The 133,711-nt window shown below is 46.8% G+C and overlaps 2 long non-coding RNA genes across 2 annotated transcripts in view; both read right to left on the reverse strand.

The window, feature by feature from the left end:
• LOC138294182 (uncharacterized) overlaps window positions 1-3,576 on the reverse strand; it is a 17,334-nt gene extending 13,758 nt beyond the window's left edge. Inside the window, exons 1-2 of the long non-coding RNA XR_011203248.1 lie at window positions 3,523-3,576; window positions 1,931-2,038 (exon numbers count right to left, since the gene is read on the reverse strand). This is a non-coding gene — a long non-coding RNA (uncharacterized lncRNA). The remainder of the gene's footprint in view (window positions 1-1,930; window positions 2,039-3,522) is intronic.
• Window positions 3,577-6,406: 2,830 nt separating this feature from the next.
• On the reverse strand, window positions 6,407-74,291 carry LOC138294183 (uncharacterized). The gene is made up of 4 exons (XR_011203249.1): window positions 74,238-74,291; window positions 69,878-69,922; window positions 68,143-68,196; window positions 6,407-6,452 (listed from the first exon to the last, which is right to left on the reverse strand). It is a non-coding gene; the product is annotated as an uncharacterized lncRNA (long non-coding RNA).
• Between the last annotated feature and the right edge of the window lie 59,420 nt (window positions 74,292-133,711).

Genomic DNA, 133,711 nt, shown 5'->3' on the forward strand with positions numbered 1-133,711 from the left:
TAATAGGGTTTTTATTCTGGTGGCCGGAAGATTTGGGGGACTCGCAGGGCACTGCTTGGCAGATGGAATACAGGGGAAAGATGCTTGGGTCACGTGTGAAGGAAGGTGAATGGTGGGAAAAGAAGATGGTGTGAATGTTTGGATGGTCTTTGGGGGATTGTTCATGTTGTGTGGGATAATTAAGGGTGGGGGCGTTACCTACCAATTGTATTAGTGAGGCAGATTTTTCATGGATATATTGTATTCTAAATTATAAGTCCCAGCTGCATGCCTGCCCTAATAAAGCGGCCTTTTGCTCTTAATGTGACCTATTCACTCTGAGACGTTTCACCTGATGGGGCTCCCCAGGGGTGACATGTCCAGGATGTCCAGCCTCGAGTGGGTTGCGCAGTCCAGGCCAACAGGGGTCAGGATTGGTCAAGTTAATGCAGGGGAGGTACTGAGGAGATGGCAGGGGACAGCAAGGGACAGTTAGGTACAGTATATAATGCTGCAGTCCTGTCAGGTAGTGTGATAAGGGTACTTGCTGTTTTTCTCTTTCCCCCACCCTTTGGCTTAGACACGTTTTTTCAATCTTAGGCCTATTTTTGTGTGGTTGACTTTATTGGTATTTAGACATGGGGCAGGAATTTTGTGACACTTTAGGGCAGGTGGCAGATATGCAGGATCTCACGCTAGGCTGGACGGGATGGGGACCTGCAGGGCACACCTGGGCAGAGGGAATACATCGGAGCGATGCTTGGGTCACGAGTGAAGGAAGGCAAATGGAGGGAAAAGAAGATGGTGTGAATGTTTCAATGGTTGTGGGGGGATTGTTCATGCTGGGGAAGGATTACGGGTTGGGGGATTAGTTATAAACTGTGTTAGGGACTGGGAGGCATGTTTTCTTGGATATATTGTATTGTAAATAACAAGTTTCAGTTGCATACCTCTCCTAATAAAGTGACCTTTTGCTCTTAATTTGCCCCGTTCTTATTGCCAAATTTCGCCCAATCACTCTCTCGAGTACCCCTCCTTTCTATGTAGGCCTGCTTCTGAACAGGTATGGGTGAATGAGCGTCAGAGTCTTATGTGATTGGGACTCATTCAAGTGAAACATACTGTGCATTGACGGCAGCGAGATTTGTGTATTGACAACAAACAGCCACAGTTGTCATCAGTGAATGAGGAAGGCAGGTGTAGTGCAGCAGCTAACTGTCTGCATAAATAGAAAGATGTAGGTGCCATCAAACAGGAGTTACATCTGCCCACAGAACGGGTAGCAACCATCTCCCATTCAAACATGCTTTCAATCCACTGGCTACGGGTAGAGCTGCTGAGGCTCAAGTGAAAAGGAGGAAGTGGGCAGTGGCAGCATATCTGCTTTGGAAAGACCTGGGCACGTGAAACTGATTAAATTTTGTTCTGGGGATATGTAAGGTGCCACTTTTGCTACACATGTGAATTGCCCATACCTGTTATTGGAAATGTGAAACCTGCAATATGTGACACTGGACATACAGTCACTGGCAATATCTACTTTACTGGGACACTGTGGAGGACTCTAAATCACATCATGGGTGTTAGTGGATGCCAAATGGTACATTTTCAAAGCATTTCAACCAGAAACAATACCGTTCCCATAACTTTCTAAAAGTAGACTACCTGTTGGCACAGTGATCTTAAAAACCCAATCAAGTGTTGACAACTGTCATAGTATACACTCAATTAGTCTTGCATAACATCCAACCCTAACTCTTAGAAACAACAACTTATTTCATGGGAATTCCATGATTCTGCTGCCTGAGATGCCACAGCATTATGCATTTATGAAACTCGTATAAAGAATTCTATGATTGCACTTTTCAAAATGATGGCAGTCTATTTAAGTTCAGACATTAATCTCTAGTTGCAAAAATGCATTTGCACAAACCAAATAAAATCACATTACCATAATACCTGGGGGTCCCCTGGGACCGATGGGTCCCCCAATCCCTTGAAATCCTGTCACTCCTCTCTTTCCTTTCATTCCTTTCTTCCCTCTTGGACCAGGCAGACCCTGTGAAACAGAGTAACAAAGAGAAACTTTTACATGTCATCTATGGGTAGATGACTCAGGCAGAATTGAAACAAGTTATGCTCATGTGCTTATGCCGTTATTAATGAGATTTTCAGATAGTTAGCGGTCCATTGAAATATATATCATAGTTGATGGTAGCACAATATATATATTGTGTATTGACAGGCATAATGCCATCTGTTCTAACCATTAACTCTTCTAATACTGCCTTTCCTTATTGCCTCTAAAACTTAACTACCCCTTCCCCAAATGCTAACCATTGCTAAAACAACTAATTCTGAGCACTGCCAAGCTTTAAAATAAAAATTCTGAGTCTTAATCCTCTCTTGGAGACCCTACCAGAGGACACTGTGCCAGCAGAAAAGGCACCAACAGGGGTAAACGTGGAGCTCGGGATATTCCGACCATAAACTTCTGCCGAGTACTGATCCTCTAGAGCCACTGGCAACAGTGCAGATGTGAGGGAAGAGGCGGTTGGGGCATCCCCTGGGGTGGATGGAGTGGGCTGGTAAAGGGATTTGAGTGTCCCCTATGTGAGTACCACTACAGCATCTGCCATAAGGCAAAGCCCGCCATTGGAGGCACACTGCTTGGCACATGGGAGTGCCTTAAAGACCTTCTCCAGTGGCTTCTTTGAGCCACCCCAATGTGGGGCTGGGATTGTCATTTTAGGCAAATCAGTACCCAACTATCTAATTTAAATACCATGCTTGATTTCTGCTATCCGTCCTTTACACAATCATAAATGACATCAATGCTTATTGTCATTCAGTCTTAAAATAATCCATTTCTAACATCTTACATTTCAAAGCTAACTATCCAACTCCATACTTCAACTCAATTCATCCTCAATCCCGTCCATCCTTAACAACACACGTTCTCACAGAGCTCCAACTCTTCCTGCATTCACTGCTGACATATATCTTAATAATCTGTACAGCAATATACATGATTAACATCATCCCTTTGTAATGCCATCCATCTTTTACACCATCTAACATAACTTCATCCATCCTTAACGGCCTTCATCCTTAAAGGCATTCATTATTAACATGATCCATGCTTAACACCATCCAGCCTAACCCCATCCATCTCATTACTATTTCTCGCTAGTGTCATACATATGTAGCATCATCACTCCTATTGCTAGCGGTAACCATTGTTAATACATCCACCCTTTCCCTGCAGCCATTCTTTATTCATTCATCTGATAATGTTGTAGGAGATATTTTTACTGTTAAAAGTCTATTTTTTCCAACACATTAATGAAGACACAATGGTAATTGGTGATAATGAAAAGATATTGTTACCTCTTTTCAATGAAAAGAATCTAGATGCAATAATACTAATTTTCTGCTGAAGAAAGTCCATGAGAACATCACGGGTTCAACCACAGAGCACACAGTAATGCAGATACATTGATGCTCAGAGTGGGCCCAGGTTGAATGATACATGCTACTTACTGTGTCCCCTTTGAATCCCTGGTCCCCTGGCTCCCCCTTTCCAGCAGGAAGCCCCTGTAACAAACACATCAAAAGATAACGAAATGTTAGCAGGTACATCGAAATTACAGCCCCAATAAACTCACTACAATAACTCTGTACAATCACAGGCAGATCCACCTCACCACCGGTACCTACAAAGACTCTTCTTAACTACATTGCACACTACAATAATTTTGCCATTCCCAAGACCTCTGTGACTCCCTAGCCTCCTATTTCCACCACAAGATTGCAGACATCCAAGACAGCTTCAGCACCCAGAACCCCCCGGCAACCACCAACACCACAGATTCACCTCCGACAAACCTCCTGCTCTCCTGGACCCCATCAACAACAACACCATTGAAATCATGAACACCATCCACTCCAGCTCTCCATCTGACCCCTGCCCTCACCACATCCTCAACAAAGCAAGCTCCATCTTCGCACCCCAACTACGGAAGATCACCAATAGCTTCTTTGAGTCTGCCACCCTCCCCAAGTGCTGGAAACACGTTCAGATCAACACCCTCCTCAAAAAAACAAGGCAGACCAAAAGGACCTCAAGACTTCCGCCCTATCTCCCTGCTCCCCTTTAGGACAAAAGTAATTGAGAAGGCTGTCAACAGACAACTAACCCCCTTCCTCGAGGAGAACTGCACCCTTGACCCTTCCCAATCCGGATTCCACAGCAACCACAGTACCGAAAACGCCCACATCACCGCCACCTGTGACATCAGAACCATACTGAACAACGGCAAAACCACAGCCCTCATCCTCCTGGACCTTTCAGCCACGATCGACACTATCTCCCACCACACCCTATGCTCACGCCTCAGCAATGCAGGAATCCGCGACTGAGCCCTGGACTGGGTCGCCTCCTTTCTCACCGGCAGAACCCAGAGAGTCTGCGCCCCCCCACTCGGCTCGGAGGCCACAGAAATCATCTGCAGCGTACCCCAGGGTTCGTTCCTCAGCCCGACCCTCTTCAACATCTACATAGCCCCGCTCGCTAACATCGCCCAATCCCACAACCTCAACATCATCTCATACGCTGACGACACCCAGCTGATCCTCTCCCTCACCAACGACTCCACCAAGACCAACCTCCACAAAGGAATGAAGGCCATTGCCGATTGGATGAAGAGCAGCTGCTTCAAACTCAATTCCGACAAGACGGAAGTCCTCATCTTCGGCTCCACCCCCTTGGCATGGGATGACTCCTTGTGGCCTGCCACTCTCGGAGCCGCTCTGACTCCCACCGACCACGCACGCAACCTAGGATTCATATTGGACTTCTCATTATCCATGACCCAGCAAGTCAATGCAATCTCCTCCTCCTCTTGCTTCAAAACCCTCTACATGCTCAGAAAGATCTACAAATGGATACCCACCGAAACCAGAAGAACAGTCACCCAAGCCCTCGTAATCAGAAAACTGGACTACAGCAATGCTCTCTAAGCAGGAACCACGACCAAACTCCAAAAGAGGCTGCAACGCATCGAGAACAACTCTGCACGCCTCATCCTGGACATTCCCTGCCACTGCCACATCACAGACCACCTGAGAAACCTGCACTGGCTCCCAGTCAACAAGAGAATCACCTTCAAACTCTTCACCCATGCTCACAAAGCACTAAACAACACCGGACCAGAATACCTCAACAGACGGCTCTCCTTTTAATCCCCAACCTGACATCTCCGTTCTGCTGACTTCACCCTCGCAACCGACCCACGCGTCCGCAGAACAACAATCGGCGGTTGATCATTTTCGCACCTCGACGCCAAAACATGGAACACTCTTCCCACCCACCTGCGCCAGACCAAAGACCTCCTTACCTTCAGGAAACTTCTCAAGACCTGGCTGTTCGAGCAGTAGCAGCACCTCCTGCCCCTGTCTCAGCGCCTTGAGACCCTCACGGGTGAGTGGTGCACTTTATAACAAATTCCTGATTGATAATCTCAAAAGAATAGCGTCAACACTACTCTGCACAAACTTCGAACATCACCTCCCGTGCCTTAATGCTGAATAGAACTTACGCCTTCAGCCATCAAACAAGATATTAATAATCACAGTAACGTCTTCACTGTGTCCATTCCCCAGCAATCCTTGTCACAACAATGATCCGTCTTGCCCTTAATTATATCACCACAACTCTTGCTTCATCGCCAGGTATTGTGACATAGTTTTAGCCTACTAAATTCTCCCACAAAATCCTGCATCACTCACATATTACCAATATTTTCTAATTTCCACCCAAAATATGTTAGCATATAGGCATGCATGTTGCACCTTAAGTTCATAAAACATCATTTTGACTCCACTAATCGCAGCCATGGTGGCTGCCATAGCAAACATCAACTCTTTAAATAACTCCTCGCTAAGGCAGCTGAACCACCAACACCAGCACTTATCTCAATACAAATAATACCTCTTGTCACCAAGTTGCTATAGTCTCACTCACACCATAAAGAGGAGAGATGAAAATTGAAGGAATGAAGGAGACAGAAGTGGATGAAGCGATAGAAGCAAAAACATCTAGTAGCAATAGTGTAATGGGAGAAAGAGAGAGGAGAGATAGGCGAGAGAGACAGAAACATGATAGACTGAGTAAAACAGTGAGATGTAATATGAGGGAGGGATTAAAGACAGTGATTTCTTGTCCTGGCTTCTTGTTCTTCCTATTTCAAAGACAGGAGGTGGAAGGGTTGGCGGATAATGATGGTGAAAGAAAAATGTGAGAGGGGAAAACAGACATGGGGAGATAGGTGTTGCAAATGGGGAGATTAAGAAAGAATACAATCAGAGGCAAGATTTGGCCACAAGAGGACAAGGCAAATAGAAGGCAACTTGCAAGTATGTCTTACTGGATCACCTGGAGGGCCGCTCTTGCCCCTGTGTCCTGGAGCCCCCTACAAGATGAGAAAGAGTCAGGATCCAACGAATTTACAAATACAAAACAGCCTGAGATTATAGCAGTATGTATCTTCTGTCACTCTATATATACTTTTTGTCGGAGGTTATCCGAATATTTACCACTAGCCAGTGCTTTCAATCGGAAGGTACTTGCTGATAATCAGTATCTGCCCTTGTACATTTTCTCTGGTGATTACTGGAATGGGAAGCAAGGCAGGCTCAGAAGAAGTGGTATGTGCAGGGCATGTGCTGCTGATGACAAAGGTTTCAGATTTGAGCTTGACTGTGCATCACTCTGGCAGCAAGTGCTGCTAGTACCAGTACTCCTGGTGGTGCTTCTGCACCACCGCTTAATTTGTGCTGGTGTTTGCTGGAGCTCCGCACTGGCACTTGTGCTTTTAAACACCAGTACATTTTTATGACATTCTACCACATGGCAGGACTGTCCATTTGTTTTTAAACAGAGAACATTAGCATATGTTTAACCCCTTGTGTGCTAAGGACGGAACAAGTTTTTCCTTTCCCCCTGTGCCTGTTTGGAGTAGATTCCTGCTCCACAATCGTGGAGATGGCCGCAATAGTGGAGAAAGGAGTCCACCCACTGGGCCACTAGGGATTTTTTTTGCAGGGGGAGTGATCCCTTGAACAACGGTCGCTCCCCTCAGGTGCCAATAGTGATATCCATGTTACGGCAACCTGGGTGTTGATCAGCTGTTATTTGGGCCGCTCTCACCCCCGGGGGTCAAAACCCACTAGACCACCAGAATTTTGTTTTCTGCATTTTTTTTTTTAGGGGAGCAACCCCATAGGTAAGGGTGGCTCCCTTGGGGGCAAGGATTGATCCATGTTTCGGCCCCCCTGGGTGTAGATCGGTCATTTATTTTTGGCTAATCTGCCCGCAGGAGGGGTGAAACCTACTAGACCACCAGGAATCTTTTTTTGCATAATTTTTTTAGGGGAGCGACCGCTTAGGCAAGGGTCGCTCCCTTGGGAAGCAATAGTTTATCCATGTTTCAGCCAATGTTTGTATAGAGCGACCCGTTGGGCAAGCCCACTTGACACCAGGGATTTTATTTTTGAACATGTTACGGGCTGGCTCTATGGTGCCATTTAGTTGGGAATTGGTATGCTTTTGGCCATTATCTGCCCCGAGGGCAGATTGCCCATCTTTTTAGACCAATCTGCCCCCAAGAGGGGCAGAAAGCCACTAGACACCAGGGAAAGTGTCTGTGTGTTTTATAATGCCTGTTTTGTGTCTTGTCATTGTTTACATTTGTGATTGTAAGGTTTTATTTCTTCTTTTTATTCTAGTGCAAAGGTTTTGATTTATTTTGCTGTGGCTCCTGCTCGCGGTTGATCTGCAATTTGAGTAGTTGCATGTGTTTGGTAAGAAAACGTTTTTTGTACTGTTTACTTTAAGTAAGTATTATTTTCCAGCATGAACATGATTTTTGTGCACGGTATAATAATAGCAGCATGTTTAGCTTCTGTTTTATTGTGTGTGAAAGTCTCCTTGCATTTCTGCACAACGTGTATTGTGTTGTCTTGAGTGTACTTGTTTTTATTTTCCTTTCTAGTGGGATATAGTTGGTGGTTGCTGTATCTGTGCAGAGTAGGTGCTGGTGAGTCTAGCTGTCTTTGGCAAGTGAGAGATATTGTTTTTGAGTAATAAGGTATTTGTGACAAAGCCACGCTTTGTTTATTTCTTATTTACACTATATTGGTTATTGTTGACTTATTTGTCAAGCTGCTTTTGTTAATAAGGATTATTTATGGCTGGCTGCAGGAGTACCACTCAGCAGGTTGTCAGTATACTTTTTGAATCTTCCTCTGCCCATGATTATGAGACTGACTGCATCAGAGGCAGAAGAGGATGTGCAAGATTCTGTCAGATAATTTCCTGTTTGAGAGGAATCATCTGATGATGAAGCCATTCTTAGTGCGGAGAAAGTGCCTCTTTTAGTGGAGGACACAGATGTGCAGATAGTTCAGCAAGAGGCATCTGGATTGCAGCCTGGGGCTGCAAAGCTTCCCACAGGAAGAGCTGAACTCTGGGTTGTCTCAAACATGGTGCAGCCAACGTTGCCTACTTTTACTAGTATTGCAGGGTGTAGAATGAATACTGAAACTTTTTGCCTATAAATTTCTTTCAGTTGTTTATGGACGATGCACTTTTGGATGGGACTGTTGAGCAGACTAATTTGTATGCTTGTAGGAGGCTGGCCTGGTTTGTAGTGAGTACCTAAGGTACTTACACCTTATACCAGGTCCAGGTATTCCTCACTAGTGAACTGCGTTGTCTAGCAGCTTAGGCTGTCTAGGGGTAGCTGTAGCAAAGCCGGAAGGCTGAACTAGGAGACATGAAAAGCTCTTGCAATACCACTATAGTCACACAGTACTTATACACAATAAAAGACAATACTCAGTGTTACCAAAAATAAAGTTACTTCATTTTAGTGACACAAGGCCAAAAATATCTTAGAGGCAATACTCCTTCTGCAGGCAAGATAATACACAATATATGCACAAATAGCCAGAATCAGGTACGTAAACAGTCATAGAATATTGCAAATAGTGAAAAACACAATAGATTGCAAAGGGCCTGGGGCAACACAAACCATATTCTAAAATAGTGGAATGCAAAAGTCAGATTGCCCCCTAGGCAAGTGTAGTGTGTAGAGGGGCGCTGGGAGTGTACGAAAACACCAGAGGTAAGTAAAGTACCCAAGCCCAGAGCCCAGGAAATCAGGAGTAAGGTACAGCAAGTTTCCTCAGAACACACTACAAGTCATGATGAAGAATTATGCAAGAACCAAGCAAGACTGCAAGCATCCAGTGATGGATTCCTGGACCTGAAGACCTGTGGAGAGAGGAGACCAAGTCCAGAAGTTGATAAAGGGTCCAGGAAGATCAGGAGCCCCTCCCCACCTGGAAGAAGGTGCAAAAGTGGATCTCCGGATGGAAGAAAAGTACAGAAATGCACCAAAGAAGATAGCTGCGGGTTCCTGCTTGTTGCAATAGATGTTCCATGTCGAATCATTGGATGCAGGCTGTTTGTGTCTCTGGATTCCTCCAACAAGCCTTGGTTCATGCAAGAATGCGTTTTGCCTCAAAGAGGAGCTGTCCGGACCCAGGAGGGACTTGGGGGTTTCAACTCAGACTGAGGAGACAGAGGGGGCTCTCAGCACTTCAGAGAGCCCTCAGAAGACCGGGCAGCACCCATAGAAGTCCCAGGAAATGGGGACAAAGCAATTGGAAAGTGCTGTTGTCGCACCACTACACAGAAGGATCCCACACCGCCGGAGAACAACTCAGAGACCTGTGCATTGCATGATAGAGTGCTGGGGACCTGGGCTAAGCTGTGCATGAAGAACGTTTGAACGAAGTGCACAGAAGCTCAAGGAATTGCAGAAGACGCTATGCACAGGGGTACTGTCTGGCAAAAGGAGGCAAGCTCTTGCCGCCACCAAATTTGGACAGTTGAACCTTTGGACAGTCAGGGTCACTTCAGTCAATGACCTGTGTTCCAAGTATCATGTTCGTCGACAGGAGAGGAGTCCCAGAGTACCGGTCATTGTTGTAGAGAGGTGCCTGCTGAAGCAGGGAAGTGACTTTGTCACTCCACAGGAGAGTCTTTCGGTTCTTCTGGTCCAGGTTGAAGAGAGGCAGTCCTCAGAGTGTGCACAAACTGGAAACTGTTGCAGTTGCTGGCTAGAACTGATGTTGCAGGTCACAGTAGCCTTTAAGGATACTTTGTTGCAGTTACAGCAGTTCCTGGAGCAGTCTGCAGTTGATCCGATGGTCAGAAGCTGAAGCAGAGGATGCAGAGGAGTCCAGTGGAGTCTTACAAACCGCATCTACGGAAACACCCAGAGGAGAGACCCTAAATAGTCCTGAGAGGGGTATTGGCTATCCACCCAGGTATGCACCTATCCAGTGGGGTCTCTGAGGTCACCTGCTGGCGCTGGCCACTCAGATGCTCCCAGAGGGTCCCCACACCTTAGAATCGCCGGGGACAATCTGAAGGAGCTCTGGGCACCACCCCTGGGGTGGTGATGGACAGATGAGAGGTAACTCCCCTTTCCTTTGTCCAGTTTCGTGTCAGAGCAGAGACTGGGGGTACCTGAATCGGTGTAGACTGGATTATGCAAGGAGGGCCCCGTTTGATTCCTTCAAAGCATTTCCAGAGGCTCTGGGATGATACCCCTCCCATGCCTATAACACCTATTTCCAATTAGAGAGGGTGTAACACCCCTTTCCTAAAGGAAATACATTGTTCTGCCTTCCTGGGATTGAGCTGCTCAGTCCCCAGGAGGGCAGAAACCTGTCTGTGAGGTGGTAGTAGCTGGGGCTGCAGTGGAAACCTCAGAGAGCTGGTTTGGCAGTACTGGGGGCCTATGGTGGAGCCCCCAGAGTGCATGAAATTGGCCCCCAATACCAAATTTGGATTGAGGGTTTAATTTCACAATCTTAAATACCTCACATGGCCATATTTGGAGTTACCATTGTGAAGCTACATATATGTACTGATATATATGTATAGTGCACACTTATAATGGTATCCTCGCACTCACAAAGTCCTGGAAAGTGGTCCTGGAGAACGTGGGGGCACCTTTGCTAGTGCAAGGGTGCCCTCATACACAGTCACTTTGCACCTAACCTTCAGTAACTGAGGGGTAGACATATAGGTGACTTATAAGTTACCTGGTGCAGTGAAAAGGGCTGTAAAATAGTGTGTGCACTATTTCACTCAAGCTGCAGTGGCAGCCCTGAAGAAGTGTTTGTATGAACTCCTTATGCTGCAGCCCATAAGGATCTCCTGGAACCCCAATGCCATCAGTACCTAGGTACCATATACTAGGGACTTATAGGGGGGTCCAGTGTGCCAATTAGAATTGGTATATGGAGTCACTACACTATAGTGACAAATTTGGTAAACTGAGAGAGCATAAACACTGGAGTTCTGGTTAGCAGAGCTTCAGTGACACAGTCAAGCATACAGACAACACACATTGGCCACAAACTATGAGCACTGGGGTCCTAACTAGCAGGCTCCCAGTGAGACAGTAAAACACACTGACAAATAGGTCTCAAACTATGAGCAATGGGGTGCTGGTTAGCAGGATCCCAGTGAGACAATAAAAACACACTGACTTCATAGAGTATAATCTTTTATAGGGTATAATAGAGTATAATGTTGTCCGTGTATAATAGCAACCCAGGCTTCCCAAAGAGTCCACATAACAACTGACTTGCTTCTTAGTTCACTATTAAGATTGTTGTCAGGGTTGGGGGGAGTATGAATGTTTCTAAATTCATGTTTGAAAAACTGTCATTTTTAAGAAACAAATACTTCTCAATGCAGTGTAAAATCTGATTTACTAAGGTGAAACTGTTTTTCAAGTTAATGAAATACACATTTTAAATTCTGAAGAGACTCTATCATATTTTAACACTTTTTGTACAAGCTGTCTTTAAAAATGAAGGTGTCCCTAAAGTCAAGTGGTTAAGGAATACCCTTGCTACTTCCTCTCTTTGACCTTTAAATAATGTATTGCCCCATTTATTTAACATCTTTTGGACTGATTCAAGTAAACAGCAGTCTAGTGCTGCTGTTGATCAGGGGGGCCGCATGTAGATGTCAGGAAGGCTGCATGTGGCTCCCTGGCCGTACTTTGAGTATCACTGTTTTAGACTAGACCACACAGAAAAGAATGTTTGGGAGCAACCGTGAGAGTAAAAGTGAACTGCTTGGTCTGTGTTGTTTTCCATTTTTTGTTCAGTTTCACAGTTGGCATTAGTGTCATGTATTTAGTCAGAGCATTTGTATTTGTATTTTTATATTTGCTTGCAATTAGTTTGTGTTTTCTTTTTTGTAAAAAGAATTTGATGGCAGTGTGCACGGACTGGTGCTCTGTTGGCAGTGTGGGTGGACTGGCACTTTACTGGCGGTGTGCGTGGACTGGCACTTGGCTAGCAATGTGTTTGAGCTGGTGCTTGGCTGGCACTGTGTGATTTGTGGCTTGCTGCTGGTCACTACACACACTGCTAGCTAAATGCCAGTGCACACACTCGGTCAGCCGGTATGATTTCTAATTCAGGCATGGGGGTTTATAAAGGGGTGAGGACTAAAATGGAACTGTCTGTTGATGTGAGTGTTGTAATGGGTTGGGCCCCTGGCTGGCCATTTGAATTGTCCTGTGTGTATCACGTATGAAAGGTGTGTGAATAGACTGTAAAGCAGTTGGTGCCTTGCCGCGGCTTTACAGCTCGCAAGCTGTGAGTCACTGGTTCAGTTTTTTGACCTATCAATTATTAATAGTGAATTTAATTTTTGGGCAATCTCTTGGTAATAAAATTGTATATATTGAACCATCATTCACCCTCGGGCCAAATCCAACCAGTACGTATGTGTACCATTAAAGAGAATGAGAAGAAAGCTCGCTCACCTTTCCAAATTACTATCAACAACTACAAGAAGCGAGCATGCTTCGTGATTTCCCAAACACTCAAATTATCAAAATAATTGTTTTTAAACCCTTGTCCAAGGTTACCACGGTTAAAAACACACCATATTGCTGGTTACTCACAAGACAATTTCATTGCACGTCTCCTCTCAGTTGGGAATTCTACTGTCGGAAAAAAACACTCCTCTGTAATCAGGCATCAAAGCATACCACTGATATGCTAATTGTCTCGGGTGGGATCCCAATGATGAAGCATGCCACCAACTAGGTTGGTGAGAGAGGAGTCTTTTTAACAAAACCTAAGGGTGTTTTTTTCACAATTTGAGTGTTTAGGACATAGCAGAAGTAAGAGACCTGGTAGCATACTCACTTCTTGTCTAGGGAAAATCTACCAACTCTAGATATGCTTACAAACTAGACACCCAGGCGAGTAGAGGGTTGTTTGCCTCTCATGGATCCAAACACGTTTTCTTACCCACAATGCCCTGCAAAACTCGAAATGTGACTAAAATCACACATTTTCCTTGCATTTCTGTGCCATATTCTTCCAGAAACAAAAATAAACCACACATTTCCTACCACTCAGCATGCCCTATGGTCTCCCAATAAAATGATACCTCACTTGTGTGTGTGCCCAAAGCAGAGTCTGCCTAAAACACATATAAAAAACTGTGGGCCATATTTATACTTTTCGACGCACAACTGCGCCAACGCCGGCTAACGCCATTCTGAAGCGCCATGCGGGCGCCGTATTTATTCAATGACGTTAGCCGGCGGAGCTGCCTGGTGTGCGTCCAAAAAAATGACTTACACCAGGCAGCGCCGGCGTAGGGGAATATGGAGCTTGGGCGTCAAAAAATGGGGCAAGTCAGTCTGAGGCAAAATATTCACCTCAACCTGATTTACGCCATTTTTTTTGACTCCCAACCCCCATTGAAATGACTCCTGTCTTAGCAAAGACAGGAGTCATGCCCCCTTGCCCAATGGCCATGCCCAGGGGACTTCTGTCCCCTGGGCATGGTCATTGGGCATAGTGGCATGTAGGGGGACACAAATCAGGCCCCCCTATGCCACAAAAAAAAAATACTTACCTGAACTTACCTTAAGTTCCCTGGGATGGGTCCCTCCATCCTTGGGTGTCCTCCTGGGGGGGGTAAGGGTGGCAGGGGGTGTCCCTGGGGGCATGGTAGGGCACCTCTGGGCTCCTTCCGAGCCCACAGGTCCCTTAACGCCTGCCCTGACCAGGCGTTAAAAAATGACGCAAAAGCGGCTGGATGTCATTTTTTTTTACCCTCCCACTCCCGGGCGTCATTTTTGCCCGGGAGTGTAAATACGGCGCACATGCCTCGGAGTCATTTTTTAGAAGGGAACGCCTACCTTGCATATCATTAACGCAAAGTAGGTGTCCACGCTAAAAAATTATGCAAACTCCATGAACTTTGGCGCTAGACGCGTCTAACGCCAGAGTATAAATATGGAGTTTGTTTTGCGTCGAATTTGCGTAAAAGAAAACGACACAAATCCGGGGCAAACAGAGTATAAATATGGCCCTGTGTTTATGAACATACTTGGGGCCCACTCAATATCTACATATTTTTAGCCTGTACCTGTCACAGGCACTTGGCCCACCCACGCAAATGAGGTATCATTTTTATCGGGAGAACTAGGGGAAGGCTGGGTGGTAGGAAATTTGTGGCTCCCCTCAGATTCCAGAACTTTGCATCACAGAAATATGAGGAAAATGTGTTTTTTGTTAAGATTTGAGGTTTGCAAGGGATTCTAGGTAGACAAATGTGTTAAGATCTACACAAATCACCCCATCCTGGATTCCCTAGGTGTCTTGTTTTCAGAAATGTTCAGGTTTGCCTGGTTTTGCTAGGTTCCAGCTGAGCTGGAACCCAAAATCCACAGATAGACACATTGCAAAAAACAAGTCAGTTTTCAGTGGAAAAATGTGATGTGTCCACATTGCATTTTGAGGCCTTTCCTGTCACGGGCAACATGCCTAACCACACAAGTGAGGTACCATTTTTATCTGGAGACTTGGCAGAATGCTGGGTGGAAGGAAGCTTGTGGCTCCTTTCAGATTCCAGAATATTGCATCACAGAAATGTGAGGAAGATGTGTTTTTAAAGGTGAAATTGGATACTTGTACGGGATTCTGAGTAGAAAAATGTGATAAGAGCCACACAAGTCGCCCTATACTGGATGTACCTAGTTGTCTAGTTGTCTAGTTTTCAAAAATGTGCAGGTTTGCTAGGATTCCCTAGGTGCTGACTTAGCTAGAACACAAAATCCACAGCTAGGCATTTTGCAAAAAAGGGTCATCTCTCAGTGGAAAAATGGGATGTGTCTGCATTGCATTTTGGACTGTTTCCTGTCACAGGCACTATGCCTACCCACTCAAGTGAGGTGCCATTTTATTGGGAGACTTGGGGGTACATAGAATAACAGAACAAGTGTTATTACCAATTGTCTTTCTCTACATTTGTGCCTTCCAAATGTAAGACAGTGCATCAGAAAAAATTATTTTGAAAAATGCCCTCTAATTCACATGCTAATATGGGTACCCACAATTTCAGAGATGTGCAAATACCTACTAATTCCAAACTCCATATCTTGTGCCTATTTCGGAAATACATAAGTTTCTTTGATACCCTAGGTACCTTTAGAATCCCCTAGATGTTGGAAAAAAAGAACGCAAATTTCATGTGGATAGCTTAAGTGGACAAAAAGGTAGGGTTCGGACCCAAGCGTTAACTTCCCCAAATAGCCAAAAAAAGCCTTAGCACAGTCAGGAGGAAAGGCTTAGCAGCGAAGGGGTTCATAATCATTTTTTTCACAAAAATAATAATAGTAACACACCTAGATCATTATTAGAGTTTGAGTGACCTAGAATATTCCAAAACATTCAATTTGTCAGAGTGAGATGGGTACCAGGTAGCGTTGGTACTGAACTTTGGCAGTGCTGGCAGAGACAGTGAATACTACAAGCTGCAATGGCCTGAGGTATATATTGAGCCCTGACACTTATTTTTCACCATTTATCAAAAAAATATTTTTCACAAATTAAGCACTGTTCTACACTGACTAAAGCACTAAAAAACATGAAAGCATCAGATGTTCTGCATGCAGTTCTGGAGAACTGTGGAGGGAAGAGGATAGGTTTCAAAGTTTTGTGTGTGTGTGTGTGAGTGAGTGAGAGAGAGAGACTGGCATGCATGCTCAAGTGCACATGTATGATTGTCTGTTTGGTTTCCATTCTGAATTATTACTATTATTATATTACTATTGGAGATAGAGAAACACCAGACATATAGTTACTGGATTTAAAAACAGGTACATTCTACAAAAATACACAACAGTTGGGAGCATCCTGCCTAACATCCCAGCATGCAGTCAGCCCTATTGCATCATGATAAATGTAGTTCAAGTTCAGTTTTACTTTGTCAAAATGTCGTACTCCATTAACTTTTTGAATATTTCACCTCAAATAGGTGCAGCCAATGCTGTGTGAATTTGTTCATCTCTGGACACGTATTTCTGGGTTAATCCCTTCTTCAGCAGAGAACAGTTCATAATTTCCAGAGTGCTGGAAATGCTGCCATAAATCATCTTGGATTCAATACCTCTCACTGGCATACCGTTTTACTCCAGAGCTCCTCAGCTCATTGGCTCGGGGGAGCCTTTTCTACAAACATAGAAGTGGGACCACACTTTTGCATCCACTGTGGGGATCAGAACGATTTAATTGACTGTACTCATCAATATAGAAAACAAAGAAAATAAAGCAGTAAGGAGAAATGAAATGCAATTTGTAGGCATATTATCATCTGTGTAACAAAATTGCTTTCTGCAAGCAGCCTGTTAGCATTGCCTCAGGACCTGCGGTATCCTCTTCAGATACAATGAAATAAGAAGAGGGAAACGAAATGATGGGAGAAATATAAAATGAGGCAATTGAAAACTTAAGGATCAGCCAACCAGCCCTGACACTGAAGTGTGCTCATTTTATGTGGATGGTCACATGTGATCAGAAAATGGCATTGTTTGCAAGGCACTACAGCCAACGACTGATGTGAACTATACCGTTACTCCAAAACCCATTGCATGGATGAAAGCAGAATGTAGATTACATTCAAGTTGACCAATGACAAAATATGGCTTATATTATAAAATACTGGCAGACAGCTAAGCTTGTCAGAACTTCCGATTGTAGCAAGAAATCTTCTAACCCTAGGGTATGCCAGAAGGGGTAACCAACACCCATGTTTTTCTCTACAACGGTAATCTATGACATTTCATATCATAACATGCCCAACTTCAGGCTTGAACTTGGTGCAAAAACAATCCACACGTCAAGGCCCATCAGCTTAAAATATGTGTTACATAGTAAATAAGCCAGGGTACTGCATTTGTCAAAAGATTTCATAATACACAGATCTAGCCTATGACATCTGAAATGCCTTTCCCTAGAGAACCAATAAGGCATTTAGCTGTTATGATTGGCTTGTCACCATAACCAACTCATTCCTACTATACAGAGTGTCAACTTTCCCACAAGGTTATCATCAGGCGTACAGGCATAAAAGTACTAAAGTATTCAAAATTACATCTGGCCAAGCAAAATAATATCTCACCTCAGAAGGTCTAACAAGAATTATCACAGTGGATGTCTTCTGTACCCATGGTTTGTCTGAGGGGATAGCTAATGCCAAAACCCTTTCCTACTACAGTAATTTGTGAGATTTCATGTTACAAAATACCTATCTGTAACCTTTAATGCAGAATAATAACAATCCATGCTCCAAATCCAATTAAGATATGCTGTTCACAATCACCATGTCAAGCCTTCTGCTTTTATAATAACTTTCCATAACGAACAATCAGGCCTATAAACTTTATCATTGGCTTTTCACAATAACCAACTCAGACTACTGTGTTGGGCATAACGTTCCCCACAAAGTAACCATCAGTGATCCAGTAATAGAATTGTAAATATGTACACAATTACAGTTATCAAAACAATACAAAATCCTTCCCAATAGAGTCTCGTAATGATTGCCATAGTGCAAATCTTCTATCCCCATTCTTTGTTCAGGTGGATACTAAAACAGAAACCCTTGCCTATTTTAGTAATCTGTCAGATTCCATGTAACAAAATACTTGCCTACAGACAGCACAGTGAAATACCAATCCATCCATAAATGCCTATTATGTTTAATGCATGCTTTTCACTATAAGTCCAATATGGGGACAAATGTAAATAAATACTGAAAACAGAAAATGGTTCAATAGAATGTACACTTTACTATTGAGACATAACTTGTGCACAATCAGTTCTGACGCTTCAAACACCCGCACCATCGCAGATTCAGGCACTGCTAATATACTTAGAACAAGACAAGGTACAAATATTGATTTAAACTTAAACCCTAACTTTTTTCTTCTACAACTTTTTACACACAACTGTATACACATATATTCATAACAATGAGAGAGACATGAACTTAACCAGCTTTTTATATGCAATGGTACACACATATATCCATGACAATACAGTAGGCCTGAACTTAACAAACATCAATTATACATAACAAACATAATGCACTTCTTCTCTCTTAGTGAGCAATTCCCACGCTAAGGTACTGAAAGTGTTGTTTTAAAACATAATCCAGCGAGAGGTAGTTCATAAGTGAGCAAAGGAATTTGAAAGCTTCTTTAAATGCCTTGTTCATAATCCATTCGCCCATCATTTTTCATAAATAGGCTCCTTCACATAAAAGGTCGATGTGTATACAGTTGCATGTAAAAAGTTGAATAAGTTCTCGTGCACATCATTGGTATGTGTATACATATATATATATGTGTGTGTGTGTGTGTGTGTGTATATATATATGTATATATACATATATATATATTTATATATATATATATATATATATATATATATATATATATATATATATATATATATATATATATATATATATATATATATATGGAACAAGTTGATGAAGAAAGAAGAAGTGGAGGTTTCAGGCTAAATATTTTTTGTATGATGCCCGTTATCTGGTTCACAATACATAAGCAGTGTATGAATCTGCGATAGTGGAGGTATTGAAACATCAGAATTGATTGTTTGTGAACAAGTTACGTCCCAATAGAAAAGTTAAATCTATTTTTTATTGTCTGTATTGATTGATATTTGTCCCCATATTAGGCCAGTTCATATTCAATGGTTTAAGCATAGCCCAAGCCTAATGGGGTTATGTGGGCAAACCCTCATCTCTAGTATTTCACGATAGGCATGCCAGGCCCCATAACGTTTCATATTAAAAGGTATTAAAAAGATCAATCCTACAGAATCTGGCATATCTTTTAACAAGGAAGCGATAAGGCCTATAGGCTGTATCGTTGGCTTGATAGCATGACCTATATGGCTATTCAAGTGCACATAAACTGTCAACGATCACATATAAAGGTATAAAATAAATTATAAATATGTAGAAAAATACAGTTTGTAAAACAATATACAACTTCTCTCAATACAATAAGGTCCATCAAGAACCATCACAGTGAACACTACCAGAGTTTGTCAGTCGTGGGCGACATCAAAACCCTTGCCTACTGTGGTAAATAACGAGACTGAATGTAAAAAAAACCAAAAAAACTATCTTTAGCCTGCAGCACAAAACACTGTCAACGTTCTAGTGGCTACAACAAATTCTTCTCACAATAAATAAGCTAGGCCTACTGCCTCTGTTTAAACAGATACTATCTATGGTATAGAAATAAATGTTCCCAGTGCACCAATCATAAGCAGCTCATCCACCTCTTTTCAGCAGTAAGCTTTCCCACAAGGCAACCATCAGGCACACAGACCGAATTACAAAGGTATACAAAATTACAGTTGGCCAAGCAAAATACTATCTCTACTAGAAGGCCTAGCAAGGACTCTCATACGCACATCTATAGCCACGGTTTGCTACAGGGGCTAACGAACACCAAAATCCTTGCCTACTGCAATAATCTGCAAGATCCCATGTAACAAAATGCTCCTCTGCAGCCTTTCGTATAGAGTAGTAACAATCCACTGTTAAAGTGATTGATGTTAACGTATGCTTTTTCACAATACATACATTAGGCCTAGTGCCTTTGTCATAAAATTACATAATAAACAGATCAGGCTTATAGCCATGATCACTTATTTGCCACTATGACCAACTCAGTTCTGCTGTATTGAGTATATGCTTTACCACAAGTCAAAAAGTGCACTTTAAGGTTTTTATTTAGTGAAAGCAGACAACTTACGTTCAATCAAATCCTGTACTAAAGGAAACCAACATGTGGCTGAAGCCTTAGCCTCTCTTCTGCAGTTCTATTCTGAAAGCTCTTTTTTTGATCACATAAGATCAAGCGGCAGTGGCGTTGTCCAGCCAGACCTAAAAAACACTACATTCAAAATGAGTGAGTGATTGCTGCTATACACAGTGGTGCTGGACACTCTAGATGGTGTGGTTTGATCCAACAAACAAAATGTTTTTCTAACTCTTACGTTTATAAAATGCAAAATAGAATAGGTAATGTATTCCAATTTAATCACAGTAGTAGGAGGCCAGCTCTGCACTGGATACACGTGCACCTCCATTTCAAAGATTTGTATAATATTTCTTTGGTGTGGTACTTTGTACAGAATGTCTGTTACTTCTAAGCATGTCAAAAAGCAGGTGATAGTTTCCAGTACACACAGTGATGGCAATTAATGTATCAGTTTCAGAAAGGGTCCCAAGTATATTTGAGATACTGAATACTATTTTTGCTAACCTATGTGTTTTTATCTCTCCACTTTAATAGGTAAAATGGCTCAGTGGGTTAATGTGACTGCACTGTTGCGCACACTTCCTATGCAGATTTGAAGCTACCATGCCGCTCTGCTGAGCGATCTTCCGCCCTAATTGTCATCTGGAGCAAGTAACGTTTTTTCACTGTGCTTATTAGATCACATTAATATGATTATTAGAAAATAATACGATCTGACTTTTTAAAACTGTAAAGAGCAAATGCCACCTCCGTGTGCCACCAAGACATGTTTACCTTGATCTCAGCCACCTGTTCACCTATAAAGTTTGATTGCTAGCTCTAGCGAGACTGAATCATGGGTAGTCACTAAGGCCCATATTTAAACTTTTTGACTCAAACTTGCGTTAGCGCAGGTTTGCGTCAAAAAGTATAGCGCCATTCCAGGATGCCAGCCGAGAGCCATATTTAAGGAATGGTGCAAGCCTTCGCTAATGCCCGGTTAGCTTCAAAATACATGATGCTAGCCCGGTAGGGGAGACGTAGGGAAGACTGGAGGTTGTACGGGAAAGAATGGCGCTAGTCAGGTTAGAGTAAAAAAAATTACTCTAACCTGACTAGCGTCAATTTTTTGATGCACAACCCCCATTGACATGACTCCTGTCTAAGTAAAGACAGAAGTCATGCCCCCCAGCTCATTGGGCACAGTGCCATGTAGGGAGGCCCAAGTTAGGCCCCCCCATGGCACTTTGCAAAATAAATTATAAATACTTACCTGGACTTACCTGGGATGGGTCCCCCCATCCTTAGGTGTCCTCCAGGTTTGGGTGCGGGTGGGTGGAGTTGCCCCTGGGGGCAAGGAAGGGCAACTGTGGGCTGTTTTCATGGTCTCTGACCATAAAAAAACACCCACAGGTCCCCTAACGCCTGCCCTGACCCAGGCGTTAAATAATGGTACTAAGCAGGCTTAGCGCCATTATTTAGGCCCTCCTCCTCCCGTGCATGATTTTTGCACAGGAGGATAAATAAGGCGCTAGGGCGTTTGAGTCATTTTTTGCCCAGGAATGCCTACCTTGCATCTCATTGACGCAAGGTAGTTTTCCGCAGGCATCAATTGAATTTAACCCCAATATTTTGACGCTAGACGTCAAAATATAAATATGAAGTTAAGTCTGGGCCAGATTTGCCTAAAAAAAATGACACAAATCCGACGCAAACAGAGTATAAATATGCCCTTAAGAGTCCGCTGTATGGTGTTTAAACATGATGTAGGCCCAGTACTGTCAATCTCACTATGTATGAGCAAAAGTTGTGTGTCCGCCAGGCAGCATGGGAATAATGGAAAAAAGTGGAGAATTGAATATCAGTGTGGCCCAGCTCGGGGGCATGCAAAGGAAAACAAGCATTTGCAATGTAATAGGTCTCGCATTTGCATTGTAAATGAATAAGTGGACTTTTTTTGCCACATACATTGAAAGCAGGTAGTCAGCACTTCTATTTTTCCATTTCAACCATTGTATGTTGATATTTAAAGAGGACGAATCTAGCTCTCAAGCAACTTTGTGCTGAACAGAGGGCTTGACCCCCTGGAAGACACATATTTGATGGAAGTTCTAGGGAAGACTGTGGGGTTAGGGGAAGTGAGGAAGCGTGACGTGAAAAGTTACAGGCCGCACACTCATCTGCAGTAGGTGGGATAACAGCCAATATACTGATATAATGATTTAAGTATATTTTCAGGCGCACAGGCACCCCCTTTTGAAGCGTGCTCATACTGCATGTTCATGTATGTGCGGTAGGTAGTGTAGCTGCATGTTCGGACTTTGTGCAAAAAAAAGGAACTCCTGATTACTGCCAGGAGTGGCTGGGCTGCAGCGAATGACTTAAAACTTCTCAGAATCTGCTGCCGTGTCCCTGCGGTGCCATAAAAAGTCTTTCTGCCAGTTGCGGAGAGCGGCAAGCAGAAGGGGCAGGGCGACGTGCGGGGGAGGGGGAAGTACATAAAAATTAAATAAAAAATAATTTAATAAAACTACTTACCACCTCCTTTGCCACCGCTCCTCTGTCAATCGTCACTCCAGGCTGCCAGCTCAGGCTCCCAGTCTGCCCTGTGGCTGTGTTGTTGGGCTGGAGAGAGCCTACTGTGCATGTGTGTTTGGCTGGCCTGCAAAAACCGGCCAAACACACATGTGCTCCAAGGGAGAATGCTCTGCAATCCCCCTCACTGCTCGTCACCCCTGTGGTCCTGCCCCTTTAACCAAAAAGTGATAATAAACACAGTTTATTATAATGTTTTGGTAAAAGGTTTGCAGCTGCCGCTGCTGATGGAGGGACAATGCTTCTCCGCCCTAATGGGGGAGCTACCCCTGCTTTACGCTTAGGTATTGAAACCACCATTCACATTTGCCGACTCCCTCGCCCCTTCTTTTCTGCAGCCCTGTAGGCTGGGAGCCTGTGCTGAGCTGTGACTGCTGTGAGAGACCCCCTCACAATGGGTAGCACCGGAAACTCAGAGTGGGAGTCGTGCTTGTGGGGGGGCATCTTCCGAGACAGGAACTATATACGGGAAAGAACTTCCTCGGATGCTGCTTGGTCAAACTTGTTCTTTCTCCTCAGGCACAAATGTAAAGTAAAGTTCAGAGAAGGGAGTCTTGGCACTGGGCTTCCTGCCCTTTACTGACAGCCTCTCTGTTATTTACACCTGTAGAGGTAACTGGAAATAAGGCCCATGTCCAGGATCAGGTGTACAAGCCTTACACCAGGCATCAATCTCCTTCCAGTGCGCTGTGTGTCACTGGGCTAAGGAAGCACCCTGAAATGGCTGTCAACCCCACCCCTGGGATGAGGGAGGTTGTCTTTCACCACTGTGTGCCCGATGTGACACCAGGTAATGGCAACAAAACCAGTGTTTCAATCTTCAAGTGCCTGGAGTCATGCCGGAAAAAGGCAGAGCCCTCTAGCAGGTTCCCTCTAGGCCAAGGTGAGCATGAATCTCCCTCAAGTACTCAGTATGACACTGTCAAAAGGTGGTGTATTGCAGTTGTACAAGCTCCACTTCAGAGCCAACCATAAATCTATGAGTGCCTGGTGACACTAGGAAAAGGTAGCACCCAGAGGCGGTGAGGAACCTTTGGGCAGCACAGAGCAGCTCTCACTCTGAAGCAGCGTTGTAAAGAGACTTTATAGTTTTCACCAGCTTGGTACATTTGTAATTCCCAGTGCATCGCTTCTGTTGGAGTGTGTCTTTTAAAAGCAATTTTAACATGAAAAGCTTGCAATATATTGTGTGATGAAGCTGCATAGAAAACATGTTAACATAGAAAATAATGCACGCATTTGAAATGTGCCCACAGGGAATGGCTACCAATGTATACGAAGACTAATAAAAAGCTTGTTAACTCTGAATTGTTATGCAATAATGTTTTGAATTTGTAATAGCGTATCATAATTAGAGCTATATGTTAGGAGTTTGCTTATTCATTAGAAGGCCTTATCTTAGCGAGGGTCTGGGCCTAGCTGCCTGGCCTTGTATTAAACTGTATTTTCTGTTTAATGTGCTGTTCTTCTGAAGGACACGAAGCTGTACTTTTCCAGAAGTTATATGTGTGTAGCCGTAGTAAATTCTTTCTCATGAGAACCGACTTGCTCAAGGTGGCGTTTTTGCTGAATGCAACAGTGTAATTCGTAACAGGTGCAAGGTTAACTGTAGCAGGAGAAAACAATGGAGACACTGACTGGAGTGCAAAGTGTAACTTTTCCTACCAGACATTCCAACCGCTGAAGTCATCAATAACTTGGACAAATCCGCGACAGGAGAACTGTGGTTTGTGAAAAATTCTGGCAAGATGCTTGAACAATTATTGGACAAAGATAACGATGCACCAATTATTATCCAATGAGGAGTTATGGGCTAAGTAGGTAGTTTTGGTTTAACAGAGTGACCCATGAAGAAGAGACACACAGACTTTACTCGCTCACAGAGATTTTTCTCTCTCTTGCTTTGTCCTATTACTCTGAATCATCCTCCACCCATTCTTGCCTGATACTTACTTCTCCATATGAGGGAAGATCCTATTCCTTAGCTATGCTATACCAAGACTTTGCCCCGTCCTATCTCTGCTGATGGCGAATCGACTGATGTCCTGAGGACGAAGACTGACGCTGTTTGCTGATCTGTTGGATTGGTAACTATCTGATGCAAAATTGTAATTGTCTGTTTGCCTTTCCTTTCTAGGTCCCAACTGCTATTTTTATAGAGGCCTTAGTTTAGAAGTTTTCCAAATTCTTGTTCACTAAAATGTTTTGCATGAAGCCCAATATGCTAATGCTAATTTGAAGTTAGTTAAGGTGTTCATAATATCTTATGCAAATAGGCAAATGACTGAATTCTTGCTTTGTTGAATCATGTATTACTAAGAATAGCTAATTTGCTTCATAATAATGATGTGTCTAATACCGAATGAATATTCTCTATGCACAGAGTAATTGCGTTCTAATTGCAAACTAGAAAAGTTTCTAATGAGATTTAATTGCTAATGAGATTAACAGAGATGACATTAGATTGTAAATATCCTAAAACTTAACTAAATTGGTGTGGTTATTCATGAAGAAAGGTTATGGTGTGTTCAACTTATTGATTCTTATTAAATGTCATTGGTTAGTTTGTTGGTTAGTTATTGTGATTATTGATTGGGTTATTGATTTATCGATTTGTGACATCTCGTACCCCGAACATGGTCCAACGGTTCATCGACCTGAACGCGTCTCCTTATAAGTTTACTTATTAAGGCTCTGACGCGCAAACAGTTTTTGGTAGCAGTGCGGATGGTTTGGCCCTTTGGGGCCCCAGTACGATAGTTGACAGTCAAAAAATTACAGTTGGTAGAAAAGGTGTTGTTTTCTGGTAGAGATTGATGGGAGTGGTTTGGAATGAAGCAAGGTGTACCGACTAAATTGGGTTTTGTGTGTTTTTTTTTCTTTCAAAGATGCAGATTGGAGAGATGATGTGTCCCTAAGTTCCAAATTACTTTCCCGGAATCTCTGAGCTTGCTGAAAAAAGTTTGAGTATGTTCTCAGTGTTCTAGTGATAGTGTGAATGAAGTAGATTTTGTGCTTGCACAGCTTATGCATACCACAGGTAAATTGTGAAGTTTGTGAAGATTTAGGCCAGATGATGATGTTTTAGTAGGAGTGTGCGTACTCCGCAGTAGGAGAGTAGGGAAGTCGGCGAACTTTATGTGAGTGTGGCGCTTTGTGCTCAAAAACTTTCCACATGGTTGTTGATGATGTATGGACCCTGCGTGGTCTAAGACTCCGGAGTATATTGATAAGTGTATGAGACACTTGGTTTATGTCGTAATGTCCGTGGTTTAATAGGTCGATGGTGAAATCGACGAGTCAAGTTTGAGTCAAAGTGAGTGAATGAAAACTTCGATGGAGATTTGGTGAGTTCTAAAGTGCACTAGAACAATAATCCATTGACAAGTCGAGAGTCGAATTTGCGGGTAAATTTTTGCTTGCAAGTGCGGGATCTGAGAAGGACAGAGAAGCGGCCGAGGCTAAGCGAAATCTCTGTAAAGGTCTGAAGCGATTGTGCTACCCTTTCCTGTAGTAAACCGGAAAATTTTGAGTTTTTTTGGGGGTTGGCGTTCGCAATATTTCATTAGTTTTGCGTGAATCGAGGGTGGGAAGACAAGCCGCAAGACTTTGTCAGCCGCAGTGTGTGTGAGTGTGACGTCATTGGAGCCGCGCTGGGATAGGTTGGTTAGTGAGAATGCTCGCGCACGGATTGGGAGCCGTCCGTGAGAGCCAATTGTTTGAGAAGGTAGGCGGAGAGAATTCTGGGAATTAAAGTCACTTACTGATTTGATTGTGAACAAAATAAAAGACATTAAATTGAAATTTTTCAAGGCTTTAAAGAGTGCTTTGAGGGGAGACGTATATATTACTGCAAGGGGAGGTTACAAGGCCAGAGGATAAACCGGCTTATACTGTAATGAAGAAAAGGGGGTCGCGCCATGTCTTTGGCTAAAGCAGTGGTGCAAAGCTACAGAGAAAGAAGGGTGCTTACCGTTTCCGGAGCACTGAACGTTCAATTTGAGGATTTTGGAAAATTTGCAAAGGGTGCTAAATGAGCTAAAGCCACCTCCGAGGCCAGCACAGTTTGAGACGTTAGCAATTTGGGAACTGATGGCAATACAACAAAAGGAACAGAAATTTAAGAGGAGAATGAGGAAAGCAGAGCGGAGGCTAGGTGGGATAGTGCACACAGAGTTTGGAGGAGAGAAACAATAGATGGAGTCAGGCTGTTTCCAGCCATAGCTCACGAAGTTGAAGACAAAGGGGGGAAAGCCACTTGTAAGACTGACAAAAGTCCCTCAAAAAACAAAGAGGCTAGGAAGCCCTGGTCAGAGGTAGATGACTCAGACGATGATGAGTTCCTTAATCAGTTACTGAATGATCGACCACCGCCATATGTGATAGATGACAATAGACCGAGTACCAGTTCTGTCCTGCAGGGTTGACCCAAGAGAAGATGACAACGAATACAATACAGGTTAGTCCTGTCTCGACACCAGTACCGGTACAGAGTAGTTTTAGCGTGCCCACTGCCCACGGTATGCAATCTCAGCTGCAACCTATTTTAGAGACTACCACAAATCTAATGATGCCGACAGAGCAAATATATGGAAGATCAAAGTTGATTCAGACTGATCCAACTCCACCTTTACTGCCCCAGGTGCAGCAGCATATGATTCTAAATCAAGCATGGCACATTGATGAACCAGAATATGGGAGTTAGTCCTCCACAGGCTTTGGGGAACAGGCAGACGCCAGCCGCCAGCTGCCATATCCTTGCCAATTACAGTTGGTCTACCAGTACCATTGTATGCGCAGGCGAAGCCTAGTGTATGCGATCAAGGTGTAATGACTCAAGAGATGACAAGAGGAGGGTTCTTAGGAAGCTCCCAAGGAACAACTCCAGTGGAACCAACATTTGAAGGATCTAGGTCCCTGTTAGACTTCAGTCCAATTGGGGCTCCTCCAAAGACCGTGAGGCAGACAGGTTCGAGACTGTTAACTTCGCAGCTCTCGAGTGTGAATATACCACAGACACCTTTAGCGGAGGTCGGGAATATTTCATTACAAGGTTTAACAGCACAACAGCTGACGACTGGATAGACAAGCTTAATACTCCACAGACTGCTCCTGTAACTGCAGGGAGAGTGGAAGGAGAAGAACAACGGAATTTTGTGAGGTTGGGCATGGAGGCAAATTAACTTGTTGAAGGGAGCATGGGTGTGAACAGGTTAGAGTCAAACACGGAAGCAGAATTGAGATACTTGTGTCCAAAGATAACTAGAGAAGTGAGCAGGGTGCACCAGAGGTTTGCAAATTTGGCAGATAAGTAGAGTGTAGATTTAGAAAATATCAAACATCTGAAGAGGAGTTATAGGTTAGATTTTGAGCCTAAGGACTTTGAACACATGAGGTCTACTGGGATGAAGGCACACCTCAAGGAGATACTGCAGAGTGCACAAGTTTGGGGAGCCTTAGAAAAGTGGGAAGGCAGATGGGCGAAGAAAAGAGACAAGAGGAAGAGTGACTGCATGGAGCAGCCAGCAAAAGTGTTACCGGATTCCGGTACGGTAAAAATGTTACCAATGAGAGAAACTGCTGGAGGGGTTCTTGTCCATGTATCGTGGACTAGAGGTGATATTCTATAATTTACAAATGATTTCCCCAGGCTGAGGGAGAAGCCAATAGAGTGGTTTCAGCAGACAAACAGGTTTGTGAAACTTGTGAAATGTCTTTGGGATGAACTGAATACTCTCTTTGAGATCATAGTTCCCGCTGATTTGTGGCTTGAGTGCAAGAGGAGCATGGATTGGCCGACCAAGGAACCGGCAAGGGACAGAATCACAGGAGCACCGTCTCCTGAGGTAATGAAGTATTACTATAAGGTGATTGAGTTTCTGAAATCAAGAGTTTCGCTGAAGAATATTGATTGGCAAAGGATTGACCGAACGGATCAGGAAGCCAAGGAGTCGATACATGCCTATTATGAGAGGTTGTTGAAAGCGTTCAAGCACTACAGTGTTACAGAGGTTGTTGAGGCGAAGGACATGAATCACCTTGTGTTTAGGTTTGTTGAAGGGTTGAGACCAGAGATTAGCCAGATGATTAAAAGTCACTTGATTTGCTGGCAAGCAAAGCCGATTGACGAGGTGTTGCAGTATACGAAGTACTGTAGTGACGGGATTGAGTTAAAGCAGAAAAAGTTGAAGGAGAAGTCGATGGTGATACAAATTAAGGCAGCACAGTCAGGGATGCAGGGAGGTTGTCTACAGCAGATGGTGCAACAGCCTGAAGGAAACGGGATGTTTCAGGCGTAAGTGAGAGGTAGAGGTCGAGGAGTTTTTGTGAACCGAAGTCCAGATTTGAACAAAACAATGTACAGGGAATGAAGAAGATGTTACCTTGTCATGCTTGCGGGGTCGTTGGACATTGGAAGCAGGAGTGCCCAATGATGGTGCAGAAGTGTATTGTTCAACAAAGCAATGATGTCAGTTAATTTCAAAATGTGAAAGGATCAAGGCTAAGAGGTCCAAATCTGAATTTTCAGAGTAATGCCAATCAAATGCAGGGTTTTCAACCCATGCAGCAGGTGCAGATGCCACGTATACAGCCGATGCAGCTACAGCAAATGCAACAGCAGGTTCCTATGGTACCTAGACAGCAAATGCAAGTGCCTTTAGCACCAATGGAACAGCAACAGGTGATGCTTCCTTAACAGGTCACAGGTCAAAATCACACAGTGCACTAGTACCCATTGCGTGGTGAGAATGGAATACACGATGAATGGTCGGATGAGAGTTCAGATAGTCAGGAGTGTAGGCATCCTTAGAAGTAGACCAGAAAGGGCCCTATGTTCAGGGGAAGGTAATGGGTCACAAAGTTTCATTCTTGGTTGACACAAAAGCTACACGCTCTACAGTCAGAAGTGCAGAGGTTCCGAAACTGCCCCTTTCAGGACGGACAGTTAAGGCTGTGGGAGTAGCAAACCAACTCCTGACTAACCCGATCACAGATCCGGATCAGGTTGAGCTTGACTCTTTCCAAGGATTGCGCAGATTTGTGGTTTGCGATTCAAGTCCTGTGTCCTTACTGGGAAGAGACTTAGGGGGTCATTACAACATTGGCGGTAAAAGCCGCTTACCGCCGTGCAGAAGCCCGCCAACACACCGATGCGGCCGCAGAATTCCGCCACGGTCATTATGACCCAAAGGCCAGAATCCGCCAAAATCTAGACACCCACACAAGTCCGCCACACCAAAGGTCAGTGATAAACTGGCGATAAGATATCCTCCACCGTCATGCCAAAAGGAATACGCCCACACTATCACGACCCACGAATCCACGCAGGGGTCTTTCAACCACGGTATTCCATTGGCGTACACACCGCCGCACTCAAAATACACACACATTTACAAAACACTACCACATTGGACAATTCGAAATACATACACCTGATACACATACAAACACCACTCCCACACACCCAATACAATATAAAACACACACCCACATCACCCACAAACCCCTACAACAACAATTGTGACTGAAGGCCAGAGAGAGACACCACCATCTACAAACTCGTATCCACAGGCACTCAACACCATCACCCACATAACATCCATGCACCTCACACAACACACCACTAAATATCACCCCACACATCACAACACCCACCACCCCACACATCACCCACACCACCCCATGGCACGGCAAAGACACCCCAGGTTCTCTGAGGAAGAGCTCAGGGTCATGGTGGAGGAAATCATCCGGGTAGAGCCACAGCTATTTGGATCACAGGTGCAGCACACCTCCATAGCTAGGAAGATGGAGCTATGGCGAAGAATCGTGGACAGGGTCAACGCAGTAGGACAGCACCCAAGAAAGAGGGATGACATCATGAAGAGGTGGAACGACCTAGGGGGGAAGGTGCATTCCGTGGTCACCAGACACCACCTTGCGGTACAGAGGACAGGCAGCGGACCCCCACCTCCTCCCCCACAATTAACAACATGGGAGGAGCAGGTCATGGCTATTCTGCATCCTGAGGGCCTCGCAGGAGTAGCTGGAGGAATGGACTCTGGTAAGTCAAATCTTTACTACTATATTTCCCACCCTACCTGCATGCCATCACATACCCCCACCCTCGCCCTCACCCCCATCACTCCTACTCCTCACACACAGATGCAATAATCATGCTTTTACACCCCTGCAGGCCCCCTACCCAACGTCACCGTACAGGAGGGTCCAGACATGTCCACTCCACCCACAGAAGAGGCCCACAGTGATGACAGCAGCTCTGTCCAACTGGATCTAGATGGCCAGCCAGGCCCACCTGGGACCTCGGGACAGTCGGTTCCCCTCACACTGGCACAAGCCACTACAGCGCTTCCCCCCTCTGGAAACACCAGCACAGCACCCACCCAGCGGTCCCATACCTCTGTCCCCAGGACACGTCAATTAGCAGTGTGTCCACCACTACAGGGCACCCAGGCTAACCCACCATCCCAACAACAACAGGGACCTGGGGGCAGTTGCAGTGGGCACACAGTTCAGGGGACAGAGGCACAGGAACACAGGGGAACTGGGAGGGCTGCTGTGCCACAGGGGGTGGACAGGCCCAGGGAACCCACTCTCCACGAGGCCCTCTCCACCATCATGGGAGCCTACCACCATTCCCAGGAGACGATGGCAATAGTACTGGCCAAGTTTCAGGAGACCCAGCGGCTGCAGGAGGAACAGTATTTGGGCTTCAGGGAGGAACTCAAATCCATCAATTCCACCCTGGGCACCATTGTAGGGGTGCTGAAGGAACTCGTCAACACCAGGAGGGACACTGTGGCACAACAAGGGGCCCCTGACACTAGCCTGGACGATGAACTGCCCACCACCTCCGCCGGCGCTAGTGGACAGGAGGCACCACCACAGGACCACCAAACCAGCACCCCACCCCCTGCAGAGGGAGAACCACCCCGCAAACGGTCCCTGATATCCAGGACAAAGACAGAGAACGATGCCAAGACCTCCGCCAAGAAATGTGACCACCCTGATTGTCATCCATTTGTCCCACCTTGTCACCCTGTCCATCCTTAAACTGCCCCAGCTCCACTTCCTATGCACCTTTGGACAATGCACCTGTGAGACTAATAGACTGGACTCTGCCATGGACATTCCTCCACCATCACCCCTCACCATTTTACATCCCCCTCCAATATTGAGCACTTAAATAAACTCCCTTAAAGCACAAAACAATCTGGAGTCTGTCTGTGATTTCGAAATAGTGTATTAGCAATTACAGTGGCAAAATGCTCTTTCAAATGTAATGTCAACACACCTATGTCACACAGCTCTAGTCCATGAGGAAACAAAGTAGATGTCACACAGTGGGACCCACATCTGTGAAATCATAAGGGAAAGTGACAACTCAGTGACCATACACTGGGTGAAAATGACAGACAGAAGACAGGTAGTAGTGTTAAAGTACATGTAGTAGGCAGGTTTGTATTCTTACCTGTGTCTCACTGGAAATATTGCAGGATCACTGAGTTCCTGTTGTCCATGTCCTCTTCTTCTGCTTCCTCGTCTTCACTGTCCACAGGCTTCACAGCTGCAACAACACCGCCATCTGGACCATCCTCCTGCAGAAAAGGCACCTGTCGTTGCAAAGCTAAGTTGTGAAGCATACAGCAGGCTACGATGATCTGGCACACCTTCTTTGGTGAGTAGAATAGGGATCCACCTGTCATATGGAGGCACCTGAACCTGGACTTTAGGAGGCCGAAGGTCTGCTCTATTATCCGCTGTGATCGCCCATCGGCCTCATTGTAGCGTTCCTCTGCCCTTGTCCTGGGATTCCTCACTGGGGTCAGTAGCCATCACAGGTTGGGGTAACCAGAGTCACCTGCAAATGGCAAGGGACAACTGTTAGACACACACTAACCTGGAGTGATATCCCCAGACCCAGACAACCATTCCCACTGACTTCCTTCCAGGTGCTCATCTAATAGCCACACACGGTGCCTCTGGAGTTGACCCATCACATAAGAGATGCTGCTATTCCACAGGATGTAAGCGTCATGCACTGAGCCAGGGAACTTGGCATTCACATGGGAGATGTACTGGTCTGCCAAAAACACCATCTGCACATTCATGGAATGATAACTCTTCCGGTTTCTGTACACCTGTTCACTCCTGCGGAGGGACCAAAGCCACATGTGTCCCATCAATGGCACCTATAATGTTGGGGATATGTCCCAGGGCATAGAAGTCTCCTTTCACTGTAGGCAAATCCTCCACCTGAGGGAAAAAATGATGTAGCTCCCCATGTGTTTCAGCAGGGCAGACAACACTCTGGACAACACGTTGGAAAACATAGGCTGGGACATCCCTGATGCTATGGCCACTGTTGTTTGAAATGACCCACTTGCAAGGAAATGGAGTACTGACAGCACCTGCACTTGAGGGGGGATTCCTGTGGGATGGCGGATAGCTGACATCGGGTCTGGCTTCAACTGGATTATGGCACGATCAAGCCTGTAGGTGATGATCACATGTCTTTCCTCCATTGTCGACAGGTCCACCAGCGGTCTGTACACCGGAGGATGCCGTCATCTCCTCACATGCCCCAGCGGACGGTGCCTATGGAGGAGAACAGCGAGCAGAGAGTCAACCAACTCTGAGGTACGTCAACACAGCTTACTCTGAAAATATTCAGAAATCGAAATTTGCCTGTATGAGTGATTAGGCAAGGCATAGGTATGTGTGACGCAGTCAGAAATAATGCCATGTGGCCTCCTGAAATGGCGGCTGCCTGACCTGTAAGGTGGGACAAGGGGATATGAGGTAACTGTGCTGGTGTTGTACACCGTTGCGGTAGGCGGTCAAAGACTGCGGCGCAATTCTGCATTGGTTAACATTGGACCCTATGGGTCCCAGGAGCCAATGACGATGTACGCACTGCCGCGGACGTGACTGCCATTTTCTCTCTGTTCATTCACTCGATTCCTGATCTTCGACAGGAGAGGACCTACACTGCAAGTGCTGCTGTGACCTCAGTCTGGAAGAGACAATCGCTCGTGTGTCTGGGGAAAGGGCCTCTGCCTTCAGCATGGAGGAGTTGGAGAAACTCGTGGATGAGGTCCTCCCCCAGTACACGCTACTCTACTGTCCTCCAGGCAAACAGGTAAGTACACTGTGAGCATGCTGTATGGGCAATGTCTGTGTGGAGTGGGGTGGATGAAAGATGGGGGGGGTGAGAATGAGGCATGCATGAAACGACGGTGAGTGCATGTGCGTCATGGCAAGGGTACGGATGTGGGCCAATAACTATGATGGTGCAGTGCATGTGCGTCATGGCAAGGGTACGGATGTGGGTTGACTGTGATGGTGCAGTGCAGTTGGCAATTACTTCTCTTTTTCCCCTGTGCAATTCCTGTAGGTCAGCGCCCACCAGAAGAAGTGCCATCACCAAGGAAGTCCGGACCCTGGGGGTCTACCACAGACGGAGCACCCACTGCGGGAAAAGATGGGAGGACATTCGCCGCTGGAGAAAGAAGACGGCGGAGGCCCAGCTGGGGATGGCCTCCCAACATGGGAGGGGTGCCCGTTGCACTGATGTTCAGGATCCTGGCGTTGGCGTACCCGGAGATGGATGTGCGCTTGAAGGTATCACAGCAGCAACAAGGGGGTGAGTACACTCTCATTCTGCTGATTCAGCGCGCATTGTAGGTGTCTTCGTGGGGGAGGTGGGCTGTGGGTTTCCCTAGGCCAGGGCGAGTTTGGTAGTTAAGTTCCCTTCTTCAGGCAGGCTCTGTGGCACCCCACCCCACCTGTGTACAGTGCCAACTACACCTAGTCAGGCTCCTGTGACATCCATGCATGCAGAAATTGGCCATAACCTTGTAAGCCATGTCCCAAGGATTGAATAGTGGACCCCAAGTGTGCGGCGTAGTGCTGGGGGCTTCTGTGTCTGTCCTGTCCGCCAACGGTAGCGGTAATGCATGCACTGAACATGTCTTTCTTCTGTCTCCCGCCCCCTTTTGTGGTCTTCCTGTTCTTGTGTGCATTAGCATCATCAGGCGGAGGAGCAGTGGCACCGGAGCAGGAGGGAGCTGCATCCCACATGGCCCGGAGGGCGAGACTACGGACTCTGAATTCACCAGTGGGGCAGAGGGCGAGGGGAGCTCCATGGCGGGGACAGGAGCTGACACCAGCGATACGGACTCCTCCTCTGATGGGAGCTCCCTTGCGGTGGTGGCCCCATCTGCACCCCCTGCGTCTACAGGTACAGCCGCCACCCCTCTACCAGCACCGCCCTCCCAGCAGCCCCTCAGCGTTTGCCCCGTGCCCGCTCACCCAGGAGGGTGGGCATCACCTTCGCCCCAGGCACCTCAGGCCCTGCCCCAGTCACCCCTGCTTCCCTCAGTGAAGAGGCCATTGACCTCCTCAGGTCCCTCACGGTTGGGCAGTCGACCCTTTTGAATGCCATCCAGGGTGTAGAGAGGCAGCTGCAACAAACCAACGCATACCTGGAGGGCATTCACTTTGGTCAGGAAGCCCTTCAGCGAGCTTTTCAGACTCTGGCCTCAGCACTGATGGCAGCCATTGTCCCTGTCTCCAGCCTCCGCCCTCCAACTTCCTCCACCCAGACCCACACCCCTGTACCTCAGCCTATCCCAAGCACACCATCAGACCAGCATGCATGCACCTCAACACATAAGGGAAGCTCTGGCAAACATAAGCACCACACAGGCACTCACGCAAGCATCACACACATGCAGACACACCAACATCCACTGCCTCCACTGTGTCCCCCTCCTCCTCGTCTCCCTCCTCCCTCCCTGTCGCATCTCCACTCACACCTGCATGCACTACATCCTCAACCACCACGTCCATCACCAGCACACCTACCACCACACCTTGCTCACGTGCAGTCACCACCCCCACTACCATTCACACGACCCCTGTGTCCTCTCCCAGTGTGTCTGTGAGGCCACCTCCCAATGTGCACAAACACAGCCACACACCCACCCAACAGCCAGCCACCTCACGACACCCTACAGCCCATGCACCTTCACCCAAAGTCACCAAACGTACACCTCCTACAACCACTACCTCTTCCTCCACTCCCAAACCCCCTCCAGCTACCCGTCCCAGTGTTCCTAAGAAACTTTTCCTGACCTCTTTCCCTCACCTCCCACACCCCTTCAGTCTCCTAGGGCCCGACTCTCCAGGTCCCAACCTAGCACCTCAGCCACAACATTGGCGGGACCAGTGATGCCAGTAGTCACCGGATTATGGAGTGCACCAGGCAGCAGGGCAGCCAGTGTGGCAAGAAGCCACAGCACGGCAGTCCCCCACCTGTCAAGCATAAAAAGTTGGACAGTGCCCGGCGGGAGAGGGGAAAGAAATGAGCCACCAAAGCCGCTCCCAGGGGTACAGTTGGGAGTGTCGAGACAGCTGCGACACCATCCAAGGTGGGGAAGGGGCACATTAAAACCGGCAAGTCCGGGAAGATCAGCACGGCGCACAAGACCGCCAGCAGCCCCGCTGCCCAGGAGAAGACCGCCAAAAGCCCCGCTGCCCAGGAGAAGACCACCAGCAGCAGCCCTGCTGCCCATTAGAAGACCGCCAGCAGCCCCGCTGCCCAAGACAGGACCGCCAGCAGCAGCCTCACTGCCCAAGACAGGACCGCCAGCAGCATCCCTGCTGCCCAAGACAGGACCGCCAGCAGCAGCCCCGCTGCCCAAGACAGGACCGCCAGCAGCAGCCCTGCTGCCCAAGACAGGACCGCCAGCAGCAGCACCGCAGGCCAGGAAAAGACCGCCACCAGCTGAACTGCTGCCCAGGACACTGCCGCCAGCAGCACCACAGGCCAGGAAAAGACCGCCACCAGCTGAACCGCTGCCCAGGACACCGCCGCCAGCAGCACCGCAGGCCAGGAAAAGACCGCCACCAGCTGAACCGCTGCCCAGGACACCGCCACCGCAGACCAGGAAATGACCGCCACCAGCTGAACTGCTGCCCAGGACACCGCCGCCAGCAGCACCGCAGGCCAGGAAAAGACCGCCACCAGCTGAACCGCTGCCCAGGGCACTGCCGCCAGCAGCACCGCAGGCCAGTGAGCGCCAATGATTCAGACGCTACTGAGGCCGCCACGGGCAGGATGAAGCACTCTGGGCACCAAGCCCCCTCCAGAACCAGTGGAGAAAGGCATCCATTACCTCAGTCCTTTGGAGGATGAAGCACTCTGGGCACAAAGCCCCCTCCAGAACCAGTGGAGAAAGGCATCCACTACCTGAGTCCTTGGCAGGATGAAGCACTCTGGGCACAAAGCCCCCTCCAGAACCAGTGGAGAAAGGCATCCACTACCTCATTCCTTGGCAGGATGAAGCACTCTGGGCACAAAGCCCCCTCCAGAACCAGTGGAGATTCACATCCACTACCTCAGTCCTTGGCAGGATGAAGCACTCTGGGCACAAAGCCCCCTCCAGAACCAGTGGAGAAAGGCATCCACTACCTCAGTCCTTGGCAGGATGAAGCACTCTGGGCACAAAGCCCCCTCCAGAACCAGTGGAGATTCACATCCACTACCTCAGTCCTTGGCAGGATGAAGCACTCTGGGCACATAGCCCCCTCCAGAACCAGTGGAGAAAGGGATCCACTACCTCAGTCCTTGGCAGGATGAAGCACTCTGGGCACAAAGCCCCCTCCAGAACCAGTGGAGACTGTTATCCACTTGAGAGACTGTGGCTTTGCACTCCCCCGGATAAAGCAGTGGGCAAACCACCCACTGTATAGACTTGAGAGACTGTGGCTTTGCACTCCCAGGATTGATCAGTGGGAAAACCACCCACTGTATAGACTTGAGAGACTGTGGCTTTGCACTCCCGAGGATTGATCAGTGGGCAAACCACCCACTGTATGGACTTGAGAGACTGTCGCTTTGCACTCCCCAGGATTGATCAGGGGGCATGGAGCCCCCTCGTGTATCTGGCGTCGTGCACTCAACCGGCTGAAGTGCCCCCCCTTCCCTTCCCCTTGTGGTGCCTGTTTTATTTCTATCTGATGCCCCTGCAGTGTTCTCTCCGTCTTGTTCGGGTATTGAGTGTGGGCCTCGCCCATGCCTTTTGGGCCCAGTGATCCACGGACTATGATGGTGAAATCCCTTGGACTTGTGTTCTTGGTGTATATAATTGTATATAGTATAAATGTATATATTTGTAAATATTTTTGATTTATGTAATTGAATATATCAAAATTATTTGACTCATTTCCTTTTGTCCTTGCATTCTTCCAGTGGGGGTTGGGGGTGTAACTGTAATGTATCATGCTGTATTAGTATGTGTGTTGTAGTGGGTGAGGGTGGGGGCGGGGATGTTGCGTGTTGCGTGTGTGTGTCACTGTTTTTTTCCCTCCCCCTCCCCTGTGTCGTAGGTGCAGTACTCACCGTGGTCATCGCTGCCGGCGTTTGTGCTCCTGGTAGAGGAGCAGGAAGATAAAGGCTGGGAGTACCTGAAGTTCCGGTTCCATGGCGTCCTGGTTCCTCGTGGGGTGTGTAGAGGTGAGCGTTTTCCCTTCAAAGTCCTGTTCCCGCCGTGTTTTTGTTCACAGTGAATCCGCCCCGGAAAAGGTGGTGGATTGGCCTCTCATGATACTGTGGGCGGTACATTGTCTTCCGCCTATCTGTTGGGGGTGACCGCCATGCTGTTTGTTTGTACCGCCGTGGCGGTCGGAGTGTTAAAATGGCTGTCTATGTTGGCGGTTTCCACCACGGTCGTGATTCCATTTTTTTTACCGCCAGCCTGTTGGTGGTTTTACCACCGCTTTAACACCGACCGCCAGGGTTGTAATGACCACCTTACTGTGCAAGACGAGGTGTTCTGTCACCTGTTCAAATGAGGGAATTGAGGTCCAGACAAACAGTGATGATGAAGGGGAGGAACAGGCTTCAGAGCCTGAAACTGAGACCACAGACGAGGAATATCCTCTGATTAATTTTTTGCTGATGTTCACAGTGGCTGATCTCCCGGCAGACTTGCAGGGAACAGTTCAAGAGAAGGTGTGGGACTTGACAGGGAAAGATGTAGGACTGATAAAAGGAGTAGAGTCAGTTAAAGTCAGTGTGAAGCCAAATGCTGCGTTCCCCCAGATACCGCAGTATCATATGGCACAAGATGTCCTTATAAAGGTTGCACAATTAATTGCAGACTTTGTTAAACAGGGAGTCTTGAAAGACGTGATGAGCAGTCCATGTAATTTACCAATAATGGGACTGAGAAAGCCTTGTGGGAAGGTTCGGGTTGTTTAAGATTTGAGAAAGATCAATGATATAGTGGTGAAATGCTGCCCAGTGGTGCCAAATCCAGCTGTGATTATGTTTCAGATTCCATGCGATGCAGAATGGTTCACAGTCATTGATCTGTCCCAAGCGTTCTTTTCTGTGCCTCTTGATGAGGACAGGCAGTCTCTTCAGTTTTAAATTCCTGGACAAGGTTTACAGTTGGTGTTGAATTCCACAAGGGTTTTTGGAATCACCTTCCATATTCAATCAAATACTGAAAAAGGATTTGCAGTCATTGGAGCTGCCTTTCCAATCAACTCTAGCGCAGTACATTGATGATTTGTTGATTGCATCCAAAACAAGGGATGAGTGCAAGTATGAGTCGATTGACTTACTGAATCACTTGGGAAAGAATGGACACAAGGGGTCCCCAAAGAAATTGCAATATTGCCAGAAAGAGGTGAAGTACTTGGGTCATCAAATTGAGAAAGGGTTGTGGAAGTTATCCAGGTAAAGAGCAACTGCACTATTACAGATGAATCCCCCAACAACACGGAGAGATGTTAGGATGTTTCTAGGAATGGTGGATTACTGTCGTCAGTGGATCCCGAATTTCTCAGTCATCTCCAAGCCATTGGTGAGACTAACGGTCAAAGAGGGGCCGGATGTTATAGTGTTGGGAGAGAAGGAAATAAAAGCGTTTACTGAGTTAAGAGAGAGCATGTGCAGGGCTCCAGCTTTAGGTATGCCTGATTACACAAAGCCTTTTGTTCTGTTTTGTCATGAACGTGATGCATGTTCTTTGTCTTGACACAGGTCCATGGAGGAGTAAACTGACCAGTAGCATATTTTTCAGCTACTTTGGACCCAGTTGCAGCAGCCTTACCGGGTTGTCTGTGTGCAGTAGCAGCAGTTGGACAAAGTCTCACACAGTGTGAAGGCATAGTGATGGGACATCCTTTAACAGTCATGGTCCCTCATTCAGTTGAAATCCTGTTAACCCGTACTAAAACGCAGCACATGACAAATGCAAGATTGACTAAATATGAAACGATTATATTGGGATCACCAAATGTAACGTTAAAAAGAAGTACAGTGTTAAACCTGGCAACTTTGCTTCCAAGTGAAAATACAGAGGTTGAAAATGTGGAAGATGTGGAACATGATTGTCTTGATGTAACAGAAATGTGCACCAAACCGAGGCCTGATATTAAAGATACCCAATTGGAAGAAAATTACCAAATTATCTTTGTCGATGGCCCATGTTTGAGAGACTCAGTAGGAGTGCTGAGAGCCGGATATGCTGTATGCATGATTTCTGGCATCCTGGAAACGTCCTGGCTTCAAGGAGTGTATTCTGCTCAAGTAGCTGAACTGGTTGCTCATACTAGAGCTTGCCATGCCTCTGCCCGGCTGAGAGCTGATAGTCGATACGGGTTCAGAATTGTCCATGATTTTGGCCAATTATGGTCACAGAGGGGTTATTTGGCCTCTTCTAGTTCGCCAGTGAAAAATGGTGAGAGAATTAAGGAGTTGTTGCACGCGATTCAGTTACCTCATGAAATTGCCGTGGTGAAATGCAGTGTGCACCTGAAGTCACAATACTTTGTTTCAATGGGAAACGGATATGTGGATCAAGTCGCAAGGTTTTGTGCATTGAATTGTATATCGTTTAAGGATCAGTGGGAACTGCTGCCTGAAAAAGAAAATGAGACATGCACAGGTTACGCATTAAGGGTGATTGACACACTAGAAGAATTGAGATTGTTGCAGGATCGTGCCAGCAAGGATGAGAAGCGTTCTTGGGTTAGGATGCAATGCTTACAAAGACCAGATGACTTGTGGGTTTCAGATGAAGGGAAAATGGCCTTGCCGAGCAGTCTTTTGTCACAATTTGGAAGGTTTTACCATGGTCAAGCACATATTGGGAGGGATGCCATGATCAGGTTGTTCAAAATTGACTGGTTTAACCGGAAGTTCAGACAAGATGCAGAAGTGATTTGCCATAGGTGTGTCATCTGCCAACAGATGAATGCGGGGAAAGGGACAGTGGTGAATTTGAGCTGGAGGTCCATTTAGCAGAATGCAATTGGATTTTATTGAGATGCCCGTGTGTGGAGATTTGAAATATGTGCTGGTGATTGTGTGTATCTTTAGTCATTGGATTGGAGCATATCCTACACGCAGGAATGACAGCCTCACAGTAGCGAAGCTGCTGCTTAGGGAATTGATACCACGTTTCAGTTTTCCGATCTATTTAGAATCAGATAGGGGAAGTCACTTCAACAACGAGGTGGTTAAGTTACTATGTGCAGCGCTGAACATTGAGCAGAAGTTGCATCGTAGTTACCACCCTGAAGCATCAGGACTAGTGAAATCGATGAATGGTACCCTTAAGTCGAGAATGGCGAAAATGTGTGCAGCCACAAATTTGAAATGGCCAGATGCATTACCTTTGGTGTTAATGTCATTGAGAAATACACCTAACCAGAAAAAAGGACTGTCCCCTCATGAGATTCTCAAGGGTCGAGCTATGAGACTGCCCGCAGTGCCTGCGAATGCTCTTGTGAATATCACGGATGATATGGTGTTGGACTATTGCAAGGGTCTGGCTGATGTGGTCTGCTCTTTTTCTCACCAGGTGGAAGCTACCACCCTGCTACCACTAAATGATCTAGGACACAACCTGAGAGCTGGTGATTGGGTTGTCATCAAGAAACATGTAAGGAAGACATGTTTGGAGCCACGTTGAAAGGGACCCTATCAAGTGATACTAACAACTACTACTGCTGTGAAGTGTGCAGGAATTCCGAACTGGATCCATGCCAGTCACACGAAAAAGGTGACGTGTCCAACTGATGAGAAAGTTGAGTTGTTGAAAGTACCAACAACAGAAAAGGAAGTCTCAGTACCGGAGATTGAACGAAGGGGAACTGAGACAGAAGGAGAGCCCATTGAGGATGCTTGGTCACTCCAGTAAGAGACAAAGGAGGAGAGATCCAGAGGGGTGACGGTGAGCCTATCTCAACCAAGGCAGCAGGAGAGCCTAATCGGAGGGGGGTTCTCCCAGAAGCAGACGATTATGGGAATGAGCTAGAGCATTTCACAGACCCAGAAGGAGTTGAGGTGGAAGAGAGTCAGAGTGTCCAAACTCCTCCTGAGCAGATTGCAGGTCCATCAAGAGAAAACACCATAGAGCCAAGAGAGGGTGAAGGGTTGCCACAGGAAAGATCAAAAACTGGAGAGATACTGAAAGCAGACAAGTGGCCAGAATTGCAAGTGAAAAAGGGGAGAAGTGGCTGTTGAAGATGCAATAGAGGAAGAAGTTGATACAACAAGGAGAGAAGATCTAAGTGAAGGAGAGTTGCAAGGTGATCGCAAGTTGAAAAGAAAGAGAATAGCAAACAGAAGGTATGCAGGTCCTGAATGGTCGTATGCAACGACAGCTGAATGGCAACAAGAGTTCTTGGCGTTTTGCTTTGATCGAGAGATTCCAGGTCAGTACTTTTGCACCTGAGTTTGACTGAAGAAGACTGAATTGATATAAAGATCGCATTAAAGTGGAAAATTTAGAAAAGAGACTGAGAATTTACTGGATGAGACTTTGAAAAACCTGAATTGACTTTTGAAAACCGATTTTGACAAGCTGCTAACCTGAATTGACAAGGATCCTGGGAGTGAAACTGAAATCTATAAATAATTGCTGAAGGAAGATTTTCGCTTGTTTTGACTTTGCTGGGAGAAAAAAAAAAAAAAAAGGAGAAAAGTTCATCCTCTGTTGTTGTTTGAATTAACCATCCTTCACTTTCTGATTCTTTACAGATCATGGCTAATACTAGACAGGATAATAGAGGGAGTAGGCGTTGTAAATATTTGGGTGTTGGTTTAGGTTGTGTGTGTGTGATATTCATTATGGTTGTGGTTGGGGGTATGACACTAATGGATAAGAGTGGGACTAACAATGCTACAACTCCTGAGACTACCACTGCACTAACAGCTTGGGAGAGGTTTGAGTTGGATATGAAATATTTGCATGAGGGAACTAATGCAAAAGGGGAACTTTCCACTAATGTTTTCTATTGCTTGCTGAGTGAGTATGTTGACACAATGGATGCGAAGGATTGCTTTGTGTGCACACAGATTCCTGTTTCTGTACAAGAGGGGGTTACCTATCATAGCTTGCCACTAACTTATGGGATAAGTTGTAGTCTGTTACTAACAAGATTCCATAACCAGGAAGAGACTCAACATTTTTATTTGAATTATGACCTTGTGTTTTCTTATGTGCCTATAATAGAGGATTTGAGTGGGGTAGCTAGGTACTATGGTATAAAGTTAGTTAACGGATTCTTTGAGTCAACATCGACGATTAGTACATCTTATGCACACCGTAATAATTTGACATGCTTGCTTACATCTGTAGAGAAAAGCTTTTTAGATCACACGGAACATAGATGAAGGGCATTAAAGCGTAGATTGGAAAAAGGATTGCAGCAGCAGGTTTTTGCTAGCAGTGAAGGGCATGGTGCAATTAGGGAACAAGGGAAATTAGCTTCAGATGCATTACACGTAGGGAAGCTTTGCATATCTAGTCCCAAATCATATTATGACAATGTGTTTGTGGGAATGAGTGAATGTAAGCATGTGTTTTTGTTTCAGAGTAAATGGACGTTCATGGTAAATGGACAGGATCCTGCGATCCCAGGGATCTATTACATATGTGGTCTTAATGCTTATTGCCGTCTTCCAAAGGGATGGTATGGGACATGTTATTTGGGGATAGTTTTCCCAAAGATATATCAACTTGATGAATCGAAAAGGCACCAAAATTGTCTGAATTACATGGCACTAGACAGAAGAGAGACTACACTGCTGGTGTAGTGGGAGACATATTTGGGGCAATAATTCCCTCAGTGGGAGTTATCTTGAACTCCATAAAGATTTGAAAGTTGTCTACTATTGTGGATAACATGCTGATAAATTTTTCAGGGGCTATACTCCTGATGGATACTGAACTTGCTGCGGAGAGGGCTATGACTCTTCAAAACAGGCTTGCTTTATTCATTCTTTTAGCGAAAAATGGCGGAGTTTGTAGGATGCTTAATGAGCGTCATTGTTGTGCATATATACCAGATAATAGTAATGAGATTAGAAGTATGCTTACTAACTTGACTAGGGATAGTACAGACTTGAAGGAATTGAAAGAATCAGGGGCCATATGTACGAACACTTTTTCCCGTAGACAGAGAATGGGTAAAAACCTTTGCAACATCTGGCCCTAGGTGTTTGGGAAAAGATTGGTAAAGGATTTGCTTCAGTGGTAAATTGGCTTAGCAACATTTGGCATGGGATATTGTCTAGAATAGTACAGGGGATATTGATTGTTGTAACTTGCCTATTTGGATTGTGGGTGGCATATAAAATTAGTAAAATAATACAACTGAAGATGGCGAAAAATAATAAGAGGAGGGAAGAGAAACAAAGGGAAACATTGTATAGGGCAAAATCAAAGGGGAAGCCAATAAGGGAGGAGATTGAGCTGACAGAATTTTAGGATGTAAAATTTGTGAGGAAAGTTTTGTGTGATGAGGGAGGGATTGTTGGAGTGTGTCTTTTAAAAGCAATATTAACATGAAAAGCTTGCAATATATTGTGTGATGAAGCTGCATAGAAAATGTGTTAACATAGAAAATAATGCACACGTTTGAAATGTGCCCATGGGGAGTGGCTACCAATCTATACGAAGACTAATGAAAAGCTTGTTAACTTTGAATTGTTATGCAATAATGTTTGAATTTGTATTAGCGTATCATAATTAGAGCTATATGTTAGAAGTTTGCTTATTAATTAGAAGGCCTTAGCTTAGCGAGGGTCTGGGCCTAGCTGCCTGACCTCATATTAAACTATATTTTCTAACGTGTAATGTGCTGTTCTTCTGAAGGACACAAAGCTGTACTTTTCCAGAAGTTATGTGTGTGTAGCCGTAGTAAATTCTTTCTCATGAGAACCGAGTTGCTCAAGGCGACGTTCTTGCTGAATGCAACAGTGTAATTCGTAACAGGTGCTAGGTTAACTGTAGTAGGAGAAAACAATGGAGACACTGACTGGAGCGCAAAGTGTAACTTTTCCTACCTGACATTCCAGCAGTTGAAGACGTCAATAACATGGACCAAACCACAACATGAGAACTGTGGTTTGTGGAAAATTCTGGAAAGATGCTTGTACAATTATTGGACAGAGATAACGATTCACCAATTATTATCCAATGAGGAGTTATGGGCTAATTAGGTAGTTTTGATTTAACGGAGTGACCCATGAAGAAGAGACACACAGACTTTACTCGCTCACAGAGATTTTTCTCTCTCTTGCTTTGTCCTATTACTCTGAATCATCCTCCACCCATTTTTGCCTGATACTTACTTCTCCATATGAGGGAAGATCCTATTCCTTAGCTATGCTATACCAAGACTTTGCCCCGTCCTATCTCTGCTGATGGCGAATCGACTGATGTCCTGAGGACGAAGACTGACGCTGTTTGCTGATCTGTTGGATTGGTAACTATCTGATGCAAAATTGTAATTGTCTGTTTGCCTTTCCTTTCTAGGTCCCAACTGCTATTTTTATAGAGGCCTTAGTTTAGAAGTTTTCCAAATTCTTGTTCACTAAAATGTTTTGCATGAAGCCCAACATGCTAATGCTAATTTGAGGTTAGTTAAGGTGCTCATAATACTGTATCTTATACAAATAGACAAATGACTGAATTCTTGCTTTGTTGAATCATGTATTATTAAGAATAGCTAAGTTGCTTCATATTAATGATGTGTCTAATACCGAATGAATATTCTCTATGCACCGAGTAATTGCATTCTAATTGCAAATTAGAAGAGTTTCTAATGAGATTTAATTGCTAATGAGAATAACAGAGATGCCATTAGATTGTAATCAACAGGGAAATAAATATCCTAAAACTTCATTAAATTGGTGTGGTTATTCATGACTGAAAGGTTATGGTGTGTTCAACTTATTGATTCTTACTAAATGTCATTGGTTAGTTTGTTGTTTAGTTATTGTGATTATTGATTGGGTTATTGATTTATCGATTTGTGATGCCAAAAAGACATCTCGTACAGGGAAGTCCCAGAACTTGGTCCAAAGGTTAATTGACGTGAACGCGTCTCCATATAAGTTTACTTATTAAGGCTCTGACGCGCTAACACTTCTCTACAGACACCACAATTGTATTTGGAATTGAGTTATGAAGAAATTTTATTTGTATACTCGGAATGCTGAGATATACGTCTAACATCTAAAGATGTCCAATATATGTACTATCGTTTGCAAAGTATATGCATGCATCATGTATGTACCTGGAAAAGCTAGAGCGAGAATGCTGCTCGCTTCCATAGAGAAGGTCCGTTGTTAGCTCTCTGTACACAAGGCCTGGCTGTGGGTAAACACAGCGGGACTGAGAGGGCCTCCTTTGTTGTTTTAATGAATACCTAACCTCTTCAAAGTGATATTTGCCTTGCAGCACAATGCCTCAGACTTACTTTGAATAAAGTGCAAATACTGACCCTTTGCTCGTTGAGCACTCAAACTCCTCCCCTGAGTGAAAATATATTTAATTCCTGTGAGATATTTTAGGAGCTGATGCACATGTGGACGGGTGATGGGGTGGGGGGCAGTGAGAGATGCAGCACAAGCTGCAGAGCGAATTGGAATCTTACTTTTGTTCTCCATTATGAAAGACCCTGGAATCCCTGTTTGCAATGAGTGGGACTGAGTAACACCTTGAATTTGCCATGGAGTGCTTGGATTAATATTAGAAGTAAACTGGTAGTCATGCAAGGTGCTCAATTACTGCAGAGTGAGATTGTGTTTAGAAGGAAAAAAAAAAGAAAAAGTAGTCCAGAAACCATGCGGAAGACATGGAGCTACATATGTTTTCAGCAATTGGCCAGTGCTCTTGAGGAGGGCGAAACACGGAAAAGGCATGATGTATGCATTCCTTTCACAAATGAAATCAAGAAAATTTTAAAAGGCAAGCCCATGAACGAATGAAAGTGAGGGGTGTGACATGGGTGTGGTTAAAATCCCAACAGAAAGACAACAGGTCAGAAGCACTTGCGCACTCAACCTTAAAAGGTAGGGTGTTTTACTTACTTGAAGGTGGGGTGTAATAAAGGGTCTGCCTGGTTAGTGAATTTAAGTGCGTGTGTGACAGTATCAGTGGTGTAATGAAACATGAGGGCCCTACCCCTGCAAAGTACCTGGAATGGTCCCCCTCCCACCTAGACCCAATCAGAGGCCTGTCACCTCTGTACGGTGTACTGTGCTGAGGGGCCCTACCATGAGCTTGCCCCACACCTATGGGGCTGCGGGGGCCTTTGTTACGCCACTGGACAGTAGGTGACAGATGTAATCTATGTGTTTGTGTGTGAATGAGAGTGTGTGCACGACTTCAAGATAAATTTTAACAATCAGAGGTCCCTTTTCTTGCTCCTCCACTTCTAATGCTTTCACCCACCTCGTTACAGCCAAATTATCAATCTGGTGCTGTTGTTACCCACAGCCACCTCTCTCATTTCTTCCCATAGATTTAGGCATATGCCTGTCCCTGGCACAATGGTGGTATTTCCTGACATACTGCTTGATAGTAAGGTGGATAATTATTGACATTTTGTTGCCACCAATGGCATGATGATGCCTACCTCTAGAATAATGCTGACCCTGGTTTAGAGGCGATACTTCCCGCCACGTTTTGGGTATCTATGATACGATGTTATCCACGCCTGATATAATGCTCATTCTGTTGTAATCATGGCAATTCCTGGCTTAGCGTGGGCATTACTGGTATAGTGGTTCTCATGCTTTGTGTAATACATGCCATGATAGTGCCCACCCCTGGTATAGTACTGGCATATTATTGGTAATTGATGGAGTATTGTGCTGCTCACCATTGGTGTAACTAGCATGGTGAATGTACATATTAGCATAGTCAGGACACTATGGTAAAAGATGGTGATACATATGCATGCTTGACAGAATCTATCCATGTATTGCATTAATACAAGTGAGTACTACTGAAAATGACAAATGTATTTTTGGGGCATCAAACATGTATTTACTAAAAATGAAAAGTTGGTATTTCAGGACTAAATTGTATTTTTAATGAAAATGGGGAACTTTTTTAGGAGGGGGGAGGGAATTTAGTTTATGTTACCAGAAAGGAATGTTTGAATTTGATAACAAATTGTGAATTGGATACTGAACTGTATGCAGTTTCATAAACAGATACATTTGAAGCTGATATTTTGGTGACAACCTTTGAGATGTTTATAACCTGAGGGACATCACTGCTGAGTAAGCATGGAAAGTCTGTCTAGCGGTGCTGCATAGTGCCTGAGATTGCAAGATTAGTGTATTTTCTATTATTCCAGTATGATCCTTTCTAGTAAATTCTCAGTCAGAGTATATGTTTGAAAATGTACTTGTAAGTTTCAAGATGGAAAAATTAAATTAACTCAAAAAAAAGAAATGTTGATGGGTGCAATTACAAATTAAAGGCTCTGATAAATAGTAGTTACTGAACTACCTGTACTCTCTTTGGATTTGTGTCCATTTAATTGTGGAATTGTCCTTAAAAATGCACTAGCCTACCAAACTTATCTCAAAATATTCTTCAAGTAGGCCAGATATCTTTGTACACCATGTACATTTTGGAATATTACATTGGTGTCTTCTCAGAACCAATGGATTTTTTGCAGGTTTCTGTAAAGATTGTGCTACTAAATGCATTATTTAACTAAAACCAACATCAGCCGCTGATGCATACCAACAAATTTAGATGTTATTAAATTCCTGCATCCGGGCCATGCATCTAGCCATTCTCCAATTTGGCCCTCCAGTCTCACCCCACTTAATTTGGTGAGTACCTGCACTTCTTGTTCCAATGTAAAGCACCCCAACTAGCAATGTAACTGTGTTTGTGTTTGCCAGATTCCATAAAGAATAAAGGCTTAAATGGCAGCTAGATTGTACCATACTGAAATATGGCATTTGTATAGCGCTTCATACTCCTATATGTGACATTGAGTCGACTGTTCACCAAGTAGCAGTCTACACCGTGTCATGTGTGACTGGAAGAGTGTTGTCTTTGCTTTGAGCCTGCGTGAAGTGTTTTCATGTGAGTGTGAAAGCCATGAGGTGTGGTTGTGTTATGGCATGCATCTCTTACTGGTGTGATAGATGAGAAGTGTAAGTGATAGCTATAGTTTTTTTTTTAATATGAATTATACTGGCAGTTCCAATTAGCTCTCCAGATCCCTTTATTGCATTAGTAATTTCCTTTTTGTAATCTCAATCCGGTATGCTAAAATAGCTAAAGAGTTGGAGAAGACCAGACATTTGCCAGTAAAGACAGTTCTCATTTATAAGACTGCCATTATGAGATGTCAATTGGAGAGATTTACCAAGGCAGACTGTGTTATTGCCATCTTTTTTGTCATTATAAGATGTTAGAGTTCAAAACGTGTGCCTATTTGGCTCCTGCAGGTTGGAATTTGTTAGCCCTCAGTTGACCAACACTTTGTGGAAGATTTCTTTGTTATTGACAGACCTGTCTGGTTAATACTGAGTGGTAATTTAAGCATGCTGGTATAGCCTGTGTCTATGCTGTCCTGTTGCCAGCAAGGTTTCACAGATATTTCCATACTTTATAAGTCTAATCTGTTGGTGATGCAAAATCTGGTAATGAACTGGTATATGATATGACATGGATTATATCAAATTGATATTGGGAGGACTACAAAAAAGCCTAGATCAACTGTTATCCATCTTGTGATTAGAGGTAGGAGAGAAGGTAGGCCGAGTTTAATATGTCTGGCAATTCTGAGGACTATGATTAGAGTATGACACGCCATTAGGCAAGTTGTGGGTCTTCAGGAGGAGAGTGGAAGCAGATATCTCTAGTGTTCGACATCTGTAGTTAATACATTTCATCCATATATCAAGGCCATTGTGAGGTTATGTGTGTGGAGCTCACCAATTTGAGATTAATGCCTGTGTCTGCTCTTTGTATGGTGTCATGGTCCTTATTTTTCCATAGCAATCAACAGTGATTATATTGGTTGAAGGACTATTGTTCTATCCTACTGTCAGCTGTTAATGTAATTATCTTAGGAACAACTGTTTTTAAAAACTCTTATGAACCTTTGCTGAGAAAGGGAGCAGGTACATGGGTCGGAAGTTCTTGAGGTCTGCTTTGGGCTTCTTGAGGAGGGCGCGGATTTCGGCATGTTTCCATTTTTCCAGGAATGTCGCTGTTTCGAAGGAGATGTTGATGACTTTCCGTAGTTGGGCGGCGTTGGTGGAGTCGGCTTTGTTGTATACGTGGTAGGGGCAGGGGTCTGACGGAGATCCTGAGTGGATGGAGTTCATGATCTTGCGTGTCTCTGTGTCATTTACGTTGGTCCAGGAGGTCAGGCGGTTTGCACAGGTGGAGTGTTCGGGGGTGGGGTCTGGCGTGGGAGTGGCGTTGAAGCTGTCATGGATGTCGGTGATCTTCGGTGGAAGAAGGTGGACAGTGCGTTGCAGAGTTCTTAGGATGGAGGGATGTCGTTGATGTTGGCGCTGGGGTTGGAGAGTTCTTTCACGATGCTGAAGAGCTCTTTGCTGTTGTGTGTGTTGTTGTCCAGGTGGTCTTTGATGTGGGATCGTTTGGCTTGTCTGATGAGTTGGTGGCGCTTGCGGGTGCCGTCCTTGTGGGCTGTGAGGCTGTCCGGTGTGCGTTTGAGGAGCCATTCCTTTTTTAGCTTCCGCAGTTGCGTTTGGAGTGTAGGAGCTCATCGGTGAACCAAGTGGCTTTTCTTCTGGCTTGGTTGTAGGTGGATTTCTTGAGTGGCACGAGGGAGTCGGCGCAGTTGTTGATCTACAGAGTGAGGTTGTGAGCGGCGGAGTCTGGGTCGGTGGGGTCGGGGGGTGGGTCCAGGGTGAGGGTGTTGGTAAGCTGGTCTTCTGTAATTTTGCTCCAGCATCGGCGGGGTGGTTGTTGGGTGCAATGGTGCTCGGTATGTTTCTTGTAAGTGAAGTGGATGCAGTGGTGGTCGGTGCAGTGGAGTACGGTGGTATGCTTGAAGGTGATGTGGGCACTTGAGGAGAAGATGGGATAAAGCGCGTGGCCGGCGATGTGGGTTGCTGTGTTGATGAGTTGTCTGAGGCCGTGGTTGGTGAGGTTGTCGATCAGAGTAGTGGAGTTGGTGTCGTTGTTGTTCTCTAGGTGGAAATTCAGGTCCCCGAGGAGGATGTAATCCGTTGAGGTGAGTGCGTGGGTGCTGGTGAGGTCGGCGAGGGATTCGCTGAATGGTGCTCGTGGTCCGGGATGTCTGTAGATGAACGTTTCTCTGAGAGTGGTGTTGGGGTTGGTGTGGATGCGGAAGTGTAGGTGTTCGGCGGTCTTGAGGGAGTCGTCAGTGTGGGTGTCGACCTTGAGGGTGGATTTGTTGGCGATGGCTATTACTCCTCCGATTCTGTTGTTGCGGTCTCTACGGATGATCTTGTAGCCGTCCGGGATGGCTATTGTGATGTCGGGCACTGAGGAGTTGTTCCAGCAGGTTTCGGTCAGGAAGGCTACGTCTGGGGCGGTGGAGTCAAGCAGGTCCCAGAGCTCAATGGCGTGCTTGCGTGCGGAGTGGGTGTTGAGCAGTATGCCGTGCAGGTGGTTAGATTCGGTCTTTGTTGGTTTCGTTGTTCTGTCGCAGGTGAATCTGCAGGTGCGGCATGAGAAGGGTCCATTGGTGTTCCTTGGTGAGGACTGGAAGCATGCTGTGATGAGGCCGGGGTTGGGGGCGTTGAGTTGGTCGGCCGTGTAGTGGTGTCTGGGGGTGCAGGGGTCTCGCGGACCAAGGGGGGTGGCGCTGGGCGCGATCTAGGTGCGGACGGGCGCAGACGGGCTTGCCTCTGGCGCGTGCGACCGCTATTAAGAAGGGAGGGGGGAGGGAGGAGCAGCTGGGAGGTGGGAGGGAGCGGCGAATGGGGGTGCGAGGGGGGGCGGGGCCGCAGGGAGGCAGCGGCGGGGAAAGCGGCTCAGAGACATCCGGCGGCAAGGGGAGCGCACAAGGGGCAAAAGCGGCAGAAAAAAAATCAGAAAAAGGCACAGAAGGACAACTGAGGAATGAACGGCACACTGAGTCAAGGCACAGAAAACGACTCACAATAGCATGAACGGCACAATAAATCAAGGCACAGCATACGAGTCACAAGGCACAGAAAACGAGTCACAATAACATGATCGGCACAATAATTCAAGGCACAGAAAACAAGTCAGAAGGCACTGAAAACGAGTCACAATAACATGAACGGCATAAAGCACAAGTCTAGTGATGCTTACCAGAGCCCACTAGACACCAGGGATGAGGCGCCGCAGACGAATGCCTGCGGGTGGAGGAGGGCCTCGAACACGCAAGCGGCAGCATGTGCGGGGTCAAGGACAAGGGCACAGCTTGGTGGTGCTGCGGACGTGGGGGAGCGATCTCCTGACCAAAAGCAGGGTGCAGATAGGCCTGCATTAGTGCTCTTTTGTCTGTATCTCCCATACTAGTCTATGTTCCCTCGGTTTTAGCTGGGGCAATGGGACTTGGGCTGCTTCCTGGCACAGAATATTGTATTTTAGATTCCCAAGCCATTTCTAAACTGTGATGAGTCTGGAATCTTCCACTGGCACTTGCTTGTTGGATTTAATCCTTGGACATGAAGCACCTCTCCCTCCACGGTTGTACCCAGAGCACAACATAAGGCTATGTTAGGAACTGACTCAAGCTAAGCCTAACAAAAGAGGTGAGCACTGAACACTGTCATGGAATTGAAGGAAGATTGAATTATTATCCAAAGGGGGCAGGTTGACGCTTTAAGGAGGTCTGTTGACAGGACAGTGAAGCTTCCACTCCCAAATGTGGGTAACCCAGTTGTGATGCTCGGTCTTTTATTAAAGATGAGATGAACATGTTCCTGAGGTTGGGCTATAGGAATGAATGTTATCTCTGGTGGACAGGGGCTTTACAAAGGCCAAAGAAGAAGGTTGATAATCTCTCCATTTTGTTTGAAGGGATCAGCCAGAAAGGAGACCCAACATAATGCTGCAGAGGTTCCAGGGCCTAGGAGGCTCCGTGCAACCATCTCATCGACCAGCCCTGCTATACCAAGGAAGGATCTTGTAAGGAGAAGGCACATCAAGGGGTGGTGAGCTAAGATCTGCCCATGTTTTCCATCATTGATATTGGACCTTGAAAACACCCAGCTTTCCCACTTCCTAGTGCACTCCTGAACCGTATTGGTGGCCTGTTGCTGCATCTAAATAGAAATAAATTACTCCAATACCATCAGCTGTTATGGAAGGCTCAGAAGAGGAGGCTACGACCAGAGATTTGCAGGTTAATGTACCCCCCTGAGCCACATTGCCCTGAGACAATGTGGATCCAGTTGTCCACCTTCTATCATTTTCTTATTTGCTCATCAATCTTTCTTTAGACTCCCAGGCTCCCTGTGGTTTCACTCAGCCACATCAGATGCACACATTTGTCACTCCCTTGAGTCCATAATGGGCGTCAATTAGTGTAGTAGTTAGTACCAGCACAACAGCAGAACATTTGGATATAGTGGCATTCTTTCCATTCTTTGGGGAATAAAGCCAGGTTTGTTTGTTAATGTATTATTTTAGTAATTGTGTCATTGTCAAGAGTGCATTATCCCACAAGTGTGACCATGTATCCTAGATGTACTCACAATCCCTACCTGTCTTTAAGACACTTTTTCCTTTTTATGGTACTGAGATGTACAGTATTTACGAAGCCTATCCCACAGTGTGGAAAACTCTGATCAAAATAGACTGGAAGCACCATCTTTGTTGCTGTTCCTTTTCCAAATTCACTCAGGATTCTTGTCCCTTGCTGGGTCCAGCTCAGAAAAAGAAAGATGGAGACTTGATTTTGCAAGCAGCTAGATGCTATTAATACCACATATGAATACTATACTGGGAGATTATTTGTAGAAGTGAAGCCATGGAGTTGGGCAGCTAGTAAAATGAGGAAGGTGATAGAGTATTCGCCATGTTTAGAATTCTCGTTGGAGGAGGTATGGTTTGAGGATGGTCTTCTACTAGAGGAGTGAAGTGGTAGCTCTCGGGTACACTGGTAATTAGTTTTATTGAAGGGGTCCCAATAAGCAGGAGGGACAGCATCTGGACATGATACATGTGGACTGGCAAGAAGGATTATAATTGAAGTCCCAGATAAGGATTTGGGAAAGAATGCGGGACCGTTTGGACATAGCTCTATTGTTGCCTGCTAGCCAGCCAGAAATGTGATGGTAGTAGGAGTAGTATTAGGGTGGGAAAGATGAAGAGGGTTTTTAACGTTTCCTAGTGTTGAAAGGAGTAGACAATGTATCAGACAGGAGTTTGTTGTATTGATCAATTTACTTATTGCAAGTGCACTGAATACAGCTGTGGCTGTGTAGGAGGGGAAATATGGGCAGCCTTTTTCTGTATTTGAATCTTGGGCATTGGCAGCAGTTGAACAACTCCAGCCCCCCACTAGAGGAGAAAATACTCAGAGGTTTCATATAAAAAAAGGTTTGGCATAAGGTGTTAGGAAGAAATATAATTGCCTAAGTTAGGGTGGTTGTAGTGGAAGGAGGTCAGCAATAGGTTACGTTACTCGCTGAAAAATTTACCATGCAAGAGCAGAGATGTATCAAGTAGTGGATAGCTTTAAGGGAGTCTGAAATGTGAGACTGTAGGTGAGAAGTGAAAGGCAAAATAGAAAAAATGGGTATAATTCCCATAAATCCGAACAGAGAAGCATAAGAAAGTAATTATACCACTAGGGAGATTATGTAAAGAGAGAAGATCCTGCAGAGACATCAACAGGTAAGGTAGCTGGCATTAAGAGTGAGGAGCCACAGAAGACTGAGACAGAATGGTCTTAAAGGTAAGATGTAATCAGTTGGGGACTAATTTAGTGATTAGAATAACAATAGTTGACGGCAGGATGGGATGATTATGGGGGTCATTCTGACCCTGGCGGCCGGTGACCGCCAGGGTCACCGACCACGGGAGCACCGCCAACAGGCTGGCGGTGCTCCCAAGGGCATTCTGACCGCGGCGGTTCAGCCGCGGTCAGAAAGGGTAAACCGGCGGTCTCCCGCCGGTTTACCGCTGCCCCATTGAATCCTCCATGGCGGCGGAGCGCGCTCCGCCGCCATGGGGATTCAGACACCCCCTACCGGAAAACCCGCCATGAACAGGATGGCGGTAGGGGGTGCCGCGGGGCCCCTGGGGGCCCCTGCAGTGCTCATGCCAATGGCATGGGCACTGCAGGGGCCCCCGTAAGAGGGCCCCACAAAGTATTTCAGTGTCTGCTTTGCAGACACTGAAATACGCGACGGGTGCAACTGCACCCGTCGCACCCCTGCAACTACGCCGGCTCAATTCTGAGCCGGCGTCCTCGTTGCAGGGGCATTTCCGCTGGGCCGGCGGGAGCTCTTGTGGAGAGCGCCCGCCGGCCCAGCGGAAATGTTTGAATGGCCGCCGCGGTCTTTTTACCGCGGTGCGGTCATTTGTCGGCGGGACCTTGGCGGACGGCCTCCGCCGTCTGCCAAGGTCTGAATGACCCCCTATGTGTGGTAAATGCCACAAGAAACCAGGAAGAAAAAGGATAGAGATGTGATCAGGGTGGGACAAGGTGGTGTAGTTAGAAGTGTGTTGATAAGGACCTCCTGGATACCACCCTAGTAACTAACTGGTCATGAAGAAGATGTTCCACGCAGGGGAAGAAAAATATAAGATATTCCTGGATGAGCTTCACTGAGCCTTTTCTCTGGGAGGAGAGTGACTTGTAGTGCTCCTAAACACAGTTAGATGGTGTGTGCATGTTGGTGGCTAGAGTAGGAAAAGATTCCTAGTCTGGACCATTCTGCAGGTGCTGCTGCTAACCATGGACTGTGGAAAGTGTGGTGTTGAAAAGCATATAAATGACCCAACTTGCCTCCTTGGTAGAAGCTCTATGTGCACATGTACCCAAAGAGATGGAAGGACAGGCCAGCATCACATTATATTGTTGCAAAGCTGCCCGAGGAGACGCATGCAGGAACCTCACAGCTACAAGAATCCGCTGTGAAGATCAGCAGCAGCAAGAAATCAACATGTCCACTTGTCTCACAGCTGCAAAGGGAGGAAGCATCTTTGTTCCATATCAGGCAGCTTGATAGGGAGGGCCAAGCTGTTGGAAATGGCCATTTCTGCAGGGTCACCCCCAAACCTTTTCCCTTCCTCCTCCCCTTTTTGCTGAATTAGTTTGTGTTGGCTTTAGGACTGTGAACATGTTACACTGCAAGCCAATGCTAATGTGCATGTGATCTCTTCTCTAAACATGGTAACGCTGGTATATCCACAAATAGCATATCTAATGTACTTATAAGTCCCTTGTAAAGTGGTATACCATATATCCAGGGCCTGTAAATTAAATGATATTGGTGGGCCTGCAGCACTGATTATGCCACCCACTTCAGTAGCCTTTAAACATGTCTCAGGTCTGATATTGCAGATCCTGTGTGTGCAGTTTCAATGTCTCTTCAACTTGGCATTTAAAATGTCATGCCAAGCCTTAAACTCCCCTTTTGTATGTATAAGTCACCATTAAGGTAGGCTCTAGGTAGCCCATAGGGCAAGGTGTTATGTAAGTAAAATGTAGGGAATGTACTTTTAAGTTTTACATGTCCTGATATTGAAAAACTCCCAGTCGTTTTTCACTACTGTGAGGCCAGCATTGAGAATTCCTTAATACTCATTTAAGCTGTAACTCCTGATCTGAAAGGAGTAGCTACATATGATTCATATATTCAGAATGGTAATGATAAATCCTCTTTACTAGTGAAGTCAGATTTAACATTACTATTTAAGAAATTACATTTTTAGAAAGTGAGCATTTTTCTGCTCTTACTACTCTGAGTGCCTTGCAACCTGTCTCCAATACCCTTCTGGGGTAGGTGACAGCTGCACTTTTCTGCATTCCTTTTCGACAGCCACAAGCACAGGGAGGTTAGGTGCATCTGAGCACTCATCTGCATTCATCTGCATCTTGATGGGCCTTTCTGGGCAGGAAGGGTGGAGGCCAGCTCACACTTACATATGCCCATCCTCACACAAAGGGCTGATTACCCCCTACTGATAGTCTGGATCTAGGGATGAGATGAAAGGGGGATTTGTACACTTCCTAGGGCTGCTTTGAAGTCACCCCCATTTCAAAGGCACATGTGGGTATAACTACTTGGTCTCTGACACTAACAAATCAGTAAACTACTGGACCTGGGAAGAACTCTGCTGGAGAAAAGGACTGCTGTGCTACAAGAATTGCCATTCTGCACGACTGACTCTTCTGAGGAAGTGCTTCACTGCTTTTCAGAGGTGCCTCTGCTGTCTGCCGATCTCTGCCCTGCTGAGGAAGAGGACTGGATCCATTTCATTTGAACCCAGTGTGACTCCAAGGGCTTGCTTTCTTGCTTTTTTCTGAAGTGTTAGGGACAAAAAAGACTTCTTCCAACTCAACTGCTTCAGCTCCTGGATCTGGCTTCAGTCAACTTCTGACCCCCATGAGTGTTAGGCTTCTTTCTCACTGGTAATGAGAGGGGTGTGGCACATATTGAAAGAGAGTGGGGCTTTGCCTCCCACCAGTGTAAACTCTGCAAGCAACACCCTTAAGGCAGGACACTTTTAGCACTGACAGTCTGAGAACATGGGGTAGGTGAGATGTTATACCACAGCAGCCTACTTACCTATGTAAGACCCGTCCTACTGGTAGGAGGAGAGAAGACTGTGCACTGTGGCACTGAATGACAGTGTCCCAGACACAGGGGGTCATTCTGACCCCGGCGGTCTCAGACCGCCGTGGCCAGGGTCGGCGGGAGCACCGCCGACAGACCGGCGGTGCCCCGCAGGGCATTCTGACTGCGGCGGTTCGGCCGCGGTCAGACAAGGAAAACCGGCGGTCTCCCGCCGGTTTTCCGCTGCCCTACAGAATCCTCCATGGCTGCGGAGCGCGCTCCGCAGCTATGGGGATTCTGACACCCCCTACCGCCATCCTGTTCCTGGCGGGTCTCCCGCCAGGAACAGGATGGCGGTAGGGGGTGCCTCGGGGCCCCTGGGGGCCCCTGCAGTGCCCATGCCCATGGCATGGGCACTGCAGGGGCCCCCGTAAGAGGGCCCCACAAAGTTTTTCAGTGTCTGCTATGCAGACACTGAAATACGCGACGGGTGCCACTGCACCCGTCGCACCTTCCCACTACGCCGGCTCAATTCTGAGCCGGCGTCCTCGTGGGAAGGTTGATTTGCCCTGGGCTGGCGGGCGGCCTTTTGGCGGCCGCCCACCAGCCCAGGGCAAATCCCAAAATACCCTCAGCGGTCTTTAGACCGCGGAGCGGTATTTTGGTGGGGGAACTTCAGCGGGCGGCCTCCGCCGCCCGCCGATGTTAGAATCACCCCCACAGAGTCAGAAAGCCATCAAAAATAAAGTCCAGAGAAAGTGAAAAACCTGGGGAGACCACATGGTCTGAAGCCACAGATAAATGAGTTGGTAAAGAAACTAAGGAAAGCTACACTACATTTGGACCTGTCCAAAGATTATTGGCAGGTACCCTTTCACCCTAGGTATGCCATAAAAATCATTTTCTAAATAAAATGGTCATTATCAGTTTAAAGTCCTACCCTTTGGACTTCCACCTGTCATAGACTAATGGAACAATAATTTGCCTCAGCTTATTTTGATGATGTAATCTTCATATCATTCTGGTCAGTTCACCTACAATACTTAGACATAAATCTCACAATTCTGACAGCAGGAAGTTTAACAGCAAAACATACCAAGTGTGCCTTGGCCAGCAAGCAAATTAAATACTTAGGTTATACCCTGGGATTTGGTACCATCAAATCCCAAATAGATAAAAGCAAGGATTTCTGGGCTAACCTGAGGCCTTACAAAAAATGTTAAATCATAGCCTTCCTAGGTTTTGTCAAAAACTACAGAAAATCTTTACCCTTCCTTCATGATTTATGTCACCTCCCAAATTTGCTGAGGAAATCTATCTCCAGTAATGTTTCCTCAGGTTTCCAACAAGATGACGCTTTTCACTCTGTGAGGAAACTGAAGTCTGTTGCAAATTTCTCAGATTTCTGATTTTTCCCTGTCTTTTGTTTTGCAAACGAGTGCCTCTGGTACTGATATGGGCACAGTCAAGTTCAAACAATTTCACTATGGTGTCCATCCCATTTTGTATGCCAGTGTCAACCTTCTCTCTGAACTTGCCTATACTACTCTGTAGAAACAGTGGCCAGCCCTTAAGAAGGAAGTCGATTCTTCTGCCACTACATTGTGGGAAAGCACTTTTTGGTCCTTTCTTAGCTACCCAAAAGGATAATAGCCATGGGCTCTCTAGGCAGTTCTTAGTGTCACAGATCATTTCATTTGCGGTTGTTTACATTGCAGGCTTCCTGCTTGGTAAAGCAGACCTCTTTTCTCGTTCTTATGTTGCCTCCTTGCCTTTGTGCTAGGGCATTGGTATTTCATCAGTCACTTGTCCCACGGTACAGCAATGCCCCTGCGCTTACAATTCAGGGACTTCTCCAAAGAGCTGAGACTTTCGTACTGACCTGTAGTACACGTCCTCACTGTTAGCTAGCATTTGCTGAACCCTATGCCAGCTCCTGTGGTACAAGCAAAGGTGGATTTAGCAGGGGTAGGGTGATAGCCAGTTGGTTATACAGCTCAGGGCACTTACCTTTGCATAAGAGGGGACCCATAGCAGAAGTAAAGGATGCTACTGGGCTCCATGATCCAGTACACCATGGAGGGCTGTGCAGTCATGCTTCTTTTTCAGACGTGAAGATGAGGGGTGGAGTCACACATAAAAGGTGTGGGAATATTTCTTCCACCAGATACAAAACAGCATCTGCTCGGTAAGCAACACTCAAAATGCAGAACTATTAGTAGCACTGCAACTATGAAAATATAGTGGTTGGGGAATAGTAGTACCTTCCCAGCCTAAATACCTGTGTAACAACCTTCCTCATGTTAGTAGATGAGAAGACTTGGGCATGACAGAAGGCAGACTGATGGCTCCTCATTCTTTTCTCCAGGCAAGAAAGCAAAAAAGGAAGAGTAGGGGGTGTTTTAGTGGAGGATGGAAAAGACTTGGGACTGACTGAAGTTGCACGAAAGTCTCTTCAGCCTCTGTCAATGGGGTCCTCCACAGGACTAAGAGTGCACTCCAGCTACCTCTGGCCTTCTGTGTGTCTGTGACCTGCAGTCCACCCACTAACAATATAAGAGACTGAAAAACTCCTTTTTACTTCAGGATAACTGGAAACACTAAGGCCCTCATTCCGAACCCGGCGGACAGCGGTATAATGAAGGAAAGCACTGCCAACAGGCTGGCGGTACTTTTTCCCATAATATGACATTGGTACCACTTTGTCCGCCACGGCAGTAACAGCTGCCAGGCTGGAGACTTCGGGATTATGACCCCCGCCTACCGTTCATGGTTTTTGTGGCCTCCTTACCGCCACGAAAACCATAGCGGTAGGCACTATGAGTGACAGGGAATCCCTTCCCTGTCACTGATGGGGTCTTATACCCTGCCCCCCACCCTGTCCCCAGGATTCCCAGCACCCCACTCCCACTCCAGATCCACCCCGCAACATACACGCACCAATGTACAAACTCATGCACACACTCATACCCACATGCACCCACGCATGAATAGATCCATTCACACACACATCCCCACACACTGACATACATACATGCACACACGCATGCATACAACACAACAGACACGTACTCACACATCCATACACGCACACATAGACAACACACCCCTCTCCCCTGTCGGAGAACCCAACTTACCTGATTTCAGGGGGCCCTCTGGCAGGTGACGGAAGGGGCGCTGCTGCCAGTAGCAGCATCCCCCAGCAGAACACCACTAGGCCGTATCATGTGTCATGATACAGTCAGCGGCAGTCTACTGGTGTGGCATTGCTGCTGTCAGCAGCACCACCTTGCTGCCATCCCCGCCATGGCTGCACCCAGAATTCCGCCATCCTTCTGGCGGAATTCCGGCTACGGTCATAACATGGCGGACGGCTGGTAGCCGCAGCTACGGTCTTTTGGTGGCTGTTGCCGCGGCCGTAGGTGGTTTTTACCACCAATGTTATAATGAGGGCCTAATTTTCTATATTTCTTTATGAGTTGAACAAGTTACTTACCTTTGGTAACACCATATCTGGGAGAGACTCTATGTAGCCACAGATTCCTTACCTTAGAATTATCTCCAGGTGCGAGACTGGATCCGGAATTTTGAGCGGTACATCTGTGCATCAGTAGCTGGCTTATTTGGCCAGAAGTTACATGTTCATGCCTATATAGGTGCACTCCTGCATGCTGATGTCAGTTTCTTTTCAAGGCTTTCCACGCCAGAAGTGCAGACCCACGAAGAACATTGACCATGGGTGTGGAAAACTAGGGCCCTGAAAGGGTAAAATACTTATCCCTAGAAATCTATTCACAGAGTAGGGAGGATGGGTGGGTCGATAACGAGTCCACAGCTAGACAGTGTCTCTACTAGATAAGGTATTACTGAAGTTTAGTAACTTGTTCATTTGATTTAGACTTCTAGAGCCAGATTCCTTTTCTTAGAACAGATACCCAAGCAATACCTCCCCAGAGGTGGGGCTGTGAAACCGTTTCACAGCAAAAAGTCCTGTAGGACCGAACAAGCATAGTGCCCGTCCTGATAGACCTGACCTGACTGTCCAGGCAGTAGTGCTTGGTGAATATGTTCAGAGAATCCTTCATTGCTGCTTGGCAGGTGTCCAGGACCGATACTCCATGTGCTAGAGCAGTGGTTGCAGCCTTAACTCTGGTGGAATGAGCACACAAACCCTCAGGTGTATGCTTCTTGGTAAGTTCGTAGTAGATGTTAATGCAGAGCAACATCCATAGGTAGAAAGACAATGCTCTTTTGGGTCCAGTCCGTGGAGTCTCTCCTCTTCCCTAGAGGGATGCGGTGAGCGAAAGGTATCTAGGTTGATGGTCTGGCCTACATGAAACGTAGTGTCAACTTTTGTCAGGAAGGAAACTCTAGTGTGAAGAATTAGCCTTTCTGAGAAGATGGTCAGGCATTGAGGCTTTGATGACAAAGTCTGGAGCTTACTGACCCTCCAGGCAGATTATATTCTCACTAGGAAGGCCGTCTTGATGGTAAGGAGACTGAGACGGCAGTTGTGCAACGGCTAAAAAGTAGGGCACATCAGAAATGTGAGTACTACGTTAAGGTCCCATTGTGGCATGACAAAGGGTGAAGGTGGGAACATGTGTTGAAGACCTTTCAGAAACCTATTTACAACAGGGGATTTCATTTTAATAAGGATGGCTGGTCTGGCAATTGCAGACACACTGAGTTGGCACAAAGAAAGCCCTTTAAGGTGCCCAAAGCAAAGCCAGTTGCACAAGAGAAAGAATAAATAGAAGAGCCTGAAAAACGTGAGCAGAAAGGGGTTCAACCTGTTTTTCTGCACACCATACCACACACCTGTCCCAACAGCAGGCGTATACTGTCTTGGACAAGGGATTCCTGACTGTCAAGATAACATTGCAGGTTTTGGGCAGAAGGTTGAAAGCTGTCAACTGTCACTGCTCAATCTCCATGCATTAAGGTGGAGTGTTGACAGGTTTGGGTGGAGAACCCTCCCATGCTGCTCTGTTAGAATATCCCCCCAAAGGGGTAGCCTGATCAGAGGACAAATGGCCATGCTCAACAGTTTGGGGTACCAAATACTCTGAGCTCAGTCCAAAGCTACAAGGATGACTTGCGCCCAGTTATTCCTAATCTTCTTTAGAATTCTGGGAAGGAGTGGTATGGACGGAAAGGTGTACAGAAGGCCTGAGCTCCACGCAACACGAAAGGCATCTCTGGGTGAGATTCGCCTTGGAAAGTGCAGTGAGCAAAACTGCTGACATTGTGAGCTCTCGGCGGTAGCAAACAGATCAAAATAGATTTTGCACCACCTCTAGATGGAGATGGCATTTGTGATCCGCTAGGCATCTTCAAATGAGCTTGTTGGCCCTGGTGTTCGGAGAGCCCTCCACATGTTTAACCACCAGGGATATGCCCTGGTATTTCAGCCATGTCCTGAGACACAGGGCCTCTTGACGAAGGATCCACGGCCCCATCCCTTCCTGTTTCTTGCAGTACCACATGGCAGTGGTGTTGTCCCTGAAGCCATGCACTTGCTTTTCCTTGATGGAGGGTAGAAACGCTTTCAATGCCAGCCCGACCACCTGGAGCTCCAGTAGGTTGATTCTGGATTCCAACAGAGGTCTCTGATTTCAACCTCTCCCAAATGGCTGCCCCATTACATGAGTGATGCATCTGTCACTACTGTCAGATCTGGTTGAGAGAGAGTGGTCTGCCATTGACCCAATTGCGGTTTATTATCCACTATTGCAGATCTGTTGCAGTTCCCAATGAGATCATGACGGAAACCATGTCAGAGGTATTACTCTGATTCTGTGACCACTAGAACGTCAGCTCCCACTGCAAAGCCCGAAGGATTCAGGAGGGCATGAGGCCCAGCAGTCTCAGAGTCAGTCTCACCGAAACCCAGGATAGAAGCTGAAACACCGATATCATAGCCTGAATTACCTGACCTCGCCGTTCAGGAGGATAAACCCAAAACTGTATCGTGTCCAGAACAGCTCAGATGAATGGGAGTGTTTGAGACAGAGTCCGGTGTGACTTCAGCACACTGATTGTGAACCCCAGCAAGTGCAGGAGATCTGCCATAGTCTGGAGGTGGGAGACGACTGTCTGGGGTGATCCCACCTTCAACAGCCAGTTGTTGAGATATGGGAAGACTGATAACCCTGATCTCCGTAAGTAAGCTGCAACCATCACCATCACCATGGTGAACACACAAGGGGCGCTGGCAAGGTGAAAAAGAAGCACAGCAAATTGAAAGTGCTTGTGGCCCGCTGTGAACCACAGGTGTCGCCTGTGGGCTTGGAAGACAGAAGGGTAGAAGTATGTGTCTTTCAAGTCCAACGATCCCAACTAGTCTCCCGGGTGGAGGACACACAGAACTTAAGCATTGTGAGCAGTTTGAATTTCTTTTTTTTCAGGAAGAAATTGAGAGGGTGCAGGCCTAGGATAGAACAAATGCCATTGCCTTTTTTAGGGACCAGAAAGTAGCAGAAATAACCACAACCTACTCCTGGAGTCACACCCTATCTATGGCTCCCTTGGCCAAGAGAGCTTCCACATCCTGGCAGAGTAAGGAGAGATGGTCCTCGGTCAGTCTGTTGCAAGTGGATGGCATGGGTGGAGGAGTAGTCACAAAGGGGAGGGAGTGGCCCCTTTGACAATCTGGAAAACCCAGAGGTCTGATGTTACTGACCTCCAGTGCTGCAGATGATGGTGTATCCTGCCTCTCATTGGTTGCCCATAATGGCTGGAATGCAAACTAAAGTGGTTTGGAGGCTGTTGATGTTGGGGGTGGTGGACTGGCCTGACCTCTGGCTGCCCGACCCTTGGTGTCTTGAAGTATCTCATCCTCGGGCCACACAGGCTGTGGAGCTTGTATCTCGTGGTGACTGGGTGGGTGAAGATACAGCTGGAAGCTCCTTCCATGGCCACAAAAGGAGCAAAAGGCAGACTAGGGTTTGTGGGGACCACTGAAAGGCCCTAGGACCTGGTTGTAGCTCTGCTATTCTTGAAGCACCCCAACACTGAGTCCAAAGAGGCAGGAGCCATCAAAGGGCATGTCTAGAAGCAAAGATTGGACATCCCCTGTAAAGCTAATCATCATTGTGAAAGGCCACTGATGAAGAAACAGCCCTGCTTAGTGAGTCAGTTGTGTCCAGCCCACATGGATCGTGAACTTCGCTGCATCTTTCCTGTCTGCTACAGCTTGGAAGACAATGGCCCAGGCCTCTTACGTGACCATGGGCAGCACTTGTGCAACCGAATCCCAAAGTACATAGGAGTGACGGCCCAAAAGGCATGTGGTGTTTATGGACCACAACATCAGGCTGGTGGAAGAAAACATTTTCTTGTCTAAGTTTTCCAGCCACTTGGATTCCCTATTCGTTGTGGTGGTAGGGAATGTGCAAGGATTTACACTACATGGGAAGTGGAGGCTTTGACCATCAAGCTCTCTGGGGTAGGGTGTTGCGTAAGGAAACTGGGGTCTCCTGGAGCGGGGCGATGGTGGCACACAATTGTCCTGTTCATAGGAGGCCCTCTGTAGGGCTTGGACCAGGCCCGAGCAGGATGTCCTTAAGGTCTTCTTTAAATAGGTGAGGCGGTTCTGAGGTGGTAACTCTTGGCTCAAGCACCTCTGTCAAAATATTAGTCTTCACTGCCACTGAGAGCAATCTAAGGTCCAGGACCTCAGTGGCCCTTCTCACCACCATAGCAAATGAGGCCAATTCCTCTATACCCTTGGCAGGAGGAGAGACCATGCCACGGTCTGGAGAGGTGTTTAGTCCACTGGCATCTGCCAATTCTTCACACCAGTCCATGTTGGGGTTTAGGAGTAGGTATTCTGGTCGAGCGGCCACCCCCAATGTTCCCCAAGTCCTAGCCCACAGGAATACGGCTCAGTCCCCAGACTAGAGGGGTATGGCTGTAGTTGGTGCCCAAGAAGCAGGTAGATGACACCCCTCCGGTTCTGTGTCAGAGTCGGGGGTAAGAATGGGGAGGGTGTTGCTGGGAGTGCTGGTGGAGTAAGGAGCACTGACATCAGGACCGTCATCAAGAAAGGTTGAGGTGGTATTACTAGCGCTTGTCTGGATTTATCCATGGATCTAAGGGGCATGATTGGCACTAGGAGAAGACCCGCAGGCTGAAAACCAGTAGCGGCCCTCCCAAAGCCACTGAAATATGAGATGCATGACCTCATAAAGTCCTCAGAGCTGGGCAGGGTCGCTCCAGTTCCCAGAAACTCAGAGAGATGCAGATGTGGCTCAGGCGTAGGCTCAACTGCGGAGTCATACCTTGAGTGACAACACTCCCTCATCTCATTAGATGACTTTGAAGGATGGGGCGAAGACAAAGACCTCTTTGACTTCTTACTCTACTTCTTGTGGGACTTACAAGGGGACGAAGATCGATGGCTCCGTCATTGATCCCAGGACCTTCATCTCAAATGGGATGGAGATCGTTGTGGCATCGCACGATGAGCGGCAAGGAGCTTGAGGGTTCGCTCCCTCCAGGCCTTGGGTTGCATTGCATGACAATCAATGGAGGTCTTGGCATCATGGTTGTGCTCAAGACACCAGAGGCAGAAAAGGGGTGGGTCTATCACCGACATTTGTCAGTGAGAGGCACCACATGGCTTGAAGCCAACCATCTTTGTACACATCCCTGCCAAACCAGAAGAAAAATCTCAAAAAAACACTTCGACAAAAGTTGAAAAAAGGTAAGTCAATAATGACTGGTGAAGCTCTCTTCAGATCTGCACTGACTGGCGAGGAAAGATAAGAACAGACGTCAGCGTGCTGCTGTGGTGCCAATATAGGCATCATGCACGTTCTGACATGGACAATGCCAACGGCACCACACAGAGCTGAAGTAAGCCACCTACTGATGCACGGGATGCTGCTCAATAAAAATTTCCAGATCCAGTCTGACGCCTGTGGATATTTCCAAGGTAAGGTACCTGCAGCTAGAAGTCTCTATCGGATACGGAGAAATAAGTAGCCACTACTACACTGATAATACATCTGGCAAGTTATCATTGTCCTTCCCGTGCACCATAGGCTTCCAGGGAAGAGTCACAAAATAATGAGCTCTATGCAGGCTTCCTTTTTTGTTTATATGTATAAATCCTTGTTGTTCCCAATTGGTTATACCATCTGGTACATATCTGCTGAATTGCTGTGGGTTTGCCTGATGACAAAAAAAAGAAGTGCTCTTCCACCACCCCTGGGTGGCTTAGAAGAACTTTCACTAGTTTAGGAGTGAGTCAGCCCTGTCATGCTTGTATTCAGAGCAAGAGATATACTGAGCATCCAAAGCCTTTATGCATAGCAGTATTATGGATGTTTTGATAGTTACTCAGGGGAAAGCAGGGCATGAGCACAATATCTAAGGAGGGAGTGAGTGCCAATGAAGGGAATGTTTGCCTGTAATAGATTTGAAGGGTAAAAGCACTGCAGTCTTGGGGCTTTTTCGCCATCTACCCCTGCCCGCCCCATTCACCCTGACATGCTCTATTTCTATCAGGCAGCTAATGCTGTGTTTCCCATTTAGAATGGGCCTCTGAGTAAACCACTGCCAGCAGCTATTCATAATACATCACAATGATCATTTGTCTCTGAATACCTTTCTTTAAAGATCACCTTGAGTGATGAATGATTTCTGAACTATTATTTACTAGCCCTTTATTAATCGCTCAAACAAAGATGGTGGATTGTGAGGGTGGTTGTTCACTGTGCGTACATTTGTGTTTTGGGCTCTTGACTGTGCCTCCCAGGGCAAACCTTCCTGCCAGTTCCCAAAACCAGCTACAAGACAACAAAGATTCCAATTGCAACTTTCTAAGGATGATGCTGACCCTGTGTCTAAAAAGTGAATGTATCTTACAAATTTTTTGCTTGCCAGTCTGTTGACTGATTCAATCCTCTTGCAAAGAAAATCACCTACAATTAAAAACATTAATTGTAACACAGCTAAAACAAACTGAGACTTGTGGTATTCAAAAAACAATCTCTGTAAGTGACCACTAAAATGAAGATTCTAAGGACTATAGATGCAACGAAAGGCATTGCCTAAAAAATAACACAGGTATTAACGAAGGAAACATCAACATAAATAATAAAAACATCAGGAAAAGCCATCACATTCTAGTCTAAAAATGTATTCTTAAAAGTCTGTGAAATATGTGATAGAGGACATTGGCTTCTAGGGGCAATAAAGGGAACAATGAACACACAGGTCTTGGCACAGAGCACTTACCCATAGTCCACTGAATCCAGGATCTCCTGTGGGTCCATGTTCTCCAGGCTGTCCCTGGTAGGAAGCAATACAGACATATTTGAATACTTTCTCACTGAAAACTCCCCAAACTCCTTCTATGCAACGTTTTTTTCCCAGTACACAACTGAAGGCAAATCAAGAATGCATAGACATTGTGTTAAGCTATTAATATACATTTGCCATTTAAGAATACCACCACCAGGGGACATCAACAACTGAAATCCACCAATATAAGTAACAGCCAAGCAAAATGAAGAACAAACATCCACTAATTTTAGACACAGCAGGTAAGAGGCACAAACATGCACAGATGTAAGAGCCAACAAGTAAGAGAAATAAACATTGACTGATCGTCGGCCAAAAGGGTATCAGAAACAAACATCCACAAATGTTAGTACCGGAGAGTATGAGAAACATCCAACCATCTGAAACCCCTGAAGGCATAAGAAACAAACATTCAGTATTCGTAGAGCCAACAGGTACAAAGAGCAAACATCAAGTGCTCTGACAACCATGACATATGAGGAACAAACATCCAATTATCTTAGAGTCAGCAGGTATGAGGATCAAACATACACTAATCTGAGAACCACCAGGGATGAGAAACAATTAGTTATTTGAGAGCCAGCAGGTATGAGGAATAAGGATCCAGTGATGTGAGAGGTACACGGTATTCAGTGATGTTTTAGATCTGCCTGAATTACTCGTAAAGCTACAATACATTGAAAAGATCTACCATGTTATTACTGAACATGTATTCTCATGCAAGTACCAGTGGATAGCCAGCAAGTAACTCAAAACCGTTGCCTGAGGTCATTAGAGGTTAATACCCACGTATTTGAGGGCAGAATCCATCAATTTGTCTGCTGATTTAAAACGCCAGACTACAGACATTCATCTGAGAACCTTAATTTCTACATATATCAGAGGCCCAGAATCTATCTTCTTTTCAGAGGGTCACACCTATCTAATAATCTAAGGCCCCATATTCATCTACTGATATAAGGTCCAGAATCCATCAGCTTAACTGAGGGCTAGAAGCTATCACAGATAAGCATGTATTTATCTGAAGCCAGGAATGTATTTTAAGATCATAAACCCAATCATCCAAGGGACAAACGTCATCAGCAACAGAGTTTCAACAATATGCGGGCAAGAATCCATAAGTTACAGCAATTCACTCATTTGAGAGTAGGAAAATATCACAGGCAAACATCCATTAATGTGAAACCTGGGAAAATATTTGAGATAAATGCCCAATGGTCTGACAGCCAGAAGGTATCAGGTGGGCAACAGAGCTAGGAGTTTTGAGGACAAGCATCTACTGATGCACCGGGAAGTACAATCAAAAACAAAACAACTGATCTGAGAGGCTGAGGATATCAGGCACTTAGCAATATAGTAACTGAAGCGATATTGGGCATCAGGGTTTGAGAAATTGAATTTTCTAAGGACCTGTACGCTTTAGGCAGTCAGAGATCCCATAATCCCATAACTGAGAATCACAAACACTGAAAGATAAATGGATCAAAGAGCCATTAGCCAGCAGTGACCAAAGGCAAGTTGGCATCAGAGACTGAGAGGGGTTAACCTATAACATGAGCCTCTGGACATTATGCCTTATACTGTTCAGTGGCACCCTATGTGAATCAAATGGTCATCATCATACTTTACATATTTAGTATTTGAAAATTGAATGTCTTGAGCTGCTTACCATGTCTCCTTTTTCACCCAGTTGCCCAGGCTCTCCAGGCTGCCCCTAGAAAACATACAAATGATAACAGGTCAGGCACAGCCCGTCCTTTATGGTGGAGGGGCCACACCCCCCACACCTTTTGCCCCTCATGAAGAGTGCTGGTCAGGCTGAACACAGGTCAGCCTGACAGATACTCTTTATGTTCAGGTCAGGCAGCCAGGAGCAAGACATGAGCGATTTGCGCAGACTCCTGGCTGCCTGAGCTGAACTTTGCTGGGCTGAAGAGGTCACAGCTCATGTGGGCATGACCTCCTCAGCTCAGCAAAGGTGCCTCGAGGCCCTCCCCCGGGTGACAAGGGACGCGTCACCCATTGACTTTGACCTGGCGTCGTCACAGTGTGGGATGGGATCAGTGAGACTGCTGACCCCTCCCCACTCTGTGATGAAGTGTCACTGATTGACACTCGCCCTGGGCGCTTCAGGGCTTAAACCTGAAGCGCCCAGGTCAAAGTCAATGAGTGACGCTTTCCTCCTCACCAGGGGAGGACCTCGAGGCACCTTTGCTGAACTGAGGAGGTCACTCCCATAGGAGCTGTGATCTCCTCAGCCCAGCAAAGTTCAGCTCAGGAGTCTGCCCAAATCACGCATTTCTGCTCCTGGCTGCCTGACCTGAACATGAAGAGTGTCTGTCAGGCTGACCTTTGCTCAACCTGACAGACACTCTTCATGAGGAGCAAAAGGTGGGGGGGCGTGGCCCCTCCGCCCTAAAGGACGGGCCGCGTCTGTATAAATATGGCCTGTGACATGCATTAAAAACATCCTTCCCAGAATCCCCGTGGGCACAATGTGAAGATGTTCTACACATAGATGGTGTGTCAGCAGGTGGAGTCAGGCGAGGAAAGCAGAGTACAAGAAGATACAAAATGAAGGAACACACGCACCATGCAGCAGTTCTGAGATGATGATAAGGCAGTCCATCTGCTGGTAGAGGAAATGGCAAGGAAACTTATAAAGCCAGATGCATTGTGTCCGAACTTTGGGAATACCACCACTATTCCTAGATCAGGACATGGGAAACTGGTCACATCCCTAATTTAGTTCCCCCCCGGGTCCCAGGAAGGAAAGTGGTAGGATGACCCAATGGTGACGTGTCAATGTTACGTATTAGTGGGACCTGCATTAAGTGGTCAGCCGTGGATCAGGAACATAAGACATTAGTGAGGAGAGAGACTGGGACTACAATCAGTTGGATATAATTGGCCTGAGGAACATAACCAAGTGGAGGAATTCTATCATCCAGTGGCACACAGGGATTTGATCCCTTGTGGAGCAAGATGCCTTCCAGCTGTGCTACATCCAGAGAGGGAAGTGGGAAGAAAATTACAGAGTAATTCAGCTACTAGGTACATACAGCCAGGGAAGACGGCTGAGTGTTCCATGGAAAAGATGACTATCAAAAAGGTTAGCATGTTTTTAGCATGTATACTGCAGACATGCTAAAAATGCAGAATTCCTCCCTGAGGGCAGAGAATGTCAGATTCAGAAGGGCGGATTGGATCAGCTGGAAGATAAAGGCCAATACACCTCTGTGATTGTTAAATGTCTTTGAGCGTCATCAGCCTTTGGCTGATGTATTGACACTAGAAGCAAAACTGTTTTTATATTTTGTTATTCTGAACATATATTTGGACTACTCAAATCAATGTGCATCAATGAGAATGTATCTATCCAAAGGTTCTACTTGTGTCTTGATTATGGGTGATGAACACAGACGGGCTACATGGAGGAGTTGTGGCGTGTAAAAGATCATGTACAATGCATCTTTTCTACTGTATAGTACAAAGTGTGGTTTCACCTGCTTTTACAAACATCAAACCTAACTGAATTTGGAACTCCTAATACTACAGCCAACCCCATTGCCTGCCTGTAAATTGGTGCAACTCTCAATAGTACTGAAGAGGACAGAAGAATGTATTCACAAAGAAAGATTTTTAAAATGTATCCACCAAGAGCACGTAGGCTGAAAAAGGGATGTGCGAAATTCACATAATTTGCTTTAGCATAAGTATGCAAAATCTCAGGAAAATGACAAAATTGTGCATAATGAGGCGAAATACAAATCTGACACTCTGCGCTATATTTTAGCAGAAATTCGTGCTTGCCTCCATTTTTTACATGAGAATGCATTTTACACTAAAAAAAAGAGTGACAAACACAAGTGCAGCAAAAAACCTCCGCTTGTGTTTTGGTTATTTGCATTGTTTTCGTGTTCCTACACGATTTTTTCCAGGAAGCTCAGCATAAATATGCAATGTGGAGTAAAGGCATAATTCCAGGAATTTTCAGGAATTATGCATAACAATGTGAAAATCTTGAAATTATGTGAATTACTATGGCGTGATGTATATTCAATCCGGTCTACTAAACCCTTCATAAAAATAAGCAATGGCAAAACCATTTGATATGACCTTGGCAAGCGGATGTGACAGGCATTTTTAAAATTATTTTTATTGCAAGTATATGCTACAGTAATCAAAGAAGAACACCAAAACACAAGAAAACAATGAGCTGTCTAAACGTGGTGGGCCTATGCTTGCAAAAAAAAAATAATGGAATGTTTTATAACAAAATTACCATCACACATAATTTTGCTAGAACGTTATGGGGGGTTCCTGGCAACTATGAATACTTATAAAAGGTTAGCAAGCCCTCTACCAACTTTAATACACATCACAGAATAATATGATTGTTAATGTCACAAGGAAACTGTACTTTTTGCTTCGAACTAATGTGACAGGAAGACGTAGTTTAAACACACAAAGATAATTAAAAAAAAGTATAACATTATAGAGAATTTTAAAAAAATCAGCAAAGTATTGGTCCACTAGCAGTGAAGTGCACTTGTTTTAAGACATATGTGCACACAAGATTGGTCAGAATGCCTCCACGTACAGTTAAAGAGAACCAATGGGGATCACTGACAGAATATCGGTAACAGATATATCATGTGAACAGAATATAGGGGATCATTATGACCCCAGGGGTAGGTGAGAATGTGGCGGTAGTAATGCCAACAGGCTTTGCGGTACATACGGCCACATTATGACATTAGCTGGTTAGTTGCAGCCAACCCACCAATTTACCGTTCCTACCGCCATGGCGGCAGCAGCCGCCGGGCCGGAGTTAACAATCTCCTGCCCGGCGGCCGCTATTGTACCGCCGGCGTCATTTTGAGCCTGCCTACCGCCATGGTTTTTGTGGCAAAAACATGCCAGAAGGCCCTACCAGTGACAGGGAATTCCTTCCCTGTCACTGGTAGGAGGCTTATCCACCCCCAAACACTCCCCAGATGCCCCCCACCCCTTCCATCCACGCTCCTCCCTTCCAATCGCCCACCCTCCCATGCACGTGCAGACTGGCAGACACGCACCACGCATGCACACACTTACTCACACTGGCATACATTCATTCATTCACGCATGCATCTATTCATTCTCGCACACACCCGTACACACAATCACACTGACATGCAGACATGCATTCACATTTCCGTTTGTACACGCATTCACACACATGCACACACCAACGCAAACAACACTACACACACAGTCACATTCACGCACACACTTACACATTCATGCACACAACCCCACACACACACACACACAACACCGTCCACCTCCCTCCTCATCGGAAGCCCAACTTACCTGCATCCAGGGGATCTTTCGGCAGGGAACGGAACGGGGCGCTGCTACCGCCAGCAGTGCCTGCCAGCAGAACACTGCCAGGTCTTACGATGTGTCATGAAACAGCTGGCGGCGGTCTACTGGCGTGGGGCTGCTGGTGGTAGCAGCACTACCTTACCACCATCCACCAGTATGGCCACAGGCGGATTTACGCCTGTGGTCATAATCTGGCGAACGGATGGTAGCCGCAGTGGCAGTCTTTTGGCGGCTGTCACCACGGCGGTAGGCGGCTTATACCGCCATTGTTATAATGTGGCCCATAGTGTTAAAAATATGCAGGGCCAAAATATCAAGAGGGTAAGTGCAAATAAGCAACTATAGAATTACCATCCTTAACTCCACATCTACGTACCTTGAATATATATATATCGTCACTGTACGTATATGTGGCATTATATATAGAAAAACTTTGCTTACCTATAGAAACTTACCTTAATAGTTTTGTCCTCCGATATTCTTGACACAATATTTTGGCCCACAATATTTGTGTTTCGGATATTCTATCTAAACACCTTACATCACAACGAAGGAGGCAGTAATCTACCATGACAAACTCCTGCAAAATATAAATTCGCTCCCGTGGTAAAAGAGCTTCAGCATGTGGTGGAAGCAAAGTCACTGGAGTCCTGTACCTGGGGGCCACGCACACCAACTTGTCCTTTCCATCCACGGGATCCGGACAGCCCCTAAAATTTAAGAAGAAACAACAAGGTGAATGTAAGCATAGCTCACATACAATCAGTAACTGACACTGAAGATAAGACTAGACCTGGAGCACTGCAAGTTGATGGCCTAGCTCAGTGTACTCTGTTTTCTAAAGTGGATGGTGCCTGTCGACTTGTCTAGATCAGGACCTAAAGTTAATGTTAAAAAGCTGAAGACTCAAAAGGGAAGGAAGGGGTGTGGGGTATTGAGGCTCCTAGGCTAAATATGGAGATAAAAGACTGTGTCCAGGTGCTGAAAGAAAGTTGGAAACTTGGTAGAAAAACGTGTCTGGAGATCCCATAATGGAAGAATTTACCATGACTCAGCGAACATAACTAAAACATCAATAATATTCTTGTTCTGTTGAGCCCATAACAGGATTCCAATTGCACCATAGAATTTGGTATGATTTAGTATTTAAATTCCCAAGGGACGATGTATGAACTTTCTTAATACAGAATAACCCATAATATTTTCTTTTGCCTTAAAATATTTCCAGTTCTAACCCATTGTCCGTTTTCTTCTGTCCTTTGTCCAGAGTATCTGCTCTGCTTCAACTTTAACAACATTTGAGAAACACCTACCTTCCTGCCAAAAGGACCGCGGGGACCAATGGAGCCTGGATGTCCCTAGGTGGATGAATGGAAGAAACACAAATAAAAGAGATCATTCAACCTGGGGTGCAATGCAATGGCACAAAACGAAATTCTCTCTTCTTGCTTTCATCTGGGTCCGTATTGCCCTTAAGGTCTGATGTTGTGAATGTGCAAGAATATGTGGAGCCTGAAAAAAACTAACAAAATTGCTTTTAGGTGTTCAAGAAAAATGTTAAGACAATCACAAAAATATGGTCCACCTTGGTCCATTTCTTCTTGCCATCTGTATTCTAATATGTTTGGACGCTCCTCGAGGTCAAGGTGATGATAATGTGTAATGCAGATGTGGATTTTCTCTTTTGCGTGTCTCCAGGACGCTAACGTGTATGACATCTATAGTCATATGGTTTTGCAGGAAGCATAATTACCCCATGGTAAACAAGGACTCATCATCATGGCATCCACCCTAGTGTTGTTTACACAGAGGATTCTGTTTAGATTTCCACTTTTACCAGCATTGAGTGGTGCCATTGTGTGATGCAAGCTATGGGGTATTGCACAGGCTAATCGCATACCTTCGATTACAATTACTTCCCCAAAATATTTATATCAGACATACTACCTCTCCCTCTATCTTTTATACCTGAGATCCATTTACTCCATGGACACCTTGAATTCCTCGAGGCCCAATTAGACCCTAAAAGTATGGAGAAGAAAAGATAAGTGATTTAACAGAAGGCACATAAATGATGACTGATGCCCAGTGCCCCACTTTACAGATCAAACCACAATGATGAGATTTAAATTGTTGTGTATGGATGTTTGGGAATTTTCAAGCTATCAACCCAGTACAGGTCTTTACATTTCTATGATCCTTATTTTACACTGCTTGCATACCAAACCTTCCGGTTAGGGTCGTTCAGGCTGTAACGTGAAATGAGATAAGACGTGTGAGGTACTTAAGGAGTTTTAGCTTAAAATGTAGGGCCTGATTTAGAGTTTGGGGGATGGGTTACGCGGTCACAAGCATGAAGGATATCCCGTAGGCCGTTTCACGATTACCATAGAATATAATGGAATCGTAATACAGCATATGGGATATTCGTCACATTTGAGATGGAGTAACCCCTCCACCAAACTCTAAATCAGGCCCTTTCTGCAATGACACTGACACTAACTATGGTTAGAATTAAGTACCAGACCTTACACGTTCTGCTAGTGCCAGTATGAGATATCAAAACTCAAGTTAATTGTTCAATCGCAGCAAGAACACATTACTGTCATACCAAAAGAGGTAATTTTATTTGTATGTATTTTGTAGGGTTATAGAGCGCAGAAGCTACCCACATAGTTTCCCAGTACTAGAGCTAGTAACAGGGCAGTAGAAGGCAGAAACTGGGCAGTGAAATTGGTAGAAAATAACCAGGTTTGAATTTTCTGTTCACAAAAGTGGAGGATGAGCGTGAGGCATCCAAGGGGTCAAAGAAGTAAATCCATAATTTGTAAACTAAAAAATAAAAGGCTCCACGGCCACCAATAGCATGGTGTGTAGGTACAGAGAAATAATTATCTGGTTTATTTTTGATTACAGAGTTGCTTACTGGTGAACAGCTTGCAAAAGCTGGAGTTTATGTTCATTAACCTGAAACACTCAAATCCAAGCCCTCGCACATAATCAGTCTTCTCATGTGCCCTCACTCCTGGGCTGATATCTCTGTCCTTCTTCCTTGATATTTATTTTTCCACTCATTCCCACATTAACCCCATGGACAGTTACACCAACTTTCATCTTCACTCCCTCAAGGTGACAAAAATCCCTCACCATCCCAACCAGGAACAGTGTATTCATGCACAGATCAGTGGCCAAATGGACTTCAGCAATGCCTTAGTGGGGTACTCCTTGTCCAGACTCATCTCAGCTATAAAGGAAATTCAACCACGTCTCACCAATTATAAGCTAGAATCATTTGCTTTTAATTGAGGCAGAAGCAAATTCAAAATATGTTGCTTGGATTATTAGGGTGTTCACCAAACTTTACTTTTCCATCTGAATAATTTACTCGTAATCTCTGCAGGGCAAAAGGGCCCAGATGCAAATGATACTTCAAAGTTTAAACTTTTCCAGAGGTAATCTTCCTCATTTATCTACGTGAACTCTTTACTAGATGAACAAGAAGACATACAGTAAATCAACTGTTCTTCCGTTTCTTGAATTGATTGTAATTCTGTTTTCGTCTACTGCCTGACATCATATCACGATTCACTTTCTGTAAGAATAATGTTACTGTTGTTTTATGTAATTTTTGTAAATTCTATACTAGTTATGCTTGTTATTTTTATACATGTTACTTTATACTTGGAAAGCACCCTATTACAATTTGTACTGCAGGAGTGTTATGGAAATATGTTAAATAAACAAATAAATGAACCCCCCACCATTCGTCTCACTATGTGCAGCTTTTTTGCTTCAGGCGCTTCTTGCGATCACTTTTACCAGTTATAAGAAACTGGTTGACTGGGGAATGAGCCCTGGTCAAGCAGCTACTACAATCTTTGTCATGGTGAGGCACAAGCCAATCTCAAATTAACCTGTGCTCATCCCTCAGGTAGCCTGATACAGAGCAGTCAGACTTAGCTTAGAGGCCATGTGTAAAGTATTTGTGCAACACTTCAAACAACAATAAAGTTAAAAACACCACAGTAAAAAAGATCCCATGCCAACTTAGAAAATTAGAGTCGTTTTTAATAAAAAAAACAAAACCAAAATGACAAAAATCCAGTCAGAAGACTAGAGATATGCAATTTTAAAGATTTTAATGAAAAAAACACAAAAGAAGCACAAAAGGCCAAATGCGGACTTCTAGTCATACCGGACAGGGGCAACGTCACATGTTCAGGTCAACCGTGATGGAGCGTGGGCCTGTTACAGGGATTTAGTTAGGCCCGTTAAACAAATTACCTTAAATCCTGGTTTGCGGAGGGCTGCAAGGATCTGCATCGAAGATGTGTTGCGCAGCTGAAGCGATGTGTCGGTTCCGAGATACAGGGAGGCTGTGGTGCAAGGTCCTGGATCGTTATATAGGAAACAATCACAAGCCTGGGTACCTGTCAATTAATGTGCCACATACGGAGCTATGTATTACGTGTCTTTATTTGTCTGTTTTTAACTCAACATTATAAACCTGCATTCACTTCACTGTGTTCTAACACTCAAATCATCACTCTAGAGAGTCTTTCAGGCACCAAAAGAGTTCTGTTATTGCAATGTGAAGTCAGGTGTCGAGGATGCATCACGCAGTCAAGATGATGTGCCGCTTCCAAGGAGTTGCAAGGCTGCAATGTGGAGTCCAGCATTGTCGTTGAGGCTGCCGTCAATGAGGGATGTGAAGGCCTGCGCCGACGATGCTTCACGCAGTGATGGTTCTGATGTGCTGTGATGCAATGTGGGTCTTTCCATTGGGTCCAATCCATGCAGCAGTGCTTATGAGTCGGTTCTGCTCATGTTTGCGTCCTGCAGCAGATGAGATGCGTCGGTTCCACTGGACGCACAGAGGCTGGTACAGCACCTTAGGCCTACTTCCAAGTGTCTAGAACAGGTGTGGCATCACTTGGTGTCCCTGAGGCTCCAGATCAGGAGGCCAGCCAACTAGCCCTTTGAGTCACTCTGGGATTCTGGGTTTAAGAGGTCCAGTCCTTCTCACCCAGGCAAAAGGGCTACAGGCAGCAGGTCTGCAGAGCAGGTCAGCAGTCCTTCAGAGAAGCACTTCAGCAGATTGGCAGTTCTTTCAGCAGCACAACAGTCCTTCTTCAAGGCAGAGTATTCACAGATCCAGATGTGTACTGAAGAGGTGGTATGTGAGATCCAGCATTTATACCCAGTTGTACCTTTGAAGTGGGAGACGCTTCTAGGGGCATGCCTTTGAAATGCACAGATGTCCTGCCTTCCTTGACCTGGCTCCAGACTAACTACAGGGGGCATGCAGCCCTTTGTATGGAGGCAGGACATGGCTTATTCAAGTGTGAGTGGGGTTAGGCCCAGCTCCTCCCTTCCATCCTGCCAGTTATGGCCCATCCAGGCACACCCAGGATCCCTATTGAGTGTGGCTGTCCAGAAGAAATGCACAAAGCCCAACTATCATGTGACCCAGAGGCACATGCAGGCACTAAATGGCTAAGGTTTGTAAATGCCAGCTTTCTAAAAGTGCCATTTTCACAAATGTAATTTAAAATATGCCAAGGTTAGCATTTGTCAGTACAATTCCAAATATGCCTAATATGAACTGGCTACCTGATCCCATTTGGAAATTACAGTTTATTAAATGTAATAAGGTAACTCCTATGTTATCCTGTGGGAGAATTAGGTTTTGCAGTAGTGAAAAACAAATTTAAGAGTGTTTCAGTACCAATACATGTAAAACTAAAATGTTCATCTCACACTTTTTAAGTACATTGCACCCTGGCCTTTGGGCTGTCCAGAGCCTGAGTGACTTACATGTATTCAAAAGGAAGGGATGAGCCAGGCAAAAGGTTTATTTTGCCAGGTCTGCATGGCAGTTTAGAATTGCACATACAGGCTGCAATAGCAGGGCTGATATATGTTTAAAGCGCTACTTAAGTCTGTGACACAATCAATTGCAGACCCACTAATAGTATTTAATCTGCCTTTGCCGTGCCTTTGCCCTTCCCTTGCAATTTGATTGAGTAAATTCTCTAAGCCAAATTTAAAAACCTGGAGACAGCAAACACAATATATTTTGTGTCATATCTCAGTATCCTACACACTTCCCAGTAATGGCAATGTACCCATGAGCATGCCTCCTGGGATGATCCAGCTCCGTCGGGGGAAGCCACTGATTGGACAAAAAAGAGAAATAATTCATCTGTCTCTAGGGACAACAGACAAAACAGGCAATTTGGAGATGAAGATCCTTTTTTGTCCCATTTGCTTGCAAAAGCTTATCTGAACTTCATGTAAAGACTTTTAGCTTGAGTGGGGCAGATAAGGCCTAAAGCTGAAGTAACATTTGTGGACAAAGAAGTTTTGGTGATGCTCCCCACTTTTTGCTCAATTCAGAATTTCTGCAAAAGGAATTCCCAGAAGGCTTGATTTAGCTTGGTTAGGATACCTTTCCTTAGAGTGGCAGATGACCGCTACACTTCCTCCATCTTAATGGCTTCACTTAAGTATTTAATTTTGCTCAGCCATGTTCAAATCTATCAGTATTGATTAATTCCACAAGGGCCTCTCTGTACTGCACCAGTTCCAGTGTGGTCCACAGACGCACCCAGTATGTCAGGAGTTTTAGAAGTACTACATGAATTCTGTTAAACGCAAGATCAATACATAAAGGTATGAGGGGAGTACTTGGGGGCAGGTTGAAAAGTGATCTGATGAATTTGTTTTCAGTATGTGGAAGCAAAGACAAGTCAGCACTGCCCCAAAGCTCTGCCCAGTAAATGGCCCTTGCAATGGCAGTGGCCCTCTAGACTTTTAGAGCCAGAGATACTGCGCTGCTGGATGTGGCCTTATATTTCCTGCCTATTGTGGTGGATCCTATTTGGTTTTATTGGGAATCAGGAGATAGCTTAGCCTTCTGGCTTGCAGGCCTGTGCCCTTGTCACCTAGTGCCTTTTAACCTACTTAGCCTGCTCTGATTTAGCACATTTATTTAATTATTTCTTCCAAGATTGCTGCTATGTTTACAGTTAGGAAGATTTTTTAATTTCACGTTATCAGTGCCATTCTGTGAAGGCATCACTATCAGCATCAAAGACAAGTAATATACGTAGGTATTCACATCATGTTCTTTCCCACTTACGTGTAGAGGAACATAGGGGGTCATTCTGACCCCGGCGGTCATGGACCGCCGGGGCCAGGGTTGGCGGGAGCACCGCCAACAGGCTGGCGGTGCCCCGCAGGGCATTCTGACCGCGGCGCTTTGGCCGCGGTCAGAAGAGGAAAACCGGCGGTCTCCCGCCGGTTTTCCGCTGCCCATAAGAATCCTCCATGGCGGCGCAGCTCGCTGCGCCGCCATGGGGATTCTGACACCCCATACCGCCATCCTGTTCCTGGCGGCTCTGCCGCCAGGAACAGGATGGCGGTATGGGGTGTCGTGGGGCCCCTGGGGGCCCCTGCAGTGCCCATGCCAATGGCATGGGCACTGCAGGGGCCCCCGTAAGAGGGCCCCACTTTGTATTTCAGTGTCTGCTTTGCAGACACTGAAATACGCGACGGGTGCAACAGCACCCGTCGCACCTTCCCACTCCGCCGGCTCCATTCAGAGCCGGCGTCCTCGTGGGAAGGTTGATTTCCACTGGGCTGGCGGGCGGCCTTTTGGCGGTCGCCCGCCAGCCCAGTGGAAATCCCAGAATCACCGCAGCGGTCTGACGACCGCGGTGCGGTGTTCTGGTGGGGGTACTTTGGCAGGCGGCGGTAAGAATCAGGCCCATAATGTTCTTTTTGGAGGGAATTGTTTATGTATGGTATTGTTTGAGAACATACCTGTGTCGGAGGTCCTACAAGATCTGTATAAATGCATCTCACACAGACAAGGTTATCAGAGGGATTTCTACCAGATGCCATCAACGCTATCTATGCTTTATGTCGCCTTGATGCAGACCCAGCCTTCTTGTCCCCACAAAGTCTGATCTAGAGACCTCATTCCAAGGTAATGAGGCTTGGGGGACTCTTCTCATGGGCATGGTACTGGCAGATTAGGTTTATCACACCTAACTCTCTTTAGGTTAGAGGTTTGGTTCATCACGTTAGGGTATTAGGGCCTATTTCACATCTTATGTTATTGCAAGATGGTGGGGGTATTTATATTCATGACTTTCGTTTTTACAATTCTGTTTCTTACATTGTTCATTATCCTAATCATTGCAGCCCATGCATTTTACAGTGGATTGCAGTTTTGTCAATAAAACCTATTGAAAACTTTACTGCATCTCCTTCATTGCCTGTGTGTGAATGAGACCTGTTGTTCATGTGAGAAAAGGGTAATCTCTGTTTAACCATGACTCCCCTGAGATGTCGCACTCTTGAGTCCATGCGTAAAGGCTGCCAAAAATCATCTTTTACTATTTGGGTTTTGGTGAGGTACTGCTTGTGAGCCGGGAGGGTTGGGCAGACAGTTGCGACTTATTGTAGGATTGGCCTATTCACCTACAAACAAAAGTGCTGACATCCCTAAACCAGCAGGCTTGCCTAGAGCAAGAGTCCAACTACGACATGGTGCCGCCAACTATGGTCTTTTGGCACTAACTCACGGATACCCTAAGATCACTGTCTCACACACAACAGGGACCCTAAGTACCATTATACGGAGACGTCCGTGGTCTTTGGGAAGATCCTCCTCAGCTGAATAGAGAGCACCTAACAAGTCTGTAGGTTGCTCGAGCTCGAACTATTAAAAGGACTTTCTCCCCATTTGGTGTTCCATCTCGTTATCCATTTCATGATATGGTTAATGCTGTAGACATTCCTGATAATGCCAGACATGCATTAACACTCCACCTACTAGCGCATGGCTTTTCAGAAGAGGGTGAGGATGTTACATTCATTGCAGAAGCTAATAAAGCTTACAAAACAGAAACATTCTATTCCTGGTTTACCTTTCCTGAGGAAGATAACACTACATTCACATTCCACACATATAGAATTGCCAACGTACCATACTGGTACCAAGCATACCAGTATCTTGAAATGCCGATTTAAGATCAGAACTAGTTTAATGGCGCCCTACCACACGTAATACAACATGTAAGATTAGGTATTTTAGGTAATGATGGACTAACATGGCCAATGTTTGCCACATATACACCTCACCTTGGTGTACAAAACATGGAGGCAGCTGATCTGTGAAATCTTTATAATGAGCTAGTATCTCTATATAGATGACTTGTTCAGTATTGAAAACTTTGAACACAACACCAGTGCGTCCAGCACCACCAGCAACCGCTGAATATCAATTGGACACTACTGGGATTAATCCACAGACAGCACATTCTATCATGGGCAAAGTGCCCACGGAACGAGAGAACATTCTGTTCTGGATAGCCAAGAAATCTAATCATCTGGAAGCGGTTTTTGGGGCCACAGGAAAAACATAGGCCCATATTTATACTTTTTGACGCTAAACTGCGCTAACGCAGTTTAGCGTCAAAAAGTTTTGCGCCGGCTAACGCCATTCTGAAGCGCCATGCGGGCGCCGTATTTATTGAATGGCGTTAGCCGGCGCAAGCAGACCGGCGCTGCCTGGTGTGCGCGAGAAAAACCACGTACACCAGGCAGCGCCGGCGTAGGGGGAAAATGGCGCATGGGCGTCTTAAAATGGGGCAAGTCAGGTTACGTCGAAAAAATCGTCGTAACCCGACTTGCGCCATTTATTTTCGACGCCCATCCCCCATCAACATGACTCCTATCATTGTAAAGATAGGAGTCATGCCCCCTTGCCCAATGGCCATGCCCAGGGGACTTCTGTCCCCTGGGCATGGTCATTGGGCATAGTGGCATGTAGGGGGGCACAAATCAGGCCCCCCTATGCCCAAAAAAATTATAAAAAAAAAATAAAAAAATACTTACCTGAATGTCCCTGGGGTGGGTCCCTCCAGCCTTGGGTGTCCTCCTGGGGTGGGCAAGGGTGGCAGGGGGGGTCCCTGGGGGCAGGGGAGGGCACTCTGGGCTCATTTTGAGCCCACTTGTCCCTTAACGCCATGCCTGACCCAGGCGTTAAAAAGCGGCGCAAATGCGCCGTTTTTAGCCACGCCCACTCCCGGGCGTCTCTTTTGCCCGGGAGTATAAATACCACGTAAAGGCCTGGGAGTCATTTTTTAGACGGGAACGCCTCCCTTGCATATCATTAACGCAAGGAAGGGGTTCACGCTAAAAAATGACGCACATTCCGGGAACTTTGGCGCTATTCGCCTCTAACGCCATAGTATAAATATGGCGTTAGTTGGCGTTAGTTTAGCGTCGAATTTGCGTTGAAAAAAACGACGCAAATTCGGCGCAAACGGAGTATAAATACGGCCCATAGAATTCTCACAATGTGCTTGTCATTCGGAATGGATCCCTCAGTGCATGACTGCGCCACAATGGGTATAGTCTTCACTGCGAATTATACTACTGCATATGGTAACCCAACACTTGCCAATTCACATATGTGTTAAAACAAATACAGAACGAACACGGGGCTGCTAATGCCTAGATTTGGGGATGAAATTGATGCACAGCTTCAACACAGTCTCCTCAATAATATTAAAGGGTAAGAAAGCTTTCCACACTTGGAACAGGAGAAACAGCTACCGAAAAAAACTGAAATACAGAGTACCACCCCTTAAGAAGGTACCAAACAAGCACAGGACGGTTCTAAAAAGCAATGGGATAAACAAAAGCAAACTAAAGACAGGCAAAGTCAGAGAGCAGACTCTCCACACCCGGAGAACTCTGAAAGGAGATATAGGCCCTCATTCTGACCTTGGCGGGCGGCGGAGGCCGCCCGCCAAAGTCCCGCCGTCAGGTTACCGTTCCGCGGTCGAAAGACCGCGGCGGTAATTCTGACTTTCCCGCTGGGCTGGCGGGTGGTCGCCTTCAGGCCGCCCGCCAGCCCAGCGGGAAAGAGGCTTCCACGATGAAGCCGGCTCGGAATCGAGCCGGCGGAGTGGAAGCTGTGCGACGGGTGCAGTTGCACCCGTCGCGTATTTCACTGTCTGCGCAGCAGACAGTGAAATACATTTAGGGGCCCTCTTACGGGGGCCCCTGCAATGCCAATGCCAGTGGCATGGGCACTGCAGGGGCCCCCAGGATCTGGATGGCGGTAGGGGGGGTCAGAATCCCCTCGGCCTTGGAGGATTCAATGGGGCGGCGGTACACTGGCGGGAGCCCGCCAGTGTTGCCGGTCCGACCGCGGCTTTACCGCCGCGGTCGGAATCCCCATTGGAGCACCGCCGGCCTGTCGGCGGTGCTCCCGCGGTCCTCCGCCCTGGCGGTCTTTGACCGCCAGGGTCAGAATGACCGCCATAATCTCAGAAATAGAGAAAATATAAAAGCTCCTGACAGCTATAATGATTCACGGCCCTCCCTTTCCTTTCAGGACGCACGCCAGGTAGACGTAGCAGGAGAGTGGGCCGGTCAGAGCAATGTCCTGACTATTCGAAACAGAAGAAAGACTCACCACGGTCTTCTGACAAAAAAGAAGACAAGTCCATACACAACAGACGCCATAGTTAAAAAAGAAAACGGTGTCAGCACTTTCAATTAAAAATGCTAGTAATCTTGAGAACATTGCTGAAGAATCAATCAATCAATCAATCATTAAATTTATAAAGCACACTATGTACCCGTTAGGGTTTCAAGGCGCTGGGGGGGGGGGCAGCTGCTATCGGTCGAAGAGCCATGTCTTGAGGAGTCTCCTGAAGGTGAGGAGGTCCTGGGTCTGGCGCAGGGAGGTCGGGAGTGAGTTCCAGGTCTTGGCGGCGAGGTAGGAGAAGGATCTGCCGCCGGCGGCGTTGCGTTGAATTCGGGGAACGATGGCGAGGGAGAGGTTGGCAGAGCGGAGTTGGCGAGAGGGGGCGTAGAAGTTGAGTCTGTTGTTCAGGTAGGCGGGTCCGGCGTTGTGTAGTGCTTTGTGCGCGTGGGTGAGAAGTTTAAAGGTGATCCTCTTGTCCACGGGGAGCCAGTGGATGTCCTTCAGGTGGTGGGAGATGTGGCATCGGCGGGGTATGTCGAGGATCAGACGGGCGGATGCGTTCTGGATGCGTTGGAGTTGTTGGATGTCTTTTGCTGGGATGCCTGTGTAGAGTGCGTTGCCGTAGTCTAGTCTGCTACCGACGAGGGCCTGGGTCACAGTTTTTCTGGTTTCCGTCGGGATCCACTTATAGATTCTACGGAGCATGCAGAGGGTGTTGAAGCAGAAGGAGGAGACTGCGTTGACCTGTTTGGACATGGTGAGGGCGGAGTCGAGGATGAAGCTGAGGTTGCGTGCGTGGTTGGCTTGAGTAGGTGGGGGTCCCAGTGCGGTGGGCCACCAGGAGTCGTCCCAGGCCGAGGGGGAGCGTCTGAGGATGAGGACTTCCGTCTTATCTGAGTTTAGCTTCAGGCGGCTGTTTCTCATCCATTCGGCGATGGATTTTAGTCCCTCGTGATGGTTGGCTTTGGCGGTGTATGGATCTTTAGTAAGGGAGAGGATGAGTTGGGTGTCGTCGGCGTAGGAGAGGATACTGAGGTTGTGCTGCCGGGCCAGTTGAGCGAGGGGTGCCATGTAGACGTTGAATAGCGTTGGGCTTAGCGAGGAGCCTTGGGTGACACCGCAGATGATGTTGGTGGCTTCGGAGCGGAAGGATGAGAGTCGGACTCTCTGTGTTCTGCCGGAGAGAAAAGAGGAGATCCAGTTGAGGTCTTTGTCTTGTATTCCGGCTTCGTGGAGACGAGTTAGTAGGGTGCGGTGGCAGACCGTATCGAAGGCGGCGGATAGGTCTAGGAGGATGAGGGCTGAAGTTTCGCCGTTGTCCATTTGCTGTCTGATGTCATCTGTGGCGGCGAGGAGTGCAGTCTCGGTGCTGTGGTTGCGTCTGAATCCGGATTGGGAGGGGTCTAGGATGGAGTTGTCTTCGAGGTAGTGGGTGAGCTGGACGTTGACGATCTTCTCGATGACCTTCGCTGGGAAGGGGAGGAGGGAGATCGGGTGGAAGGTTTTGAGGTCGTTGAGGTCAGCCTTTGGTTTCTTGAGGAGGGCTTGGATGTCGGCGTGCTTCCAGCTGTCTGGGACGGTGGCGGTGTCGAAGGAAAGGTTGATGATTTTACGAAGTTGGGGGGCGATGGTGGAGTCGGCTTTGTTGTAGACGTGGTGTGGGCAGGGGTCTGATGGGGATCCTGAGTGGATGGAGTTCATGGCCTTTCGGGTTTCGGCGTCATCTACGTGGGTCCAGGTGGTGAGGCGGTTGGCGTAGGAGGAGTTGTCAGGGGTGGGGTCTGGCGGAGGTGTGGAGTTGAGGCTGTCGTGGATGGCGGCGATTTTCTGGTAGAAAAAAGTAGAGAGTGCGTCGCAGAGTTTCTGGGATGGTGGGATGTCGTTGACGTTGGCGCTGGGGTTGGAGAGCTCCTTCACGATGCAGAAGAGTTCCTTGCTGTCGTGCGCATTGTTGTTAAGGCGTTCTGTGAAGTGGGAGCGTTTGGCAAGTCGGATAAGTTGGTGGTGCTTGCGGGTGGCTTCCTTGTGGGCTGCTAGGCTGTCGGGTGTGCGTTCGAGCAGCCATTTTTTCTTGAGTTTCTGGCAGGAGTGTTTGGAGGTGATGAGTTCGTCTGTGAACCATGCTGCTTTTTTCTTTTCTTGGTTGACGGTGGGCCTCTTGAGTGGTGCAAGGGTGTTGGCGCAGTTGAAGAGCCACTGTTGGAGGTTGATGGCGGCGGAGTCCGGGTTGGTGGGGTCGGTCGGCGGGTTCTTGGTGAGGGTGCTGGTTAGTTGGTCTGCGGTGACTTTTCCCCAGCGGCGGTGTGGTGGTAGTGGGGTGCGGTGATGTTCGTGTTTTTCTTGAATGTGAAATGGACGCAGTGGTGGTCGGTCCAGTGGAGTTCGGTGGTGTGGTTGAAAGAGATGTGGTTACTTGCAGTGAAGAGTGGGTCTAGGGTGTGACCGGCGATGTGGGTGGGTGTGTTGACCAGTTGTCTGAGTCCGAGGTTGGAGAGGTTGGTGGTCAGTGATGCGGTGTTGGCGTCGTTGTTGTTCTCCACGTGGAAGTTGAGGTCTCCAAGGAGGATGTAGTCCGTTGAGGCGAGGGCGTGGGTGCTGGCAAGGTCGGAAATGGTGTCACTGAAGGGGGGTCTTGGTCCTGGTGGTCGGTATATGAGAGTTCCTCTGAGGGTAGTGTTGGGGTCCGTGTGGATCTGGAAGTGAAGGTGTTCAGCTGTCTTGAGGGTGTCGTCCGTGTGGGTGTGGATCTTGAGGGTGGATTTGTGGACGATGGCTATTCCTCCACCGGTTCCGGTGGTGTGATCTCTTCTGGTGATCTTGTAGCCGTCAGGGATGGCAATGGCGATGTCTGGGGCCGAGGAGTCGCTCCACCAGGTTTCGGTAAGGAAGGCTACGTCTGGGGCGGTGGTGTCGAGCAGGTTCCAGAGCTCGATTGCGTGCTTTCGTGCGGAGCGTGTGTTGAGGAGGATGCAGTGCAGGTGGTTGGTGTCGGTTGTTGTAGGCTTCGTTGTTCTGTTGCAGGTGAAATTGCAGGTGCGCCAGGAGAAGGGTCCTTTGGTGTGCTTCAGGGTGGCCTGGAAGCAGGTTGTGGAGGAGCCAGGGTTAAGGGCGAGTAGTTCGCTGGAAGAGTAGCGAAGGCTGGTTGTGCGGGGGCGTGCGGTCCGGGGGGGGGGGGTGCTGGGTGCGGTCCAGGCGCGGACAGGCGCAGACGGGCTTGCCTCTGGCGCGCCTCTGGCTGGCGCGCCAGCGGCGCGGACGCACAGCACCAGCCATTAAGAAGGGAGGGGGGGGAGGGGGAGGGAGGAGCAGCTGGGAGGCGGGAGACGGGAGGGAGCGGCGAATGGGGGCGCGAGGGGGGCGGAAAACAAGGCACAGAAAAGTCGGGCACAATTTAAAAACAGTCACAAAATACAGTTAGAATGAGACGCGGACGATGACACTGCTAGACAGCACAGCAGAAGTCATGATATGTAGCCAGAGTCTGAAAGATCAATTGGATGCAACTAGCAAATTTATTGCAGTCGAGACTTTCGGACGAGCGCATTCTCCCACCCGACAGGGTTTATGATCTAAATATCCAGTTTGAGGAAGACATAGAGCGCACCATTACTGTGATATTCTGGAATGAAATTTGGGCCTCATTACAACATTGGTGGTAAAAGCTGCTTACCGCTGTGCAGAAGACTGCGAACACACCGCCGCGGAACTCCGCTACAGCTATTATGACCCACAGCATGGAATCCGCCAAAATTGAGACACCCACTCAAGTCCGCCACACCAAAGGTCAGTGATAAACTGGCGAAAACAAAACCTCCACTGTCACGCCAACAGAAATACGCCCACACTATCACGACACACGAATCCAAGCGGTGGTCTTTCAACCGCGGTATTCCATTAGCGGTACACACTGCCACGCTCAAAATACACACACTTATACAAAACACTACCACATTGGACAATTCGAAACACACACACCTGATACACATACACACACCACTCCCACACACCCAATACAATATAATATAAAACACACACCCACATCACCCACAAACCCCTGCAACCAAAAATCCCGAACGAAGGCTAGAGAGAGACACCACAAACAACTACCAACCATCCACAGGCACACAATACCATCACCCACAGAACGTCCACGCACCTCACACAACACACCACTAAATATCACCCCACCTATCACTACACACACCACCCCACACATCACCCACACCACCCCATGGCACGGCAAAGACACCCCAGGTTCTCTGAGGAGGAGCTCAGGGTCATGATGGAGGAAATCGTCCGGGTAGAGCCACAGCTATTCGGATAACAGGTGCAGCACACCTCCATAGCTAGGAAGATGGAGCTATGGTGCAGAATCGTGGACAGGGTTAACGCAGTGGAACAGCACCCAAGAAATCGGGATGACATCAGGAAGAGGTGGAACAACCTACAGGGGAAGGTGTGTCCCGTGGTCTCAAGACACCACCTTGCAGTTCAGCGGACTGGCGGCAGACCCCCACCTCCTCCCCCACAACTAACAACATGGGAAGAGCAGGTCTTGGCGATTCTGCAGCCTGAGGGCCTCGCAGGAGTAGATGGAGGAATGGACTCTGGTAAGTCAAATCTTAACTATTACATCCCCCACCCTACCTGCATCCCATCACATACCCCCACCCTCACCCCATCACTCCTACTCCTCACAAATGTTCCACTTTCACAACCCACACATCCCAACACCAAGCCCTGCATGCAACAACAAAACATGGACATCCATCACCAAAGCATGCCCACTGCACATACCAATACACCCCCCTAAACCATCATCTCACAAGGTCCTACACAGGAATGCAAGCACTGGGGTACACGGACACCGACCCATTCCACACCATGGCACACACAGATGTAATAAACATCCTTTTATACCCCTGCAGGACCCCTACCAAACGTCATCGGACAGGAGGGTCCACACATGTCCACACCACCAACAGAAGAGGCCCACAGTGATGACAGCAGCTCTGTCCAACTGGATCTAGATGACAAGCCTGGCCCATCGGGGACCTCTGGACAGTCGGTTCCCCTGACACTGGCACAGGCCACCACAGAGCTTCCCCCCCTCTGGAAACACCAGCACAGCACCCACCCAGCGGGCCCATACCTCTGTCCCCAGGACACATCAAGCAGCAGTGTGTTCACCACTACAGGGAACCCGGGCTAACCCACCACCCCAACAACAACAGGGACCTGGGGGCAATGGTAGTGGGCACACGGTCCAGGGGACGGAGGCCCAGAAACACAGGGGAACTGGGAGGGCTGCTGTGCGACAGGGGGAGGACAGGCCCAGGGAACCCACTCTCTACGAGGCCCTCTCCTCCATCATGGGAGCCTACCACTACTCCCAGGAGACGATGGCAACGGTACTGGCCAAGTTTCAGGAGACCCAGCGCCTGCAGGAGGAACAGTATTTGGGCTTCAGGGAGGAACTCAGAGCCATCAATTCCACCCTGGCACCATCGTAGAGGTGCTGAAGGAAAAAACTCAACACCAGGAGGGATACTGTGGCACAGCAAGGGGCCCCTGACACTAGCATGGACGATGAACTGCCCACCACCTGCGCCGGCGCTAGTGGACAGGAGGCACCGCCACAGGACCACCACACCAGCACCCTACCCCCTGCAGAGGGAGAACCACTCCGCAAACGGTCCCTGAGATCCAGGACAAAGACAGAGAACGATGCCAAGACACCCGCCAAGAAATGAGACCACCCTGAATGTCATCCTTCTGTCCCACTTTGTCACCCTGTCCATCCTTAATCTGCCCCAGATCCACTTCCTATGCCCATTTGGGCAATGCACCTGTGAGACTAATAGCCTGGACTCTGCCATGGACATTCCTCCACCATCACCCCTCACCATTTTACAACCCCCTCCAATATTGAGCACTTAAATAAAAACCCTTGAAGCACAAAACAATCTGGAGTCAGCCTGTGATTTCGGAATAGTGTATCAGCAATTACTGTGGCAAAATGCTCTTTCAATGGTAATGTCAACATATCTATGTCACACAGCTCTAGTCCATGAGGAATCAAAGCAGATGTCACACAGTGGGACCCACATCTGTGAAATCGTAAGGGAAAGTGACAACTCAGTGACCATACACTGGGTGAAAACGACAGACAGTAGAGAGGTAGTAGTGTTAAAGTACATGTACTAGGCAGGTTTGTATTCTTACCTGTGTCTCACTGGAAATATTGCAGGATCACCGAGTTCCAGTTGTCCATGTCCTCTTCTTCTGCTTCCTCGTCTTCACTGTCCACAGGCTCCACAGCTGCAACAACACCGCCATCTGGACCATCCTCCTGCAGAAAAGGCACCTGTCGTTGCAAAGCTAAGTTGTGAAGCATACAGCAGGCTACGATGATCTGGCACACCTTCTTTGGTGAGTAGAATAGGGATCCACCTGTCATATGGAGGCACCTGAACCTGGACTTTAGGAGGCCGAAGGTCTGCTCTATTATCCGCTGTGATCGCCCATGGGCCTCATTGTAGCGTTCCTCTGCCCTTGTCCTGGGATTCCTCACTGGGGTCAGTAGCCATCACAGGTTGGGGTAACCAGAGTCACCTGCAAATGGCAAGGGACAACTGTTAGACACACACTAACCTGGAGTGATATCCCCAGACCCAGACAACCATTCCCACTGACTTCCTTCCAGGTGCTCATCTAATAGCCACACACGGTGCCTCTGGAGTTGACCCATCACATAAGAGATGCTGCTATTCCACAGGATGTAAGCGTCATGCACTGAGCCAGGGAACTTGGCATTCACATGGGAGATGTACTGGTCTGCCAAAAACACCATCTGCACATTCATGGAATGATAACTCTTCCGGTTTCTGTACACCTGTTCACTCCTGCGGGGGGACCAAAGCCACATGTGTCCCATCAATGGCACCTATGATGTTGGGGATATGTCCCAGGGCATAGAAGTCTCCTTTCACTGTAGGCAAATCCTCCAACTGAGGGAAAAAACGATGTAGCTCCCCATGTGTTTCAGCAGGGCAGACAACACTCTGGACAACACATTGGAAAACATAGGCTGGGACATCCCTGATGCTATGGCCACTGTTGTTTGAAATGACCCACTTGCAAGGAAATGGAGTACTGACAGCACCTGCACTTGAGGGGGGATTCCTGTGGGATGGCAGATGGCTGACATCAGGTCTGGCTCCAACTGGGCACACAGTTCCTGGATTGTGGCACGGTCAAGCCTGTAGGTGATGATCACATGTCTTTCCTCCATTGTCGACAGGTCCACCAGTGGTCTGTACACCGGAGGATGCCGCCATCTCCTCACATGACCCTGTGGACGGTGCCTATGAAGGACAACAGCGAGCACAGAGTCAACCAACTCAGAGGTACGTAAACACAGCTTACACAGAACATGAATCATAATCCGATATTTGGCCTGTATGTGTGTTGAGGTTAGGCCTAGGTATGTGTGACACAGTTAAAAATGAAGCCATGTGGGCCCCTGAAATGGCGGCTGCTTGACCTGTAAAGTGGGACAATGGGATGTGAGGTAACTGCGCTGGCGTTGTACACCGTCGCGGTAGGCGGTCGAAGACCGCAGAGCAATGCTGCATCGGTTAACATTGGACCCTATGGGTCCCAGGAGCCAATGACGATGTACGCCGGCGGTGACGCCAAGGACGTGACCACCATTTTCTATCTGTTCAATCACTCGATACCTGTTCTTCGACAGGAGAGGACCTACACTGCAAGTGCTGCTGTGACCTCGGTCTGGAAGAGACAATGGCTCGTGCGAGTGGGGAAAGGGCCCCTGCCTTCACATCGGAGGAGTTGGAGAAAATCGTGGATGGGGTCCTCCCCAGTACACGCTACTCTACGGTCCTCCAAACAAACAGGTAAATACACTGGGAGCATGATGTATGGGCTATGCCTGTGTGGAGTCGGGTGGATGAAAGATGGGGGGGGGAGATTGAGGCGTGCATGAAACGACGGTGAGTGCATGTGCATCATGGCAAGGGTAGGGATGGGGGCCAATGACTGTGATGGTGCATTTGGTAATAACTTTTCTTTTCCCCCTGTACAATTCATGTAGGTCAGCGCCCACCAGAAAAAAGATATTTGGCGTGCCATCGCCAGGACGTCCGGACCCTGGGGGTCTACCACAGACGGAGCACCCACTGCCGTAAAAGATGGGAGGACATTCGCCGCTGGAGCAAGAAGATGGCGGAGGCCCAGCTGGGGATGGCCTCCCAACGTGGGAGGGGTTCCAGTCGCACCATGAGCCCCCTGATGTTCAGGATCCTGGAAGTGGCGTACCCGGAGTTGGATGGGAGCTTGGGGGCATCACAGCAGACACAAGGGGGTGAGTACACTCTCATTCTGCTGATTTTGCGCACAGTGAAGGTGTCTGGGTGGGGGAGGTGGGCTGTGGGTTTCCCTAGGCCAGAGCGAGTATAGGAGGCAAGGTCCCCTTGTGCTGGCAGAGCCTGTGGCACCCCACCCCGCCTGTGTACAGTGCCAAGTACACCTAGTCAGGCTCCTGTGAAATTGATGTGCACAGATGTCGTTCATAGCCTTGTAGGCCATGTCCCAGGGATTGAACAGTGGAGATGCAAGTGCGCGGGATAGTGCAGGGGGCTTCTGTGTCTGTCGTGTCCGCCAACGGTAGCGGTAATGCATGCACTCAACATGTCTTTCTTCAGTCGTCCCCCCCCTTTTTGTGGTCTCCCTGTTCTTGTGTGCATTAGCATCATCAGGCGGAGGAGCAGTGGCAACGGAGCAGAAGGGAGCTGCATCCCACATGGCCATGGAGGGCAAGACTATGGAGTCGGAGTACACCAGTGGGATGGAGGGCGAGGGAAGCTCCACGGCGGGGACAGGAGCTGACACCAGTGACATGGACTCGTCCTCTGATGGGAGCTCCCTTGTGGTGGGGGCAACATCTGTGCCCCCGCATCTAGAGGTACAGCTGCCACCCCCTCTACCAGCACCGCCCTCCCAGCAGCCCCTCAGCCTTTGCCCCGTGCCTGCTCACCCAGGAGGGTGGGCATCACCTTCGCCCCAGGCACCTCAGGCCCAGCCCCAGTCACCCCTGCTGCCCTCAGTGAGGAGGCCATTGACCTCCTCAGGTCCCTCACTGTTGGGCAGTCCACCATTTTGAATAGCATCCAGGGTGTAGAATGCAACAAACAAATGCATTCCTGGAGGGCATTCATTCTGGTCAGGCGGCCCTTCAGCGAGCTTTTCAGACTTTGGCCTCAGCACTGATGGCAGCCACTGTCCTTGTGTCTAACCTCCCCCCTCCAACTTCCTCCACCCAGACACAATCCCCTCTACCTCAGCATATCCCAAGCACACCTTCAGACCAGCATGCACACACGTCAACACACAAGGGAAGCTCAGGCACACATAAGCACCACACATCCCACAGGCACTCACGCAAGCATCACACACATGCAGACACACCAACATCCACTGCCTCCACTGTGTCCCCCTCCTCCTCGTCTCCCTCCTCCACTCCCAAACCCCCTCCAGCTACCCATCCCAGTGGTCCCCAAAAACTTTTCCTGTCCAACCTTGACCTCTTTCCCACACCTCCCCCACCATGTCCGCCTCCTAGGGCCTGACTCTCCAGGTCCCAACATAGCACCTTAGCCACAACATCTCCGGGACCAGTGGTGCCTGTAGTCACCGGAATCTGGAGGGCACCGGCCACCAGGGCAGCCAGTGTGGCACGGAGCCACAGCACGGACAGTCCCCCACCTATGAAGCATCTAAAGTTGGCCAGTGCCCGGCAGGGGAGGGGGAAGACTCCAGCCACCAGAGCCGCTCCCAGAGGTACAGGTGGGAGTGTGGAGTCAGCTGCAACACCTTCCAAGGTGGGGAAGGGCCACAAGAAAGTCAGCAGGTCTGGGAAGAGCAGCACGGCGGAGAAGACCGCCATCATCCCCGCTGCCCAGGAGCCCACGGCCAGCACCTGCCCTGCTGCCCAAGAGCCCACCGCCAGCACCTGCCCTGCTGCCCAGGAGGCCACCGCCAGCACCTACCCTGCTGCCCAAGAGCCCACCACCAGCACCTGCCCTGCTGCCCAAGAGGCCACCGCCAGCACCTGCCCTGCTGCCCAAGAGGCCACCGCCAGCACCTGCCCTGCTGCCCAAGAGGCCGCCGCCAGCACCAGCCCCGCTTGGCCAGAGAAGGCCGGCAGCACCTGCCCTGCTGGGCCAGAGAGGACCACCAGCCCCGCTGGGCCAGAGAGGACCGCCAGCACCAGCCCTGCTGGGCCAGACAGGACCGCCAGCACCAGCCCCGCTGGGCCAGACAGGACCGCCAGCACCAGCCCCGCTGGGCCAGAGAGAACCACCAGCACCAGCCCCGCTGGGCCATAGAGGTGCCAGCACCAGCCCCGCTGGGCCAGAGTGGACCACCAGCACCAGCCCCGCTGGGCCAGAGAGGACCGCCAGCACCAGCCCTGCTGGGCCAGACAGGACCGCCAGCACCAGCCCCGCTGGGCCAGACAGGACCGCCAGCGCCAGCACCAGCCCCGCTGGGCCAGAGAGAACCACCAGCACCAGCCCCGCTGGGCCATAGAGGTGCCAGCACCAGCCCCGCTGGGCCAGAGTGGACCAACAGCACCAGCCCCACTGGGCCAGAGAGGACTGCCAGCACCAGCCCTGCTGGGCCAGACAGGACCGGCAGCACCAGCCCCGCTGGGCCAGAGAGGACCGCCAGCACCAGCCCCGCTGGGCCAGACAGGACCGCCAGAAACTGAGGCACTGCAAAGGACACCGGCGCCACAAGCACCGCTGAACAGGGCACCGCTGCCACAAGCACCGCTGAACAGGGCACCACCGCCACAAGCACCACTGACACAAGCACCGCTGAACAGGGCACCGCCGCCACAAGCATCTTTGAACAGGGCACCGCCACCACAAGCACCGCTGGCCCATAAGCGCCAAGGGCACTGACGCTACTGAGGCCGCCACGAGCAGGATGAAGCACTCTGGGCACCATGCCCCCTCCAGAACCAGTGGAGATGCACATCCACTACCTCAGTCCTTAGCAGGATGAAGAACTCTGGGCACCATGCCCCCTCCAGAACCAGTGGAGATTCACATCCATTACCTCAGTCCTTAGCAGGATGAAGCACTCTGGGCACCATGCCCCCTCCAGAACCAGTGGAGAAAGGCATCTACTACCTCAGTCCTTAACAGGATGAAGCACTGTGGGCACCATGCCCCCTCCAGAACCAGTGTAGAAAGGCATCCACTACCTAAGTCCTGCTAAGGATGAAGCACTCTGGGCACCATGCCCCCTCCAGAACCAGTAGAGATTCACATCCACTACCTCAGTCCTTAGCAGGATGAAGCACTCTGGGCACCAGGCCCCCTCCAGAACCAGTGGAGAAAGGCATCCACTACCGCAGTCCTTAGCAGGATGAAGAACTCTGGGCACCATGCCCCCTCCAGAACCAGTGGAGATTCACATCCATTACCTCAGTCCTTAGCAGGATGAAGCACTCTGGGCACCATGCCCCCTCCAGAACCAGTGGAGAAAGGCATCTACTACCTCAGTCCTTAACAGGATGAAGCACTGTGGGCACCATGCCCCCTCCAGAACCAGTGTAGAAAGGCATCCACTACCTAAGTTCTGCTAAGGATGAAGCACTCTGGGCACCATGCCCCCTCCAGAACCAGTAGAGATTCACATCCACTACCTCAGTCCTTAGCAGGATGAAGCACTCTGGGCACCAGGCCCCCTCCAGAACCAGTGGAGAAAGGCATCCACTACCGCAGTCCTTAGCAGGATGAAGCACTCTGGGCACCATGCCCCCTCCAGAACCAGTGGAGATTCACATCCACTACCTCAGTCCTTAGCAGGATGAAGCACTCTGGGCACCATGCCCCCTCCAGAACCAGTGGAGACTGTCATCCACTTGAGAGACTGTGGCGTTGTACTCCCCAGGATGGAACAGTGGGCAACCCACCCACTGTAGAGACTTGTGAGACTGTGGCTTTGCACTCCCCAGGATGGAACAGTGGGCATGTGGCCCTCTGGTGGATTTGGCATTGTGCACTCAACCGGCTGAGGTGCCCCCACTTTCCCTCCCCCTGAGGTGCCTGTTTTCTTGCTATCTGATGCCCCTGCAGTGTTCTCTCCGTCATGGTCGGGGATCTTGTGTGGGCCTCGCCCATACCGTGTGGGCCCAGTGTTCCACAGACTTCATTGGAGCACTACCTGGACTACTAAGCTTGGTGTATATTTAGTTTATAGTGTATGTATATATTTTTGCGTAGTTGATTTTAATATATTACAATGGTTTCACTCATTTTCTTTTGTCTTTGCATTCTTCCGGGGTGGTTGGGGGTGTAACTATAATGTATCATGCTGTATTAGTGTTTGTGTTGTCGTGGGTGAGGGTGGGGGTGGGGGTGTTGCATGTTGAGTGTGTGTGTCCCTGTTTTTTCCCTTCCCCCTCCCCCATCCCCTGTGTCGTAGGTGCAGTACTCACCGTTGTCTTCGCCTCCGGCGTTCATGCTCCTGGTAGAGGAGCAAGAAGATAAGGGCTGGCAGGATCTGCAGCTCTGGTTCCATGGTGTCCAGATTCCTCGTGGGTGTGAAGAGGTGAGCGTTTTCCCTTCGAAGTCCTGTTTCTGCCGTGTTTTTGTCCGTGGTGAATCCGCCCCGGAAAAGGTGGCGGATTGGTAGGTTGCGATACTGTGGGTGGTACTTTGTCCTCCGCCTGTCTGTTGGCGGTGACAGCCAAGCTGTTTGTTTGTACCGCCGTGGCGGTCGGAGTGTTAAAGTGGCTGTCTTTGTTGGTGGTTTCCGCCACGGTCGTAATTCCAATTTGTTTACCGCCGGCCTGTTGGCGGTCTTACCGCCGCTTTAACACCATCCGCCAGGGTTGTAATGACCACCTTAGTTGTGATATCCTATTGGCCGAGAGAGATTGGAATGCAATGTAATACCTGTTAGGTCTAGACCCCAGCCTCAGTCCCAATATCCCATGAAACACAAAGCCAAAGCTTCAGTGAGGAAGAACCTCACTCAGCTCGAGGGTTTAATTGAGCTATGTGTCTCTGCTATGAATAATCCGTTATTCCCCGTTGCAAAAAATGAACATTCATATAGAATAGTCTTAGATTACAGACACTTAAACAGTCATACACGCACATACGCAATATAAAATTCACAGAGCACAGCACTAATTAACAACATAGTGCGTAAAATATACAAATCAACGTTAGATATATCCAGCGTTTTTGTCTGCCAAAATGTAGCACATGAAAGAAGGGACCTGAGTGCCTTCTCATTTTGCTCACAAAAATGCTTTTGTCGTTTGCCCCAAGTCTAAAAGAACAGCCCAGGGATGTTCTCAGCCTATGTAACATCAATATTGCATGATATTGATCCTGAGGCATTGTCCTATGTGGATGACATCTATCTCACAGATGACGACCTCAACATTCATCTTGCCAGGGTCGATCGGATTCTTTCTGGGATTCGCAGCCCTTGGTTACAAAATTAATTTTAGGAAAACTAAAGTAGCCTTTCTCAGTGTATTGTTCCTGGGTTATGAGCTATCAAACGAGGGCAAGAACCTGGCCTCACATTTTTTAGAATAATGTGCTCAAATCCAGCCACCAAATACTATCATGAAACTAGTCTTTACTTGGTTTCTTCAACTTTGGCAGAAATTACATTCCTGACTATGCACAATGCATCAAGCCACTTTATGACTTAATACGCCCTCATTTTTCTAGCAGACACTGGACAGATGAACACACACGCATCCTTAGAGGATTGCAACAGGACATGCTAGAAGCAAAACACCCACACCTGTGACAACAAAACAAATTTGGTCATCAGAATAAATGCTGGTGCCAATGGATTCACTTATGTCACCTTTAACGAAGGTTACACAGTGTCCATAGCTTACATTTCACAGTTATATTCCAAAGCAGAGCAAGGCTTTTCACCTACAGAAACAATTCTAACAGCAGTACAGATGGCTGTCATCAAAGAGAGGACACTTGCCCAAGGGAAACACATTATTGTTGTTACCCCGGTGCCAGCCTTAGAGGCCGTCATCAAAGCAAGCATTCCAAACGCTAAAGCATTACATCCAAGTTGGATTCCCTGGGCAACCTCCATGAATGCCACAGATGTTGATTATATCTTTGATCCAAACTTCAAACACAAGAATTCCTCCAATACGTAAAGGAGTACCCCGCATCTCTAGACATGTTGCCCCTGGACAGACACCATACTGTCATTTAAATTGATGGTTCAGCACAACCAGCCGTAGGTACAAAACATCAATACTCAGCCGCTTGCGCAGCTGTGAGTGGAGTGATGAAGGATGGTATATTCCACCCACACAATACCTATACGTACACCCTGGGAGACTGCACAGCTCAGCTGGCTGAACTTAAAGCACTTATCTTAGCACTGGAACATACAGATCGAGGGCAACTCACATTGATTGTTTGTGTTTCATACTACTGTGCCCAGTCTTACAGTGATTATCTTAATCATTGGTGATTGAACGGGTTCAGGGACTCAAGGAGGAACACCATAAAACAAAAGTACTCTGTGGGGGAGGGTAGCTGATTTTAAGGGTAAGCTACCTAATGCTCATGTAGTCCGTACATTTTGGACCTCCAACGTGTAGGAGTACATGTTATTGGCAACACTTTGCTGATGAAGCGGCCAAATCCACAGTAGCTATGTCTTCTGTTGCTGCAGTCACTCATTCTCAGACGAGATTGGATAATGAAATTTTGGCTGCCATGAAAGCTTTGGCTGAAAGCAAGCCTCTGCCAAAAGTATACCCTACAAAATATTCATACCACATCAGTGCACAGAATGTTGTTTTTGCAACAATTCCTGGGGTTGGAGATCGAGTGATTCCCAAACAAGACAAGAAATTAGATTTAATCAAAGCAGCGCATGAAGGTGTTGCCTCTGCACATACTGGTGTTGCGGCCACAATAACACTCTTACAGAAACGCTTCTGGTGGCCGGGTCTATATAAACAGACCAAGAAATGTGTCCTTTTCTGCAAAATTTGCTAGCAGGTAAAGGGCTCAAACATCAAACGTCCATTGCAGACATCCCTCTTAGTGTCCACCAGCCCACTACAATATGGTACCTGGACCATTGTGGTCCCCTTCAACAGGATGGTGCATACAAATACATCTTAGTCATTGTAGATTCTTGTTATAGATTCCTGTGGGTATGGCCCCAGTGGCTGGTTGGCGCTTGAATTGTTATAACAGATTTGCTGATCTTTATCGGTACATATGCGGTTGCAGCATTCCATCCGGACCAGGGCCCTGCCTTTGCCTCAAAGGCATTCAGGGACACCATGAGGACGATGGGTGTTGAACTCCGTTACTCCTCAATCTACCATCCCGAGGGTAATTCAGTTGTGGAGAGGAGGAATCGAGATCTAAAGCAGTCCTTACCAGCTAGAGTACTAGGTTCTGGCCGCGTGGGGTCCAGAGAGCACTGAATAATCTGCCAAGACGGTCCTTGGGAGGATGGACTCCTTATGAGGTTCTCTTTGGGATACCTATGAATTTCCCAGATCTAGATGGCCCTGGTTTGGTGGCAGCAGACACATCTTTAGACATAAATTAATGTCTGACTGTCTTACAGGAGCTTCAGCATTTTCGTGATGATAACTCATCCGTCAGTGCTGCCTCCTTAGGAATAAGGAGTTTGCCAACAACTTCTACAGACTGGATATCTAAAGTTGGGGATCTGGTTCCTGAGAAGATTGCTGTGAAGAATTAATATTTCCCATCATACAGAACACCTGTCTAAGTCCTGGGAATACAAGGTACCATAACTGTTATCCTACAACTGCTGCCTGGTTCCAAAGCAAAAAGATTTGTCTCCATTGACAACATCAAACTTCACCATGTGGTCGATCCTGCACAGTAGACCCAGAGGTCCCTTGGGTAGTTCCCGGTTCCCTCTCACTACGCAACAGGACATGCTTCTTCAAAGAAGAAAAAACAACTCTTCTAACTACACCAGCATGTACAACAATGGTACAAATGCCTCCTCGAACATGGGGAGGGCAGAAAATGAGTTTTTGCTGATTCCTGTTACCCCTTAACCGACAACAACCATCCAAGATGTGGCTGTCTTGTACTCCAACTCAACACAAACAGATGACATCGTCTACTATGAGCCTCCACACAAAGTGATTCCATCCACCAGTAATGCAGCGGCTCCTGTGTGTTCAGAGACTGCTTCTGGTTATTTCATTGCCCTTGATGACTTTTCTTTGATTTCATCCGCACCTGCTACTGAAACTGTTTCAAAGACACGTAAGCTGTACATATGGTTTACAAATAACTATTTACAATATCCATGGAATTATCTGTGGATATTTCTGACATTGCTTTCATTTCTATTAGGGATTGGTTTCATGACTGTTTTCTTTCTCCTTATAAATGGTCATTATCTTCCTGAACGCTCTTCGTTTGAGCCTGTGGATGAAGTCCTAACTCCATATCTTTCCTCACATAAGGTCCGAAGAGACTTGACCCTTGTGAACATTTCAGCAGTAACATTTCCAGATTGGATGCTTTGGGATAAAGTTCTATTTGATATATACGGGCCTACTGAGGTCATTCAATTTCCATATGTTTTCAAAATTTCAATGGATGATAGAATTACACATGGTTTTGTTTTTCGTGACCGTGATGATAAATTAGTTGATCCCATGCTAGCTGAATTTCAGGATTATACTGTATTTGAAAGTGATGATGTGTACACTAACACAAAGAATTATGGGGAGATATTCAGTTATAATACCTTTGGACATTACTACCTGCATCGAGCAACTAGACACAGATCAGTATTTAATTACTCACAGCGGGAACACTGTTCAACTTCCCTGTGTAAAGCCCAAAGCATTATTCAGATAAATTCACTTTTTTCTTTGTGCATGACTTAAAGAATGCAGAACCATATTACTTCAAGTTACCACCTTCTAAAATTAGGAAACTTTTGCTAAGAAACACAAAATTGATCTATTCAGATACCTTTGTTTCCCAACTTGCAGTTGAATGGTACGAATACTGGAAGAACACTATTGATGTAAAGAGTGTATGGGGAACACAAGATTGGCAAATTCAGGGCAGGGAAGCTTTATTGAGATCGTGCCTCATTCCTGTTCAAATGATCTTTTTAAATGACACAATTCAAGAGACAGTGGCCCTCATTCTGACCCTGGCGGTCGGTGATAAAGCGGCGGCCAACCCGCCAACAGGCCGGCGGTCCAAAATATGCAATTCTGACCCTGGCGGGAAGCGCCAACACAGCCCGCTGCATTAACACTCCGCCCGCCACGGCGGAACAAACAAACAGCGCGGCGGTCCCCGCCAACAGCCAGGCGGCAGACAATGTACCGCCCACCCTATCACGACCCACCAATCCGCCACCTTTTCCGGGGCGGGAGCACCGCCGATAAAAACACGGCGGAAACAGACTACGAACGGGAAAACGCTCACCTCCACATACTCCACGCGAGATTCCGGCAGTATGGAACCCGAGTTGCAGGTCATCCCGCACTCCTATACCTGCTCCTGTACCAGGAGCACGCCCGGCGGCGCGGAAGACATCGGTGAGTACTGCACCTACGACACAGGGGAGGGAAAAGATTACCGGCACACACCCACCCACCCACACCCACTACAACACACACATCAATGCATTCCCACAGATCACTGTCACAACCCACAAACCCCCCCCTCCGAAATAATGCAAAGACCAAAAGAAGAGATCTTAAACGGGCAGATATATTTAAAAATGGACAGCAGTAATCCCAATAAATAAATAAACTATGTACAAAATATATACAGCTACTAAATGTAGTCCAACCACTGTCCGTGGACCACAGGGGTCCTGAGCAAAGGGGCAAGGCCCAGTCCCACGACAAGAACTCCACGGAGAGAACACTGCAGGGGCATCAGAAAGTAAAAAGGACAGGCACCTCAGGGGGAAGGGAAGGGGGGGCACCTCAGCCACTTGAGTACACGACGCCAGATCCACGAGGGGACTCCATGACCACTGGCCCATCCTGGGGAGAGCAAAGCCACAGTCCATACAGTGGGTGGCCTGCCCACTGGGCCATCCTGGGGAGAGCAAAGCCACAGTCCAAACAGTCCATACAGTGGGTGGCCTGCCCACTGGGCCATCCTGGGGAGAGCAAAGCCACAGTCCAAACAGTCCATACAGTGGGTGGCCTGCCCACTGGGCCATCCTGGGGAGTGCAAAGCCACAGTCCATACAGTCCATACAGTGGGTGGCCTGCCCACTGGGCCATCCTGGGGAGAGCAAAGCCACAGTCCAAACAGTCCATACAGTGGGTGGCCTGCCCACTGGGCCATCCTGGGGAGAGCAAAGCCACAGTCCAAACAGTCCATACAGTGGGTGGCCTGCCCACTGGGCCATCCTGGGGAGAGCAAAGCCACAGTCCAAACAGTCCATACAGTGGGTGGCCTGCCCACTGGGGCATCCTGGGGAGTGCAAAGCCACAGTCCATACAGTCCATACAGTGGGTGGCCTGGCCACTGGGCCATCCTGGGGAGAGCAAAGCCACAGTCCAAACAGTCCATACAGTGGGTGGCCTGCGCACTGGGCCATCCTGGTGAGTGCAAAGCCACAGTCCAAACAGTCCATAACAGACTCCACTGCCACTGGAGGAGGCATGTTGGCCAGAGGACATCCTGCAGCCCTGCCCGAGACAGATCCTGCCCTGCCACGTCTGCCAAAGGGCCAGCGGTTCCTGCCTGGAAGGGCCCAGTTCAGCGGTTCTTGCCTTGAAGGGCCCAGTTCAGCGGTTCATCCCTTGAAGGGCCCAGTTCAGCGGTTCTTGAGACGGCGGTCCCCAGCGGAGCGGTGCTGGAGACGGCGGGGCCCAGTTCAGCGGTTCTTGCCTTGAAGGGCCCAGTTCAGCGGTTCTTGCCTTGAAGGGCCCAGTTCAGCGGTTCTTGAGACGGCGGTCCCCAGCGGAGCGGTGTTGGAGACGGCGGGCCCAGTTCAGCGGTTCTTGCCTTGAAGGGCCCAGTTCAGCGGTTCTTGCCTTGAAGGGCCCAGTTCAGCGGTTCTTGCCTTGAAGGGCCCAGTTCAGCGGTTCTTGAGACGGCGGTCCCCAGCGGAGCGGTGCTGGAGACGGCGGGGCCCAGTTCAGCGGTTCTTGCCTTGAAGGGCCCAGTTCAGCGGTTCTTGCCTTGAAGGGCCCAGTTCAGCGGTTCTTGCCTTGAAGGGCCCAGTTCCACGTTTCTTGAGACGGCGTTCCCCAGCTGAGCGGTGCTGGAGACGGCGGGGCCCAGTTCAGCGGTTCTTGCCTTGAAGGGCCCAGTTCAGCGGTTCTTGCCTTGAAGGGCCCAGTTCAGCGGTTATTGCCTTGAAGGGCCCAGTTCAGCGGTTCTTGAGACGGCGGTCCCCAGCGGAGAGGTGCTGGAGACGGCGGACATTCTATGGCCAACTGCTCATTGCCTGGTGGTGCCCTCCTGGGCAGCGGGGATGGTGCTCCTTCAATGCCCACCTGGGCTGTGGGTGGTGGGGCCCTCCTGGCCAGCTGGGCTGGGTCCTCCCTGGGCAGCGGCTATGGGGGTGGTGGGCTCTCCCGGGGCAGCTGTGCCGGTTCCTCCCGGGGCAGCGGCTATGGGGGTTGCGGGCTCCTCCTGGGCAGCTGTGACGGGTCCTCCATGGGCAGCAGACCTGCTGCCTGACTTCTCCGCCTTGCTGCCCTTGCCCTCCTTAGTCGGGAGTCTGTGGCCCTTTCCTCCCTTTGGAGCTGTGGCTGTTGACGGTGGCTGGCTAGTGTCCTGGGGGGATATCGAATCCGGGCTCCGGCGGAGGCCCTTCCGCCTTCTGCTCCTCTTCCCAGGGGGTGGGCTGGCTGTCCCCTTGCTGCTGGGCGAAGATCCAGACCTGCGAGCTGGTGGGCTCCAATACCCCTGCACCCTTGTCAAGGGGGCTGCAGGGCTGGTGGTGGCTGAGGTGCTCTTTTTACCCCGACGAGAAGGAGGGGGGGGCTCAGGGTCAGGAAAGAAGGTAGCAGTAGAGAGATAGATTTTCTTGGGACAATGGATAGTGGTAGGTACAGTGGGTATGGGAGTGGAGGGAGAGGATGTGGTTGTAGGCGAGACAAGTTTGCTGTCTTTGGGTGCAGGTGCAGGAGCGGGAGGCTGTCGTGAGGTGGATGGCTGTTGGGTGGGTGGGTGGCTGCGTTTGTGTGGTGTGGAAGAGGGGGTGACAGACACAGTGGGAGAGGACACAGGGGACGTGTAAATGGCAGTGGGGGTGGTGACTGCACGTGTGCGGACTGTACTGGAGGGTGTGCTGGTGATGGAAACACTGGCTGATGGTGAGGTGAATGAAGGTGTGAGTGTAGACGTCACAGGGAGGGAGGAGGGAGACGAGGAGGTGGGGGTCACAGAGGTGGTAGTGACTGTTGGCATGTCTGCATCGGAATGTTGCTTGTGTGAATGTCTGCGTGATCTGTGGTGCTTATGTTTGGATGAGCTGCTCTTGGGTGTTGAGGTGTGTGCAGGCTGGTCTGATGGTGTGGGTGGGACAGGCAGAGGAACAGGAGACTGGGAGGAGGGAGTTAGTAGAGGGAGGCAGGAGACAGGGACAATGGCTGCCGTCAGTGCTGAGGCCAGAGCCTGGAACGATCGCTGATGGGCAGCCTGACCCGAATGAATGCCCTCCAGGTACGCATTGCTGCGATGAACCTCCCTCTCCACCCCCTGGATGGCATTCAAAAGGGTAGTCTGCCCAACAATGAGCGTTCGGAGGAGGTCAATGACCTCCTCACTGAGGGCAGCGGGGGTAACAGGGGCAGGGCCTGAGGTGCCTGGGGCGAAGGAGATGCCCGGCTTCCTGGCTGAGCGGGCACGGGGCGAACGCTGAGGGGCTGCTGGGAGGGCGGAGATGGTGCGCTGGGTGGCGGCTGTACCTGTAATGGCGGGGGGCACGGATGGTGCCACCCCCGCAAGGGAGCTCCCTTCCGAGGTCGTGTCCGTGTCGCTGCAGGGTCCAGTCGTCCCCGTTGTGGAGCTCCCCTCGCCCTCCGTCTCACTGGTCCAGTCAGACTCTGTGGCATGGCCCTCCTGGGCCATGTGAGATGCAGCTCCCTCCTGCCCCGATGCCACTTCTCCTCCGCCTGATGATGCTGATGCACACAAGCACAGAAAGACAAACAAAAAGGGGGGGGGGGAGAGAGAAATAAAGAGATTTTGAGTACATGGATCACCGGTACAGTTAGCGGACATGACAGACACAGATGCCCCCTGCACTAAGTTGCGCACTTGGGGTCCGCTACGCATTCCGTGGAACATGCCCTACACGCCTAGAGTTGACAACTGCACCCATGGATGACACGGCCCAGGGATGGCTGTACTGACACACTACTGAGGGTGGTGGCTGGGGACACAGGGGCTTACGGGGGTGCCCAGCCTACAGATATCGCCCTGGCCTAGGGGGACCCCCAGCCCTCCTCCCCCACCCAGACACCTCCACTGCGCGACAACAGAGTAGATAATGCTTGTACTCACCCCCTTGTGTCTGCTGTGCTGCCCTCACGCGCCCATCCAAATCAGGGTAGGCCACCGCCAGGATCCGGAACATCAGGGGGGTCAGTTGACGGCAGGCACCCCGCCTACGTTGGGAGGCCATCCACAGCAGAGACTCGGCGGTCTTCTTGGTCCCGCGGCGGATGTCCTCCCACCTCTTGCGGCAGTGGGTGCCCCGTCGATGGTGGACCCCCAGGGTCCGGAGTTCCTTGGCGATGGCACGCCAAATCCCGATCTTCTCATGGGCGCGGACCTATGTGACACGTACAGGGAGGGAGAAATACCACGTTCAAGTTTGTCTGCATTTTCGTTGCCAGTGGCCCAACGCCCCCCATCCCCGCCAGGCCCCCCGCCAGGCCCCCCGCCAGGCCCCCCGCCAGGCCCAACATGCCCCCCATCCCCGCCAGGCCCCCCGCCAGGCCCAACATGCCCCCCATCCCCGCCAGGCCCCCCGCCATGGCCCAACATGCCCCCCATCCCCGCCAGGCCCCCCGCCAGGCCCCCCGCCAGGCCCAACATGCCCCCCATCCCCGCCAGGCCCCCCGCCAGGCCCCCCGCCAGGCCCAACATGCCCCCCATCCCCGCCAGGCCCCCCGCCAGGCCCCCCGCCAGCCCCAACATGCCCCCCATCCCCGCCAGGCCCCCCTCCAGGCCCCCCGCCAGGCCCAACATGCCCCCCATCCCCGCCAGGCCCCCAAGCCAGCCAGTGGCCCCAATTCCATATTGAATTAAACTCACTTGTTGGTCTGGAGGACCGTAGAGTAGCGCATACTGGGGGAGGACCCCATCCACAAGTTTCTCCAACTCCTCTCCAGTGAAGGCAGGGGCCCTTTCCCCAGTCGCAGCAGCCATTGTCCCTTCCAGACCGAGGTCACAGCAACACTTGCAGTATAGGTCCTCTCCTGTGAAAGTTCAAGTCGCAAGTGGATAAGTAGATAGAAAATCGCGGTCACGTCCGCGGCGGTGCGTACCGCGGCGGTGCGTACCGCCACCGCCGGCGCCCTTCGCCATTGGCTCCTGAAACCCATAGGCTTCAATGTTAACCAATGCGGCTTCGCGCCGCGGTCTTCGCCCGCCGACCGCCGCGGTGTGCCACGCCAGCGCATTGACCTCACATCCCATTGTCACACTTCACAGGTCAGGCAGCCGCCATTTCGAGGGTCCACATGGCTCAATTTCAACTGCGTCACACAGGCCTAGGCCTTGCATAGCCACTCAGACACGCCATTCACTGCATAGAGAATCGTTTACTGTGCAAGCTGTGAGTACGTACCTGTGGGTTGCTTGACTGTGTGCTCCATGTTGTCCTTCCTAGGCACCGTCCGCTGGGTTTGGCGAGGAGACGGATGAATCCTCGCGTGTACCGACCGCTGGTGGACCTGTCGACAATGGAAGAACGCCACATTATCCTGACCTACCGGCTTGACCGTGCCACTATACATGAACTGTGTGCCCAGCTGGAGCCCGACCTGATGTCCCCCATCCGCCAACCCACAGGGATTCCCCCTCTGGTGCAGGTCCTGTCAGTACTCCATTTCTTGGCAAGTGGGTCATTTCAGACAACAGTGGGAATTGCTTCTGGGATGTCTCAGCCCATGTTTTCGAAGGTGTTATCCAGAGTGTTGCCTGCCCTGATGAAATACGTGAGGAGCTACATCCTTTTCCCTGAGGTGGGCGAATTGGCTACAGTGAAGGGTGATTTCTACGCCCTTGGACATATTCCCAACGTCATTGGTGCCATTGATGGGACCCATGTGGCTTTGGTTCCCCCAAGAGACAGGGAGCAGGTGTACAGGAACAGAAAAAGTTACCATTCCATGAACATCCAGGTGGTGTGTTTGGCTGACCAGTACATCTCGCATGTAAATGCCAAATTCCCAGGGTCAGTGCATGATGCCTACATCCTGAGGAATAGCAGCATCCCTTACGTGATGGAACAGCTAGAGAGTCACCGTGTATGGCTATTGGGGGACTCTGGGTACCCCAACCTGTCGTGGCTACTGACCCCAGTAAGGAATCCCCGGACCAGGGCAGAGGAACGGTACAATGAGGCCCATGGGCGTACTAGGAGGGTGATCGAACGCACCTTTGGCCTCCTAAAGGCCAGGTTTAGGTGCCTGCATATGACAGGTGGATCCCTAATGTACTCACCTAAGAAGGTGTGTCACATCATCGTGGCCTGCTGCATGCTTCACAACCTGGCTTTGCGCCGCCAGGTGCCTTTCCTGCAGGAGGATGGTCGAGACAGTGGTGTTGTGGCAGCTGTGGAACCTGTGGAGAGTGACGAGGAGGAAGACGACGGGGCTGAAACAGACAACAGGGACAGAATCATTGAACAGTACTTCCAATAGGACACAGGTAACAATTCAAACATAATTTAGTAAATGTGAACTACTCTCCTGCATCTCTGCTGCCTGTCTATTTGCCCCAGTGTATGATGACTGAGTTGTGGCTTTTCCCTCCCTATTTCAGATCTGGGGTCCCCACTACGAGTCCTGTGCTTCGTTTCCCCATGGACTACAGCTTTGTGGCAGCTGTTTGTTGACTTCACTATGTACAAGGACATATTTGCACTGTCATGTCAATTACAATATTTTGAAATCACAGCCAGACTCCAGATAGTTTTGTGCAAAATAGGTGTTTATTTCAGTGCTCAAAATGGGATGGGTGGTTTCAAGTGGGTGGGGGCTATGGTGAAGGAATGTCCATGGCAGAGTCCAGAGTAACAGTCACACAGGTGCATTGTCCAGAGGCCTGTGGAGAGATGGAGCATGGGCAGTTCAAGGATGGACAGGGTGACAATGTGGGACAGTGGGATGACATCAGGTGGTATCCTTTGCTGGCGGGGGTCTTGACATCCTACTCTGTCTTCTTGCGAGATCTCAGGGCCCTCTTGCGGGGTGGTTCTTCTCCTGCAGGAGGTGGGGGTCTGGTGGGCTGCTGTTGTGCGGGGGCCTCCTGTCCACCAGCGCCGGCGGAGGTGGTTGGCTGTTCTTGGTCCAGGCTAGTGGCAGGGGCCCTTTGTTGTTGTTGAGTGTCCGTCCTGGTGTTGATGAGGTCCTGCAGCAGCCCTACCATGGTAACCAGGGTGGAGGTGAGGGCTCTGATGTCCTCCCTGTACCCCCGATAGTGTTCCTCCTGCAGTACCTGGATCTCCTGGAACCGGGCCAGTACCGTCGCCATCGTCTCCTGGGAGCGGTTGTATGCTCCCATGATGGTGGTGAGGGCCTCGTGGAGAGTGGGTTCCCTGGGCCCGTCCCCCCCCTGTCGCACAGCTGCCCTCCGAGTTGCCCTGTTTCCCTGGGCCTCTGCCCCCTGGCCGGTGTGCCCACTACCACTGCCCCCAGGTCCCTGTTGTTGTTGGGGTGGTGGGTTATCCTGGGTGCCCTGTAGTGGTAGACACACCGCAGATTGACGCGCCCTGGAGACAGAGGCATGGGCCCGCTGGGTGGGAGCTGTGCTGGTGTTCCCAGAGGGGTTTGGGTCTGTAGTGGCCTGTGCCTGTGTGAGGGGAACCGACTGTCCAGAGGTTCCCGATGGTCCGGGCTGGTCATCAGTGTCCAGGTCGACAGAGCTGCTGTCATCGCTGACGGCCTCTTGGGTGGGGGGTGTGGAGAATTCTGGGCCCTCCGTGGCGGTGTGTTGACGGTCGGGTCCTGCAGGGGTATAGAGGTATGGTTATAGTTTCAATGTGTGGCATATGGGTGTATCTGTGGGTTCCCATGTCCCCAAGTGCTGGCATTCGTGTGTGGGGGCTTTGGTGAGGGTGGCTTGTGGGGGGGATGTGTATATGCATTGGGCATGCTTTGGTGATGGGTGTCCATGCTTAGTGGACGCATGCAGGCCTAGGTTTTGGGATGTGTGGGTTGTGATGGTGAGACATTGGCAGGGAATCGGTGTGCTGGGGGTGGGGGTGAGGATGGTGGTGGGGGTGAGGATGGTGGTGGGGGTGAGGGTGGGGGGAGGATGGGGGTGGGGGTGAGGGTGGGGTTCGAGGATGGGGGTGAGGGTTGGGGTATGATTTGGCATGCAGGTGGGGGGAAGCAGTAGTGAAGCTTCAACTTACCAGTATCCATTCCTCCGCCGACTCCTGCGAGGCCGTCAGGATGCAGGATGTTCAAGACTTCCTCCTCCCATGTTGTAAATTGTGGGGGTTGAGGTGGGGGTCCTCCGCCAGTCTTCTGCACGGCGATGTTGTGCCTGGATACCATGGAACGCACCTTCCCCCGTAGGTCGTTCCATCGCTTCCTGATGTCTTCCCGATTTCTGGGGTGCTGTCCCACAGCGTTGACCCTGTCGACAATCCTCTGCCATAGCTCCGTCCTCCGGGCAATGCTGGTGTATTGGACCTGTGTGCCGAAGAGCTGGGGCTCTACCCGAACGATTTCCTCCACCATGACCCTGAGTTCTTCGTCTGAGAAGCGGGGGTGTCTTTGGGGTGCCATGGAGTGGTGTGTATGATGTGTGGGGTGGAGTATGTGTAGTTAAGTGTGTTGAGTGTGGTGGTGTGTGTTGTTTTGTGTGTGGATATTGTGTGGGTGATGGTGTAGTGTGCCTCTGTGTGATGGTATTCTGTGATCGCTGATGTGTCTCTCAGTGCTTCTTTCTGAATTTTTGGTCGTAGGGGTTTGTGGGTGATGTGGGTGTGTGTTTTATATTGTATTGTGTGTGTGGGAGTGGTGTGTGTATGTGTATCAGGTGTGTGGAATTCAAATCGTCCAATGTGGCTGAGTTTTGTTCGTTTGTGTGTATTCTGACCGCGGCGGTGTGTACCGCCAATGGAAAACCGCGTTTGAAAGACCGCCGCGTGGATTCGTGGGTCATAATGGCATGGGCGTATTTCTGTTGGCGTGACGGTGGAGGTTTGGTTACCTCCACTTTTCCGCCGACCGCTGGTCTGGCGGTCTGTTGTGGCTGTCGGATTTTCGGAGGTTTGGCTGCTGCGGGTCAGAATGACCGTGGCGGGTTACCGCGACCGCAGCGGAATTATGGAGGATTTCTGACCGGCGGTAGGCGCCTTTTACCGCCGAGGTCAGAATGACCACCAGTATGTCTAGGGTTAGCAAAAATAAAGGAAATGAATGCGTCCAGTATCCACTCACTGGCGAAATTCTCCAATTAGCAGTCCTTCCTAAATGTCACTGAGGAAGAATGAGATGCAAAAGTTCAGACTGGCCCTTTTTTATTCTTCACTTTCCATTCTCAGCGGGTGGTTATTGTGGCCGATAGACACAAATGGGTGTCAGGCGCGAATTGTGAATTCCTCAGGGGGTTTCAAAATAAGCCAGCCGGATCCTCGCTTTGTCTCGGGTCAACACTCGGGTATAGTTACCACATACAATGTGGGTAAACTGTGCCAACAATGATTACAGACTAACACCTCAGCAGCAGCTAAAGAACATCTTAATACGCTATCTGAAGACATACACTTACAAGATTTCTTGTTAGGTCTCAGAAAGCCTCACTCTAAAAGATTCATCTATTCCATATACAATGAGATCTAGAAGCTTTCTCAAATGGAAGCAGCTGCGCGTTTAAGGCAGATAGACAAGGAACATTTGGAAAAGGCTTTAGCTGTTGTCGATAATGACATGAACACTCTGTCCAGCAGAATATACTCTCTTAATAACATAGTGTCATCCGCAATAGCCATCATTCAGAATGACGTCCTTATTACACCATGGACAAAGTCAACTGCATTACATCATGCATTTATGTTGGATACTACAGATGCTGAAAAATGACAGCGTTCTATGGAAATACATAAACAGTAGTGACCTGTTTGCTGCCTTTAATTTATCCAGGGAGCAACAGACAATGGCTAAAAGGGAAGCAAGTTTCATCAGGCTTCATATAGAAAAGTTAGAAAAGTTGCCTTTCACAGTTGCAGAAAGTCCATTGACAGTATGGCTCGTGCATGGCATTATAAATCTGCCCATTTCCAACTTTGAATAAAAAGTGTCTAAATGGCGAAACAGAGGTCTTTCTCAGTGGAAGCGAATGTGAGACTACTGTTATTCATTCAATGTTTTGCAAACAGGTGTCTCTTCATGGCCTTTGCAATGCAGGGGTCGCAAACTTGACCTGCTTTCTGAAGGGTACTTCCTTCCCTTTGATTCATCCAGCATTTCATATACTTTCAAATGGAAGTTATGAGGTTCTTAACATACAAAGCTGTTGCAGTATGAGACCAGGAATAGCCTATGCAATTTCAGTATCTAAGTTTGTAACTTGTTGCAGACATGTTTTATCCCCCCCACAAAAGAATCTAATGTAAATTATGACAAGCTGAGCAGACTAAAGGCGCTACTGTTCCAGAAACAAGTTGTGTTGACATCAGCTAGAGAGACATATGCTCTCCAGTTAGCAAGATCATTATCCGAGATACGATCCTTATTAAATACCAACTTCCCCAAGCACTTTGGAGAGCTAGTATCCAGAATATTCAATGCTTAAAATAGTACAGGGAGTGTGCACTTCTTTAAGGCTGTCGGGTCTGGATTTGTGTCCATCTTCCAGACTGTCCTTGGAATAATTTCTTCAGACATCCATTCACTCTTCTTCAGTGTGTTTGGATGGCTTTCCTGTGACTTTGCCATTGATTGGCGGGATACTGCTGCTGTTGTTCCTGATACGCAGTGGTTGTGCCTTCCCAGCTAAGCAGAATGATGGAGCTACTACCATCAGCCTAGCTGTGCCATGATCCTTTGGTGCAGTTCTTTGGCGCTCCGTTGCTGGAGGAATTGGAGCATGATTGGTCACTGTCATTCCAAACAGTCTTATGGTGTGTGCAACCAGTCTTTCATTGCACCTGGTGCCTCTTAGAACATCTACCTTCGGTGTACCTTGGTGTTCCGCCAGTGCCTCCTGTGGACCATGAACTGCTAACGTTCCCGATGAGGGTACATTCAAAGTCGTGCCTCACGGGACTGAGGCTGATTCGAGAGGCCACCTATGAGCTGCCCTTGGTAGACTATCTGGCTCCTTTAGGCACTTTGAGTGGTGCTGCCCTCACGGGTAAGCCTGTCCCCGAGGCTGCTGTACACTACTGCTCAGTGGATCCGTCTGCCAATCCTGTCATCGATCTGACATTTTAGAAATGTGGTTTCTTTCCTGCATACCCTTCCTTTTGATGGCTTTGCAGACATTCTTCAAGATCATGGCTTTTCTTGGTCGACATTTTGTTTCTTTGTATGTTTTTGCTATTTTTAACACATTTTTTATTAGATTTTAGTTATATTTTAATATGATTTTAGCTTGTTTCAGTCCAGAGCATTTTAGCTTGGGTTCATTCACCTTCTCTGGCATTAAGCGATTACAGCACTTTTGTTTGTAGGTGACTAGGCCAATCCTACAGCACGTCTCAAGTGTCGGTACACTCCTCCCGCCTCACAAACAGTACCTCACCAAAAACCCAAATAGTAAAATGTGATTTTTGTCAGTCTTTGCCCATGGACTCAAGAGTGTGACATCTTAGGGGAGTCGTAGTTAAATGGAGATTACCCTTTTCTCACATGAGCAACAAGTCTCATTCACACACAGGCAATGAAGGAGATGCAGTAAGGTTTTCAATAGGTTTTATTACCAAGACTGCAATCTACTGTAAGGTGCATGAGCTGCAATGATTAGGATAATGAACAATGCAAGAAACAGATTTGTAAAAACGAGAGTCATAAGTATAAAGACCCCCTTATCTTGCAATAACATGTGATGTGAAATAGGCCCTAATACCCTAGCATGATGAACCTAATATCTAACCTAAAGACAGCAAGGTGTGTTAAACCTAATCTGCCAGTACCATGTCCATGAGAAGAGCCCTCCAACCCTCATTAACTTAGAATGAAGTCTCTAGATCAGACTCTGTGGGGACATGAAGGCTGGATCTGTATCAAGGCGTCGTGTAGCATAGATAACGTTGATGGCATCTGGTAGGAATCCCTCTGATAACTTTGTCTGTGTGAGATGTATTTATACACGTCTGGTAGGACCCCTGATGCAGGCATGTTCCCAAACAATAAATAAGAAGGCATGCTTAGGGTGGCAATTATGTAAACAATTCCCTGAAAAGTACATTATGTTACTGTCATATGTAAGTGTAAAAGTGCATGATGTGAATACCTACGTATATCACCTATCTTTGACGCTGATAGTGATGTCTTCACAGAGTGGCACTAATAATGTGAAATCTCAACATCTTCCTAACTATAAACATAGCAGCCATTTTGGAAGAAATAATTAAATAAATGCGCTAAAACAGAGCCCGCTAACTAGGTTAAAAGTCAATGGGTGATAGGGGCACAGGCCTGCAAGCCAGAAGGCTAAGCTATCTCCTGATTCCAAATAAAACTAGATAGGATCCAATACACAGTCACTCTACTGCTCCATTAATACACAGGCTGAATAGCGTGGAAGCCAACACACATCCTTGTCTGACTCAATGATTTATGTTTATCCTGTGTGTTAGGTCCCCACCAGAGTTCCACATAACCTATGCATGTGTCAGTGAATAGGATCTTTAGAATTCTTAAACGATCAGCAGGGATATGGTTAGAGTCAAGTACCATCCAGAGATTGTCCCTTGGGACCAAATCAAATGCTGATCTCATGGCGACATAGAGATGGTCCAGTTTTATGGTGACATACTTCCAACAGATTGGCTTGAATTGAAGGACCTGGTCAAGGGTGCTGCCCTTGGACCTAAATCCAGCTCAGCAATATTAAAGGATTTGATTATCTAACATCCAAGATTGGAGACTTTCTAACACCTGCCCTCAAATATTTTTGGACTATTGTCAATCAGGCTATGTTATTGGATAGGACATCCTTCCTCCCCTTCTTCTGATTATGGACCTATTACCTTCCTTCCAGAGGGAGTAATCTCCTCCCTTCTCACAATGGTATTTCCCAAGGCATTGAAGTATGGAACCCAAATTTCGGGTTGTGAAAGATAAAGATCACCAGGGATGCCATCAGGCCAGGTACTTTTTCCCTCTTCATTAACTTCAGATCCTGGGCTATTTCGGCTAGCTCATAGCCCAGAGAGGCTCTGGAGCTGTCCCCAGTCCCATTCACTGTGTGAGCTAGTGGAGGAATGGTGCTTGTCTTGATTATGTCCTTTGACCGTTCATCATTGCTCCCACGCATGTATACTGGGTTGTCTATTATGTGGTCAGTCAATGTCTAAGTTGTCATTGGAGCCTCTATCATTAGTCCCTCCCTTATGTACTGGACTGTCAATTGCGTGGCCATAGTCGTCTGGGGTATATCATTGTACCACACCCTGTATAATTCTCCAAAATGGGTTACCCATGACTCTGGTTGGAACACCCCTTCAGGATGGTTATCTATAGTGCAAGACCCAGCGGTTATCAACTTCCAAAATTCCTTAGTGTTCCCCTTCTGTAGGGATTCTGTGAGTTCTTCCCATTGATCTTTCTCACAGGGCCTTTCATCTAGGGTCAGAGAGGCCTTGTACTCTCTTCTGGTGTCACTTATCCCCCTACGGTCCCTTTTTTTTACTGCTTCTAGAAGTGTTGTTTTTTCATGTCTGTATTTGCGCATGTACCATCCACGGAGATTTGTTGGCCAGTGGCCACCTTCTACCTTGATTTGTAAAGAGGGTTTTCAGCTGCTTCATAAATTTGCAGTGTATATTAACAAAATGTATCCTACTCAATTCTGTCCACCCCAGAGGAGCCAGTTTCTCCACAAATAAGGTGTATATTTGGGATTGGGCTTTGGGATTGTCTGCTATCGCTGTCCATTTTACATTCTTTCTTTTATTGGTGGTCTCGAGTGAGTGTCTAGTATTATTGGCTGGGAGTTATGTACTTAATAATGGTCTTAGTTGGAAATAGGTGCTCAATGTGTCATAGTCGCTGTTTGATCTGGCGACTGCCTCCATGTCAGTCATAAAAGGCAAAAGTATGCTATCCAAAAAGATGTAGTCAATGTTACTTGGACACAGTTCTCTCTTAAAGGTTGGACGCGGTGGGATGTCACAGGGAGAAAAGCTGTTCACAACTGTTAACCTGTGTTTTTCTGGTAGGTCAACAAGTTGTTTGAAACTTTAGACTGCCTGTTTTTGGGACCAAATGGCACTAAGTACGATGCCCTATAAATCACATATTGGGTGATAAAGCCAGCAGGAACGTGGATATTGCAATCTCCTGCAATAATTTTAGGGTGGCTATGTTGCGACTGCTAAATCATGCTTAGGAGAGGGTCTACAGTTCCGGATTGCAAATTTGAGGGAACAGAATGAAGGTATATATTTACAATGTCAATGTACTTGCCCCCCAAAGCGGGCCTGTTTTGATCGCTATACCCATCAAGACACTGCAGTTCGATGGAATTCTCTTTATTGAGGCAAACAGGTCCATCCTCAGCCAGATCAACAGCCTACCAGATTCCCTCTCCGAAGGGGATAGTAAAGCATTTCTGGCGGATGATATGTACCTATTTCTAAAGACCAGTTCTATCACTTACGTCTCTTGTAATAGGATGATATGGTGTTGGTCAATGAATGTAACCCATTCTAGGTCCCCAAGCTTGGACCTGATCCCAGCTACATTCCAGGACAGCAATTTGAAGCCATCATATTCACATGGGGTTGCCCCAGGTTAACACACTAGTGAATTGGTTCTCTGTCTTGTTTTTGCCTTAAGGAGTTTGTGTGCGTTTATAGAGGTTCTCTTGTTATCCCCCTGTCTGTACAAGTTTTTGGAAATTTCAGCCAGTGACTCTCCTAACATCTGAAGTATAGAAAAACCATTCCATGAGCAATTGTGGCTGCTGGAAAAGAAATGAAAGTCAATAGAGTGGTTAACATCAAAAGGAGAAATTACATTTGGCGAGGAACAAGGGTGTGTTCTGCAGACAACTCTGTCCTTGTGGGCTTGGATAAAGGTTTTTCAATGGCCTAAGCTTGATTTTCACTTGCCACCATGTACCAGCTGAGTAAGGGTCCCACCCACCAGGTCGGGCACACTGTAGGTGGAATATCAGTCCCAACCCAAACTTTTTCATATCATTGTTCTCACTTGGACAGATCTGCCTCTTATCACCCTTTAACTTCCCACTGGAAGAGATGCACCCCATCAAAAAAGCTCACCTTTAGACCATAGAGTAAGATAAATCCACAGGTTATCGCAAAGGCTTTTAGTTAGCAAACCCTTACACAATACCTTCCCCCTCCTGAGGCATCTTGTCTAGATTGGTCCTAGGCTCATTTTAGCAGTTTGCCAGTCAACTGAAGACACAATCGTCCCTGAGACTGGGGTATCTTTTTCGCACTTTGAAGTTAAAAACCAGACAAGTCAATCACAGATGGAGAATTTCCTACTCTCAAAATCTTAAATTTATCTACAAAGACAAACTGCCCACATGTAAATGGGCCATTGTGCTAGCCCATTAAAAACAACTGTTCAAGCTACATAGCCACATTTTATCGGCGGCAACTAAACATGAATACATTTTCACAATGGGAAGTGAATTACTGCCTCCAATGAATTACTGCCTCCAAGCTTACCCATCGATTTCCACTTTTCCCAAAATTCTGCAACAATCTAGCTATCTGTTTTGCTGACAAGATATCCCAGGTCAAGAACAAGATTACTTTACATACTTCCTTACACATTGATGCACGTAAGGTGAAATATCCACCTTTGGGCCACTACTCCTTTTTGTCAACTGAATCAGCAGAGGACCTCCAATCAGTTCTATATACATGTAAACCGCGTTCCCCACTGGACCCTACATCTCAAACTGCTAGGGCTCACTGCAAATATAAAACTAATAGCCTTTCTCTAACCTCTGGTGTTGTTCCCTTTGAACTGAAGCAGGATGTAGTCAAACGGTAATTCCAAAAACCCACTTTTGAGCCCAACAGTTTGCCACACTGTAGACCCTTAACCTTGCCTTGTGTAGTTTCTGAACTCTTAGAATGTCTCATCACATCCCAACCGTTCTCCTACTTAGAAAACAATCCCAGCATGGATGATGCAAAAAGGGTTTTGCCCAAACAGAACAACCAACACAGCCATGATGAAAGTGGATGACAGTCTACGTTTGGCTGCAAATAAAAGCATTGTCTGTGCCCAATCATAGTTGAACGTTCCACTGCATTGAACATATCTAATCATAACTTCTTGATTGCTCATTCTTCACAATGTGGGATGGCTAACCTAGTTGATCTCCTTTTTGACTGATCAAACCCAGAGAACCACTATTGATCAATTCAAATCCCCACTAAATCCAGTGTCCACTGGTGTATCTCAAGACACTGTACTTGCTCTCTACTCATATATTTATTATACACAGACAGCATCTAGCTGCTCAGTTTAGGCAGTTGGGGGTCTATTTTTAAAACTACGTAGATGACATCCACCTGAATTTCCTGCTAGCAAAACACAATCTAATCCTATGACTACTAAGGATAGCCTTTGTATATTTAAGAGAAAATAATTAGCATGCAATCAATATGAACAAAACCAAAATACTAGTCATAGGAGGGAACCCTCTCAACTGGTCATTACACTTTTCCAGATCCTAACCCCAATGTGAAAGGTTTAGGTGACAAAACAACACATATGTGAAGATGGATTTGCAAGTCTCCTCAGTAATCGATTATTGTTTCTTCAATCTGTGAAACTGAAAGCTATCCTTCTTTTCTTCACAGATGAAGGCATAAATCTTGCCACCTCAGTGGTAATCGGATAAAGAAAAGATTATTGTAATATTTTATCCAGCTATCAATAAAACCTACCTCTGTGCCTCCAATCCATCCAGGATCAAGCTTCTAGACTTCAGCCCCTCACTTGGCCAAAGCTGAATAAATTCTTCCTCATTTACACTGGCTTCCCACATTTACTGTGTAGTTTTATGCCTATTGCATAAACACCTTTATGGTACATTTCCTTCCCCCCCGTCCAAGCTCAGCTAATACATACCAATATGCAGTCGCCATTCAGCCAATCTTCATCTCAAAAAAGCACCCTCTTTTAGAAACTCTCCGATAGAAGATATCTCTTTTTGTATTAGCTCCACAACTCTGGAATGCTTTATCACTGAGCCTTAAGACCACCACCTCACATCTAGCCTTCAGGAAGAATTTGAAGATCTTACTCTCCGCTTCATAAATTGAATCATAAACAACATTTTATCTTTTAAGTGCTAACAGACACTATAGTATATAGGCACTTTAGAAATTATATTAAATAGCATAACACTGCAAAAGGTACTCTGCAGAGGGAAGTGACGGCTATATGGAAAACCACATTTCATGAGAAAAAATGCTGAACTGATGTAGGCAAGAGTAAAGGGGCTCAATCGTTCTGTCACAAGGTGTATGTATATTGTCCTTTGTAGGTGTTTAGGCTGAGCAGCCCCCTGTATCTTTGGAAACAAGGTTGATGTTTTCATGTGGTTTTTGGCACCAAAGCAGGATTAATGCCCTGCTGGATTTGAGGCACAGTACTTGAAATTCAAAGGAATCATCTGACATCGACTGAAGTTATCACAGTAGAACTATTCCAACTAAAGTGAATAGTGCCAACAGGCAAGACTTTTCAGTCAAGGGTTCATCACTAAAGTTATGGCATTCTCAGGGCTTTTCCTTGCCTTGAAGCTGAGGCACCTTTTAAGGTTGATCATTTGTCTGAACCATCTCACTTCATACCTGTGGATATTGTGCCCAGTCTTGAAGGTCTGTCTACAAACACCAAGGTGTTGTCCTAGTCCTGGGCACAGGTTTCTGTCGTGGCCCGGGAGATTTTCCAACCTTGGAGTTGGAATTACAGGAGTACACGGATAGAGGACTCCTCTTCCGAGAATCTTCAGGACTACTTTCATTGTTAGATTTGAGTCCTTTTATGTGCCCCATGACTGCTGCCGATAGACATTCAGTAGAGTCATTGTGCTGCATCATAGAGTAGCAAAACAAAAGGATGATGGAAGGAGTGTTGGAACTTTTCAAACACTCACCCCCAGTCACAGATCTAGGTTTAATCCATTGTTCTTTTGCTCACCATGCCTTTCCAGTTTGAATCCAGCCATATGCAAATCAGTCTTGACCCAGGTCCTCATGGGAACAGTCCAGCCCGAACTGCCAAGCCAGGTCCTCCCTGGACCGGAAACAAGCTTTCAGGGTATCCTCCTTCATCAGCCAGGCTATCTTGAATCCAGTGAGCAAGAGTAGTGCACCCTGTGTCTGTTTGTTCAGTGGTGAATTGTCATTTTAGATCTCAGGAATGTACTTGCTGAACAGGCACTTTCCTTGTGGTCACTCTGCACACAGAGTTAACAGAACTGATGTTGGTCTAACAACACAAATTTGCTTTGTACAAAAGTGAAAATTTAAACGGTCAGTACTTCATACCAAACACCTCCCGACACACCCCAAATTTCAAATGAGATGTTCTTATATGACCTAGGCACAGACTCATCACATGGTCAGCTGTTTAATTGGCAGAAGTATTGATAAATGCTCAATGTCTTTCGACGAGTGCTCAATCTTTTCTGGTGAGCGTCAATGTCTTTTACATACTATTGCTCTGGTTCGCTGGTGCCAAAGTGCAAAGTAGGCACAGAGAAGAAAAACCATGTCTAAGCTCTGTGGAAAAAAGAAAACAAGATGGAGTCTGTTTCCTGGTTCATGTTAGGTTTCAGGGGAGGCTATTACGAGTCACCTTGAAACACAAACAATTTGTTTGAAGAAAAACAACATGCAACATCCAGGCCCCACACAATGACAGGAGTGTACACAGCATGGGATTAAAAACAACAAATGGTTCAAACATATTGCATCAATCTTGAGGACAAATTTAAAGAGCCCCGAAGTGTATTTAACAAAATGGAAGTGCTAACATTAATCCACCTGGTCCTTCTCTCATGGTAACATCCCAGACAGTTTAAAATACTGCGCATTCCATTTGTGTTCTTAAACAGGTTTTAGCTTGTGCTGACCCTATTTATGTTCTAGCTGTACTTTAACTATTCTAAATTATTTGCTTACCTCGACAGTGTACACACAACATGTATTTTGAGTGATGCATATTGTGAAAGCTAAATTAACTACTAATGACTTTAATTTATTATGGGTTAAGAATTTGCATGGAATTAGGTTAAAATAGAAAATAACGTTCAACTTGGAAAATGTGCCCACTTGAGTGGCCACTATTAATACGTAATGTTGTTTAGTGGATGCATACTATTATTAATTGATGTGCACGTGTAGAGAAAATGTGTATTAGGATGTCATATTAACAATTTCATGTTATGTATTTGTTTTATTAACTTCAGGCCATACGTTGGTGAGGTGTAGGCCTTGTCTGCAAAACCTCATGGAAAGCTGCAAGGTTTAATAAATAGTGGAAAATGTATTGGTCGTCTAGAGAATTAATGCTTTCATTGTTCACACTGCACTGACCAAACAATTTGCAAATGTCTTAAACATTCTCATGATAGCTGTCTGCTAGAATGTCTTGTACTAGGAAATGCAACATTGTAGATTTGATGTGTGAGACAGCGATGTTCCCAGTAACCAACAATGGATGCACTGACTGGAGTGTGGATTGCAACAAAAGAGTTACCTGAGGAGCCTGACAATGGGACCAGAAGAAGATGAGCCAATCATTGACATGTGAAAGACAGTTTAGTTAAATCTGGGTTTTAGTTTTTAGTGGGCCAACTGTAAACGTATGATTTCCTGACCAATGACATTGTGGGAAGATGCTTTAGGAAATTCTAACTTAGCCTGACTATAGAGAGAACTCTTTTTCTATTCTGATTTTCCCCGTAGTGGTTCTGTTCGAGGAGCTGAACAGTTCCTAATGACTTTATTTACTAACTTTGACATTACTGCTTAAATTGCTATTGTTGGATGCTGATGCCTTAGGAATTGCTTCTTAAAATGGTTCAGATAGCTTAGAGCCCACCGTGTCTGAGCCATTCACTTTCACTGCCCTGTTGCTGACACTAAACAGATGGATGTCCAACTGACGAAGAGAATCGCAGCATGCCGATCCATTGAGGAGTGGTATAACAAAATGCTATTGTCTTTGTTGTAGGTTTTCTAAATTATCTTTTGACTACATTTTTTGCATAAAACCCAAACATCCTATTCTAATTCAAAGGTTAGTTAGGAAGCCCTGCAAATGTTATTCAAGAAATAAATGTAGCCCTACTTTGTCGGAACAGAACTTGCAGCTTACTAAAGTGCTTCATTAATTCAGACTGCAGCCTGTGATGGAAGGTTTAAAGCAAGAGTACAGAAGGACAGATTTACTGAGTTTCCGTGCAATGAAGTGCAGCTACCATATTTTCTGTGCTGCGTTGCTCAAGGGGGTAAACACAGTGCAGTGACATATCCATTAACATTGGCCAGATACTGCTCTCATTCCCTCAACTGGTGCACAAACTGGCCATCATGTGCAACGCAAAGCCTCACGCCATGGTGCAAAGGTGATTGTGTCCTATCTAGAATAGTATTTATACAAGAATCATACACTTCCAGTAGAAATTCCTATGCCGAGAAAAACTCAGAAGGACTTCATGATTTAGATATGTACTTTGCACTACAGCACACAATCAATGCTGCTTGAGTTTTTGAGAAATAAACACATTTCCCCTTGTTAACACCTGCTTTGAAGAAACATTTGTTTTTTATACAAAGGTCCTAGTAACAGCTTGTTAAAACAAAGTGATGCAAAAGCAGCATAAAGAGGGATTTGCAGCGATAAAATGCACCTTTACAATGCAAAGCGCCTTTTGCACTGGATGATAAATACCTCTGTTGCTTTGCGTGAATTTGTGTTGCTTTGCATCTCTGCAAGCCCTTCATAAACCTAGGCCAGACTGTTTAAAGTGCTGTGGCAATGTGTTTGAGCTAAGACCTTGTGTATCTATAAAGATACTCAACGATTCCTACTTTCTAATTCTTTTGGTATAGGATCATACACAGATAGGGCAAAAAAAAGAATGCAGACAAGAAGACATCGGAGTAGAAAAGAAAGCAGGGAAGAGTGAGTAAGAGGTTTGATTTTAAGTCAAAAGTGATTTCCAAGTTGAGTGTTAACATGGGCAAAGTTCATAGAGGTTCTAGACAAAATGAGGCACGTTACAGCTGAGGTGAGAGGACGTAGAGTTATTTGAAGGGTGCTTTAGAACCGGATTAATAAATAATGACATAGGAGGGTTCAAACCACTAAAGAAGTGATTAACACAATGCGAAGAAATTTCAAGGGGAAAGAGAAGCGCTCCCAACAGTCCCCTTATAGTGTAAACATAGGTGCTCCCGGCCCTGGAGGAATCTTCCCTACCCCCAAAATCTGTGAAAACACAGATACAGAAAACTCTAGGAAAAAGGACCTAGGCACTCTTAAAAATAAAATACCACTATGTCAACGAGAATATACAGTCAATCATTAATTAAGCGGATTATTTATATATATAATTAAACAGTGATCAAGTAGATTTTGTACGTCATGAACATTCCATCTTTAATATGATGAAAGGCAGCATAAGGATTCCATCATTCAAAAAAAAGGGAAAACGAACAACAGCCACGGAGAACAGCCAACACGTGTTTCGTCATGGGGGGTATTTTCCCCTTGACTTTTTCAAGGCTACAATACATAACAAACATCAACAATTATATATTGAAACAAAAAGATTACAAGAAAGATAATACATATGTCTTACAAAAATAGTATGATTCAATGTCTCACAAGTCTCGAAACTAAGTAACAGTCTCTCTCAATTAGCGCATTTAAAATAATATATATGAGCCCTTTATAACTCCTTTAACGTTTCATGCATATACAATTTAATTATTAAACCATCACATCCAAGGTGAAGAGTGAAAGTGACCAACCCCAGCGCAAACGTGCGGATGACTCAAAATAGTGACTACCAATATAATCATAATGCTAATAAAAAGCTATGTGCATCAAACAGAGACCCATGTATTACCCTCAACAGCCACCGCTAGTAAGTAACCAAATCAGAAAGAGCATACCTCACTGCAAATTCCAAAACAGCACTAGTGCACCAACCATAATCGATTAATAAGACTACTGTGAAGAAATAATAATACCGAAACAGTAATGAGAAAGACTTCCAAGCGACAAGCATAAGTGTCCACAAACTACACCAAAATGCAATAATATCCAATCACCTACCCGTTTGTAAAGATCTACTTAAGTCAGCATATATAACCCAAGAGTGTATTCAGCACTTAAAACAATCAAATACAGATCTAAAACTACTGCAAATTATAACACCAAAATAACGTATTTAAAGATTAATGCACCCTCTTTACTCACCCGAAATTACAAAATCACTTTGTGTGCATGGAACTCGGCTTTTCGGCTCAAAGGCTAATGCCCCGATAAGCGTTCTAACCAGCCGCCATCAATGAACAAATAAAACATCCGGTACGCGCGTATCATTCAAGGAGCGACCGCAAACATCTTAACAGTCAAGCTACAGTTCTGGCGGCTTACGGGCGCCATCTTTAATAGGGCGCCAGTTTATTTTACTTGCATTGGCTTACATTATACTTACACCCATTTAGACAACGTATAGCCCTAAAGGGTACAAAAAGTGTATGTAATTTGAACCATATTACGAAAGAAAATTGTGTAAATTAGATCCTATACAAAAAAATACGAAAAGTTTCTTATTTTTCATTTTAAAGATCACTCCAAAATGACTAATCAAAAAGATTGTGACCATATTTTGTAACCACACGCACGCTCGCGCCACGATTCCCACCTCACAATTCAGGATGTGATGGTAACAGAGTCTTAAGTAATGAAAAAAAATCTTCAGTAATGAAAAAAACGTGTTTCTTATAAAAATAGACATGTTGGGAATAACATCATTTAGATACACCATAAGAATAACCTATATTGTTGCCAAGAGAGTTACAATAATGGGGAAAGCCTTCAAATAATAATACAAAGTAAAATACATCGTATGACAGATGAAATAGTAACACCATCCAGGTGAGAGTATCAACATCAAGTCCCGAAGACCATTTATCGTTGCTACACATGTAAATCAAGAGTAATATACAGAAAAAACTTAAAAATCAAAAAATTCACTACATACTGTTTTCTAACTTTTCTGTTGCAAAACACATATTCATATTCCAAGATTCAATTCATAATGATACAGCATGAAAACCTTATATATAAAAAATCAATCCCAAAAATATTCCATCTCATAATTAGAGTTAAGTCCTACTTCTACAGCTCTAAGTTTAAGAATCCATAGGCATTCCCTCTTTCTTAATTGTAACTCTCTATTTCCACCACGTGGATTTGCATGGACCATATCAAAGCCAAAGAATTCAAAATTACAAACATTAGTTTGTCTAGAACACTGACTCATGTGTGTGACAATGGGATAGCGTTCATCACGGTATCTCAAGGCCCTAAAGTGTTCACTGATTCTAACTTTAAGGGATCTGATTGTACTGCCAATGTAATATAAGCCACATTTGCATATAATCATATAGAGTACAAAACAGCTATCACAGGTGATGTGGGAGGTGATATGAAATTTATCCCCCATCAAAATATCAAAGGAAGAAATCCCCGATCTACTCAGTTTGCACATCCCACATCGACCACACTTGAAAAACCCTTTGTTACGGGTAGTGAGACAATTGTCCTGTTGCAGTTTTACAGGATAGCTTGGACACAAAATATTTTTAACGTAAGTGAACACCGGTGATTCAGATATTAAACCCTTAAGACTAGTGTCTGCCCGAAGTATACGCCAATGTTTCTTCATACTTTTGAGAAGAGCGGATGATGCCGGAGTGTAATCAACTACACATCTTATATTATTATCAGATACTTTATCCCTGTGTCTCAAAGTGTCGGCCCTAGATAAGCGACCAACTCTACTACGTGCCTTGACCAAAATACCTGCAGGGTAACCCCGAAGCTTAAATCTAGAAGACATATCTCGAACATTATCAGAAAAGTCTGTATCCATACTGCAATTCCTTCTGACACGTACCATTTCGCCATAGGGAATGGAGTAAATTTGGTATTTTGGATGTGCACTGCTAGCGTGCAGAATGGAATTGCAGGCTGTACTCTTTCTATACAAACGACTTTCAATCTTGTCTTGACAGTTAAAAAGTTCGACATCCAGAAAGGATATACTATGTTCCCTGGTGAATCTTATATTGAAATGATTAGAGTTGAGAAAGTTAACAAACTCATTCAATTGACTAAGGTCCCCTATCCATATCATGAGACAGTCGTCGATGAATCGACCCCAGAAAAGTATATTAGAGTTCCAAGTTTGTGCATCATGCCCCCATATCCATTTATGTTCAAGGTAACCCATGAAAAGATTCGCGTATGCTGGTGAAAAACGAGATCCCATTGCGACACCCCTTTTTTGTCGGAACCATTCATTCTTGAAGAGAAAAAAATTGTTGTCCAGAATCAACTTAATCATATCCAAAACCATTGTGGTATGTCCATATAAGCTAGCCGATTGGTTATATAAAAAATAACGCAGAGCTGTCATGCCTAAATCGTGATCAATACTAGTATATAGTGAGGTAACATCCAAAGTTACTAATTTCATACCCTGTTCCCAAGTAATATCACTGAGTATGCCAAGAATGTGTTTGGTATCCTTTATGTAAGGGGGAGATTGTTGACAAAAGGCTGTAGAAAAATATCTACATACTCAGATAATTTCTCTGTAGGGCCACCCATTCCTGATACAATGGGTCTACCCGGAGGTGAGCGAGAATCTTTGTGGATTTTAGGCAGAGTATAAAGACAAGGATATCTGGGTCTGAACACCCGCATGTACATAAACTCATCCTCCTTAAGTAATCGTTGATCAAGACAAAGTTTCAAAAACTTATTAATTTTGTTGGAAAGGCCAGGTATGGGATTGGTCTTAATTCGTTCATAGCATTCAGAGTCACTGAGCTGTCTGATGATTTCTGATTCATAATCCCCAATATTCATGATTACAATATTCCCGCACTTATCGGCCTCTCTGATTATAATATCCCTGTTGGTACGTAAACTTTTAAGGCACTCAAGTTCACCAACCGACAGATTGTCATGCCGATTATGACAGTAAGACTTATTCCTTTTTTCAGCTGTAAGAAAGTCCTGCCACACCAATTTGAAAAAAGTGTCCACGCAATTCCCACCACTAAGGACAGGCGTCCATCTCAATTTGGATTTCAAGCCACTTGCCAAAGTATCGGGCATTATGTCTAAATCCTCCAAAATGTTAGAAATTGTCGAAGGATCCTGTTCATAATCTGTAATGGAAAGCAGCACCGCTGTACCATGTATATCACGGATAGAGAGAGAGTGATAGTCTTTACTACAAGAAGAAAGAATATCCCTATTTGAAGTACTGTTAAACGTACTAAAATACTTCTTAAGTTTAAGTCTCCTCACATATTTGAAAAAATCTATTTTAGTCTTTTGAAAGTCCCCAGAACTATATGGGCAAAACCCAAGTCCCTTGGTGAGTAATGTAATAGCATGTGTGGACAGTTCTACATCTGATAGGTTGATAATATTAATTGCCACACTATCGATATTGCTCATTTCCGCCTGTTCCACGATCTGGTTTGAACCCCTGTTCTTGTTTCTTTGAGTCCCTCTTCTCTTACTTCTCCTTGTTTTCCAGGGTCTTCTGTACGTCTGTTTACCTCCCTCTGTCCTTGTCTGATTCTTTGTACCTCGGCTAAAAAAGAAACTGTTCCCTGTTTACTCGGTACATTCTGATCTGAGACATTGGACACGTCGCTGGATTCGCTACTGGTAGCTGAAATATTACTGAGTGATGACTGTGCACTCATTAGTCGAGTCTGCATACCCTGTGTATCCTGAATTAGATGATCATATCTACGGGAAAATGTAAAGACTCTCCCTCTACTATAATCAAGCTCATCCCGCTTCAGTTTACGTGACTTTCTCCTAGTAACCTCCAACTGATGTTGACTTACAATTTCATTTAAGATCGCATAATTCTTAGAGGTTGCCTCCTCCATATTCATAGCCTTAATCTCAGTTTCTAAGCATTCAATATCTTTCTGTAATTGATTCACCTTTCTCTCAGAGTTCTCAATTAAAATGTTCATAAGTTTCATGGAACTTGAAATCAATTCTTGTTCCCAACAGCCTAATAAGTCTGGATCCAAATCATCAAATGTGGGAAATAAATGGGACCTCAAACCCCTAGGTATTCTATTGAGTTTGATATAATGTTTAAGAGTGGCCCCATCCCACCATTTCGAAACCTCCTGCTTTTGTAATCTCTCTAATTTGATACATTTTTCCCTTAATCCAACTTTTTTGGTTACATTACATATAGAATTAGACGTAAGTGAATTATTAGTAGAACCAGACTCTCCAAATAGATCTGCTGCCAGTTTGATACGATCCATATTAACATATATCAGTAAAGCAAAGAAGTCACGGAGTTATAAAGGGCTCATATATATTATTTTAAATGCGCTAATTGATAGAGACTGTTACTTAGTTTCGAGACTTGTGAGACATTGAATCATACTATTTTTGTAAGACATATGTATTTTCTTTCTTGTAATCTTTTTGTTTCAATATATAATTGTTGATGTTTGTTATGTATTGTAGCCTTGAAAAAGTCAAGGGGAACATACCCCTCATGATGAAACACGTGTTGGCTGTTCTCCGTGGCTGTTGTTCGTTTTCCCTTTTTTTTTAATGATGGAATCCTTATGCTGCCTTTCATCATATTAAAGATGGAATGTTCATGACGTACAAAATCTACTGGATCACTGTTTAATTATATATATAAATAATCCGCTTAATTAATGATTGACTGTATATTCTCGTTGACATAGTGGTATTTTATTTTTAAGAGTGCCTAGGTCCTTTTTCCTACACTAAAGAAGTGATCTTTAGAGAAATTGTGTACTTTTCCCATCAGTGCTCTCCATAACTAAAGAGAGTAGAAGAAAGTCAATGCATAAGGGAACTAAACCAAGACTTCAAGGATTGGGAGCATAGCATAGAATTAGCGACAGAGGATGCAGAGACAGAAAAGTGTCCAAATACTAACCATGAAAATCAGAGACCTGGATAATGAGAGACAACAGACAGGATGAAATTAGTGAAAGATAGTGAAAAGGTCGCAGCAGGAGTAAAATCATTAACAAGAATGCAGGATAAGACTACTAAGAAGAGATGGAAAGATCAGAGGTGAGCTATCATTAGAAGTAGGGTACAGAACTTCACCACGAAAGTCAAATCCATATAGATGAAAATAAAATCAACATTGAATCCGGAATAATGATTCACTAATGATGATGCTGGAACAGTCAACAATGGTGTAAAAGAGAATGCGAAGATTGGGAACTTCATAGTGGCTGTAGAAATCTCTGGTTAGCAAAAGAAGGAATGTAGACAGAAGGTGTTCCAAAGAGATTGCAGTGCTCAAGAAAGGGATCGAGGTGACCAGTAATATGTTAAAAATGAACAGATGTGGATAGCTAAAGAAATTGAATCAAAAGTTATAACTGTTAGAAATAGGGTCTCTAGTTGGCAGAGGCATTCACCTGTGTCCAAATAGGGACCACAATCCTAGTCAGGGTAAATCACACACAATCCATATTATCCTGTGCCCACCTTCTGGTAGCTTGGCACTGAGCAGTCAGGCTTAACGTAGAAGGCAATGTGTAAAGTATTTCTGCAATAAACCATACAGTAACACAGTGAAAACACCACAAAAATACACCACACAGGTTTAGAAAAATATAGGATATTTATCTGGTTAAATTAAGGTCAAAACTAGATTCAATAAGCACAAGTTGAGATATCACTTTTGCAAGATTAAAAAAAATCTTAAAACTTAGAAATTAACAGTTGTCTCTTGTTTGCACAAAGTACTTGGTTTGCATAAAAAATAACATGCATGGAAGCCGCAGAGGAGATGCGTGGAAAAATAAGGTGTGAGTCGGAATTTCCGGTGCTGGCACAGATGATGCGTAGTTTCTTTAAACGCTGCAAGGGGCTTTGCGTCTATGTCCGGCGTGCAGTCTTGGTTCGTCATTGCTTTGCAGAGATCTTTTTGATGCCCAGGGACGATGCAGGGGAAATACTGTGCATGCGGGAAGAAGTCAAAGCATTGTGTTGATCCGGTAGGTGATGCACCAAATTTTCTGTTGCACGGTAGGTGTTGTGTTAATTCTTCAGTCGGGAAATCGGGCTGCATCGTTCCGCTTGGGCTGTGCATCAATCCAGTAGGACTGTGAGTCGACTTTCCGGTTGCAAGGCAACCGCTACATTAAATCTTCACTCGGGAAGTCAGGCTGCTTCGTTCCAGTTCGGCTGTGCAGTGATTTTCTCATCGCAAGACAGGCTGAGCGTTGTTTCCGGCAGGCTGTGTGTCGATTTTCGGCGCACAAGGAGTTTCTTCTAGAGATGAAGTCTTTTTGTCCCTGAGACTTCAAAAAACAGGAGGCAAGCTCAATCCAAGCCCTGGGAGAACACTTCTTAGCAAAGTCAGAGAGCAGTAGGGCAACAGCAGGGCATCAGTCCTTTTCAGTAAAGCAGTCCAGATGAGTCCTTTGGGCAGCTAGGCAGTTCTTCTTGACAGGTTGCAAGTTCAGGTTCAGGTCCAGAAGTGTCTGGTTTGGTGGAGTCAGGGGCCCAGTTTGTATGCCAAAAAATGCCTTTGAAGTGGGGGAGACTTCAAAGAGTGGTTTTGAAGTGCACAAGTTTCCGTTTCAGTACAAGTGTGTCTGCCAGGGTCCCAGTAGGGGGTTTTGCAGCCCTTTGTGTGAGGGCAGTCCACTAGCCTTTGAAATGTAGGTGTCAGGCCCTCCACCCTTCCAGCCTCATTCAGTATGCAGATGAGTGCAGGTGTGACTGACTGTCTTGTGTTTATGGTCGTCTGTGTGAAGTGCATTTCTAAAAGAGTAATATAAAATCCAACCTCACCAATAAGCAGGATTTTATGTTACCATTCTGGCCATGCTAAATATGATCCGGTTACCCCTCTCTGATCAGAATCTACCACTCAAACTGTATGTGAGGGTAGCCCTTATGCTATCCTATGAAAGGAGCAGGCCTCACAGTTCTGAAAAACAAATGTAGGAGTTTTCCACTACTGGGACATATAAAACACACATGTACATGTTCTGCCTTTTACCCACATAGCACCCTGCCCTATAGGTTACTTAGGGCCTACCTTAGGGGTATCTTATTTGTAGAAAAAGTAGAGTTTAAGGCTTGGCAAGTACTTTTAAATACCAAGTCGAAGTGGCAATGAAAATGCACACACAGGTCTTGCAATGGCAGGCCTGAGACATGGTTAAGGGGCTACTTATGTAGGTGGCACAACCACTGCTGAAGGACCACTAGTACCATTCAATTTACAAGCCCTGGGCACATGTAGTGCACATTTCTAGGGACTTACAAGTAAACCAGATATGCCAATTGAGAATAAACCAATGTTACTACGTTTAAGGGAGAGAGCATATGTACTTTAGCGCTGGTTAACAGTGATAAGGTGCACAGAGTCCTAAAACCAGCAAAAATAGTGTCAGAAACGTGGAGGGAGGCAGGCAAAATGTTGGGGGATAACCACCCTAGGGCTGTCAGGCCTAACAATAACTCAAATATATAATATTAAATAACAAAGGAAACAGAAATATATTGTTAGAGGAGTTGCTTTGGATTAATGCACTAGCAGTATGTTTGACAATTGATGTTGGATGGGATGAACATTGAAGCTGATGGTGAAGAAGAGATGAGCTAGCTAACGACAATACCACGTAACAAACAGTTTTCAAATAGTTTTGTATTCAATTAGTGCACCTGTGTGCAGTGACTAAGGGTCATGCTTTCCACCTATTTTTAGACATGTGAAGACCCAATAGGTCCACACATCCATGGCCCCTGTCTCGAGCATAGAAACATTGGGGCGGGGGGGGAGCCTCTAAAAATACCCTTTCCTACAGCCTGCTGTGTACTTCTGCACTCATAGGCAATGATTTTGCCTGATTAAGTCTGCCAAAACATTGGGGCATTCTGTTTGGTATGGGGCCCTGGTTGACTTTCTCCCCATCCTGCACTTAGGTGTTTCAGCATCTGTGAGAAACGGTGCTGGAGGATAGTGCTCAAACTCTTCTGCATTAACACGGAGGGTCAGACAGGGCTCTGTGCTTGTCCCCATTTTGTCTGACTATATATAAACCACCTTAATGCCTTTCTGATCCAACATGGCAAGGACATACACAAAATACACCCTAACCCTGTACTTGCTGTACTGTATGCAGATGACGCAATCTTAATGTCACAGACCCCTAATGGTCTTAAAAGTTTAATAGCTCACTTTATCAAAATTATGGACAACTTAGAGCTAGAAACCGACTGTTCCAAGACACATTTTATAGCGCATATAGAACGGTAGGTCCAGAGTCCAGACCCATCTTTATTAAAGGAAAGAACATCGGGAAGGTTAACTACTTCCCGTACTTGAAAATGACTTTTGATTCATGGTCCCATTTACTGTCTACTAGCTACTTAAAGGTTAATCAATCTGTTGGTGATCTTTTTACCTCACACGGAGTGCTGGAAACAAACAGGTGGAGCCACGTATCGAAATCAATAAGGGCAAATGTCTACCTATTTAACTTATGGTGGGGCAGCCATCTGGGGCTGCTGCAAAACGTAGAGCCTGCAGACTGAAGAAAACTGTCTCTGCAGGCATCTTTTAGGGTTACCACCACCAAGCAGTACCCATTATCTTTTACATCAAGTACTAAATCTAAGCTATGCAGAGGACTGCATCAAACTAGTTCCAATTATATTTTGGCTATCTGTTTGGGCATAAACTCATGCCTCCCTAATCCGACACATTATTGAGGACCGCCTATCCTGTGACCTGAGGTATAAAGATCCCTGGTTTAAGTTTATTAAAGAGAAGGATGCCATCC

The sequence above is a fragment of the Pleurodeles waltl genome, chromosome 4_2, assembly GCF_031143425.1.
Source record: "Pleurodeles waltl isolate 20211129_DDA chromosome 4_2, aPleWal1.hap1.20221129, whole genome shotgun sequence".
Lineage (NCBI taxonomy): Eukaryota > Metazoa > Chordata > Amphibia > Caudata > Salamandridae > Pleurodeles > Pleurodeles waltl.